Raw genomic sequence first — 102156 nt, 5'->3', positions numbered from 1 at the left:
ACTATTTGCATAATAATGCACTTCACTCATCACAACTCCTTGTATGGATTCTTTAAGTTTCCACTCTTGAATATCATTGAATTATTATTCATTCAAATTCTCAAAATAAATCTGACTTCAAGGACAGAGGATAAGAGAAAATAGAAGGCACAGTGCTGCTGCCATGGAAACCAAACCTCATTCATAGAAATTACAGTCTCCTTTTTTCACGAGAAAGGGTTGAAAGAGAAAATTACATTTTAGTTTTAATGTCAGCAGAAACACAGCAGCAAATCCCATATCAGGCTGAGCAATTAACATCAAGTTATTGGCTGTTATAAAAATCTAACATTTTAAATTTTAGAGTAAGACAATTTAAGAGATAATCTGTCTAAAAATACCAATTATCAAAAACTGTAATATTGTTAGCGGTGCAACCTCTAAGAAAATCTTGAACACAAAAACCAAAAGAAATATCTAAATCAAGATATATCAAACAGTATAAAGAGGTTTGCAGTCGTAGTTATTGAGTAGCTCTTCATTATCAGTGACCTAAAGATGAGTTGTGGAGCGATGGGAGAGCACAGAGGAGGAAAAAAATAAGAAAGATGAGTGCACGGCTGTGTTGATGATAAAGGAGGAAATTCAAAAAGAAAAACTAAAAGTGGGTTTAAGTTCTTCCATATTTTACCAAACTGGTGATGAAGGAGTGGGAGCAGTGGATAAAACAGACTATGAGTGGAAGGATCCATGAATGCTGGATCTCATGACTGGAGGCTAATGGGGCAGAGAAAGACTGGATCGATCATACACTGAAATGACAGCTGACAGCAGCAGTGAAACAATTCTAAAAGTTTGACACCAACGAGATGATTGGCTCACAGAGGTCAAGTCAAGACAATATTATTTATATAGAGCTAAATCACAACAGAAGTTCTCTCAGGGCACTTTTCACACCGAGCAGGTAGCCCTACACCGTACTCTGTAATTTAGCGTAGCGTAGCGTCCTCTTCCGCTTATCCGGGGTCGGGTCGAGGGGGCAGCAGCCTAAGCAGGGAAGCCCAGACTTCCATCTCCCCAGCCACTTCGTCCAGCTCTTCCCGGGGGATCCCGAGGTGGTCCCCGGCCAGCCGAGAGACATAGTCTCTCTAGCGTGTCCTGGGGTCTCCTACCGGTGGGATGTGCCCTGAACACCTCACCAGGGAAGCGTCCGGGAAGCACCCTAATTAGATGCCCGAGCCACCTCATCTGGCTTCTCGATGCGGAGGAGCAGCGGGTCTACTCCGAGCTCCCTCCGGATAACTGAGCTTCTCACCCTATCTCTAAGGGAGAGCCCAGCCACCCTACGGAGGAAGCGCATTTGGGCCGCTTGTACCGCTTGTTTCTTGTTCTTTCGGTCACTACCCAAAGCTCATGACCTTAGGTGAGAGTAGGAACGAAGATCGACTGGTAAATCTTCACCACGACGGATCTGTGCAGAGTCCGCATTACTGCAGACGCCGCACCGATCCGCCTGTCGATCTCCCGTTCCATCCTTCCCTCACTCGTGAACAAGACCCCGAGGTACTTGAACTCCTCCACTTTGGGGCAGGATCTCATCCCCGACCAGAGTGCACTCCACCCTTTTCCGGTTGAGGACCATGGCCTCGGATTTGGAGGTACTGATTCTCATCCCGGCCGCTTCACACTCGGCTGCGAACCGATCCAGTGAGAGTTGGAGGTCACGGTCTGATGAAGCCAACAGGACCACATCATCCGCAAAAAGCAGTGACCCAATCCTGAGGTCACCAAACCGGACCCCCTCCACACCCTGGCTGCGCCATAAAAGACCGTAAAAATTATGAACAGGATCGGTGACAAAGGGCAGCCCTGGCGGAGTCCAACCCTCACTGGAAACAAGTCCGATTTATTACCGTCAATGTGGACCAAGCTCTGACACCGGTACAGGGAACGGACGGCCCTTATCAGGGGGTCCGGTACCCCGTATTCCCGGAGAACCCCCCACAGGACTCCTGAGGGACACGGTCGAATGCCTTCTCCAAGTCCACAAAACATATGTGGACTGGTTGGGCAAACTCCCATGCACCCTCAAGGATCCTGCAGAGGGTGTAGAGCTGGTCCACAGTTCCACGGCCTGGACGAAAACCACACTGCTCCTCCTGAATCCGAGGTTCGACTATCTGACGGACCCTCCTCTCCAGCACCCCCGAATGGACCTTACCAGGGAGGCTGAGGAGTGTGATTCCCCTGTAATTGGAACACACCCTCCGGTCCCCCTTCTTAAAAAGAGGGACCACCACCCCAGTCTGCCAATCCAGAGGCACTGCCCCCGATGTCCACGCGATGCTGCAGAGTCGTGTCAACCATGACAGCCCCACAACATCCAGGGCCTTGAGGAACTCGGGGCGGATCTCATCCACCCCCGGGGCCCTCCTACCGAGGAGCTTTTTAACCACCTCGGCGACCTCCACCCCAGAGATAGGAGAGCCCACACCCGAGTCCCTCGGCCCTGCTTCCTTACCGGAAGGCGTGTCGGTGGGATTGAGGAGGTCTTCGAAGTATTCCTTCCACCGATCCACAACGTCCCGCGACGAGGTCAGCAGCGCACCGTTCCCACCGTACACAGTGTTGACGGCGCACCGCTTCCCCCTCCTGAGACGCCGGAGAGTCCAGAGTCTCTTCGAAGCCGTCCGGAAGTCTTTTTCCATGGCCTCGCCGAACTTCTCCCATGTCCGGGTTTTTGCCTCAGCAACCGCCCTAGCTGCGCTCCGCTCGGTTAAATGCGACATTGTTTACAATCTACAGTGTATGTTTACAATCTATGGTGATCATGGAAGCATGCAGAATAGCAGTCACATTTATGCTGGTGCAATCCGTTTGTATTTGTTTGCATTTGCAAATACAAGTGCTGTACTATGTGGAGGAATGAAGTGACGTTGCTGTTGTTGCTATGCGGGATTCTAACGTGGCTAACGTGGGCTTGAGCTGCTCTTGACAGCATATATACATGGGTTAGTGTAAACGAATTGGTGTGCACGCAGTTTTTTTTTGTAAACGGAGAGGATGAAATGTCCGTTTATGAAAATAACCGGGCACGTGTAAACGTAGTCTAAGAAAGTGCTGCACTCAAAATAATAACTAAAGAAAGCACTTAAACATGCAAACAAATATTGAACATATGTACACATGTAAATAAACAAAATACTCAAACACAACAAACAATGATTTGAACTGCAGACAGCAATACAACACAGCATCGTACTCAGTATGACATAAACAGCGAATGTTATACTGTAGTGTTGTTTGTTGGTGTCCGTTTTGCCCCCAGATATCAATGTGCATCTATGTCAGTGCACCCATTAGCAGCTCAAGCCTTCAAACAGCGAGCAGATAAAGGGACAGGACCTTGTGCAATGTGGCATAAACATAACAGACATCAGCTTAAAATCTTTGACCTCTACATTATCTGGAACCTGAGGGTGAATCACAGGGTAACGGGAGAGCACAGAGGAGGAACAAAAGTAAAATGAGTACAGGGCTGTGTTTGAAGATTAAGGAGGAAATTCAAAGGGAAAAGCTACAAAATGTGTCTAAGTTACTTCATATTGCACTACTGTTACCAAAGGCTTTTTTATGGGCAAACCTCTGTGATGTGAATATCAAAGTATAACCTTTAATGAGTTGTGCAAAAGACAAAACATAATTATTGATATTTACTGAACAGCTTTTATGTAGAATTATAGTATTAGAGTTATCTTACATGTAAAGAGTGTTATACATATAAATTAATTTAAAGAAAAGCAACAAACTTCTTTTCTGTAAAAATGCACACATATGTAGACAGGCTGTACCTTAACATGTAAATTACTTCTGAAAGCTGCTTAAAGCCTGCCGTGTAAGATAATTAATTGACCCATAAGTCCAGCTCGTCCCCACAAGAACAAATGCAGCATAGGTCAAAAATTAAGCCAACAAAAATGACCTATGCTTACGTTTACGTCATTTAGCAGTAGTAGTAGTAACAGTAGTAATTATGACCCGGGGAAGTGACGCCGTTCAGATTACGTCAATATAAGGTGATACATTTGGAGGATGCGGTTGCGTGGATGGCTACATAGACAGAAAGCAAAAGTGGACTTAGCTGCAAGAGACACGACTGTCATGTTTCCAACCACAAGTCAGGACAGTTTTTTAAAAACCATAACCTTGATTGTTGTGATTTGTACTGTTGCTGTGACAACAAAGGCTGCACAACTCAAAGGAAGTAACTTTAACCCATGCCACGTTTCAAGTTGTCATTTGAACACAAACCATGAACTTTCCCTAACCCCAACCAAGTGGATTTTGTGCCTAAACCTAACCAGACCACAGTGTTGACACACCATAAAACAAGATTTAAGATTAGTACCGATAGAGGATGCCTATTAGAAAACATTCATATGAGTCTCTTTTTTAAGTGCAGTTGGTTCTCTGGTCCACGTTGTATGTGGAGTTGCAGCAGCTGCATCTGCTAGTAACTGAGAGAAAGAGGAGTCATTCCACTGCAGTGGCTGGGATGATTTAAACTTATGGTATTATAAGAGGTGGTTCCTGAGGAGATGACTGAATATAATAACATAATAGAAAGCAACCAGACTATTTTTTAACCTTGAGTTTGTCTATTTAAACTCAATGGTTCCTAAATGTATATATAGGTACCTGGAGTGAAATATTTCTCTACTGCCTATTTTTACACTCTGGCTACAGGATTAGACTTTGCAAAGTTCTGAATCTGCAAAGCTAATTTTCAGACTGCCATGAGCAATGTGAATCAGCTTTTATTTTTATTTTGCCCCATTAGTGTCCTGAGTATACAATAGCATCCCACATTGCATTTGTAGATGTGTGTGACAGAATATACTGTACCTCTATCATTATTTTCTTTGAGATATGGGTAAGCATAGGCTATTGTGACTGCTGTAATGAGTTTAGTAAAATCATGTATTTGTAATTCAAATTACCCAGCTGCTTAAACTGCTGACGTCACATGCTGTTTTTCTTATCATAATGCTCAGTGTCATTTAATATGACTCAGTTTGAGATCCAGTAATTGTCCCTGAAATCAAAAGACCTGTACTACAAACTAGTAGTACTAGAGTATGCACATTTTATATTGCAGTTTTATGATTTAAATTTAAAGTATCTATTAAAGTATTACAGTGTTCTATGTAGAAACATCTTTCCACAGGTAACCATGAACTGAACCTTAAAGTTATGAAATATCTGCTTTTACAAGTATAGCTGCCAATCCAAGCTGTGAGAATGAATACTTTCAACATCTTCTTGAGTGTTTCAAATTTGTTTCTGCACAATAAAAAATCTGTTGTTTATGCCATGGACAAGTTCTGATTATTAGTATATTTACATAGTTTTCAAGGACAATATCCAACTGTATCCAATATTTCGTGCCTTATAGGAAATTCTTACCCCATACTTCTTATCCCGTGAATCATGCACACACACACACACACACATACACACACACATACATACACACACACACAGGTGGCATTTTGCATTTCGAGTATCATAACATATCAAAGGGTATCCCCGTCCTCCGTGGACCCCTGACATAACCATCACACAGTCTGTAAGCTGTTTCTAACCCACCCAGGCAATCCATACTCCACACAGTTGACACAGTAACCGTGACCCACTCCATTTTAATCCTCAACCATCAACACTCTAGACCAAGCATCCCATTAAAAACATCCTACATATTTTGAATATTACATTTAAATTGTGCTTTCAGTCATGCAGTCAGGTAAGTTGAAGTAGTCTTTCGTGTCTGTGTGAATCAGCTGCTCTCATTTACACCCAGCACCTGCAGTCATTCTTTCAATTATATTCCTGTTTAACGTTCTGAATGTGTTTGTGTTTCTTAATGTTTCGTCATCTCTATTAAACTCTATTTGAGTTTGCATGTGCACATTGCATATGTCAAACTCTGGCAGCAGCTCAGGAGCACGTTCTGAGGATGAATACCTCCACATGGTGCGAGACTTTAAAACACAGATCATGTGTCAAAGCCGAACAGGGTTAAAGGTTGTGTAACTGAGGTTTGAGAAATAGTGACAGCTTTAACCTTGCCACAATCTAAATACCAGTAATCCATCAGCCTGAGGTTTACCAGCGTTACATCACGCATCTCACCACTAAATTCTCCTCTCTGCCTGCATGTAAACTTAGAGGAAGCGTTAAGTCTGGCTGATCTGCTGGGGCCTCGCACGCAGGGTAATTTCAGAGGAAAACAAACCTGAGATAGCTCTCCAGCAACCTCCTGCAAAGCATCAAAGTAAAGATGTTAAAACATTTGACAGAGATAGGGTTTTCAGATTTAGGCTGAGATTGTGGTACAGAGCTCTGAGCATTCATAAAGGTGTCATGTCAGTATCTCGTAAATTAACTGGAAAACTTGAAAATATCTTAGAAAAATGTCAAAATAATTGTTTTACATTTGAAATCAGTTTTGCAATTTGAAGTGATATCCTGTATTAAATGATGATAAAAAAAACATCATTCATGTGCAATATTACAGGTTATTTACATTTATAATCAGTATAAAAAGAAACTGAGATCATTCTGATTACCTGCTGCATTTCTTTTTGTATGTAACTATTTGATGAAATTATGCAATAATTACTGATTTTCATCCTTTACTATTTTTGAGCCCTGGATTCTTGTCAACTCTTCTATATTATTGTATCAGATTTTTATATTACACATTTAATGTTTGAATACCATCACACACACACACACACACACACACACACATATATATATAATTATAATTATGTTTTTTATATTACTATTATATTTTGACATATTTTATATTATTATTATATCACATGTTTATTACCATGAATTCAACGTTACAATGTATTCTACACTCAAATTTGTGTTACAATTTGCATTTATTTTATTTTATTTATTTATTTTTTATTTATTTTCTTCTTTCATGCTTTATTCTTGTCTTATTTCTGTGTTTTCTCTCTCCACAAAGAACTTACTGTTTGTTCAAGTATTGTTCTCCCCACTGTCCTGTGCTGTTTCTTATGGTCTGTTTGTATGTTTTGTTGGTGAATACTTGTATTGCACTATAAAATTCAGTAAAAACTTTTTTTTAAAATCAGTAAAATTGAGTTTAAGCCTCCAGTTCAAAGCTGCCATGATAAAGGAAAACACATCATGGAGCCTTTGTTACCGTAAACTGATGTTTTAATTTCTGCAATTATGTATATTATAATTCTAACTTTTGATTTGTTTATGTGAAGCACCAGTTATACAAGCATCTGTGCCTATAATTTGAACCTAAACAGCAGCCTCTCTATTGTTCAGTCAGGAACTGCTGAAACCAGTATTTCAGACCTCTTTGACTCCTTGTTTGCTTCTCTGCATCCTTCTCATTATTTCAGCCGTTCTCCGGAAGGCGTTTGTGTCAGGGATGCCATAAACAAACTTTACAGAAAAGCATATGTGTCAGCGCTCTTATAACTTAAAGATTGCATCGTGCAGCTAGAAACAGAAAGTCTTAAACCACTTAGATCCCTGCTGAAAGTCAATCAAATTTACAAGACTTTTGTTATGACTAAACTAAAGTTATCTTTTCTTTATTGCTCTGTGACACTGAAGAGTAAACATTTTTAAGAAGCTTTAAGTATTTCTCACCTGAGAATAGTTGTGTGCTGATGCTGCGTCACTGTATGTCTGCTGTGACGTCTGTGTGTGTGAAATAAGCAGAAGTCATCAGTCATCAGTCTATGGTGTTAAGCATTGCCCTAATTTGCAGTATTAGTGTTGCCCTGCTGCCCCTAAGCCTCATGTGAATATAGGATACCTTCGTCATCATAATAAACACTGACCCTGTTAGTCAGGTGAACTTACCACAGATTTAAACCACACAGATTTTAACTGTTTACAATAATATATGTCATTACTATTACTGTTCGATTTCTACTTAATATTTCTATTATGTCCCATTTCCTCTCCCCTGATGGATAGAAAAACCTGCTGACTTATGTTTGGTGTATATAATAATTTAGACATGGCACTTTTATTTCCTTGTAGACCAGCTCTTATTAGTCACACTCCTGCACGGACCACATGCAGATGTATAACTACTAGACTACTAGAAACAGTTTTAGGAGACTGTCTATGTTTGGTATAAACAAGTGCACAGCTTTCATGATAATAATCTGTTTTTGTATACAAAGGCCCATATGCATGTATATGAAAAGTGCTTGGATTTAATTTATGCAAACACACACAGTTACACAAAGAGAAAGTTTACAGGGTTCAGACCAAAACTGCTGCTACCATGTTGTCCTAAAGAGGTCGTTATATTTTAGTGCATGCAGCTGGCTTTACTGCTCTGTGGTCGAGCAAAGTGTTACTTGCATGCAATGTTTAGCACATTTCCTTTTCGGGGGCAAAATCCTGAGTAAACCACAAAAAATACAAAAATGTGTATAGAGTTTATTGTAATTTGTGGCATTATTGATTAAAACTGTAAATCAGTAACTTTTAGATTTTGTTTTAACATCCCACATTAACGGCCATGTCTGTGGTGGTTATCAGACTAACCACCACAGATCAGTTATCAACTACACAATTATCTGAACAAACGTTTTATGTATTGTTTGACTCAAAAAATTGGATTTGATTATGTTTAAATATCTGTAATAGGCTCTTCTGTTGAATCGTGTTGATCATTAAAAGCACAGACAGTAATTTTACCCTTAAAGTACGGGTAAATAAGGGATCTTGCCTAACAAACACTACTATTAACTGGTGACTGCTCACTTTGATATACAGTAAAAATGACATGAAATGGCCTCTGTGGTGACATTTCATGATTTTTCTGTTGACTGGAGAGTCTGTTCTTGAAATTTACATCAGATCCTGGGATTTCTGGGATTGAGATGACATTTTCAAACTGTCACCTTCAGTCACTTTATGTTATTCAGTTGGTTAAATCTTGCTCTCCTAATTCTCATGACATTGTAAGATGTTTAGTGTAAATTCTTCAGATATATTTGTTTACTTGTCAGATACCTGGTACTTTCCCAATAACACCTTAGAAATGTGCACCCAAAAAGGTAGATACCTGCTGTTATTCCAAACATCACATATTGTCCTACTGTAATTCAACATTTACAAAGTGTGGCTGCCCCATGATGAATGGGTCAGGTAGGTCTTGTGTCCCTCATGTGGTGAACACACTAAAATGCAGCCTGGTCTAATGGCCTAATCTATCATTCTCCAGTGCTCACACATGTCTCCTCACTAGCTATTTGCAACCTGCCTGGGGATAACACACAACTGTTACCCAACAGAGCCTCCCACACACAACAGATTTATGTAACACATTGCAGCACAAAACACTTTGAGAGCAAAGTTGTTAAGAAGATGCTGCAAACAAGATGCAAGATGAGTGAATGTTCTGTGGACACACATAATGCAGAAAAACAGAAGTCAAGGTAAATTCATTGGATCATTACTGACAGTTACATTTTGCCATGCCACAGCACAGCCCACACACACCTGCCCCCTGTCCTACAGCGACACGTAGTCTAATGTCCCAGCACCCCCAACTTATCATGAACACCTGGCTGGTTCTCATGAAGCCTCCAATCAAAACTCACCTCCAGCTGCCATGTGGCGACCGTCAGAGACAGAACAGAGGTGGCATGACTTTTTATACAGAGTCAAGCAGCTAGACGGTCTTTTTAGGTTTTCCTTCGGTTTATCTGCTGGCCTGTCAAGCGGAAACATGCTGATCACTCTGTTTCTCTCCCTCCTGGTGTCTTCTGTCATTGCCACAGAGAAAGGTAAATTGATTTAAATGAACATGTTTCTACACATTTTTGTAATCTAGTTCTCCTTTCTCTGCTCTCTTGCAACTTTATTTTAAAGTTATTTCACTTTGGTCCAGACTGAAATATTTCAACAACTACTGAATGCATTCCCATGTCAATTTTGTATAAGAATTCAGGGTCCTCTGATAATGAATCCTTTGATGATCCACTAACATGAAGTTCACATGCGTTTTTGAGTGAAAGATCCCTACAACTATTGAAAATATATTGCCATGAAATTTGGTAACATTCATGTTGCCCCTCAGGAGGAATTGTAATAACTTTGACGATGCCTTATCTCTTCAATATACTGCCATCAGGTCAATATTTGAAGTTATTCCATACTTTGGTTTGTAAAACTCATGACAGTCCCATCAGCCTTAGCCGTAACTTTGAGTGCTAATTGCAAAAGTTAACATGCTACACTAAAATGGTGTGCATGATAAACATTACCCCAGCAAAGCTTAAGCAGTGTTTCCATTTAGCGCAAAGCACCACTGTGTCTAACTGTAGCATCACAGAGCCGCAAGCATGCTTATAGCCTCTTAGTATTGTTATGACAGTCAGTGACAGGATTGCAAACTATGTTGAATTATATGTCTAGTAGCATGTGGCTGTGGCTCAGCAGGTAGAATGGGTTGCTCTTGATGATTGGCAGCCCAGCGCCTCACCTTTGTCCATTAAGGTAGAAAAACATTGTATTAATGCAGTCTGTTTACCATTTTAGTGGATCTGTGTGTCTTTCTTTCACAGACAGTGCCCTTCCCAGGCTGGCTGACGCCAAAGCTGTCGAGGCCTTCATTGACTCTGCTGAAGTGGTGGTCATCGCATTCCTGGAGGTCAGACAAAGAAAATTAGGTCACACAACGTAACAGGATATCTTAAAACCAAACCCACAGGGGCCGTTTCATGGCTTACTTTATTACGCTAACATGCATGTGACAAGCCAGACATAATCAGACAAATTAGCTCAAATTTCCAAAAATAAAGCATTTGTTTGCAAGTGTCTTGGTGATATTGTCAAGAATAGATTTCAAAGAAGGATACATTTCCTGTGGCCACACCTTTGGCAGCGTTGGTGCTGTGACGACCGAGGGTGGCTGGCTGGTTGTCCCACAGAGGCGAGCCCTTTGCCCAGACTCTGTGTGCCAGGGATGATGGCAGGCTACTTGACAGGAAATACATACGCATCTGAAGATTTGTGGGATTGGCTCCATTGACCCTCTTGTAAACAAGTGTAAAGGCCAGGAGAGGGTTCATGAGAGGAACGTAGAAGAGAGGGAAGGAGAGCACATGAGGATAACAAAATAGTTGGCCCAAAAATGACCAAAATATTGGTGCAGTGACTAACAGGGAATGCACACATATTACAGGCTGCAAAACAATAAAACGGATCACCAGAGTGCATGCAATACTCTCTCATAAACAGCTATGATTCACCATTTTTTGAGTCAGCCTCATCTGTCCTCCTGGTGTGTTTGTTTATCCATCACTTGGTCTCTTTCTATGACATATATTCTCTCTCTCACTCTCCTTTATTTATTTTTTTGGTGCCCCTGAGACCCATTGGTGGTCTTTGAGAGAGAGAAACATTCTTGCTAAGATGAAGAAAATATGTCCAAAAATATGCTCTACCTCCATAGGTGAAATGTTGCATGAAAAATGCAACCAAAAAATAAAAAATAAAAAAACTTATACCATAATGTAAAAATTTACGTTGCAAGTCAAAATCTTGCATTTAAAATATATACAAGTAAAAGCTTGGCAGTATTATTAACAAAACGAACAGCAGAAGGGCTCATTGTTATACATTTAGGTTATATACCTGGATTATTATTACAGATTAATTACAAGTCAGCAGTATTTTAACATTAAAGCTGGTCTAAGTATAATTTTACTTACTTTATATATTTTTGGTCAGTTTTATGTAAAACATCATAATCTGCAAGCAAGTAATTACAGCTGTTGAATAAATGTAGTAAAACGTGCATCACCCTCTTAAAGGTGGTATAAAACAGGATACAATTGACATAGTGCAAGATAAATACGTTTTAACTGCAGTGCTTAACTAAATGTAACCTGCTTAGTCACTTTCCAGCACACTAGTGCATAAAGCCTACCTATGGACAAGTGTCCCTCTTTTTAAAATGTGCCTTATTAGCATAATTAAGTACTGTATTGGAAAGAAGGTTGTGCAAGATTTACAATATAAGTATATAATTCACAAATTATGAAAAAAAAGAAAAATGTCATGCTCATTTCAACAGCTTGTGTAATAATCAAAGAAAAACAAATTGAGGGGAAAAAAAACATTTAAAATGCTAAATGTGAGATCTACTTTAACATTCTCCCTCTTGTGACTCTTCATCCTACACTTTTGTATGTCAGGGAGAGGAGAGTCATGGCTATGAGGAAACTGTGGCAGCTGCGAAGCGAGTTGACACCGTCCCCGCAGCAATGTGCACTGAGAAAGAGTTGTGGGCTGAATACAGCGTCTCCTCAGACACCATCACACTTTTCAGAAAGGTATGCTACACCTTCATGACTGTGCATCCGTTTTATGCCATGAACCATCTTCTCAGTGTCAAAAGTGATAAGTTAAATCAATTGTATGATGATTGTGTGTCTGTGTGATGGGATCCAGGCAGATAACCACCAGGAGAACCTCGAACTTGCCGAGGCCAAGAAGTTAGATGCTGACGGTCTTGTGAACTTTATCACTATCAACGAGGTTCGATACATCACAGAATACAACCAAGTGGTAAGTCCACCTGTTGTCTAAAAAACATCAAAATGTTTAAACAGCCTGTCTCTTCTTTATTCCTTTTTCATTTCTGAAATCTTTACTTCTCTCACCTTAACCTTAATTTTCTCTGTATGTCTGATTTCCCCTCCTTAGACAGCAGTGGGCCTGTTCAATTCAGAGGTGAAGACACACCTCCTGCTCTTTGCCAATAGGGGAACTAAAGAATATACCGACCTCAAGAAGCAACTGGGAACTCTGGCCCCAGAGTTCACAGGCAAGGTGAGAGTATTCATCAGCTTAATTTATCCAGAAAAAAAGGGTTCAAGTCTGTGCCACAGTAGGCTGAATGCCAGGGCATGAGGTTCCCACCTAAAATACAACAAACTGTTTTTATACATGATCAAACTGACTCTGTCCTGCAGTTCTTGTTTGTGCTGATCAACGGAGCAGTCAAGTCCAACTCTCGGTCACTGGGCTACTTTGGCCTCAAATCTAAGGACCTCCCAAGAGTTGGCATCTATGACGGTACCTCCGACATGAAGTGGCTCCTACCAGAAGGAGAGATTTCTGTAGAGCGAGTACAGGAGTTCTGCCAGTCCTTCCTGCAAGGGGAACTGAAGGTGAGCAACCATTAAACTGGAACCCCACCAATTTTACACATCAAAGTCAATTTACATGTGTTGACTACTGCATTATGTGCTACAAAGTTGTATAAAGATTTTTGTGGCTCTATAAAGGGCCACACAAATCTAATAAACTGAAATATGTTGGTTGGTACTGAAAACTACAAGTCTGAAAATAAATTAAAAATCTGGGCTGTTGAGTGAGAAAGAAGTGGGCTGACCAGACCTGTGTGCCCACTCTTCACCTCTGTTTGAAACTTTAACCAAAACATAATATACCCAAATCTCCACCTGAACTGTCAGCACGTCTTTCCTTTTTCTCTTTTTTCCTCTTAACATCTAGATTGACTTTTCAGCCAAGTGTAAAGGCTGATTCATAGCAGGTCACTCAACACTTTTGATAAGTGTTGCTCAACATAAATTAAAGAGTAGCCCACTGTTTTCAATTGATGCATCGGTAGTAGGTTTCAGTCATCTCTATGGTAACCAGATGCTATCTTCTAACCTGTTTGTCTAATTTTATCATATCAACTTAACTGGGACTAATTAAACAAGGATGTTACCAACTATCTAAAGTTACAGACCAAAATATTAATAAGGAGAAACGTAGTGAAAACTACAATCTCCATGGCAAAGTTAGTAACATTACCCAAATACATTGCATAACAAAATATGATGTTATGTCTGCGAAATAATGAAATTCTCCAGGTGCACCAAGTTACGAGCCCTTCCATAAATCAGCTAAAAATAAGTAGCTCAACAATTAAGGACTACAAAGAGAAAAGAAACCGTATAATAAAAACACAACAGGAACACTCTGTTCCACTCGTAATAAAAAAAAAATTGAGACACTGGCAGAAAGGACAATAGCAAAAGTGCTTCTTGTCGTCACCGTGCCACACGAAAGACAGGAAACCTCACTGTGTGCACTAATTTGCTCTGTCACACCACACATAGAGCTCCAGCTGGGTGCGACACAGAGTCTGAGGCCTTACTGCCAGACAGAACAAGCAGTTTAGTGCCAAGACATCACTGAACAGCAACACTAAAGAAGACTGAAATCTGATTATATTATTGTAGGTGCAAAATGTTCACTTGAATTCCAACTGAATGCACAAACAAGAAAAGAAATCTATACAAGGACTCACTAAAAGAAACATCATAATTATAGGACAATGCCATACTTCTTAACAAAGCCTCCTTCAAGCCTCCCACACAGCTGCTTCTGAGTTTTTCTTTCATCATTAACCCTACTGACACACCACAGCTTCCAAACAGATACCTACTGTCACCAAGATCACAAAAATTACAAACAGTCTCAATGCTGTAGATTTCTTGTTTTATGAATTTCATGCGTAAATATAATGCTCCACAGAACTGTATGAACTGTTCATGTGAGTGCCAATTGAATAGATTTAAAAAAGCTTTATGTATCTGACAAATGTGGTGTAGAAATCCTGTTTGTCCTTGTCTTTCTTCTGCACTTACTACAGAACATTTAGAAAAATGTTTGACTTAGCTCATAATAACTAGAAATGAAGCAGAGCCTAAATAAATAAAATAAAATCTCAAAATGTGCCAATGTCACTGAAATGGATAAAGTATGTGTTTCTTTGAGCTTTGAAGCAGATTTGATCATTCCTGTGAAAACAGATAATGCTAAATAAACAAACTGAAGTAGATACTAGTTTAGCATTCCCGTCTTATCAGCTGCTGTCTTTCACTCATCATATTGATATCTCATGTTTTTCAGGAGGTGAAACAAGCGGGAGCAGAGCCTAAAACAGAGCTGTGAGACTGTTGGAACAAATGTGAATTAGTTAATATTCTATAAATTGAATTAAAAAAAAACTGAATGTAAAGTGAATGAACTTGTTTTGTCCTATCATGCCTGTCTTCCACCACAAAGGAAACAATGCAAAGTGTGCGTGTGTATATCATGTGTCCTCACTTCTTCCGTGTATGTTATGTTTTGTCTGCTGCAAGTGCGAGCCCGTCTGCGGTCTAGTTCACCAACCACAGGTCACTGGCCACAAGTTGCAGGGATCTGGCGGAGTTTGTTAGTCTGTCCACTAATGGTATTGTCAGAACCACAACAGACTGACCTCAGGGAGAGTGACAGAGAGCAGGCTGGGAAGTCGTGAATATATGGCAGTAGTTAGCGGTACTTTCTCATATGAGTCATTCTGGATCGTTGAAGTGTGTAAATAAAGTGAAAAATATCATGTGCACAGGATAAACATACGAACAATAATACCACAAAAACATCCAATGAGGAATGTCAGGGAATCACAGAGGCCACACAATCACACACATTTGAAAATAGGCCATAAAATTCAAAATGAATCTAATGATACTTGACTGAAAGACATAACGGGCTCTAAATAGGGATAAAAGAGAGAGTGTTTAGCAATAAAGGCTATAAAAGCTCCCTAGAAGAACAACAGATGGGCTGTAGACATCAAGAGAGAAAAAGTTTGGGCTCGTCCCAAAAATATTCTCTCAAGCAAGCAGGGAATTTCAAGGCCCAGACGAGGATCAGTATAATTAGTGGTGTTGTATTGCCAAGCGGATACATCCGACAGAATTGGGAAAGCCTGGCAGGTGGACGTTTCTCAGAGACCAGATGGAAATATACAGTGTGTGTTGCCTGCCGTCTGAGTTTGTTTACGGCTGTAATTGAGACAATCCACACATAAGACGGTGATGGATAAAGAACTGATGGGAGTCTGGGGTAAAAGTAACATGACAGCATGTTTTAGTTTCATAACATCAAGAAAAAAGTAAGATATTTCCCCTGTATAAATTTGTTACCCTCTATTCTCATGTCTGGTTGGCATAACAACTTGTTTTACACAATAAAGGACAGGTTTACAATGTTGCAGGTCTGTCCTAAAACAATAGTGAAGTTCCCAAATGAACATTGACAAATTTTTCTTGCTGTAATCATTCCTCCTATTCATAATGGCCCTTTTATAATGTACTTATAATGTAAATGATAGGGTACAAAATTCACAGCCCTCCCTCAATACAATAATGAATTAAAATGTATTTGAAGCTAATATGAAGCTTTTTTAAATGTACATGTTCATTTGTTGTTTTAAGACAGACTTAAAAAAAATTGTGAACTGAAGACATTTAACAAAGATAAAAAATTATAATGTTAAATTCAATATGTAATTTTAATTTAAGACATTTGTAACAAATAGACAGTATGTAAAATATTGAAAGTATACAGTGGAATTACGGGACATAGAGTAAAGAAATTTCAAAGGATTATTCTTTTCATCTGCTGCTTGTATTATATGTGGATCAACATTATCCTTATTTTTTCAGGCATGCACAAATATTTCTCAAGTTGACAAATACTCTATTTTCTTTAAATGAGGAGGAGTTCTTTTATGTTTACCAGTATTTAGTATTTATTTGTTACACTTTTAAACAGATGAGTTGTGTGGCAAACTGGCATATTTTGCCTTTTTCACAGATAATATGACCACACTTGCTCAATGGACCAGTTTATAGGTTTGTATTTATTTCTGCAAAACACCCCTCACTTATTTGAGCGTATAGTCCTCTGGCAGGCTCTGTAGCTATAGTGGCTCAAATCTTGGCTATCATCAACAGTTAATACTGGTTACAGTGCAAACCCCAATGAGGCTGTAGGTCACAAGCTCAGCTACTTGTGTCTGCATGTGTGGTATGTGGCTATCAGTGCTGGCCAGTTAGATAAATGTAAGAAAATCATTCTTGGTGCTTTCTCTCATGACATGTCACATCTGAAGCAACTCTGTCCTTCACCTCCTGCTTATTTTTCAAAACAGTCAATCCGCTGGAGCTCATGGTCCTGTTGGGCTAAATTGAGCAGTAGGCTCTTTTCTGTTGCCACTCATAAATCAACATCCAACACTGGTTTCTAAGTAAGAATAGTCTCTAATAAGACTAAGTCTAAGATTGAGACATGGATAAAGTGGTTGTTTGAGCTTAACTTTGTCTTTAATTTATATGGTAGGAAGCAAAATATTTAGGTTGTTTTCTTTTCCTTGTTATGGAAAGTAGTGCAGTATGTGAAATATTTCTTCTTCATTTTACATGTCAACTTGTTTAAATGTTTCTGAATCCTCAACATTTCTGACTGTTTCCATGTTTAAATGAAAATATTAGAGACTTTGTATCGGACCACTTTATATGTTAGATATGCATTACTAGTATTGTTGGGTCAGCACTGCAAGGTCAGTATGCTAAGAAAAAGAAATGTCCTTTCTATTGTGAGCTAAGGAGTTTAAAATAAAAAATCTGAATGCTCACTTGAAACTGGCACTGTATTAACACATATCAAATTTGTAATACGGGGCTTTGGTGCTTGACAGTGGGTTTAGTTTGTTAGTTTGAGACCACGTGTGCCTTGTTGTAATAGTTATTTTAAGGCCTGGAGTCTCCTACAGCAGTGCAGAACTGCCACTTGATACAAATATACCATACATTTTTCTCATTATAACAAGTATACTTATCCCATTATAATGATGAAGTTTTCTTATTATAGTAGGTGCTTGTGTTGTGACAAACACATCCCACAGGCTTTCAGAAACCCATCTAGAGAGTCACTTTGTTTCTTTCTCTATTATGAGATGCAGAGTGAACAATATCCATCAGTGTCCACATGCTGAAAATGTATAAAAGCCTAAAAAGACAGACTTGAAATAGTTTATTATGAATAAGCATGTCATTGTAACGAGTTGTCCTGTGTCTGAATGTAGGACGCAGAAGCAGTAGTCGCTGAAGTATAACTCTTTATTTGCAATAATGCAGGCAAAACAGGACAAATCAAAACAAAGGAACCAGAACTTAAATAAAAACTGAACTAATGAAACAACAAGGAACAGGCAGCAAGATAAAAGGGCAGACTGGGAGCTGATTGGCTGAAGGGAAGACACATGCAGCTCGGCATAGCCAACGAGACTGGTGCAGGGCAGGTGTGGAGGGGAATCAGGATGGGAACACTGGAGAAAAAATGGTGCAAACTGATAACAAAAAACCCAACGTTCACATGAATATAACTTAACACAAGTCACACTTAGTAAACAGAAAATAAACTTCAGCATTGCATACCAACCTAGGAACCTTTAAAAAACTCAAACTCAGACTGCTATTAACATGAAACATGAAACAATAAGTTGCTCTGAGTTTCAGTTCACTTTTGCACACAGTCTCTACGAGGGTTTTAATGAATTTTCTATAGCTGCACTGTGTTTATAATCCCTGTTAATGGTCCCAAAATTATGTGAGTGCAAGAAAAAATATGTAATTAAAAAAAGAAAAGAAAGCAGTCCTGGCATTTGTAAAGTGATCTCCATAGGCAGTCTTCAAAAAACAAGAAAAAACAGAACCCTCCAACTTCACCAAAATACAATATGAGTAGAATAAAATAAAACCGTAGCAGCAGAGGTGATGGACATATTTCACTGATATGATCTGACCTCTATGGTCAGAACACAATGGCCACGGTTTATCAGTATTTGCACCTGTGTGTATGTTTTCCAGCATCTCTTGGACAGAGAAAGTGTAAATCTGGAGCAGTATCATTCCTCATTGTCTATATTCAGAGCCAAGGTCCACCAACAAAAAAGGAACTGATCCAAAAGCAGAAATGCCTTAGACACTGTATTTCCTGCCTATTCAGGGAAGTTGTGGCAATTGTTTTCTACGAACTAACCCCCTCGACACCCCCACACCCCTCCCTCGTGCACTGAAGTGTATCCGCAAAAATGGACCAGACATTGAAATTACATGGCACGCGTTCCAAGACAAATCCCTGACACCAGGAATAACGCTAGACTGTGAAACACGAAGGACACTAAGGTCACCCTTCAGCAGCACTGCATGTTAGATGGATGATGCTGTTTGGGGCCTTTGAGATATATATATATATATGTATACATATATATATGTGTGTGTATATATATATATTTATGCATGTGATATGCATACATAAATGTTTGGCTATCTAGATAGTATTTAAGTGGCAATATGCTTGAGGTTCAGGTTATAACCTCCAAATACCTTTTTTTATCGTGAACCACAGCTGGATCCACACTTGAACTGTATCGCGCAAACAGAAAGCCACATGCATATCACTGTGCATCCAACACATCAGGGTTGCCTATATTTAGCTGAATGTATGCTGAAATACATCAAGCGAGGCTGTGTATCGGGCCACTGGTTGGAGTTGGTAAGCCATGGCCGTGCCTGAAACTGGCCAAGACCTGGACTGAGATGGATCTCGAAATAGTGACTGACTGTGGTTCTGGTGGGACACTGCAACACTCTAATTAAGCTCTGTCGCATAATGAGGCTCACTGCTGTTCCGTGTCACTCGATTAGTAGCTTGTACTCGACTCAGGCTATAGTTTGGGGTTTGTGGGGGTGGGAAAACACATCTGGGTCAAGGAGTATAGTAGCACAACAGCAGATTTGGCAACCTTGATTTTTAAAAGGCAACACATCCTCTGATAGCCCTGATTAAAATCCAATCACATTTGAAGGGTAGTTTATACACTACTAATATGGAATTTTAGGGGTGTTTTGTCCTATTAGTACCCCAGTGATGAGAGGTGAGGATTGAATGGAATTTGAAGGGGATGTACAGGCATGGTAAAAAAAATAAATACATTTTTTTTAAAAATGCTTCAATTTTTGTTGGATCCAGAAGCGTTTACCCAGAAGCCAAAGAGACAAACTATTTTAAGATGTCAATTCAGTGACATATATCCACGGGTCATCTGATGATTTATTGAAAATAAAAAATATTTCAACATCATTACTGTCTACATGTGCATTTTGGAGCAGAGTAATTTATCTTACTTTCCTCATATTAATTGTTTATTTAGGACTGGCATTAAGGTCCTGTACAGGTTTACACACAGTACAAGCTCTCATAGAATTGAATGACAGGAATGTTTATAGCCATGTAAGTCTGTGTCCGGGTGAATGAGTTTTTGGACTCATTTCCAGGCCTGCGTGGGTGTTTATGGGAGCTTTCATGACAAGTGGAAGCGGAAACATTTGTCATTTGATTCCCCAGCCAATCATAGGATTATGTCAATGTGTGGGTCTGGTCTGACTTAGGAGGTGGACTACAGTATATATTGACCTCAGACTGGGGCAAAGAAACAGAACAAGCCTTCGAAAGAAAGCAAACAGTCAAGAAACCAACAACTTGTCTACAGTGAGACACAACCTCCAAGGCATCATGAAGACTCTGACTCTCCTCTCCATCTGCGCTCTTCTGTCGGTGTGCTGGTCCATGGGAGGTAAGGACAAGCTCGTCTCATCATTGTTGTACATGAAGAAACTGTGCTCTCAAAATCTAGGTCATTTGAAAAAGTCTAAGCACATATTTTTATAAAGTGTTATTTTCTGTGACCATCAGCCATTGATCCTGAGGTTGTCGTGGACCCTGCTGCTGACACATCTGCTGATGTTGCACCTGTTGCTGACCCTGCTGCTGACCCTGCTGCTGACCCTGCTGCTGACCCCGCTGCTGCCCCTGATTCATCCTCCTCATCCTCTGACTCCTCTGACTCCTCTGACTCTTCTTCCTCCTCTGAGTCCGATTCAGCCTCATCCTCTGAATCTGACTCAAACTCCTCCTCAGACTCGTCAGCATCCGACTCAAACTCGAGCTCCGACTCATCAGCCTCCAATTCATCCTCCTCCTCTGAGTCCTCCTCCTCTTCCTCAGAATCCTCTTCCTCTGAATCCTCTTCCTCTGAATCCTCTTCCTCTGAGTCCTCCTCTTCAGAGTCTGACTCGGCAGCAACTGACTCCTCTGATTCTTCCTCTTCCTCTTCATCCTCCTCATCCTCCTCATCTTCATCAGAGTCAACCAGTACTGAAGGTATGTCATTTTGTCTTTTTGCTTCCAGAAGGAATATCTTCATGATTTTAGGAAATGTAGAGTTTTACAAAATCTATAAAAGAAGAAAGCTGAATGAAATGTGTGGTCTCAATATGTGATGTTTTTCCACAGCTCCTGTGGATGCAGCTCCTGAGGTGATTGTGAAGAGAGACCTGGCTGCTGTTCTCCTGAGGAGAAGACGAGCTGCCCCAGCAGGAGACCTCTCCCCTCTTCAGTTAGAAAGGTAAAGTTATAAACCTGACTGTTTCAGCACCAATATGTTACATACAAGTACTTCATGTTTTGCTTGTACTTTGTTTTTGCTGCAATTCATTTATTTAAATTTATAGCTAAAGTCACAAGCAAAGTTTGAAATTTGAAATATGGAAGATGAAAGTCATACTCATTTTGAAGGTCATAATCATTTTATGTTTTATTCTGGTGCATAAAACCCAACTTAATAGTAAATGCTGACTCACAATAGCAGGGCAGTGACACTTTTCTACATCCATGTGAATAACAATTTTTCTCTCCTTTTACATCCAGCCTTAGAGAGGTATGTGAGCTGAACGTTGCCTGTGACGAGATGGCTGACACCGCTGGTATCGTTGCAGCATACAACGCCTACTATGGACCTGTCCCCTTCTAAGCACAAGACTCTTACGTTATCCAAACGTGAACTGTTTTCTATGTAATTTTGTCATTGAACAGTGCACCAGCTCCCCTGAATCCTGATAAGGAGCAGACGGTTAAAATTGGGTTCAGCCCATGGTGATGGTAGATGGAGATTTTAGGCACAAATCCTTGCACAAGTGACCAGCTATAGTGGTCTTATATAAATATATATGTATATGAAAAGGCCTCTTCCAGGCTTTCAGAGAGAGGCACATGGAAACACAAGCCTGTGAAGTTTGTAGTAGCCCACACACATTTAAATTATTCTTCAAGTCTTAGTACAATGCAATGAATGGTGCTACAAGTACATATGTGTTGTATGTTAATGTATTGATGTTTTTATACAATGCTTTAGTCTTACTTTAACAAGAAGAAGTGGCTTTAGTAAGTATTGGATATAATAATGTGCTCTTAAAGGTACTGTAGATTTAGTGGCAGTGTATTGATAGTGGTAGTGATAGTGTACAGTGTGTGTAAAATGCACTTCAATTATCTGCAATGTCTGTAACCACATATTTCCTCTGGGTTTGAAACTAATAAATTATTTTGTTTGTTGAATTGTTGTATTGTCCTTAATGACTAAATACATTTTGGGATCATGTATTAGATTATCTTTCATACATGACTTGGCAACATACAAATTGCATCATCACCATCATCATCATCTCACATCGATCTCTTCCTCTCTCAACCAGCATTTTAAATATTCCTAAACATTGTCTTCAGAAGCTCCGACCCTCACAACTTGTCCTCACACGGCTCTGATCCTGTGCTGTTGTCATGTTTTGTTTTGTCATGCTGTTGCCACTAGATGTCAGTGTTGGTCACTCTGTTCAAACCAACGAAACTGTATTTAATATTCTACTGTGGATTCCAAATTTATTTATATATACTTAATAGAAGAGGCTGCATTTAGGGAGATGTGTATATAATGATGCACAAGATATCTAGAATATTTTCTTTTGATAAAATAGTGCGGGTATAGTGAGCAAGGAGTATTGGGGTTGAATATTTCACACAGTGTTAACTGTTCTCATCAAGCACTGGAAGCTGATACAGAGTATAAGATTTTGTCAGATATTGTAGGATGATTTTAACTTTATAGCTACTTAAGGGGAAAAGAAAGGCTATAAGTTAGAACACATATAAGGGAATCTGACAAGTTCACATTCAGCATCTAATTTTAAATACATATACACTTTAAAAAAAAACAGAAAACAGGCAACAATGACTATGACCCTACAAAATTTGATATAAATATACATAAGACTCATTTCCACAAGAAAGTGTTCTCTGACATTAATTGTATCTCATTGTTTTGTGTAAATGAATCTTATGTAAATGTATATCTTTATTTATGTTGATAAGCACCTAAATATTTAAAAGCACAGAGCGAACTTGATGAATTTGTGAAACGCATATTTTGGTCCTTTTGGTTTGTTTTTTAATGTAATCCATTAATAAAATAGATTCAAACCTAGCATCCGGGTTTGCATTGGTATACTTCTTTGATTCATGTTTTTATTCATGTTGGTGGATGTCTGCTGCTGTGATGGAGCAGTAGTTTAGTTTTGATCTGGGTGGATAGGCACACATGTCGTAATATTACAGTATAGTTCTCTTAAGACTAATTAAATAACAAGGCTATAAATTATTTTTGCTGCAGTATGAGAATTGATAAGATTAACATGTTCTTTAGACAGCCACACTCTAAGTGCCCTCTGCACCCCTGTGTCACTGGTGATGTACCGGACGCACCACACCCTGTCACATGTAACCTGTGGATGTGTGTACTCTACAGCTGCTTTATCACTTATAGAAAAGACTAACTATACCTTGCCAATATTCTCCATAGACACTGAGAGAGTTCAGAAAGTTCAGCCTTGTTATGAGATAAGTGTTAGTGGAAATTTAGTTTGCTACTTAATTATTTGCACCCAGCACATGCCTGATGTTATTGTTACATCAGAGCTAATGCTGACTAATGTACTTGCTAATATATGACCGATTTGGAGTGAATAATAAAACAGGCAATGTGGACTATAGTCCATATATGCAACCTAACACTGGACAAAAAAAACAAAAACACAACAAAATACAACACATCATGCCAATAACTTTTTGCTAAATTAGCTAAAAACATTAAGCAGGTTAACATAATTGGACTGCATAAATCTTCGGAAACTAACAACCTAGTCTTACTGCAGTTTGTGAAATTTACACATTTTTGTGTATAGACATGAATTTTCCAATTTTTTGTGACATTCAGCACAACTTTCAAACTAATGTATTTCAGTTGGAAGTATATGTCATGCCTACATCATGTCTGAGTGTCTATATGAGGTACAAATTTCCATGTTTGTAGGGTTGGGTAGGGCGGGTTGGGTGGATGGCTAAAACGATTGATGGCAAAAGGTGGACTTTTCCCCAGGAAGGATCAGCTCTATCTTCCCCCAGCCTTATGTCCCCTCAAGGATTTTCCACCTAGTTAGGCCTTATGTTTCCTCAGACCTGCATACCCACAGCACGGGTATGGCCATTCCCTAATGCACATAACGTGTTGTTGCCCCCCCCTTAACCTGTTTCATCTATGAAAAAGCTTGAAAAACAGGTGAAATTCTTTATGTTATTATTAAAATGTGGAGACATAGGGCTGTGGGAACATATACACTCCCCTGCAGGAGACAACTGTTCACCTCCTATTTCCAACCACAAGTTGGGACGTTTTTTTGTCGTAGTGTTTCTGTTGCCATGATGACAACGGTTAACTTTAAAACTTAAAGGAAGTAATGTTAGTTATACCGTTCATCATTCAAGTGATCATTTTAACCCAAACCATGATCTTTACCTAACCCTAATTATGTGGTTTGTGTGCCTAAAACTAATTAGACCTTAATCACAGCATTGTCACATCATAAAACATAATTATTTTTTAACAGTGATATGCAGGCACAAGATATTTCCAAATGAAATACATTAGTTTGACTTTGTTTGTTTGAGTGTCACAAAATCAATGTAAAATTTGTCACCCTGTCACCTATACTCAAATCTATGAATGAAATTTCATGACTTTTTCACATCCAAGCTGTAAGACTGGGTTGTAGGTTTCTGCAGTATTCATGCAGTCCAATTATGCTAACTTGGCTGATGTTATAAGCTAATTTAGTGAAATGTTATTGGCTTGATGTTTTGTGTTTTGCAGAATGTTGTGTTATTTTTGTAGAATATAATTTAAAATCTAACCAGTTTACATCCTATTTAAGCATATATATTTATCAATCATTTTCATATATAAATTAACCAAAGTGACATTTACAAAGAGCTGGCAAAGCAGTGGCACGCACCTAAAACTTCATTTTTGAGCAGCTTGTGATGCTGTAGTGATTTTCTAAAATTTGGTTTTGTTACACCATTTTGTTGTACACAAACTTTAGTGATAGGATTTACGAATAGCTGGGGCAACCCAATCCAGAGCCTGAGATCTTTCCTATCTACAGGATGTTTGTGAGTACCAGGTATTCCTCATGTTGTGGGGACTTAAATCTGTTTAAACACTCAAATGTGGGGACTCACCTCCCTTTTGGGGACAAAAAACATTGTCCAAATAATGTAAACCATTAATTTTAGGGTGCATATTTAGTTTAAAGTTAAGGTCAGGTTAGGGTTAGGCAAAATAGGCAAATAGTGCTTATGATAGGGTTAGGCTAAGGCTGTAATGTTATCTGAACATGACTGTGTATTTGTATGCATTGTGTATATATGAAACATTTTATAGAAAGGGAGCATCAGTTGACCATGTGGAAAGTGTCTCGTGGTTGCTGTGTTGTGCGCTGTGGCACAGTTGTGCGTCCCTGATATTGACGCATTGATAATCCATCTAATGTTCTTTGCACATGGCTTACTGACATGTGACAGTATAGTGGCTGTATTGTCCCACACACTCAGACAGAAACTAGAACCAGGAAACGATCTTACCATGTGAAAGACAGACATTACAAAAATGGTGATAATGGTGATTATATCAATAAAGTTTATTATACTTTTGAGATAGAGTGCACACTTGTTTCTGAACATTCAACTCTATAATCTCAGCCCTGTTTCTGTCATATATCATATTTGTGGACTCCCACCCTGCTTTACTTTGAAAATACGTCAGATAACACTGATAGGGAAGCAATTAATATAGGGTCAGTTTCAAAGTTTACGCCAATGAGGGCACATTTACAATAATGACTCCAGCTTCTGTGCATGTGTAGAAAGAACTGAAGTTAAACTTTGGCATTTGAGTTTAGTTAGGTATATATTTCAATTTTTTTTTCAACCATTTTCAACTAGGTATTGTACAGACATAATATACAACTCAAACTTAACATCAAACATTTAAGTAAAAACATGTAGTTAGATGCACATTCATCTAATTTCAAACTACATATTCCTTGAATACAATTATCCTTCTTAATTACAAAATCATTTTTACACCTTAAAACGATGTGTTAAATAGGTCACAGTGCCTTTTATACACTAAAAAAATCTAAATACAAAAGATGAAACCTCATTGAAATCTGTAAATGTGTCATATTTTTTCTTTCAATAACTGTTCAATATTAGATTTACACCGTTGCATTTCCTCATTTTCATAATTTCTCATTAGGTAATATCTAATAATGATGTTTGGAAAATGTCTTTTAATGTATCATTTCTTCTTAGACTAGCTAAGTGGCAATTTGTTCAGTATACTAGAGCTAAAGTTCGCGACTAGAATATTTAAAGATAGGTCTGGTGATATTATATGTTTCTCTTTGTGTCAATTGTTCCTATTAAAAGACCAAAACCAACCAAGAACTGATTGTACTAAATGCTATTTCCTGTGTAACCAAAACCTGGTATAGTTTATTCCTCTTGTTTGTTGTCCTTTGTTGTTCAACAACTTTGTTAACCTGCTATTGAAAGTGATGGTTGTATTATTCCTGTTTGAGTTACATTAACTAAAACTATGGTGACCAGCTGTTTTAGGAGATAATTTTGATCTTGTTCTAATAAATGGAAGTATTCGTTAGCTCGTTGAGGCTGGTCTTGAAGCTTAAAGCTACACACAGGTTATAGAAGTCTGACAGTATTGAGAGACTGTCTAATTTGTTATTGGTTTTGGTCTTTCCAGACGATTTGTTGACAGTAACAAAAATATTTTATATTGCCAGCCTCATCCTTTAAAGTCCACCTCCGTTAACACTACACAGAAGAAAGAGCAGCACTTTCCTACACTGTCTAAACCTTCATAAATTGACATTTGGAAATCTAAAATAAATAAATACTTTGGAAATTTAACAGTTTTTGTCCATATGTGTTTGGTTCTCGTGCCATTACTAAGATACTTCTTTGCATCCTAACTGCATACTCACACACATGCGTATAACATGAGCATAAAATCTCAAAGCCGGGTCATTTTCAAAATTTTAAGCTCGATCTTTATCTCATTTTCCACTTCTTTCTCTGCGCTCATTGCAGGGTTATCGTACACCGCTGTGTGTGGGAACTTCTTTTCCACAGACTCTTCCTCTGTGTGTCCTTGGTTGTCAGCAGCAATCTGGCAGCATTTGCAGCAGCAACAGCATTTGGTAGTACATGCACCGACCACTTTGTCCCAAGGTTCCAGGGAATGCGCACAGAGAGGGAGGAAGTCCCAGGACCGCAGTGCTGAAGGCAAGCACTCAGGTTTCCTTTTCTGCAGAATGTTGATCACTATAATGAGGATCAACATGGTGACTATAGGTACTCCCACACCCACCAATACCTGCCAACCAGCCAGAGACAAACTAAAGACGAAGAGTGGTAAAATGAAGAAGCAGCTGATGATGTAGACTGCAGCAAACCAGCGGTAGCTGGCAGTGATGTCGCCCAAGCCTTTAGCCAGCCGAATTGGGATCCGAGTGAAGGGGATTGGATACCAGAGAAGGATGCCAGAGATGTTGAAGAGGAAGTGCACGAGGGCAATCTGGAGCAATTAAAAATAAACTTTGTTTGCCAGCTGCTTCTTTTCTCTTCATGAAATATGAAATGGAGCCCTTTAACATTTAAAAATGGTAATTCAAAAATCTTATGCCCTGTCAATAATAACAGGCAATTTTGTCATGTGTGCACCTTTGTGTGAAATTACCGACCTGTAGAGCATTGGCTAGTGTGTCTCCAGGACTAGCCATGGCGGCCAGGATGGCTGTGGTGGTTGTGCCAATATTTGAACCCAGAGACAATGGGTATGCTCTTTCTATGCTGATGACACCAATACCTATTCAAACAAACAGGATACTGGTCAAAATACATTTTCACACACTTATGCTCTCTAGCTATCATGGCCTGTATAAGTCCTGTTTCGTGTCTTTAATTCACTTCATTTATCATTAAGTTTGGTTTCAAATTAAAATATGGTGAATTTAATAACTGAAACTCTTGTTAAGTATAACATACAAGAAGAAAAGTACACTAAGCAAATAAAATGTGTGTGCTCCGTAGATGACACTATTGTATTTAACATTGTAATTTAATTCTAAAAGCCAGATGTTGATAATATGCAATCTGTTATCACAGAGAGAAAGAAATACAAGAACATAAGAGCAGAATCAGAGCAACTATTGTGACTTTGAAGTACAATATGGTATGTAGATATTTAAAATGAAACAAAATATGGGAGATGGATAGATGAGTAACCTTACCAACAAGTGGAGTGATAGCGGAAGTGAAAACTGAGCTGCTCTGTACAATGAATGTCATTCCCGCTCCGACTACAATGGCGATGTAACCTGTGACCCAACCAAATGGGAACGGGAAATCTGCACACACACACATAGACAAGCATAGGGACATGCATTCACATGTTACTTTTCAGTGCAGTCACATTATATATATTGTAATATAAAATCACAGCTTGCATATATCTGCTCACCGGTGTTTAGGATCTTTTTAATGACTGTAGCCACCTGTCCCTTCAGCATTGAGTTGAGCAGTTTGACAATGAGGATCAGGCACGAGCAGAGCACCAGTAGGGAGAGAGCCAGCAGGATCAGACCTACCGCCAGGTCAGGCAGATTCACATCCACAAAGATGTGCTTACCTAAAGACGCACAGAAACATGCACAAAATTATGGATAATAGCAGGTGATGACTTGGATATTCCTTGCTTTAAAGCCGCACGAAAAGATCTCTCTATGGGCCTGATTTACTAAGATCCCAAATAGTGGGTACTAAATTGCGGGTGATCTACTAAGAATAACTGCGTAAATGAAACAGGTGCAACAGGGAGTATTTAAATGAGGGTTTTGCGTGTCTGAATAATAATTCTGGGAAAACTGGTCTCACATTTCGTAATGTTGTATGTCTCAGAAATGTTCTTCAGTGTGAAGGTGTAGTTGCCATCGACCCAGCAGAGAGAAGGAGAGGTGCAGTTCTCTGGGCCAGGAACTGTAACATTCATTAAGGTCTGAAAAATAAATATTATAATCATTCTTAATGTGTCTGAATATTTGTTATTTGTTACATAGCAGGCATGTTTGATCTTACTGTGTTGGTGAAGGTTTTGCACCATCTCTTGATGAGACTCTTATCCCTCGCTTCTGGGTCGCCAGTGGCAATCCCATTCATAACAGACTGATCCAGCTAAGTCGGAGAGAAAGATACAGAATATGTAGTAATGAACAATGTTATATAATGACATCTTACAGTACCTCTCTGATAGGCTGCAGATTTCTTTAAGGCACAACACAGTTCTAATAGTTGCATCCACATTCATTTTCCAGAAAATATGTCTAATACTGCTTCATAGGTTCACATATCATATTTCTAACAGTATATCCTATCTTCAAGTATTTATGGTGATAATTAGTATTGCCTCATATAGATAACACTAACAGTTGTCCATTAACCAGTTAAAGAGGATATAACATGCACATACATGCACATTTCCTGTTTTGTTTTTTTTCTTTACTGGAATGGGCTGGGCTTTACTGAAATATCTATCAAAGCAACAACTCTTTATTTGTTGTGTACTGGTCCTTTATGCAGTTTTTCAGTTCATCCTTTGTCTGAAACAGGCTGATTTAGCTGCTATCTCTTTAAGGTGCCCTTTCTGTTCTCATTGGTTAGTTTCCAGAGACTACATAACAGTCAAGTTGTTTGTGGTCATGCACAAATGATCTGAGGCCTGTACTACGAAGCTGGATTAACATACCCAGGATATCTCTCCATTGCCTGGGTTGATTTACCCAGACATTCGATAAACGGTACTACGAAGCTGGTTATCAACTCGGTAATTTAACCCAGGGTTTTCCAATATTGATCACTGCACGCTCACATAAAGGGGAGATGTTTGCAGTGTCTGACCAATCACAAACATGGAGAAACCCTGCAGAGCAGCCTACTTTACCATGGAGGAGCAGACAATTATTCTTCAAAAATATGAAGAATAATTGTTGTTGTATGTTACACAGTTGGTTTGACATCATTCACTCAAATGGCTGAAGCACATAATAGGTTTGTATTTTGAATGTCAAATGAATGTTGAATATTAAACTAACTTAATGTCACTTGAAAATCCGTACCTTTAGTATAGGATGTCATTGGGGACATCAAAAGGAATGCATCTCCCTAAAAGCTCTTGCTCTCCTAAGAGCTCCTCTCATGATCTGCGCACCAGCATCTTCTAATGGGCAGGCCATTTTCTAAGAGAACTGATTGGTCAGGAGGTGGTGCTTTTATACTCGTTGAGCTCTTATCCAGAACATAACCTGCTCCGGAGCAGGTTAACCATTCAGCATAAGTTACCATGGTGATTTACCCCGGTAAGAAGTGAACCAGCGTCTCGTAGGATGGAAAACCCAGGGTTAACCCTAAAGTTACCTCAATAAAAGAAAATCCAGCTTCGTAGTACAGGCCTCTGATGTTGTCAGGAGGAAGATGTTGAGGTAACTTTGGAAACAACGTTTTCTGAGCAGGCTGAAGCCATGGCTTTTGACTAACAGGGAGCATTTTACATGCCATCTCCTAATATTTTGCAACACTGACCATGTTTTATGCCTTGTTTATCTATTATGTCAACCTTACTACCTGACAGTCAGCTGACATCAAAAGTCTGACAGATTTCCAACAGATAAAATGTTTGTGAGAACAGTGTTACAAGCATGAGATCTTACCTCTATAATTGACTCAGTGAGGACATCAGTGATCACATTTAACAGGTCAGGGGCTTCTCCACTCTCGATTTGGAAGGAGTCGATAATGAGCTTAGTGACCTCATACAAATAACCAGTTGCGACTTCTAGAGGAAGCAGCACCAGCACAGAGAGCCAGTTGAAGAAGTCGTGCACAGTGGCCCCTGCAAAAGCCCTGGGTGCATTGTGAAAAGGTATAAATAAATCCAAAGTAAAATTGAATTGAACCCACTCTATCTCCAAATTTAGTGATTTTGTAACTTTTCAGATAATCTGGAGGATCATAAATCATTTGTAGTTTTTAGAAAAAGAGTAGAATAATAATCAAAATAATGTTTTTCATTAAACATTTTTATAAACAGGTCAATTTATTGACTTGATTGCTACATCAATAAAAGATCAACAGAATGTGATGGAAGACATTTTCCCAGATTATCTCTGCACATTCTTGTAATTCACAGTAGAACATGTTGTTCATTAGACTTTTTTGTGGGCTTTCTGAACATCAGAGAAACACAAACACAATGATTACCTGCGAAAGGTGCTGCGGTCACCAGCCTGCGTCATGGCAACAAGCGTGTTGGTGACAGAGGTACCAATGTTGGTGCCCATAATGATAGGAACAGCCAGCTGGACCGTTAGCACTGCCAAAACACACAGTGCTTCTTCATCATCAGTTCTCTTTCTCCCTCTCCTCAACACCTCCAGCATCATCATGATTATTCATACGTATTTATTCTGTGCATGGATGTGTGTGTGTCTGTGTGTGCAGCTTTGTACTCACATCCAGAGGACACCATGCTGACAACTATGGAGGAGGAAGTGGACGAGCTCTGAACCAACAGGGTGACCAGAACACCAATGACCAGACCAGCCAAAGGGTTAGACAGAACTGCATTGTCCTGAAAGATGTCGCCGGCTGTTTTACCTGGACAAGGTGAACAAAGGAACAATTAAAGACACAGGAGAAAACAGCTGCATGTTTCTACAATGCAATAAAATTGTTGGTGTGTATACCTCCAACGAGCTGGAAGGCTGAGCTGAGGATGTCAAGGGAGCAGATGAATATGTAGAGGAAACCCAACAGCAATACAAACTTCCCTACAGACACCAACACTCTCAGCACCCTCCCTCTGGTGTCCAGAGCTGAGACAAACACAAAAAATGACCAATTGTATGTGTTATTTGATTAAACTATGTAGAACTGGCTTGAATAAGATAAGAAGATACTACAAGAAAAAAAGGAAAACTTTCCACTTCAAGCAGATGAAAGTGAAAGTCCTCTAGAGTCAATCTCAGCACATACATCATTCTACATAGTGAAGCTCAAACATCACAATGAACAAGACATATATAAAAATAAATATTTAGTTTAATTTAATTTAATATTAGAGTTGGACACACTGTTACAGGCAGTTGCAATGAAAATATTTGTTGAGATCACTCCACAGTGACAGACTCACCCCCCTTTATCTTTGACATACTGTCTATGTTGGCACAAGCTAAGCTATCTGGCTTGGCTGGAACACATTAATCAGTATTTATGACCTCTGCAGTCGTATTTAATCATCATCAATCATTGATATCGCAGAATTGATTCGTGTACTGTAAATGAGGCAATCATTTGTTGGAAGTTTCTCCATCGTATGAATGATTTTCTAGAGATTTACTTTACTGCATACTGTGAATTTAGTTTCATGTATGTGATGTTCAGCTGGTTTGACTACACAAAAACAGTGATTTGACAGCATCTTTGTGGTTATGTAACAATGTTAGGGCAGGACACGTTATCATATCTATGTAATTAATCAGTTGACATACAAGTATATTATTTACTGGCCAGGTACATCTAATCAGGACACACACATACATCTACATTGACAGATAAACAGAAAAACTGAAAGGGGTTTTCCTCACCATAATCATTCCTCCTATTCATACTGGTTATCAAAATATCCCTTTCAAATTAATTTTCAATGTAAGTGATAAAGGACAAAATCTACAATGTATCCAGTCATTTTGTGCAAAAATGCATTTAAAAGTTGATATAAGTTTATATCTTATATTATTCAGCAGTCTAAGTTACTCATATCAAGTGGATACCTGCCACATTTATCGTCTTTTTAGCATCAAAGTCCCTCTTTGTGTTTCCTCAGACAGTGATTCCCTGTGCTATGGTATAGTAATAAATATAGTAACAAAAAGAGGAAGTTTAGCACTTAAAAGACTGTAACATTGAAAGATATCTACTTGATTTGAGTCATTTGGATGACTGAAGCTTCATATTGGCTTTAGATTAACAGAAGGAGGATGGTGTATTTTGGCCCCCATCATTAACAGTGTAAGTGCAGTATGAAGGGATCTTCTAATGACCAGTATGAACGGATGAAATGAGGATGGCAAGACAAACTGAGGCACAAAGTGGCAGACAGCAATCAAGGGGACAGAGAGGTCCCTGGCTGGAAACAAATCAGACTTGCACAATGAACATCCACCTACCAGGGTGCTCCCTGTCTATTATTTTAAGAGAAAAATTCTGAACAGGACTGTATAGAGCAGAACTTGATGTTATAATGATTTATTAAAAGTCTTCACCTGACCATGGAACCCCTGTGTCCTTCAGCTCTGGTAGATCCCATGGGTCTGTTTCCTCCTGCTCCGTTTCAATCAAACCCACAGTGGAATGTGCAGGGCTTGCATTGACGTCTATTCAGACAAAGAAACTTAATATAGTAAATTATGTTTATTGTCATTAGCTTTATGTTGCATCTCTTACAGTATAAAGAGTACCTTTGCTGTCATTTCCATGACTCTCATCTTCTTTGGATTTGTTTTGGGGAGGCGCTGGCTGAAAAAAGGAAGTACTTGATATGAAGGATAATAATCCAAAATATGAATATATATTTATTTTAGAAAATATGTATTTTCTTAATTTCAAGAGTAGACATTCAAAGGTTATAGAGGATTTTATCTAATTACTGTTTTGCTAGTAAAGGTTATGATGTCTCAGTGTAGTTTTCCCATTCTGAAATGAAGCGTTTACTAAAAAATAAAGTCAAAATGCCAGCCTAAAAAGCTGACTTCACATCATAATGGTGGCTTGTGCCATATAATGTCATTAAATTTTACAGCAATCCAGTTCCTTGAAAGCATCACTATCAGGGCATCACTATCAGGGCATTAGGTTCAGAATTATTGCACATGCCCACACACACTTTCCTCCACATGCAAAGGTATTGATCACAGTCACATGGGCAAGCTGCAGTAAAATTCCATTCAACAGTATGACACAGAAGGAAAGTGACCAGCTACATCAATATTTTAAAAGTGTTACAACTGCGCTATTTGAATGCATTCACAAATGAATGTTTTTTGTTTTTAGTTTTACGTAAGCTTGAACCATCTTTCCCTTTTAGTTCAATTAATATACTGGTATTGCAAAGTTTTCAGGTGAGCATACAGATTAATAGAAGCCATGCTTGTCCTTACCTGTGGCAGGCGTAGTGAGTCCATGCTTCATGTGTGCTGACCTCACCTGGGCCCTTAGGTTTAAAAATGCTGCCTCTGTGCAGGTAGAGTGGATGATCCGTGGAGGGCAGCGGAAGTAATGATGTGCAGTCTTTACATCACTGAGAACTTTTCTACCTCATAGATAAGAGGAACACACCTTTCAAACCTTGATTTCTCTTACCTGTTGTAAACACTTTGAAAGTTGTGTTGCAATCCACATTTTAGCTGATAAGTTATCAGTCTATCCACCTACCACTATACCTTACTGGTTCTGCATCTCATATTCATGAGATAAAATTGTTAGTTTGATTTCCGACCGGATCTGCCAAAGTGTCCATTCATGTAAAAAAGAGAAATGCCTTTACTGCCCATACTTATAGCAAAAACTGCAACTGTTACAGTCCTCAGAGTGATGATAGCTGCAGCTGGCAAAGATTTATCTCACTATCAGATAGGCCACGTGGGAGTATGGGAGGGAGAGTAAGGGGGGTATCAGGGGTAAAGGATGTGACGGGTGTGGTTAGGGCACACTGAGCACACATTGAAATGTAACACAGTTTAGTTTGTGCATGTGTGTGGGGGGATATGTTCTATTTTTGGCATATAGAGATCTTCTGCAGCAATCTATTGATTTTCTTAATACAGCTACCCATTGGTCAATACTTCAAAATACCAATGACCCAAGTTTAGGCCTGTAAAACTATAACTAAGAGAGAACTCAGAGGAGACAAGTCAGCCTGGACCGCACTGATGCATTGAATTTCCATTGAAGTTGTACTGACTGCCCTGACAGTGTTAAGTGAGGACAAGAGAACCATCATCCTTTTTGATGGCGTCTATCTTTCTCTGTTTACTCTCTGAAGTGCCCTCATTTCAGTTCAGCTCTGTTCAGATCTTTATTGTCCCACAAGACCAAATTCTTTTTGGAAGCATAAAAACACAAAACCATGAAAGTATAACACATTAAAAACAGAGCAAAGCAATAAAAGACATTCTGAGTGCCATACACACAATTCACACAATATGGATGCATGTTATCCCTTTAAACTCCGAAATTATCCGCCAATGCCAATATCCCTAAAATATGGACAACCTAAACTAAAAGGTTAATACTCAAGAAACCATAGTAATTGATAAGAGTAAGTTAAAAAAAATAATTAAAATCAGACATGCTTTTTCATTGCATTTTACTAAATAAACATTTATTTATTTTGATAGTTTCTGTATATCTATCATGTCATTACATCAACATGTCACACAAGTTTATAACATAATGACGTGAAAGACAGAAGCCTTAGCTTTCAGCAGCAAAAAGAATGAATGCTCTTGTTATTATGGCTTTTATTTTAGATCAATAAACAGGATTAGGCCAACTAAAAGTGAAGTGCTATGCTATGTGAGGAATGAAGAGGCCATTTATAATGTATTGGACATGGAATAAATGAAAACTGAAACCTGTTGCAGTTGAGTCCTGTTGAGTTTTTGGAAACTTGTATCTCTTTATGAAGGATCCAGGATCCACTTCCTATTTGGTTGTTATTTTATTTATAGGAGGCAGTGCACATTAATTAACACTGAAGTCTTGACGTTAATGTAAATGTTGCTCAGCATATAATTTTCAGAGTTTAGCCAAACCTAGCACATCAAAGAGGTAGTTTACCTCTTTTCAACCAAGGTGGATGGGGGCCAGTTTGGAGCCTAATTTTCTAACCAGTTCTTCACGTTTCAACAGCCAAAGAACTGCTTCTCGGCCAGGAAAGCTGGTTCCACTTAAGTGGCTAGGGGTGGGATTATCATGACCGACCAAATACAAATCCCTGCCACAGGCCAGGATAAAATATGTTAATATGTCACTTTATTAAGTTTTAATATTTTTTCATGCAAGAAAGTAACCATGTAGATCCCAATTATGTTGTCAGTTTATTCAAATAATGCCAATTTGGACATTTAAAGGCCAAAGTGCCCAACAGTGACACTCTATTGATCATCCTGGATGCCCTTCTATGCCCCCTTGTCCCTTGCTAACACTCACACAGTTTTCATTGGGAAAGGAATGTTTCTTTCTCTCTTTCATGTATAGATTTGACACAAATTATTTAGTCTGGCCTCTCTTGTCATGTCATGTTACCAGTAGAACTGAATGGATGATAACTGGGTCAACAAAGGAAAAATTACACCTCTATTTTAGGTTTATCAATAAATGGTAGCCTATTGATAGGCCTCCCTTTCTCTTCTCTCTGTCTCTTCCTCTCTGGACATAATCTGAATAAAAAGACACTCATGTTGAATCCTTATCTTAAACTAAATTTTTATTACAAATGTAACATTTACTATATGTAACTTCATACAGTATATGAGGCAATAGAAGTCTTCATTGTATGAAATGGTGTGCAATGGCATCACCTAGGCATCATGCAATGTTATTGCAACATTGTACCATTTTAATGGCAGCGACTTGGTAATCTGATACAAAAAAAACAAATGTATTATATTTTTTGTCTCAGTGAAAAAATGGATAATTATAGCTGATAACATACGTATACAACCAACACAACACTGGTCAATTATAGAATATATTATTTTTAAGTTATTGATGAATGTTTTTGTTATAAAGTTATTCTTATAATGCTTAATTTGTGCTGCCATCCTTCTATAATTTAAGTGATTTAATGTTTTGCTTTTAAATTGCTTAATTGTTTATTTTAATTCATCAACATCAATAGAAAGTATATTTTTATAATAATGTCACAAATAGTTTTTATTCATTCATTAACTTCATACAAAGTGAACAGAAGAAACTTAAATGAAATCAATATTATTGTTTGAAGCATTGCCTTTCAAAAAGTACAGTACCCTTCTGTACACTTGCACACAGTTTTTGAGTTCTTCAGTGAAACATTCTTTTTCTTTAAGGAATGTACAATAAAAAATATTAAAAAGTTAAAATAATTAAAATAATGATCCTAGGAGCAAATAAAGCAGTTAATACAATGTAGCAAGCTAAGGTTTTGCAGTGACAAAACTCAAGCAGAGGAATATTTTCAGATTTTGTAGCAGCCCCTGTGCCCCTTACACCACTCTGCTATGAGAGAATTCTGTTTATTATTAACAGCACACACTTTCAATGCTGCTAATGCTCCAATACACTTATACCAGAGGGAGTAACTGTGCACATAACTTCACTCACAGTGCAACATGCCTTCCTCTATAATGGCAAACTGTAATTACTAGAACCACTGTAGAGTTAGTGAAGAAAAGTAGCTCTAATCACTGTGTACCAGATAACATCCTTGGTGATTTAGAACACATTCCATCTTAACTTGTGTCTGTTAACACATTGTCTCAAGGCATGCTGGTAACTCTGCCCACCTATCCCCAACACACTACAACATAAAACAAACGAGTCAACTAAAACAAGAACAGCTGGAAGTAAAATAGGATGAAATTGAACATTTAAAATATCCTCACAATAAAAAGGAGGCAAACCTTAGATTGGTTTGCATACTGTCCCAGGTTGTAGGTGCACAGTAAGAAAAATCAGATAAAAAAACAGCAACAAGGTGATACAGAGAGGTTTAACAAAAAAAACAATAGGGGCTTTATAAATACATAAAACCCAGTGTCTATTATGCCATACAGAGAGAGAGGGCCACCCAACCTTAACATACAGCTCACATTGATGGGTATCATAACTATCAACAGTATTAAATCTTAGTGCTGTATAAAATGTCACCATGATCCAGGGCTAATAAAAAAATTGCTACAATAAATGACCTTCTAAAATTCAGAGGAAACATGTTTTATTCCCATACAATAAAGCAATATTTTGGTTTAATTCGCTCACCAGTCTAGTCAGATGATATCTTCTGACTAGAGAGATACCTTTCCATCAATCCATATTACAACATAAGTACTCTGTGACTCTTTCAATATTTTTGCCATTCTTAGCAGAGATGATGGGATTATCATAAACAATGTCTTTCTTCCAAAGTGCTGAGAGGATTGATTTAATTAATATTAATGTAATATTTTAACAACCATAAATCACAACTTGATTTATGGTTGAGAACAGTATTGCTTGGTAGTGAGATTAAACTTAACACATAATACAATGTTTGTCTGTGTGGCTTTTAGTATTTTGGGTACACATGCCACTAAGAGTTATGGCTCAGCACTTTGAGTTCTGTTTACAACCCCTGGAAGAGCTCTGATGCATCTTGAACTGTGTCAGCTGAGGAGGAAAGCTACCACAGCAGCCCCTGAACAAGTATGGATGTTCACACAGGTATAACCTGCATTTCCAACTGATGTTACACCGCTGTCTGTTGTTGAACAACTCATCAGGAAAATTGACAATAGCAGGAGTAAACATGATGGTGACTACCTGCATATCCAACAGTGTCAGTCAAAGCATGGTCTTCATCTGACACCAGGCATGGATTTGTGTATGTGGACCTGCATTTAGCTTTACTTCAACAATAGGTTCAGAGTTCTTTTATGTCTATTTTTATTTAAAAGAAATAAATAAAGGAAAATAAATGACCAGGGGGGTATTCCAGGTAGGAGGTTCAACAAACTCTGAGTCTAACCCTGAACTCTGACTTACTCTGAGATGAGAAACTCTGAGTATCCGGTTCCAGAACAGCTGATCTGAATTATTTCTATCAACTCTCTATTTCTATAAAAAGCCATCATCAATGGAGCCCCGATACCTTTAATTCACCATGGCAACAGCTGAGAAAACAAGCTCAATTTATGTCACCTCACTGGAACTGGAGCTCCCCCTGCAGGCCTGTGGTGAATATGATCATATATTTCACAAAAAGTAACACTGCTGCAGACGCTAGAGAGAGAAGCTGCATGGGAGAAAATTGCTGCCCAAGTCAATGTTTTAGTTTTAATGCATCATTCCGCTGACTTAACTTATCTCACTTAAAATTGTAGCATACAGGTGAAAAAGTGGTGTAACGTATTTGGAAGCAGCTAAAAATGAAATTAAAAAACATAATTCAGAATAGTAGCCTAAGGCACATTTTGCTGGGCTATGATTGTACTTTGCTTTGATTTTATTCATAGTTGACGTAGGCTATTAAACAAAGTAAATATTCATTCAGTGGCTATTTCAATATGTAGTAGTTTAAACCCTCAACAGAAAGCTGTTTAACACAATGTCCTCTCATCTAATATGTGTACAATAAAATACTTCCTAAAAATAAGTAACAAGAAGGCAGATATGGCCGGAGAATGTTAAGAATTGATTGAGTGTAATGAACAGTGATACCGTTCTAACAGATATTCATCTCGGAATGAAAGCACACCCAATTGAGCCCTGAATACATCTCTAGACATAAGGCATTGCAAATTAATTCTGCCTCGATATCTATCGGATTGTGAAGAAACGGACAACCCATGTCTGGCAGCTTGCTTCAGGTAGGAGGAGACAGGTAGGCCTAGAACCTCAGGGAAACCCTGTGTTATCCATTCCCTCACCTCAGGGTTAACTTACTCTGAGTTTTCCATATAACCCCCAGTGCCAGTGTTTTTGTTGTTCATTTAGTACAATTCATGTCATTTACATTAGCTAACCATGTTTAACACTTTTTCCCCATGATTTCAGACATCCATTGCTTTACATGTCAGGGCTGCAAATATACTGAGTTAATTTATTGCATTAAATACATAAATACATAAATGTTGCTGAATATGTTTTGTCTAATTTGTTGCAGTTTTTATTTTTAAACAAAATAAAAAAATAAAAAAGGGGGCAGTTTTCATCACAATCTGACCTGCATTACGTAAACGGGTACATATTACCTGCTAAAAAGTGCAATATGTTAGCGCTTACATAAAAGCACCACTGTCTTTGGGCACAGGCTCACAGATCATTAGCGTGGATGTCCAAATATTGGGAGTACTGAATCTAAATGTACTGTAATATCAATCCCACTGAACATGTTAACATTATTCAGTTCAGTTCAGTTTATTGACACTTCCATCACACACCTTGTGCATGTACATAAGCGAGATACCGTTCTCCAGATTCACGATGTTCAAACAACAGGCAGTCACACTGTGAATAGTCACTCATAAAAAGAAAAGGAACAAAATAAAAGAGACATTTAAACACATTTTTAAAAATTCTAAAATCAGCATCGGTTACACAAGAGCAGCATAATTTAGTGCTTGATTTACTTAAAGTGTAAAGTGCATGTGCATTTAGCCTTCAGTTCTCATCCATTATATTTACCTTACATAGTCACTGAAACCAATTCTGAGCAGACATCAATTATATGTCCAAATCAGCCCAATTTATGGTTCATCAGAGCCCCTCTCATCTTTATATCATTGAAGGATCAAATAATGACCAGAACCAAATATTTACAGCTCAGCAGATATGTGTGAATCTTCTGCATTGTGTTATGTGAAAAAAGTCTACTCTGTTATTGAGAGGTAGAGGTTAGAGGTTAGAATTTGGAGGAAATCCATACAACCACAAGGTGGAGCTACATCCTATTTACACCAAAAATCTCAAATGCATTTCACCTGAATACAGAAGGGCAACATGAGCAATACATATTGTCGCTGTGGTGATATTTGTGAATTGTGTTTCTCACAAATAATTATATTTTATTTTATATTAGGCTCCATTTCGATTAATAAATCACAGTGGGATTTACATAAACTGCTACTAAAGACATTAGATGGCATTAAGTCAGCTAAATGCTGTACATCACAAGCACTACCACTGATTGTTTTCAATGTCATCCATCCAAGTAAGCCAACCAATCATGATGGGGCAACAGTTATGACATAATTTAACACGTCATTTCATTTATCACCACTGACCCTGCCTTCATAGTGTTGAGGAGATTTCATAGCCTGTTTGCCTATACCGCTTATCAGATGGGTAGACCTTGACAGTCAGAGAGTCCAGGGCGTTCCAGGAGGTGATGCTGAGTCCCCTAAACAGGCAGAGCAGAGCTATCATGGCTGACTCTTGTTGCCAAGGACAGGAAGAAACAGCTGATGCAAGGAATAACACTGGACCCCACTGGAAATAAGACAAGGGGAAGAAAGTAAAGATATGGGCAAAGACTATGAGGTATGAACAAAAGAAGGAAATCATGCATAACTTAGCCAAAACTTAGTCAGTAATGGTATTTTAACTGTAATGTAGTTACACCAGGGTTTACAAGCTAAAAAGTAACAAGCATGGTCCCATCAGTGCCACAAACAAAACTAAATAATGCAGACTGCAAACTGAACCCTCCACTTTAAAATAGGTGTCATGTACCTCAATTGCTTTATTGCATTTAGCAATGAGATCAAACAATACATTAATTCAGTTCTCCCTAAAACCAAAAGCAATTAAAGCTCTAACATATTGTGCTGTGTTAAAAAATCTTATAGATTCCCATCCCCTTAGCGTTGATTAGTGTGCATTTTCTTTACATACACATTTATTTATTTTATTTGTTGTTGTTGTTTATTTGTCTCCATAATGTATCAGATTTTGGACGTTGTGTACATATAAACGGTGTTATTATCGTTTTTGTCCATTTAAAAATACTGTACAAAACTTTTCAAATGTTTAAATAAAGGTTTGTAAAAACACGTTTTATTTCCGGGTTACGTCAGCGTCATCAATGACATTGTACCAACCACTACAGAAGTCAGTCTGCTGAGGGGCTCACACTTTATCCTCTCAGATGTTTTGAAACCTTCAATTATTACTGACATTATCGTCAAGATGTCATCCCCCACCGCAGGTTTTAATGAGGAGCGGCAGCGCGGCGGACCGCCGGTAAATATCCCGATAAACACGCAGTATCCAACTAGGTGCTAAAAACGTGCTAGCTGCTTTAACGTTAAGTTACTTTTAGAGGAAGACACGTACCGCTTGTATTCCTGTTTAAAATATACGTAGTTTGTCTGTAGAGTGGGAGCTGTCTGCGTGACTCGCCAACAAGAGTAGTACCAGTGAAATAAGGGATTTAAAGTTAAGGCTGTGTTGTCGGTGTGTTATTGTGCAGGCGCCAATGGGCATGGACTACATCCCCACAGAGGAGGAGAGGAGGGTGTTCAAAGAGTGCAACCACGAGAGCTTTTGGTTCAGGTGTAAGTTTCTGTCTTGCACACACAGGTCAGACCAATATTTTAAGTTAAAGGACGGGTTCATAATTCTTCAAGTCTGTCTTGACACAACATCCTGGAACCCAAATAAACACTGACACTTGTTTTTCTTGCTGTAATCACTCCTCCTGTCCATACTGACCAATAGAGGATCCCTTCATAATGCACTTGTAAGTGATGGTGTACATATGCACAGTCTTCCCCTCTGTGCAAAATTATATTTAAAAGTGTATCTGAAGCTAATGTGAAGCTCACTGTATTTCCACTGCAACTCAACACGGAAACGCTGTCCAATGAAACACAAAAGGGGAATTTGAAGCTAAATAGACTGTAATGGTGTCAGATAATCACTTCATATGACTATAAAGATTGCTGAAGCCTCATATAAGCTTCAGATAAACATTTAAATATATTTTGCACAAAATCCATAGTGTGAACACATAGTGGATTTTGGCATCTCTCACTAACATTAAAAGCACATTTGAAGGGGATCTCTTAATATCCAGTATGAACAGCAGGAATAATTACTGCAAGGAATATGAACATCTGAGTATTGTCTTAAGACTCACTTAAAAAATTGTGAACCTATCATTGTAAATCAAGGAAAGATGTTTCTTCCTTCCTTGACAAATATATTGTATTGATCACAACAGTATGTACATTGATTTTCATGTAATATACAACTAATGTTTGTATCGAGTCTGACATCAACATGCTTCCCTCACAGCGGTGCCCTTCTCTGTGGTGAGCATGGCCATCACTCAAGCCCTTGTTGCTAGAGGTAATGTCATCCACAATGTAGAGAAATCAGCAACATATCTATAAAATCAGGCATAAAGTGAACTTGAACTTGAAATTAATCCTTATGTTTAAATTTATAGGAACTCTATCTGCATCTCCAAGGTATGGATCTCTACCCAAACTGGCCTGTAAGTTCCTGAATGTTAGAGCTGGAAAATACACACTCAGTAGCATCATGTCATTAAGAAAAGACCTCACAGTATAACAATACTTTTCTCAGTTATGTCACGTGCCCCTAGTTGCAATTAAATATATGAAAGTGCAAAATATCTATATTGAAGTATTACATTAAAAAAAAAATTGATGTTTCAAATTTCTCACATGAACTATGCTTGTCTCTCCAGTTGCTGGCATCTGTGGCTACGTGGCTGGGAAGATGTCATACATGAAGACGTGCCAGGAGAAGTTCAAGAGTTTGGAGAACTCTCCTCTGGGAGAGGCCCTCAGACAGAGGACAGGACTGCCTCCGTAGTGAGTACACACACCAGATTTCACCCTCATTAAACCCTGTTATTACATGTTTTATTTAGATATTCTTATTTTTCCAATACACTAAATACCTTTTTACCATTTTTTTTCTCTTCTCTTTCACAGTTCCAGAGGTCCTCAATCAGAGATGAGTGACCCTAACACCCAGTCATTTGACACCATGTTTCAGGCAGCAGAAGCTCCTGTCCAGGCAACAGTACAAACCAGAGAACATGGTTTTGGGTATAATCCAGAGGTACCTGCGCAGATGAAAAAAACAGATGACTTCAGTGCTCCAGGTACCACACAGAGAACCATATAGGTTTACAAAAACACATTAATGACCTTTTTGTGTGTGTGAAATCATGTAAAGCCTGAAGTATCTTGGGCCCACTGACAATAATAAACTAACTAGCAAATCAATCCTGTGACAAGTATTTGTTGAACAGTAATTTTACTGAGCCTAATCTGTTCATATTGAAGCTATCGATGTATTTGTTAAATGTTTTTTCAAGCAATCTCCAATGCTTTTGTGTGTGTTTAACTTAGGTTGCTACTTCCATGTAACAAACATAGAAACTGAAAAATAAGGTGAAAAGAGCACAAAATTATAGATTTCAGTGTCCAAACTCATTGTACTTGCTAAAATTAATAGTGTCTAACAACCATGTATATGATTATGTTCTTCGAGATGTGTCTTTTTTTAATAATGTGATTAAAGTTTATAAGTTTTTCAGAATGTCACCAAAATCTGTTCCTTAAGGAGTTGGTTTTTGGTGTAGATGATAACTCATTTCTCTGTTCTTGTCCCATTACCTTCAGTTGAATCATATATGGAAGAGGAGGAGCCCAGGAGAAAGGCCATCCTCTATGAGGACCTGAGACTCAAAAACCGAGAGAACTATGAGGTTACACTCACACAGAGGGCTGAGACTCTGCTCAAACCTTCACCTGAGAAGGGATCAGAACGACCCAAAAATGAGGGTATGTTGGCATGTTTAGAACACTTTCCAGTTTCGGGAAAAGTTACATATACACGTACACCAGTTTTTTAGTGAATCTAATTAATTACTTAAGACTTATTTTTTTCCTCTTTTGTCTCTATTTGTTACGTTACAGCAAAGAAGAACATCTATGGAGACACTTGGGAAGAATGAGTCCATTATTTGATCGTGAGATGTAATCAGTGCTCTGGTATCACTGTCATTTCAGTACAGGTAGCTGCTCAGTGGCCATTTTTCTCCAGTGTGACTTAGTTTCAGGTGTCATGAGATTATGTGAATTTCTGATGATTGTGTTGTTGAAAGTGAGTGAATTAAACCAAATTGCTTAAGAATTAAAACTCTCTTTTTTTGTGCAGTGACAGTGAGTTGAATTTGGACTAACCTGTCAAAACATTCATTATAATATATCACCCTTTAAAAAGTTTGATATAAGATTTTAGGAATTTAAGTTAATAAAATGTCTTACTTTTAATTTAATTACTTTCAATTTTGAAGTGATGCCTAGTAGCAAGAGAGACCCCTGTCTAGAGGATTCAATAGTTTAAATATGGTTGGGTCTTTGGCCACGATGACTCACTCCAGTCCAGCTCTTTCTTTTCTTTTTTCTGGTAATGTTTCGATAAGTTCTCCCCAGGCCACCACATGCTCTCACCAAGGTAAGAGGAGTTAATGGACTGCTAAAGTGAATTAAAGGTAGATACTGTAATCTGTCTTAACTAGGGATGTGCATGGGCCCATTTTTTCGGGGTCGACTAGTCGGTGGGTATAACCAACGACTAATCGAAAAATCGCTGCATGCCCACATTAACAGGGGCTATATCGATAATGAGTCAAAAATAGCTTTCAATATTCATAACAAACAGCTTTAATTGTGCAAATTTGTATTAATTTAAATGATAACTCGTTTTCTTTTCATTCATGAAACATATTAATTAAAAGAAAAAAAATCTTAGGCTTACAGACCCCTTAAAATATGACAACATGGATATTTTTTCTCCCTGTCACAAACAACGCTGAGCATATCCTTTACAGTCATGTTAGCAATGAGAGACGTAACGTTGTCACACTTGTACTAGTTTGGTGAGTTTAGTTTTGGCGTCTCCCTCAGTAACTGTCACAGCAGACAGCAGCTTTTTCACATGAGTCAGTCGTTTTTCCACACTGGACTTTAAGTGTGGTTTCGTCTGCATCATGTTCCCTCCAGTCAGCTAGAAAAATGTCCCGACTAATATTGTCAAATTGATTTCAAACATGAAACTCGGCCCTATTGTGCATTTGTTCTGCTGTGGAAAAGATATTACATTTTCTCTGTTGAGGTCTTAAGAAGGGTTCAATTTAATTTCAAAAAGTGTGATTAGCGTGGGAAACTTAATATTGAAGCCAGTATTGTACTTCCATCAGAGCACACAAGATCATTTGTGCACAAGCAGCAAATATTGAACATGGGTATTAACTATTTTTGTCATCTCTAATAACTGATAAGTAAAACTAAACTGGTATCGGGATGAGTGCTGAGTTTTTTTTGGAAGAGTTATTTTATGTTCATCTCAAATTAAAGTCTTGGTTTTAGGGGCATGTATGCCCCTAAAATTTAGATTAGATTTAGAGATGACAAACTGATACCATAAAGAATTTGAAGGGGAAAAATAATTCAAATCTTATCGGTCCATAATTCAAAGTCAGTGTTTCAACTATACTAGATCTTCATGAGGCAAATAGCAAACAAGACATAGTATGTGTGCACAGCAATGCTTCATCCTGCTGGTATCATTGTCAATCAATCAAACAAAAAATTCTCACAATATGACCTTTAAGACACATTATCAACAATCAGAGTTGAAGATATGGTGGGGTCAAAAATCCTGTGTGCAGAGAATCACAACTTATTTTAAAATTGAAATAAACATATCTGTTATCCTGCATCTGGCCTGAAGACAGGACAGGATGTTCACACAAATCAGGGGTTTTCATGTGTTAACACAAGTTTCTGGATACTTTGTTTTATGTATTTATTTATAGAAATAAGAAATTATATAAAACACATTGAGTACATTTTTAAGTTTAAGTACACAAGTTACCCGTAGCATTAAAACATTCAGAAAAATATCATTTTATACAGGCAGACAGAGACTACACAATGTAGTCCACATAATTCAATGAAAAAAGATCCTGCAACTGTACCATCACTTCTTATGGAAAATAAAGCACTATTAATAGAAAATGACTTATCTGTAAAGCAAATAAACAAATATAACTATAGTTGATCATGACTGTGAGAGAAATGGTTGTGGTTGCAGGTTTGCTCACAACTCTGTCCATGACTCGTCCCAGAGCTGTGCGTGGAGCCCTGAGGACTAACAGGTGATGTGGGACTGGACAGGGCACTGGGTGAGCTCGGCCAGCCTTCATACATCTTAGTGGTATCAGTGGTGTTAATGCTGGACAGTGGAGCGTAAGCCTGAACCGGGTAGGACCCAGGGGTCGGATTAATTTGTGGAAGGAGGGTCTTCCTCCTGTCCTCTATGGAAGCAGGGACAAACATCACAGGAGAGATGCTCCTCAACAACCTGAAGGGTATCATCCTCTCCAGGACAACAGCCCTGGCCTCAGACATGTCCACACGGGAGAACCATCCTTTACCATAAAACCACCCTATCAGGATGGCGATGACATTACAGAGGAGCACACAGTCAGGGATGAGAGCGGTGGTGATGATGAGGAACACCCAGGGGAGGGCCACGGTGGGGAAACTGACCCCACACAGGAAGCCTTTAGTCATTTTTGTGTGCATGGTAGTTAAGGCCACACAGGCAAGGGCCACAGGAACCAGCCCCTCGGTGTGTCTCTGGCTGCTTACATCCTGCAGGAGATCCAGGAAGGCGTAAAACAAGCCGGTGGTGGTGGACAGCACGAGGAACAGGAACAGGAAACGCACCGTGCCGACACCTTTCTCCAGACTGCTGCTAAGACCCACCAGAGTTATGATGCTCAGGAAGAGCTGAGCCACTGTCCTGTGGTAAAAAGGGTACGTTAAGAGCCTGTGAAGGTGTCCATGTAGAAAAACACTTGAACCAACGCTAAAGAGCCCCTGGGTGAAGTTGAAATATATCTGGAGACCAAACAATGCGCACGATAAGAGTATCACAGTGAGAATCCCGCTGGTGATAGCAGGAGTCACGTCTCTGAAAACCTGTAAAATCATATTAAAGTAATCTGTTCGTGACATCGTAAGGCTCAGAAGCTAAAACAAAAGTTTGGCAGGGTTTACCAACGCGGCTGTTGTTTAACTGTCTTCACGCTTCCTAAACAGTGAGTACTGTCACATCCGCATTCTACGAAGACCCGCCCCTATGCAGCCTCTGATTGGCTAACTAATGGAGGCAACGAGTAAAGTGTCTTTCTCTCTAAAGTTACTCTAGCAACGAGGGGCAGTGGAGGGCGAGTATGAGTATGCAAATATATTTAATTACCAGTAGTTTAACTGCTGGACACAAGATGTCTCCATGTTCTCTGTCCATTGAGTGTAAGCTTCAACTTTCAAAGTCACACCTGTGTAACCTGTGTAAATTGAATATTGTATAGGACTGAATATATAGGGTAAAATAAGTAAGAATAAAGTTAAATGAAGACACCCTTTAAGAGTTTTTAGAGCCTTCATATTAGTGGAAGATTAACATGAGCTGCACAATACCACAGCTCCCAGTACCTGCCACTCCCACTAAAAAAGACTGATGCTGCACACATGTATATAATCTCAGGAATTTCTGCATATTGCACATTTATATATTGCAGATATAACTTACACAGATATTGTTTACTGCATATAGTATTTTATTTATTTGATCACTTTCACCCTTATGCTGCTATGTTTTTTGTACTGCTCGTGTCAATTTGAACTTCACCCAAGGGGAATCGATAAAGATACATCTTATCGTCTTATCTTACTGCTCACATTCTTCATGAGAAACTGAGAAGAGAAGGTTTTTTTATTGGCAGACTTACACTTGTTCACATTCATCTGTTGAAAGAGGAAAGTTTCTCTGTGCTCACTGAAAATCCACTTTTTAAGGGGTGTACACTTTGGGAGTCCATTCTGATCCAATATTCAACTCATACAACTGTTGTGGAAACCCGAAGCCTTCAGTGCACTTTCCATGGAAGTAGGAGACATCTTGTCATCCAACTGATGATTTTTAACAAGATGAACTTTTCTAGTGGAAACACCATATCAAGCACACATTACCATTGAAAGTAGAGTATTTTATGTAGGGGAGAATGGGGTTGGTTGTCACATTCATTAGATCTTGATCTCTAAAGGGCACTGTTAAAAAGTGTTGGTACTCAAAGTTTCAGAATTTGGGTGAGATGTTGCTTCCAAGGTAATTTCTGTAGTAAACCACTTGACATTGAGATGACAGGACGTTTAGTGTTTTTCAGGTGAAAATGTAAATATCCAGCTCTTCAGTGTTTCTCTTCTAGGCTTTTACACTATAATAAAACAATCATTACCATTAAAAAGTATCTATAGTTTAGATAGGTTACACTATCAAGGTACGCTACAACATATGGTTTGTAGCTTTGCTGCTAGAAAAAAGTCCCAGTTGGGGATGCTTGTCACGGTCTTTTCAGGGTTGGTTGTCACATGTTGGCATATACATATATGGTGTGCTATATCGAGTCCTTTCTTTCTTTTTAGAGAGCAAAATGAACAAGTATTTTGTCAGGAAGACACACTAAGGGCCAGGCTCCTCTAGATATAATGCTCACAGCGGAAATATGGGCATTGGTCTTTTTTGATTGTTTAATTGGAACATTAAATTAACTGGTAAAATGTCTTTCTTGTGCTTTGTGGGTGTTTCATCACCATTCATACCAGTATTACAACCAGCAGTTAAATTACTAAAGCACACAAAAAAAATCTTGACATAACCTCTAAATGTTGCTCTCAGAGTGCACCAGAATGATGCATTTGACTTGTAAAAAAACATAGTCCACCATAGTCTCTCTAAATTCAGTAGGAAACACTGCACTCCATTACTACTTTACACTTAAGGCTTCCATTACATATTGAAAGGAAACCAGTATAAGGTAATAAGGACTTTAAAGGTAATAAGGACTTTAAAGGAAAGTAAAAAGTGTGGCTACCGACCCTGTTCTCCCCTACATCTTCAGAACACGAGTGGAGTCTGACGTCAGCACGCCTGTCCGCCTTCCGGTAACTGCGGCGGATGTTGATGTTTTGTTTCGGAGCTGCTGAGCGATGTGAGCCGTATCGTCTCCGGGACGGGTATATATATTGTCTTCACGGTTTTTCTTTGTACTTTTTTTATTTTGTTATTATTTTCCCGGTAAGGTCTCGCTATCCCGCGGCACCGTGTCTCTCCCGGCGTCTCTCCCGGGAAGCGCGAGGCCGAGCCGTGCGATGATGGAGGACTTTGATGAGATCTACGAGGAGGAGGAGGAGGAAGAGGAGGACGAGGACAGGGCCGCGGAGGAGCAGCTCCTCAAGTACGCTCCGGACCCGGTGGTGGTGCGAGGGTCCGGCCACGTCACCGTGTAAGCAGACTGGCGAGGTTAACGGGCACCGGGAGAGGAGTTTACGGTCACCGTGTACCGGCTGGATCACCGGCTGCTAGCTGCGTTAGCCGTCAGTGACCTAACGTTAGCATAGCAGCCTGTTAGCTCTCATTTTAGCACAAGTACACGTCCTCATAAATATGTATATCTGATTTAAAGCTTTAATCAAACGTCACGTTAAAGTGTGATTATTGTTATTTTATATTTTCGTTAAAAACAAACTCATGGCCCAAATAGGTCTCCTTTGATTTCACCAATGCCTGACTACACTGCTCAAAACAGCTAATTCTCCAAATGTTAATAGTTATTAGTAGTCCGGTTTAGGTTTTCGTTTCATTTTCATTAATTTGACTTCAAACTATGATCACGTGATATTGAGCACAAGCAGAATATACAGTAATTACAAAACGATAGATGAACAAACAGTCTTTCGAGATGGACCTAATTTACAAATAACTTTGGGCTTATCTGATTGTAATAACAAAATTAATTTAAACATAGATGGGTGGTTTAATGTGGAAGCCCATTTCTGCCAATGTCATGAAACAAAAAAACATAAGTCATTATATTGAGAAACTATCTCAAAATAATGACTTATTAGTATCCCATTATTGTGAGATGCTAAGTCATTATTTTAGATGGATTCTTATTTTGACTTTCAGGATCTTTTTTTTCATCACATTGGTGGAAATGGGCTTCGATAGTTTAAATTATACTTTGGCAACTACTACAGATGTGTTGGGAGAAACAAATGAATTCCCTGTAGTTTAATACAGAGATGTTTGAGAGATAAATGTGTAAAATGTAAATCCTTATTAATACAGAGCTGTTATTTTCCTATATAATGTAATATAGCCTTTTTACCTAAAATGTACCATTGTGCAAACTTTGCTAAACGTGCCCACAAATTGGTTACAATTTGGTTTCTACCCTGGGATAGAAACCTGTGTGAAAAATTAAGTAAAATCAAATTAAGGCGTTACAGTGGGGACTGAAGTTACCAGATGTTGTCTAGTCAGGTAAGAAGGAGCACTCTTTGTGTTCATAGGAAGCTACTAACTTTGTTTTTACTGTAGTTTTTACATTCAAAACTGCTAATACTATTCCCTCAAATCAACAGCATTAACTTTGTTTCTCTCAACACTCTTTGTCAGTTTCAATAATATTTTTACAAATTATAACACATTGGCTTTAAATGAAAATGAAAATGTCAGGATACCAGGACAAAATCAAATCAAAGGTCAATAAAAACAGATCAGACAAAGAAAGAAACAAAAGCAGTCAAACAATAGAGGACAAAACAAAAATGATAAGAGGCTGATGAAACACAGGTATGTAGGTTAGACGATAAAAGGTAATTAAAAACAGAAGATAGGTTATAGTAAGGAAGGGAGCTGATAAAATGCCAGGTTGTACAAATGTGTTTGTAGCTGGGTTTTTTTAAACTTGTTGAGGTGTCACATACAAGTAAAATTGAATAAAACTGGTCAGATGATTGATGTGAATTGGCTGCATCTGTTTAATACACATCAAATTTGATATGTGGATATACATGGGTATAAAATCCTTTTATATAATTTATGAAATAAAAGATTGTCTCCGTTTTGGTAATATTATAATAACATCCGTGTGCTTTTGGGCACCTCCAAAATAAGACGTCAAGTTTATCCTGATGATAGTTTACTCATGCTGTTTTGCTAAAGTCTGTACAACTATCCAAACACAATGTATGTCTGCTAATGTATAACCATCTGCTTTTTTCCCTCACCTCCACAGGTTTGGGCTTAGTAATAAATTCGAGTCAGAATTTCCTTCAGCACTTACAGGAAAGGTGAGTATTTTGTTATAAGTCATCAACACCTATTATCTATGACGAAGTTATCCTCTCACATTATGCTCCACTACAAATTTACATTATGTTGTAGCCCCCAGTAAACATATGTATGTATGTATATATATATATATATATATATATATATATTGGTCAATTTTAATACAATCATTAATTAATCTACTGTAGTGCAGTATATTGTCTTTCTCCACTGGACTCCAGACCTAGCCAATGTTTCATCTCACCACCGGGACAAAACACAGATGACATTTTTGTAAATGCCATCTAAGAAGGTCAAATGTCACTATATTAATGATAGTGTATGTGTGCATCCTCAGGTGGCACCAGAGGAATTCAAAGCCAGTATCAACCGTGTAAACAGCTGCCTGAGGAAGACACTGCCAGTGAACGTACGGTGGCTCCTGTGTGGCTGCCTCTGCTGCTGCTGCACATTGGGCTTCAGTTTGTGGCCTGTCATCTGCCTCAGCAAGAGGGTGAGATTCACACCCACACTGTCTCTCACTCATATGCATCGTGACATGCCACCAAACTTCCGTTGCATTTAGTTAATCCATATCAGCTCAGGGTTGAGGGTAAAAAAAAAGAGTATAATCCTATCTCACTGTTTCCTTTCAGACTAGAAGATCTATAGAGAAGCTTCTGGAGTGGGAGAACAGCAGACTCTACCACAAGGTGAGTACAGAAGGAATACATGGATATGTGTGTGGATTAATAACCTGTTAACTGGTTTTTGACATATGATGTATATTCTCTGACCACTCTTACGCTGTGTTTTCAGTTGTGTTTGCACTGGAGACTAAGCAAAAGGAAGTGTGAAACCAACAACATGATGGAATATGTAAGTATTGTATCTTTTGTTGTAAATGTTTTAGCTCTGTGCTTGCATTTGTGAGTGATATTGTCCCAAAATACTTTTTTTTAAAAAACCCAGCAAAAACAGTACTGTATTAATGGCAAGGTTATACATGTTTCAGGTACTGTTGGGACAATAACACACAGTAATACAATGTAGAAGGATTTTAGCTCTGCTGTCGACATTACAAAGTAATCTACTGATCTACTGATTGCGTCAATTTGATTGAGAAACACTGTGTGTGGCTAAATTATGTCACATTCTGTTGTAGCTATAATTTAGCTAGATTCAACTCTCTTGCTGGATGTTGTCGTTTAGTTTTTTGCTGGAGCCCTCTGTGTTGGGACATCCACTGCTTTAATGCAGTAAGGTTTTTGTTTAATGAATGAGGCTGTGCTTTTTTCACATTGTGCTAATGTTGGTCTGAACACAGTTTTTATATGTTTCCTCTAATTCCTACTGACAAACTCAACATATGTAGGTATGGGTACAAAATATCTTCTCACAGTGTACAGGTTTTAACATCCAGACAGCTTTGTGTATTAATCCAGAGTCTATTATGAGAATATTCAGTAGTGAAACTGTGGTATAGGTAAAATAGTCAAATTGGGAGTGTTGATTTTGGGAGAATCCAGTGAATTTAATACCTGACACATTCGGGTAATTGATCCCATTGATTCAAAAATTCTTTAAACTCAATATTGCCATTTTACCAGTCGTACATATGAATTGAAAAACGTCTCTCTTCTCACTACTAATGGCTTTCTTTCTGCTCACCTACAGGTAATCCTAATAGAGTTCCTACCTAAGATCCCCATCTTCAGACCGGACTAACCCGACTGCAGCAGGTCTTAAACCTTCACTGCTGCCAGGCTCCGTCAGATCAATGGCTGTCAAGCTTCTGACTAACTACCCTTCCCCAAATACTCCAATATTTTTGTTTACAGGGTAGCATCAGTCCTCCCTCTTTTGTCTTTGACCCGTTCTCCCACACGTACCTTCTCTAATATCTTTGTTTACAAATCCAGCATCCCCACACTTTTTTTGGAGTGAAATTCACAATTAGACTTGAACCATGACCTGATCAGGCGAGCTGGCACACTCTGGCACAGTCATGCTAACAGGCACCAGCCTGCGGGATGTCAGAGGAGAACCAGCTATGGGCAGCGTTATGGATTTTGGAACTATCGCTGGAGACTGGACTCCTGAATGGAGTCCTGTGATCTACAACTGGAATTTTGTCACTTATGTTTCCAAACCTAAGCACATGGCACAGTCTGACCATGATCAAACAAACACTTTCATACGTTACCTACTGTCACACCACCACACTCACCTGCAAAAAAAAAAAAAAAAACACCCCAGTGCTTTTGTAACTGTTGGTTTGGTGCTCTAGATGGTTACTAGAGGATGTAGAGACAATATAATATGGAACTCCAAAGGAACCACATTGGAGGAACCTTCATCCAAATCAATTCTGTAGCAGACAGACTAGTCTTACAGGAACATGTTTGGCCAGTGGCCCGAACAGCTGGCCTTGATAATGTCACTCTTCCTATCGACTACCCTCCCACCTACCTTCATATCCCCGCACACTTCACTGTGCATTGCCCTAACCCAGTGACAATCACGCAGTCTGACTGTACTCTCCGTAGTATGAATGGGTCTTTATGCTACACAATTTATCTGGAACAATTTGTTGTCCACATTATGTGTGTCCAAGTGATGAGCTAGCTACCTAGCAACTGCTTCTGAGTCACAGTGGAACAAGTAAGCTGGAAAGAAGGCTGCTGGTGATGAAGACAAGAAACCCTCGTGTTTTTTGTTTTGTTTGTTTTTTTGTAGTATCTGACATTTTGTTTACTGTTTTGGTGAAAGAGAGGCAGTCGATGCTTGCAAACTGTTCACTGTGTTTAAGTGTGTGTGTGTGTGTGTGTATGTCTATGTCTGAGAGAGAATTATAAGCAAAGAAGAGACACATCAGACATGAAGAGATGCTCCTTATTCTGTAAGGCAGGGTTCTTTCTTTGAAGTATTTCTTTGCCATAACCGATCTTTGTTGCTTTTGTTGTAATTTATAAGCAATGCAAGAGCACATTTGACGTGTGCTTTTGCGAAACAGGACTCAGTTCTTCTTTTGCAAAGGTATACCATGGTTGCTACGTTTTTGTCTCTTGTCATGTGTCAACACTAAAGCACACAATCGCTTTGTCCTTAACACCTTCACATGGCCTCTCTTCCTTATGTGCTGACTCTGGCTTATATGTGTGTCCAAGCTAAGGATGTGGCCCTTTACGAGAAGGTTCTTCATTTTTAAATATAATATGACTCATTTTATTCAGAGGTCTGAGGTGATTGAGAGTGTTAGGTCATCTTTAGTAGGTGTTGAGTAATACCAGGTTCTATATCATGAAGCAAGATTACTTAAAATTAGCTGGATAACTACACTGGTTAAAATCAAACCACTCCCAAATGTGGACTTAGAGCTGCACTAATCAATATTTTTCTGTGTAATGTGAAAGGAGTCATGAACCTACAGAGAATGATCTTCCTTTTTAAGCTCTACAAAGGGTTTTAGCATCTATCAGCTCATTGCGTTGGCTTCCTGGTCATGCAGCTTCAGTGTTTTGGTTCATTCTCACAGCTCTCAGCAGCTGTTTTCACTGAAAAGTTGATTAACCTGCCCTACGTTACATGCCCAGCACTAATGGTGGAGACAGTTAGCAGTTAACTGATGAATATAGTGGACTGTTTAGATGCTATAGAGCCAAAAAATATTTCCCTCCAAAGTTGGTGGAGATCAACAGATTTAAACATGGGAACATATTGAATTTACATTAGACAGGTGGAAAGAAACACAACTGTAAATGAATTATACTGTGGCTCTGTGTCTACTGGATGTGTAAAAAGGCAACGGTTGTCTAACAAGTTAGCCTTGTCAACTTTATAAGATGACGGCATGTCAGTGTTGTATTTGCAACTTGTTGACGTGTTCCCCAGGGGTCATAAGATCACTTTATGCAGTTTTAATTAAAGAGTAAAAGTTCAGTTTTACTTTTTAGTTCAGTTATCTTGCTAAATAACAATCCTGCTTTGTGATAAATGCCTAAGAGGTTTTTTTGTCATGACTGTCATGATGATTTTCACAGTTTAATGAAACATACCTACAATTTTTAGCAAGTAGGACAACAGAGAACAGAGTATTTTCCCACTCAACACATCTAGTCATGGAGACTGGTCATAATTACATGAAAGTCTGTAACACAGCCACTTCCTTTTAGGTGACTCAGCTCTGGTGACTGTGTCGGTCACACTCAGGGGATTATACCAGATAAACAAAAAAAAGCTTTGGAAACATCCCACTGTCAGGTATGTTCCAAGGTTACACAGAGAGGTCAAGTATACTATCATAGGTAACACATTATTTGAATACTTTAAAATGATCTGTTTTGGAATTTGTTTTGAAATCGAAACCCCTTTGAAAAACTCATACGTTTTCTGTGGTCTTCCTGTTTAGATAGCGAATGAGGCGCAAACACCACAGACCCACAATCTGCAGACATTGCATTCATTGATAAAACAACCTAAATTCACTTGATTACCACTGGGTTGCCTATTGGTTCATCACTTTTCTATATTTTTGATCGTGGTCTGTTCTACGTAAATCAAGGCATAAGGCCATATACAGATAGTTATGGTGTGTGCGTGGTGTATGCCGATGCAAATGTTCTCTGTAGATCTCAGACTGTGATTGAACCCTGCACAGAAAATGAGTCCTTTTTATATAATCTTGAGTATTCTGTGTGTGTGCGTGCGTGTGTGTGTGTGTGAGGGAGAGAAAAATATATGTACATATGACTCGTAAGCAGGTGTATGTACAGTAATAAACTACCAATAAACAAGGCTATGGGCATCCTCCTCACTTAACTGAGTGTGACTCTTTGTTTTTTAAACTTGTGCTGAACAGTTAGAGTTCAGTTTTTCTGTGTTGATAAAAGGTCTCTGCGAGATTTTCAGTGATCTAAGGTCAAAAGACTAACACCAGATTTACAAAGTCGAACTTTGCTGTTGTCTTGTTAAAAAGACCTTATCAAATCTACTGACTGATTCATACGTTCCCATGATGAAGATGATGATTTGTCTGTACATCAAAGAGAAGACACACCTGCAGATTAAGTTAGCAGTTAATCAAACATGCCAAAGATTCAGTCTAACAATAAAGTATTGTTTAATCAGTACACTGAGAGATTTAAGTTTAATCATTATAAATAAGCAGCATTTGCTCTGTAATTAAATTGTCTTAGATTTAATCTGTAGGGATACACACATATACACACAGTGGTGTTGGCAATTGTAGAGACAAAGTTCAGATCTGTTTGTGCAGTTATGTGGTCAGACAAAATATTTGCTTTGCAGGTTTCATTCATTTTTTTATTGCATGTCCTGGACCTGAAAATGTTTTATCAGTTTCTCACGACACTTTTCTGTGTCAAAGTTAACAAATGAAGCTGGTACCAACACTGAGCTCAGAGTGGAGTGGCAGAGGAAAACAAGTTGAACTCACTGAGGTTCAGGTAAGGCCTGCAACCTTTTTTGTTGCTGCCAATCAAGACTTTTCGTGTTTGATTAGCAGCTGATACAGTTGTCTCCTGATTTTACTAGTAGTACTTGTGCTTTGACAAAGAACACATAAAAAGGTACACAGCACCAGTTTGTGTGGTCAACGGGCCTCATTAATATGCCTTCAGTCACCTGGTTGGATAGGTATTCAAAACAAAGTCACTGTGGTTTGGACTATTTTATCTTTATGACAGACTGAACAGAAAAAAAAATCTTAAAAATTCATTTTGAAACTACGCTTTTGTTGTGAATACGGCTGTGAAGGCATCACTCTCATTAGTGGATTTTTACCCAGTGGCTGTCAAGAGATTTCTCCATCTGGCTTGTTTGTGCTTTCTGCTGAAGCAGAATGTGTCTCCCTCAGTTGCACAAGATGACAAACTTACACACTCACTCCGGTTTTAGAAAGATGAAGAAAATTATATCTTAAAGCTCACAGAGTTCAGTGAGTGTCTTACCCAGTCTCTTCCTTGGATTTCAGCCAGTTGGATCAGATTCTCACAGCTGGTGAGAGGGCCCATTATGGCTCACTACATCTACTTTCACAAAGATCCTTAATCTGTCAGTCTTTAAGTCTCCTCATTGGCCTGTTAATTGTGATTGTTTGTGTATATGTGGCACTTGTAAGGAGATACTTTGTGAAACCTGCCCAATCCTTTTATTTAACATTATTTTTATTTCTTGTTTAAAGGACCAGTGTATAGGATTAGAAGTAATACAAATCAACATTTTTTTCCACACCAATACTGCAGTCTCTGTCTGAATGGTGTAACATATTCAAGTTCAAATCCCAAATCCCTCATCCAGTATTTAATAACAAAGTCCTGAGTTGTTTACACATGCTTGGTAATCTGGTTAAAGGTAGAGAAAGCAAAATATTGTCTTGTTTTTTAAGTAGAAAAAATGAATTCAGAATCTGAAAAGTGACATTAATGTTAACTAAAGTGGAATTGATTTCAGTGTAATTCCGACTGCTACTGAAAAACAGATGGGTGACAAATTAAAGGAAAAACCAACCTAAAGTGTCTTAGTAAGGTGTTGGGCCATTACATGCAGCCAGAATAGTTTCAATGCTCCTTTACATTGATTCTACAGTCTCTGAACTCTACTCGAGATGAACACCATTATTTCAAAAGATATTCCCAAAACCTCCCATACATGTTCATTTTGGTCAAGTTCTGGTGCCTGTAAAGGCCATAGCATATGATTCACATCATTATCACAATCATCAAACCATTCAGTGACCCCTTGTGACCTTTAGATGGGGGTATTGTCAACCTGGAAGAGACCACTCCCATCAAGAGAGAAATGTTTCATCATAACTTTGTATTGATTTGCGATGATTCTTCAACATTCAGGCCAGTACTGTTTTTTTCTTTTGTTTGTTTTGTTGTGACAACAGGCATTTTCTGAGATTTTATAGACAAAACTATTCATTGATGAATTGAGAAAATACATAATGATGAAATAAAATAAAAATTGTTCATTGCTGCTTTATAAGAGTATTTTATAAGTTCTGCATTCAGAATTTTACTATTGAAATATTGTATCTGCTCTCAAAAATATCAAAGTTTCAGTTTGATGACAGATAGTCTAAAACAAATTGTAAAAGACACAGAACAGCAGAAGTCACACTTCACATTCATTTGGTATCTTACTTTTTATTGGAACTGGGATGCTTCTTAGACAGACCCAACCTGTTCACAATGTAAACACAGCAATGTTAATTTTCTTTTAATCCAGTTAAACCGGTGGTGATAATTTTGATTAACAACTGTATTCCATCACTGCTGCTGAGAAACCTATCAAACAGCTTTACATCTTCAGCATTCATGCTTGAGATGTCAGTGGTTAGGTCAGTGGTCTCTGTTTCTTGTAAATTAGACTCGTCTGGGCAAAATCCTGTGAGAGAAGAGAAGGGTGGATTCATTTTATTTACTCCAATCAAGAGATAATTTCACGAGTGGACAACCTTATCGACCATGGTGCTGAAGATGAGAAAAATATAGGTCAACATAAAGAATCAAATTCACCATTTATATATTAAAGTAATTATTGATGTCAGCTGTGCACTCACCGTGTGTCACAGTCCCACATCATTGTTAGGCATATTTGAGCAGATTTAAGGAGGTGTGTTACAAGGTTTATCTGGTAGAGTTTTTTTCCCTTTTATTTTTAGATTAAACAGTTCAATTTAATAAAATGCATTTCAGTACTGGTTTTATTGTACTTTGCTCATGCTTAATTACATCATACTTAAAAAACTGCTGGTCCTGCTGTTTAAATTAGGACACCACTGTTGCTTTCAACTACTAAAAGTATAAATACATTTTAAAAACACTAAACATAAAAACTTTGACATTATTGGAATCTCAAAACTGAGAATATTTACAACCTCAGAGGGTATACTATATGTAAAACAACATGGTTGTGGTATAATTCAAATTCATTTGAAGACTTTGTGTCCAGTTCATACCTTTTTCTGGGTCCAGGACAGTGGGTGGTGGTAAGTTCAGACACTCTACCTGCTTCTTAAACTCGTCCATCTCAGCATCAGTCACCCTAGCTCTTCTGCCTGAGAGACAGACCAAGTGCAGGCAAAGGAACTATGAAGAACTTTGGACGTGCGCAGGGTCATTCAAATAACCTCCGACATTACCAGATAAGTTCATCAACCGTTAGGTGCCCATATAAACATTGAAACAGATTTTGTATGCTGTAATCATCCCTCCTGTTAATACTGACCATTAGAAGATCACCTTCAAATGTGCTTACGATGAAAGTGATGGGGGAACAAAATCCACAATCCTCGTTTTGAGCAAAAATGTATTTAAGAATTGATCTGAAGATAATACGACTTGGTCAAATAAAATGGATATCTGCCACAGTTACAGTTCATGTGGTCAGCCCCTCTGTGTGTCTTGACAGACAGCGTTGTTTAGCTACAACAGTAAACATCTGGAAACTAATGGCATTCCAACCACCCTCAGGTGTACTGTGTATATAGTGTAAAGTAGCACGTCTGAGCATGCTAACACACTGAACTGAGACAGTGAACATGGTAAACACAACCTGCTTAACATTAGAGCATTAGGTCTAATGTTAAGCAGATCATGTGTCATTGTGTGGTAAGCATGTTAGCATGATGATGTTAGAATTTGGCTCAAAGCACCACTGTTTCTAAGAACAGCTTAAGAGCACTTTGCATGTTTGCAGACTCAGGTCATGTTATCCCATGAACAGTAATTTTGTTAATAGTCTGGCTCATGGTTGTTGAGTAATAGATGATTAGAAAGTCTTGTCTGGTCTATAAAGTGTGTCTAAACAGAGTACATAATGACACTGCTAGCTTAAATGGTAAAAGTGATAAAAGATTTTAGCAATATTGTTTGTTCATCCCTAGTTTTAATACAGTGTGTAAACTTTAAGGTATCAGTGCAAATCCATTTCAAAGTCACTCCCTATTAACATTTTATGAACTATTTTGAATGTCTAACATTCATTTTATCAGTCTGTATTTCTTACTCATGAACTGAAGACCCTTGTATGTGCTTCCTCCGAAGGTGAAATTTGTCTGTAGAACGAGGCAGTCAGGGCAGCCAGTACTCAGAAGGACCTCAGATACATGCATAGGGTGCACTGGGGATCACAAGCATACACACTCACAGGACATCAACCCATAAAAATACACAAAGTGTTGTTGCAATTTTGCACACAAAGTCCAAAGCTGGGCATATATGCATGGTCAGTCAAAATATTTGCACAGGATATTTCATCAGCACTGCTCACCCATAGAGAGAGTGTTGTTTCCCAAAGTCATCTTAGTTGTGGCAGTGAAACAGCGGCCAAGCCTATCACAAATGTAATTTCTTTTTAAAGTGGAATTGCACATTAACATTTTTAAGCATAATGAAAACACCACTAGATACTATGGAAGACTTTAGCTACTAAATAAATAGGCAAATATGTCTGAAATTACATTTTTTGAGACTGAAAAACATTGATGGCATCACTCTCATCTGCAGCAGAAATACGCGCCCAGGAAGTCTCCACTAACGCCTTGGTCAGCAATTTAAATCCTGCGATGGTTGTGCTTTCTCCTATGTACATCCACTTACCCAGCAGCTGAAACAGACAGAGTCTCCCTTAGTTACACAAAATGACAAATGGCCAAATGAATGCACAATGTGATTTTTTTTCTCAGAAATGGTGAAAAAATCAACATGCATTATGTGACAAGTGAGATGATAGATCCTCTTACCTGGTTTCTTCCTATGATTTCAACCTGTTTGGTCAGACTCTCACAGCTTGTCACAGGAGCTGACTGCCCAACAGTCAGAAGACTGAGCACAGCCAAAATAACATGAACCAACCCCATCATGGCTCGCTATATCTACTTTCTCACTTTCACTAAGATCCTGAATCTATCGCTGCAAATAGCTGTTGGCCCGCTGACTGGCTGCTTCAAGCTAAAACTGGTGCATCAAGGCTTAGAGACTCACCTCATATGGACTCATGATTTGTTTACATATGTGTCATAATCTGGTTCAGAAGTGGAGACAGAGAAATGTTTATTGGCTTGTATTTAGACAACTAAATTCATCCAAAATCTGAAAAGTAAATTAATGTTGATGTCTGATGCTGTATGTGTAATAACAATAACTGTGGAATTAGACCAGATTAAACCAAAAGTAACAGTAAATAAATAATGAAGGAAGTACTATTTTACAGAATTAGCATGTAATGCTAATGAAAAGATACCAAACTTTATGGTCTGTATCCACAATACTTCTTCTGTCATGATATTATATGTTACTCAGCAGATACTTAGAAGATGTGTATGGTAATATAGAACTACTACTTGCTATAATCAATATTTTTATATTAACAATGTGGAAATGAAAACATGTACAATATGTGAAAGGGGTTGCTTGAGGTGAAAAGAACAACAGATACAGATACAACAGTTTTGACTCTGCAGTTCCCCTCAGCTCTACGGATCGTTTTAGCTTCTTTCAACTAATGGTTTTGGTTGAAGGACCCACTATATCCTGCCTGCCTTTCACCAAACAGCAGACAAGCAACGTAGGTGACTAGCTCATTTTAAAGTTTCATTCTGCCACCAGCCATTTGTTTCACCTTCAGGCACAGAGCCATATCAGTTGCACTATAACCGACATTGAACATTGTCTCCATCCAGCTGTTTTTATGCATATTTTGAGTTTGACAGAAGTGGAAGAGTTGGTATGTGGATATAAAGAAAGGGCATTTAAGAAACGCCTCAAAATTCAGCTGCTTTGTGAACAAACCTTTTTAACATTTTGTTGATTGTTGCACTACTTTCTTGTTGTTTATGGTATTTATGATGCACTACATCTACTTCTAATTATTTCTTACTTTAATAATTATAAGTGCTCTTTTTCATTGCAGTTGTATCTGGTCAGCTACTTGAGAGTTTTTTGTTTTTTTTATTTCTGTTTTTTTTGTTTTTCTCTCTTTTGTTTTCTGTCTATGTACCTCATCGGAGAGACGTTGTCTTGTTTTTAATAATATCTTTTAGAGTTCAGAATGTGAGACATTGTAGTTTATAATAATTATCTTTTGATATGTTGATGAAGAAGGAAACCACTGCTGACACTTGTATATTTTAAAGATTTTATGACAAAAGAGAACAGTGTCAAACATCCAATCTTGAGAGAGTCTCTGGTGCCGATCTAAGTCTCTCTACCTACCCCAGTTCTAACAACACTATATATAGTTTCTTATCACTAAAAACTCCAACTTCTGAGCAATTGGTCAGTCTGGACAAAACAGCCCCTGGCCCTTTAACTATACCTGGCTTTTAACCTTTAACCTAAGCACAGCATATGTTCGAGTGTCACAGGATTTCCCAGGATGTCATAAAATGTCAGGATTGATAAAAAAGGCAGAATTGATACCACAACATCAAACAACAACAAAATATCAATAATGATTCCAAACTTAGATTTTTATGCAATTTTCCTAATTACTTATTTATAGCAGAAAAAATCCATGCTTTTTCATACAAAATTACTTGTGGCACAAAATCAAAACTAATAATAAATCAGTTCACAAACATGTCAAAAAAAGTATCCAGGAGTCTTGCAACTCGATGTCCCATCTTGGCCTCTAATAAGGAGTTGAGCGCACTGAGTCCATCTGAGGTTGGGACGTTGTCAGGGCAGATTTCTGTGTACATACACATAAAGATACACACATTGCTTTATGACATTCTAGGAGCACAGTATGCAGAGATAAGAAAATGAATGAGGACTCTCACCATAGTTTGTGTCGATCATTATTGGCGAGGGCATCCGCAGACATTTTGCTTGTCTCTTCAACATCTCCAGAACATCAGGTGAGACAATTCGTCTCTTACCTGGAAATAAACATGGCACAGTCAGGGACAATATCAAATATTTCATCCAAAAAACAAAACAAAATTTATACAAATAGTACTACATTTCTCCATCTATAGGGATGTGTTCATTCTCCACACTGTTGTATTTTTATGCTGAAACCCATCTTAATCTGGAAAAGTGCTCTGTATTCACCTACAGTAGCTGTAGGTACATTTATTTCATTAGGAAATGATTTATTATTTATCCTGTTCAATAAAGGTCTATTAGATGTTTCAAGACTGAGTGAGTATTTCTTACTAAAAAGCAGAAGACTGGTAAAAGTATGCTTGCTAGAGATGATTTCTTCATGAACAACCAGGCAGTCTGAGCAGTCAGTTGGCAGGTAGACTTCTTTGAGGTAGAAAGGTTCCTCTGTGAAAAACACACACAAACATGAAGAAAATCACAGGAAATGAGTGAGGAAAGAAGTGTTTGACTGCAGGGTTGATGATCTTGCTCATACGTTGTGGCTCTCATTCACTCACCAATTAACATTGTGCTATTTTCAAAAGTCACGCTGTATGCTAAGCTTGAACAATCGCCATATCTGTGAAGTAAAAAAGAAATGAATATTGCATCAGAACATAATATTATGGATGACACAACTACACATAACTTACTGTACCCTGTGTATTCAATTTTACATAATTAAATGTATTTTGTACAGACTGGTGTGTGATTCTGGTCTCCTGACATGCATTAGTTTGTTGTATGAAGGTGCACGACTACTATATGCCTAATACTCAATTTACTGAGTTTGCATCATCAGCATATTCAAAAATGAAAATTCATCCACGTGGAACGATAAAAGCTACAATATCTGATTATAACACAATATTTATGTTGTTGTGTAGATAAGAAAAGCTATGGTGTGGTGGTGTTGCTGAGGATTTACATTCTCTGAGTCTGGATGACATTGAGTTTGTTACTCTGTGTGGTTGCAGTGAGGTCCAGCCAGGCGCTAGTCAGCAGGTGTCCCAGGGAACGGCTTCCTGGGAGGTCAGAGCTCCCCCCGATGTACAGCCACCTACCCAACATCTGGACAACATAGGCAATGCACAGTAAGTGGTTCTACTGTAAAGATCTCTACAATTTCTTTGGATCTCATGCACTTAAAAATAGAATACAAAATCACGCACATTTTTCACAACCATTTGAAAAACTTCAGGAAGTAAAACAGAAACAGTGATGCAACAGCAATAGACTTTCATACACTAATTGAATGATAGTAAGCATTTAATAGTTATGATGCAAAGTAAAGCAGTCGTGCACTTACGTCTTCATTGCTGACAGTTATTGGTTTTACCAGACTGTCACAGTCGCTCAGAGGAGCTGATTGTCCCAATGACAAGAGACTCAGCAACACAACAGCAGCAACACACTTCATCCTCTAGATGGCTCTTTTATCTCAAAGATTTCCCTGTGTGACTCTTGAATGTGCTCAGTTTATCTGCCACTCTTTTATTTTCCCTCCGAGTGTATCTCCTCACTGCCTGACACAAACTTCATGTGGATGCATTTCACCAGCAGATATTTCCTACTGTATGAGGTGATGTAACCAAAGTAAACAGCCCAGGTTGAAGTGAGACTTTGACCTGTTAGAGGAATGGATGGCATCTTGATCCGATCACCTAAAACAGGGATACTTTGTAGTGTTGTGTGTGTTTAGGCTTAATCTTATCCTGTCTAATCCTACATTGAGACTCATGAGCATATACAATTATTACAAAGTAGGTTTACACCCTGGTCCTTGCACTTGACTTTTATCAACATAATTTTGTTTTTTTGCAGTTTTCAATAGGAAAAAGCTATTTATTCATCAGCATTATGAATAATGTGTCATTATTATTAGGAATGATTTTTATTTCAGCCAGATAAAGTGGTGGTAGTATTCAGATCATTTACTGTACTAAAACAAGCAATACCTTAAAGCGGTAATACTCCATTATAAATGAACATCAACCAGTTAAGGTTTTACTCATCAGTCACCAACATAATCCACTTCAGTATTAAAAGTATATAAACAGTCAATTCAAAGCAGTAAATAAATTAAGTATTCAAAATGATATCACAGTGGCTACTGAACTTGCATGTCAACTAAGCAAATCCAATTCACTGATAATTAAAATGTAAGAAGTAAATGGAGGTGTTACTTGGATTCGAGATGACTGTATTGCAAAATGTTTGCTCTGGATGGACTTCTCACTGGGACTTTCAAAGTGGACCTTATGAATGTACAGAGGAACAATTCCCCCCGACTCAATTTATTAGCCCATTTCATTTCTATTTTGACTTTGAATGATATGAGTATTTCACATTGTAGTAGATGACCCTGTCTGTTGTTTGTTTCATGTATGTATTTGTGTTTGTAAATGTATTGCCTAAAACAATAGAAAGAAAGTTATAAAATGTAAGAAGCATTTTTTTAAGCTGGTTGATGATTCAACTTCTTTCTACAGTTGGATAGTTTAATCTATGACAAAACATACTGCTGTATGTTATTAGATGACTATTGCACATATGACCGTATCATGATCAAAGACCTGGTCCTTATCCCTTGGACTACGGCAACTACAGATCAATTTCCAAGCTTGCATTTATATCAAAAACCTTCTGAAAACTGTCTGAAATCAAGTGTTGGAGGTCTTGATGGATAATATTTTTGAGAAATTGACAACAGAGAGACTGCTCCAGGTAGGAGTCGTCAGTGATCTCTTGATTAGGTCTGATAGAGGTTACCAAAGACACTCACATGCTGTTGGTGTTGCAGTATTTGAAAATCAAATATTAATTTTAAGTTTACTTGAACTTTATTCTCACCTACTGATAACCTCAGCGGTGCCATCCTGACTGTTGGAATCAGAGATAACGGTTTTGGTTTACATTTGAAAATGAACTAATATGAGATCTTTTTAAGTGTATTTTATTTTCTGCATATAACAAATATCTCGTTCTTTTGTTTGATAGGATTGACTTGGAATTTTGTTCAAATTTCTGTCGTCACAATATTTGAACCTCCAAAGCAGATTTTAATGTTGCATCATGGGTGGAGTGTATAGTTACAAATGCCATATTAAATCACTGATGTGTGTGAAGAATTGTTTATTCCATTAAGTCACAAAAAGACATCTTATCAAAAGTGTTTTTTAATTGAATTTCACAAACTGACAGCTTTCTATAGATGTCTTCATAATGGACAAGAACAAAAAGGGCAACAAACAAACAAAGAAAAAGATCAAATGCTGCTGATCATCTATACCGTGAAACAAGAGGCAACAAAATCTCTGAGTGTGACCTAATTGTTACGGCAATGCTCTGAGAGGAGAATCCGAGGGGGGCGGGGAGAGAGGGAGGAGAGGGGCTGAAGACAGATTGATGCCCTGTCTGATGTCAGCTAGTGAAGGAAAGATGGATTAAGTGAAAGGACGTCCATCCCTCCTTCACCACCTCCTCTGCTGCATCCATTCTCCTACTGATGCGATGGTGAGGGTTAACAGCAGCAGGATGGAGGAGAATGGAGATTGATGGAGAGGGGAGTGACAGGACGCATCAATCACTCAGTGACTTCCTAGTTTTGTGGGTCTACGCTCATCTCCTGAGATGGAGGGACAGACGGAGACAGAAAGAGAACAATAGAGAGGAAAGGCTGCAATCACTCCATGGCCTCCTGGTTCCCTTGGTCTGCGCTGATCTCCTCGCTCGCCTCTTTGCCCTCTTTGCTCCTCTTGCTCTTCTTGTGTTTGTGCCTTCGGTGGCTGTCGCCCTCCTCGCTGTCGTGCCTCCTTCTGCTACTGCTGCTAATGGAAGGACAAGGACAAAAGGGACAAAAGTGACAAAAGGTGAGGAGAGGAAAATAGATCGGAGAGCAAAGAGATCAGAGAGAGGGGACAAAAAGGGAGAAAGAAGAGGAGGGAAGATCAATAAGTTAAAAAAAAACAAAACAAAAGAGGGAGGGAAATGGAGAAGGGATAAGAAGACAAGCAGAAGGACAAAGAGGTAGCATTATGCCAAGACAGTCAGTAGAGACGAAGGGTTTGACGAGAGAAGGTGAGACAAGGTGAAAAGAGAAAAGAAAAGAATGTAACAGACTGTGTATCTGTCTGAGTTCATATACCTGCGAGACGACTTGTGACGTCCTTCCTCTTTCTCCCGGTGCCGCCTTTCTCTGTGTCTCTCCTCCTTCTCTCTGCTCGTCCGGTCACGATGGCGCTCTCCGTAACCACGCTCCTGGTACTCACGGTAACGATATCGCTCCTCTTCACTGTGGCAGTTGAAAAGGACAAAAACTTTAGACTGACAAATAATGTTATGAGTCTGTGTATCAGACTTTGTTCATCACATATTTAAGCCGTGTGTGTGTGTGTGTGTGTGTGTGTGTGTGTGTGTGTATCTCTGTCACCTGGTGTAGCCCATTGCTGAGGGGCTGTGCTCCCGCTCTCTCTCCCGCTCATGCGTCCTCTCCCTGGGCCTTTCTCTTTCCTTGTCTCTCTTGTCGTCTCGACGGGAATAGTAATCCCAGGGCTTAGAGTTGTCCATCATCGGGGGCCAAGGAGGGGGCACACCTCCAGCCATGGGTGGTGGGTATGCACCTGAAAAGGTAGAGTCGATACTTTGTGTTAAAATGTTAGCAGGCTATAGGACTTCTACTCCACTAATGTGTTGACAGATGATTATGAGAATAGGACATAATGCATAAATATACATTTGATGCTAGGAATTCAAATTTTCTTTAATCTGTCAAATATCTTTGTTGTTGTTTTCAACATCTCATCTATGATGTATAACATTGCAGCATTTGTTGTGTTGCAGTGCTTCAAAAATCAGATTATGTTGTGGAGCTTTCTACCTTGAGGGAACGGGTACGGGGGCACAGAGCGGCCGTCGTAACTTCCAGGGTGGCCACTGTGGAAACACAAGAAGGGTTAGGGTTAGGGTGTGTGTGTGTGTGTGTATATGCTCTTGTATTTCTATCACTGCAAGGACTACATAATCCCACAATGAGATGACAAAAAAAAGGTGGCAGCAGTGAAAAACATTGTTAAACTTTAGCCAAACTGTTTAGCCATGTTGTTAACTTTATCCAACCTCTCAAGGGGTAAACCTCTATAGAGTGTCAAATGTTACAACCAACAGGCTCACGATGGCAACAGTTTCTCTTTTAAGTGGTTACCTTTGTAATCAAGGTCAGGTTTGGGGTTTTATCATATAAACAGTTTTCAATGTGGCTAAAAAATGTTGTCCTCACAAATGCAGAATTACAAAATTTGCCTGTTTGTGCTGACAGTGAACTTTGGATTGTTAGGTTCATGTTTTTATTATACAACTTTTAAGAACTTAAACATGACTTTAAACTTGAGGCAAGCGTCAGACTCACTAGATTTTCAGTGAAATTAAGCAATCTATGACCCTAAAGTAAAGAATAAACAAACTGCTCTGATAAATGTTTTCTTTTTGGGATATATGGTGAGTCTGGGAGTGACTCTAAAATGGTTACAGTGTTTGCTTTAACATTTTAACATTTACATTCCCATTAGGATGTTCTACCTCAAGTTCAAGTTAAAACAGCTGATCTTGCATCCTAATCATATTAAATCAACCTACATCTAATAATGCATTGCATTTTAAAACATATCTGTAATTTCAGACCAAGCTTTCTAGTGTGCATGTGTGATACCTGTCCATGGTGGGAATGATAGCAGGAGGGGGCCCACTAGGTGGAGGAGGAAAACCAGGTGGAGGGACAGTGATGGGTAGCCCTAAAATAACAAAATCCATGATCAACAACAAAATACATAAAGAGGGAGAAGTAAAATCAAATGCATGAGGAAACCAGCAGAAAAAAAAAAAGAGAGATAATCATGAACTCACTAGGCGGGGGGATGAGCGGCGGTGCATTGCTGACGTTGGGAGGTGGAGGGAGGAAAGGGGGCGGAGGTATGTTTGGAGGAAGTGGTCCAGGAGGGAAGAAGGCGGGCATCTTAGCAGGAGCGGGTTCAGTGTCAGATGTGGAGTGTTCAGAGATCACCTGCACAACAACAACAGACAGACAGGGAGAGGTTACATAAAGATTACATCAGATCAAAAATAATGAAACAATAATACTCTATATAACATCACATCTAGTTTTCATTTGAATAACGGTAACTGTCCGTACCTGGATATTGTTGCCTTCTAAGTTGTGTCTGCGTCGCCCCTCAACCCTGCTGATGGTGGCCGTCCCTCCACCGATCACATCTATAGTACCGCTTGTCTTCCTGAATAAAGAATAGACACATAGTAAACAATGCACTGAGCAGCATCCAAAACTAATGCACACACACATACACTATATGCAAACTTAACAGGTAACATACTTCAACTAAATATCTATGTAATGTGAAAGTTTTGGTTATGAAACATTTTCACAGGCTGCTCAGTTGGACAGTTTTACAGTAACTATTCAGGTCTGTTCAATGATTTTACTATAGCAGCTTTCTTAAATAGGACATTTCTAAAGACCCCATAACATGACAACTTGTGCTTCTTCAAAAACAGTACATCTTTAAAAGGTGACTTTTGTTAGCCAATAAAACATCAACAATTTTACAATTTTTTTGTGTGTTTTGAATCTCCACCAATCAAAATCAGACCACTTATTTCCCTCTAATCAATATCAATCAATATAATCCCAGACTGGTTAAAAACTTGAATGATTTCTTACTGTGTGAGGTCTGTATTTATCATCCTGTAGAAGAAAAAACACATCTCAAAAGGTGGTAAAGACGCCATTTCTCAGTCTAAGTTTTTCTTAAAATCATTTTCAATTACGTAGTGAGCCTCTTTTTCAACAGAAGAAAAGTTTGACCAACAAAACAACTATAGTAGTTACAATCAGCTGACAAGATGAAGCTCTGGTGTTTCTTTCTGACTTTCTATCTCATGAAACATACACATAAACCACCCAAAAGCCATAAATACAGGCAACAAAAAGCATCTTTGAGGCCATGGAAGTAACTAACACCAGGTTTTTTTTTCTGTGGTCACATTTCATGTCAAGAGAAACTTCAGTATTTTTCATCCTGGACCACATTTTAACATCTTTTTATGTCTTCAATGACAAATGGCAACAACAAACTTTGTAATAGCTAAGTTTCCCTTTAATGATTACACATTTCCCCATCAGGCCCATTTAACCTTGCAGGGACAAGGGCATGCTCACTTACGTATAATAGGACATGTCCTGAGGAGGCGGGCCAGTCCACTGAGGGGGAGAGATCCTACCATTTTGAAACAAAGGAAAGGGGGTAAAGGAGATGAGAGTGACATTTGCTCTGACAAGGGCAGCTCGATTATGGCAAAAATCATAATCACGATCATTTTGGTTATTTTGGGATCATGATTATGTAGCACAATTACTAACTGACTCACAAAACAAACGCTTTCATTTTATTAAATGTATCAATCCACACTGACTTTGAGACATGCACGAGTGAAGTGCATCTCTTTACGGTCTGAGTCTATCTCTGTTGCATTTAATGAAGCATAATCTGCTCAGACAATGATTCAATCACACAATTATCCCACTGTACATGTGTTATCTACAGTACATTGATTGATCAAGGTTCCCGGTGTGTCTGTGAGCTCGTCTGTTACACTACAGGCAGATTCCCCTCACATGCTACATAGAGCGAAGAAATAAAATCGATGAATGAAAACTATTTTTGGTATAGTACATTTCTGCCGTCGGTCCACCTGATGACCCGGTGTCCTCTCAGCTCCACAGCAGCTGCTGCTGAGGCGGCTGCTTATTTGGACAAAGGTGATGTACGCAGGTTGGAGTCAGTATGGATTGAACAAACAGAATGTGCTCATGTCTCACTTATGTGGATTCCCAGAATGAGTTTGGGCTTTCAGGGAGGGATGAAAGCGCACCACTGTAAAGGGGTGCATTGGATTTATAACACAAAACAAAACGAGAACATCATTGCAAAACCTAATGTTGCATAATAATAATAATTGTATCTAGATTATCTTGTTTTCATAATCATTGTAAGCCAAAATCATATTAAAATTTGATGAATCACACACACACACACACACACTAGCGGTTGCCAGCTGTGTTTTCATGTGTCAATGTTAGCCAAGACAGTGTCTGAGCTGGTAAAAAATGTAATGTAAATACAAGAAACATTTTTTCTCCATGTTTCCTTTACAATTTTTCCACTACTGCTGCCACATAGACCAGCATAGCAAGATAGTTAACTGTGTGTAGTGTTTTCTTTTCCCCTTTACTTTTGCACTCTTTTCCCACTCCTCCCATTAACATCACTGTGTTTAATCCAAAAGATTCATTTATCTATTTTTTCTGTGCACATCACTAGTGGAGACTGCGTGTGTATTTTAATCCCAGATATCCTGAGGCAGGTAAAAGCAGAGACGTTACCTGGTGACCTGACTGACGGCAGACTTGTACAGGTTAACTGGAGATGTGAAGTCTGGCTTGGAAGTGTGAACAGGCAGACTGGACATGTCCTTCTCGTTGCCTGTCCTACCTTGTTGAACCTACGAAAGAATAATAAAACAAAAAAACAAACAAAACTAAAAACCTTTGGCCTTACCGTATTTCATGTGTTAATTAAAGCTCAGATAATTAATCATGGTATTACTGTATAGTCAAACAAATAATGTTTTTAGATTTTTTTAGTCTTGTCATATTGAAATGTGGAAAATAAACGCTGTGAATATAACTAACTTATGTGAGGGAATAGCTTAATAAGAATAAGACAGAAGGGAGGTAAACGAAGACAGAATGTGCACGAGTGTCTTACGGTGATTTTGCTCGTCACTGAGCCGACAGTAGAGACTTCGAGGCCCATGCGCAACCTCTTCTGTTTCTCACAGTAAGCTTTCCATGTATCTTCATTGAAGCCGTAGTTAAAGTAGTCTGACAGATCCGCTCCTACACACACACACACACAAACACAGCTCGTCAAATACAAGCTATCCAATATGCATTTGTCAAAAACACTCGTTCCTTTGAAGGCACATCACACAAAAGGTAAAAACACACATTTTTATAGATTGCAATAAAGTTAATAAAGTTCTACACAAACACACCTGGCTTCCTCCAGGGTTTCTCTTCAAAAGACTCCATGTCCACCTCCAGCACTGGAACTCCATTGATGTTTCCAGGAGCATCCAGGTCCACTCCTTTCATCTTTGCGGTGACTAAGAATGGGTCACAGAAGATGTTAGAAGGCATTTAAATCACATTTGTTTTGTTGAGAAAAGCAAAACTGAACAGCAACAGATTTAAGGACAAAGACATACCTTGTCCGTAAGGTCTGGAGCCTGTTGTTTTTATGTTGAGATTGACAGGTGGAGCTCCATAAGGTCTGGAAGGAAAAATAAAAAGTATGAAACCCCAGTCACTGATATCATATTCACCACATATGATACCATACACAAGTAAATACCAGAAACAGTCAATTATGGAGCAAACTGCGTCATGTGAAAGCACCCAAATTATGTTGAGACAATTCATGAAAGAAAAAAAATCCCTAACCCTTTTTAAAAATCAAACCTTAACATCTGCAGTGTGCCCAGTTTCCTTTATTTGCGTAAATTATTTTATTTGTATATTTAAGAATGCAAAACTTTTGTTTGGTAATCTGCTAAATGTCACAATGGTACTCAAACCTACGTGTACTGTGGTGCTCCCGTTTTTATGTCTCCAATGGTGACGCGGACATCGTCGTCGTCGTCATCACTGTCGCTGTCTGTGTCAACATCCTCCCCTGCTGCTTCACCAGTTGCCTGAGACACCAAAAAACAAGGAGGAACCAGTAAGGCAATTTGAAAACTGGAAGGAAAGTATTTGTGTATTTATCAAAACAAAGCCTCACATGTGGCTGAGTGTGAAAGCTCCTTACCTCAGAGGCCACTCCGTTCCCTGTAGCGTGTGCCACAGCAGCATCGTCTGTTGAAGCGTCTGCAGGTGCACTGTGGACAAAGTGGAGCATTAAAAACAATGACAGCACACGACGACCAAATATGATATCTGTTCTCAGATAACAGGCAAAAAAAAAATTAATGTCAGGACAAATAAACAACAACAACAACAACAACAACATCATCTTCTCAGGTTAAAAAGTCAGGGGGAAAAAAGAGTGGCACTGTAAAAACGGCACATTAACTGGTTTCTACCTGGTATCAATGTCACAAACTGAGCTGCAGCAGAATAAAAGCACTGGATATGAAATGTGTTGCATATCATTTAATATGTATGTTAGATTAAATTTAATTATTAATATATCATTATTAAATATATTATAGATTAAAGCTCTGAAAACTATGAACAGGTGTCTTCTTAGACGTATAACTGTCTTACAAAAATCATGTGTTTGTGTTGTTTGAAGTGGATGTTCGTTACCTGACAGCAGCATTGAGTTTGGCTTCTTCATCCTCGTCTTTGCTCTCAGATTCATCTGAAACAAAATAAAACATGCAAGTTATTTCATCCATACGCAGCCCCGCTGGGGTCAGCAGAGAAAAAATAAGAACTATGAATAAATCTGTTATCTCGGTTTAGAGATCTGTGCACATGGTTTACACTTTGTGCCCTCTGATTAATTAGTTTACTATGTTTGTAGGATGTAAGATACATTTAGTTCATTATTGTAAATATACACAAACACAATTCTGAGGTATTTGTATTTGAGTGTTAACATTTCGTACTCATTTTTACTGTGACGCTACATTTGAGAGGAAAATGTTTCAAACTTACTCCTAAAGCAACATCTATTAGACAGCAAATAGTTAATAATACTTTAAACTTTAAAGATTAGCATCTTACCAAGAAAATGTGTCAGTTTATAAAACTGTCTCTCTAGAGTAACATGACATGGTAAAAAAAATAAGCTCAACCATTACCTACTTATACATTATGTCTGTGATTTTCAAACTTTCTCACATCAAGGTCTCCTAAACTGACAACTTACACCACAGACCCTCAATAAGATTTTTACTTTTTTACTACAGATAGTGTCTAAAGACTCTGACCAGAATAATCATACAATCTGTGAAGTATGAGAAGTAACACAGCTTCTGGACAGACTTAGTGAGAATCAACTGGGAGCCCCCCTGAAATCCCCTCAGGCTCAAGGACCCCTTTGAGAACTACTGCATTAATGAATCTGTGGTAATAATTCAATAATAGATTTCTAAAGTGAGAGTACAATTTTACCCTTTTCTCTGAACTGAACCCAGCGAGCCTCCGTACAACCGAAATTAAAATGGTTTATCTTTAACAAAAGCTAAAAAGAAAAAGAAAAAGAAAACCCAACAGGGACGAAGTTTAGCTCAATTGTAAGTCACTATGTCTTAAACTATGACAGACACACGTTTAATTGCTGACTGCCAAAAGTCATGCAGCTGCAAAAGGCCGACAAGTGTCCATCAAACTGAAGCTAACTTAGCTCAGTTAGCTCCCAGGCTAACTCATGTGTTTTCATATTAGCAGCGATACCCGACACTGATGTTGGTTTGCAGAGTAAATGACACACTAATTAATGACTCTGTGGGGGCAGGACAGGTTATGTGTGTGCGAGCAGGTGCTGGTTTTACCTCCATACAGCCATTCCTCCTCCTCATCTCCGGCGCTGGCATCCGTGGTGGTTGTTTTGTCCGCCTCCTCCGCAGACATGTTCACAGACCCGGCAGCGACTCTCCGACAGCTGCTTCAAATAAAGTTTCCTCTGACCGCAAACAAAACGAGCTTCCAATCTCTCCTTTCAGCGGGGAAACGCAGGTACGAGCAACAAAAAAATAGATTATGTCTTCATAGATTCATTTCCAACCTCTGCGAGTCAGTGTGACGCCGGAAGTGATTGAAAGAGTCCCGCTAAGCTCGGCGTGTTGACCCAGAAAAGACAGCGCCCCCTGCGGACACCCAGCACCCAGCAGGTTAACAACATGAATATTATGAACAGGGTTGAGGGATTCATTTGGAAATGTAGTAGGTTACAGATGACTAGTTACCCAATTTAAAATGTAATAAATAACCTAGCTATTTAAATTTCTTCTTTATTTTATTGTTTGTACGGTGCACTTTAGTTGAAAAGCGCCCGTATGTGTATGTATCGTCAACACTGAAGAATCACACTAGCCTTAATTAGCCTTTTGAGTTTGTACTTATCATCATCATTTTGAAAAAAGTCTTGCATGAGATTAATTGGCACTGTGACACCACAAGCCCACGTGTGCTCCAAATAAGTCCACATCATGATTTATTTACAAAATATAAATAGAATTCAAAGAATTAAAAACAGCAATATGTGTATTATGTGACATGAGAAATTAGTTTTTTTAAATGAGGAAATAACCCTCCTGAGCAAAATCTTAAAGGTCTGACTTCAGATGTAACCCACTTTGTTATCATCAACATTTTCACAAGTAACTGTAATTTATTACACATTTTTTCTGTAACAGATTACAGTTATATTTATTTTGTAATTAAATTACTTAATGCTGTTACATGTTACTAGTTGCTCCCCAACACTGACTCTGCAACTGCTCAATCTACATTTACAGTGCTTTTATACTTCAATACTTTACTGTCACTAACGTGAATAAAATGTACTATTCTTATTGTAGTCTGTTTTGATTTACAATAGAGTCTTTAATGATTAATTAATTATTTATTCTGGTAAGGATCAGGTAAATAATTATCAAAATGAGTTGTTTATCTGCACTTGAGCCTCTGTTGCAGAGGCAGAAGTCCTGATCCGGGCTAGATGCTGTGCCGGGATTCACCAAAACACAACTGAAATAACTAATTGAAGTCTCAAAGTTGCTCAAAAGTAGTCACTGGGAGAAAAAAAACAGAGTTCAATGCAAATAGAGCTTTACTCACAAAAAGGAGTCAGATCCCAGGATCAGACTGAATACACTTTTTCACACTATTTATATGCTCTAAGTTTTTCTTCCCCTATAATTATAGTATCCCTTCATATCCTGTATCCTGCTATACTTTCCATAAGTGATAACGCTACACCCCCCTGCTCCCAGTCTCACTGCCAGCACTCTCCCTGCAAGGCCGTGTGGCAGACTTATCTGCTTATATCTTGCTTGGATCTACGAGAGGCCCGGGAGGGAGTCCAGGCCAGGTAGACAGGCATTATGTCAACATCCAATTTATGTGATTCTACTGGTGAATTACGAGAGGGGGCCTCCCTCATGCAGCATAGCTCTTCCAGGGAACTATGCTGGTTCTTCACCAATTAGCATAATCCACTAGAGAACTAGAGGGAGCCAAGGCCAGAACTGCTGATACCATCAAATACGGGGGAACAGTAGGGCCATACTTTTTCACATTACCTTCAGCTTACACTTCACCTTCAAGCTGCTCACATTGAATAACAGTAACATAGGTTTTTATGACTAAAGAACCTAATTCTAACATTACGTGTGTGTATGACTGATATTCGTTAATAGGTTTGCACAAAGCATTTCTCATACAGAGTACTTTCATGAAAATTTACACCTCATGGAATTTTTGGTGCAAAAGTGCTTACTGTGACTTATTGCTTCTTTGCAAATCTTTTTGTAGAAACACATATACTTTATTTTTATTATCAAGTTCATATTGCCACTACACTACTTGATAACAAACAATCATTGCTGTTGCTGAAACATCATTATTTAGGGCACAACATAAACTGACCTTAACAAACACAAGGGATTTATTATATATAGTATAAAATACCAGACATAGTATTTTATTAAAGGCATTAGTTCAGAATAAGAACAACCAATATTGTCTTTATTTTTCCTGGAAACTCTAGTTTTTGCACTGTCTCTCTTTTGGCGAAGGTTTTCACTAAAATTGGAACAGTATTTTCATGTAAAGTGTGCCACTTTTCTAAGCATGTTTCATGCAATATCTGTGCAGTGTCTCTGCAATATTATACTGTATATATTTGTTTAATAATGGTTGAAGTCGTGATGAGGCAGTTACAGATGAAAGAAAGAATAAGTTAAGTGGGACAGAAAGGGAGTTCAAATAAACAAGTGAACTGAGGAGAGATTGAAAGGAGCCATGAATCAATGGACAGTGTCCCTAAAGTGTAATCGTAAACTGATGAATTAATAACACAGAGACAGTTGGAGAAGTGCATTTGTAAGTGAAAAGTTGCAGGGTTATATCTCTGGACAGCCAAGGAAATGACCATCACACTCCACCCATATTTGCTCCAGAGGCATTAAGACTGCGGTTTTCTGGATTTAGTGGACAGCAACAAGCTACAAGCTGTACAGCAACTTTATCACTATAAAGCAGGGCGTTGCTGGAAGAGAGAAAACATCTTCAATATATCATTATTTGTGTATCACTTCTCTTACACACTTACAATGTGATTACACAGAGACAACAAGACAGTAATATGGTCAAGTCTTAATTAAACAAGGACCTTCCATAAAAACATTAATCTCAAAATGAGAAGAAGGGATTTATAACAGATTTAGTTGTTAGCTCATTTCCATCTGCAGCCACTGGGCAGGTAAACAGAGAACAATGACAAGACACTAAAAACATTTACAACACAGCAAATTTACATGAAACAGCATTACATATTCTCTGTCACACTAACAATTAAACAGACAAATCAGCAAGCACACATCAGAATATAAATACCAGCACATTCATCCAGTTTAGATGGTTTATGTGCCACGACAGCAGATACACCTGGGGTGTAAATCTGGATTTAGGGATTGTGAAAGAAGCTTTTCTACTGACCTTTGTCTGCACTCTTGCATGTATTAGCTTAGTAGGTCTTTGAGCTTTGAGATAATCCATTTAATACCTTATACTGTAGGTGAGTCTCAATTTAATTGATCTGAAATTAAATTTCACATTATACAGTCCTTTTGTCATATTTTGGGAATTCTGGTATCACATAAAATCCCACTGCTCTGAGCACTATTAACCACATTTTTAAAAATTATTTAATTATAATAATAATAAATGAATTTATTGAATTAAAATTATTTTTCATCCATGCATATTCCTTACAGTATTCCCATTATCACTTGAAACAAAATGTAGTCTGATGGTCGTCACTGACATCTAGAAGGTGCCAGCATACGTATGTGTTAATTAATAAGGAAAACTGTTTTATTGTGATTCTGTGTGCATGTAACCTGAAAAAGAAATCCTGGTCTCAATGAGATTTATTGAATAAACAAAGCTTATTAATGTTGACTCAGTTTGTTGCCATGAATCATCTTTACACAACAAAACCATCACATATAGAGGTTCCAATGTAGTCAGTATTACTCTGAAACTTGTATAAGTGCATGGAGTCAAACAGCAGCTGCAGGCTCATCATAAGTAAAATGATTGCTGTTGTGGTTCTGTTTGCTCAAGAAGTTGTCTGTTAATGCAATGAGGATAGTTAATGCATTTATGGCCTTTGGCCAGTTAAGTGGAGCCACTTTAGCTTGTTACTAAACAACACGGAAACATGTGGATTCTCTTACTCTCTCGTTTTTTCCACCACTTTAGCCATTTTCACTTCTTTAGTGGTGATTATACATTCATACATGCTTTAATGCATTTGATGCTCACAGGAAGTTAGTGGAAATACACGTGGATGTAGACATGAGCTTGCACTACACACACACATACACACACACACACACACACACACACACACACACACACACACACACACACACACACACACACACACACACAGGGTGGTAACATCATATTTCTGAGCACATTGATTTTTGTTCCCCTCTGTGAGAACCACTCGAGTTAATTTATATCAAGTAGCTACTGTATCACATCATACGTGTGAGTTTTTGTGTGGATCCTCCGTATGTTCATGGTACATACACACTCAGAGGGAAAGTGAGGTACTGTAGAGAGAGATGCTAATGGTCTCCCAGTTAAACTGATCATGGAAATTGCATTTATTTCATTCACTCTGTCTCTACTCCAGTCTCGTCTCTATCTTTTTCTCCATCGGCGTTTCTGATAATATTCATCCCCCCTTTGTGCCTTTGGTTCTCTCCCCTTATTTTCTCCCATCTCTCCATTTAGCCTGTATACATTTTTCAAAGTTGATTCATTGACAGGACCATAATAAGGAACAGTATTACTAAAGCAAACAGTTGTATAGTTTAGAATGAAAGATTGAACAAAAAAACAAACCAGACTACATTACTACACTCTATGACCTAATTACTAAGCAGTATACTAAAGCAGAAAACACAATTTAAAAGATGAGATATACTTATCAAGTCAAGTCAATAAAGCACATTTAAAAACAGCAATGAGCTAAAGCTATGGCATTTAAACATTCCCATGTACCTAAAGTCATATTTGATATAATAAATCAAACCCTGCAATCAGGCTCGCGTTTCATATGTGAACACTTTAACATGTCCTCTGGATGTTACTCTCTCACAGGTCAGGAAGGATCAGGAAGTGCTGGACTCAGTATTTTGTCAATAATTAATCCCTCTTGGTTAATGGCTGACACAAATCTACTTTCAAACATGCAGTTTTACACCCTCTGGTGACAAATGGTTTGTTCATGTCTTTAGAGTCTGGTAAACATACTATTTTAAAGGATTGGTTCACATTTTTAAAACAATTCTTAAAACAGTTTTTAAAAGATCCCCTCCTTACATGCTTTCCATTGAGGTGATGGGGGACAAGATCCACAGACCCCTTTTGTGTGCAAAAATAAAGACTCTTTCAAAGTTACAGCTTTTTAGTATGAAATTCCTTCTTTGTGTTTCTGTGCTGACCTGCTGAGGAATAATAAAAAAGACAAAGAGGAGATTTCATGCAAAAGAAGCTTAACATTGGAAGATGTGTGTATGTGTGTTATAATCATGTTAGGAAAATGACTTTGTAAAGCCAGTTTGCACAGGAGGAATGATTACCAATCAAAAAAGTAGCCATTGTTTAAAACTTTAAAAAACCATGAACTTATCCTTTAATGCTGTCAGATTGCTATACTGCCTTTGACAAAACCATACACTTTTATATTTTAACAACTGAACATCCTGGTAAAGGTGAGGACAGAAGAAGAAAAGAGATCAATGACAAATCAAAAGAGGAGTTGCACACAGTTTCATGTGTAGCTCCTCTGGTTTCTTTCAGGTTGGGACCTTCCCTCCGCTCTTCTTCAATCTCTTTCTCCATGCTCTCGCACCATGTTTGCCTCTATAGTTTCCCTTTCTCATTCTTTTGCCCAACACCCTCTGTATCATCCTGTCTCTGTACTCTCCAATTGGTTCCCTCCCTCCGTGCCCCCTTCCCTCTCTCTTTACAGTGGATTAAAGGGCGGCTACAGCCTAGTCGATGCTAATCAGGTTTATCCAGACAGAGGGCGATCATTGGGCTATGAGTAATTATACTCGTTGATATTAGCTTACTCAGATATGTGTCCTGGCACATTTTCAATCCACATCATCTCTGAGGATCAAACATATGGTTATCACTGCAGTGTGATGGCTCACATAACAGCTTAACGTGACAGTTTCTCCTCCTTTGTTTTGCAATACAAAGATCCATCTGTTGTGACAATAAATGCACCTTCATTTCTAGAATATGAGCTTACTGTTGTAAATGTGATTAGAGAAACTCAATTTTTCAATCATTTGTTGATCAAGATTTAAGAATAATTAAATAATTGATTTAGCTGTTTTTTGGTACATCAGAGCTTTACTGCAGAACAACAGTGCACTTATCAGCTGGAATACTCCTTTGTAATAATGTATAGTTGTAAATCTCAAATGCAATATACTGCAATCAGAATTTTTTTTTTTTTTTGACCCATCACTTGAACAGACCCACCGATCTGTTCAATGGGTAGTTATTGATATGTGAAACACCACAATTGAACCATGGATGGACACTTAACAACCACACAGAGGGCGTAAAAAAAACATCTACTGCACTGACTATATTAAAGGAGAGGGAAGACAAATGGACACTGATATCAGATTTATAATGTCCAGTCAGCAGACAGAGAAGAGTGTTGGATTGCATCAGAAAGAAAAAAAGTTTATGCTGATCTTCGTATGGAAAAACGATGAGGTATGCTTTGTGTGTGTGTGTGTGTGTGTATGTGTATGTGTGTGTGTGTGTATGTGTGTGTCTCCCCCTGTGGTTTTTGCACCGACAGGCAACGAAAGTGTACGTACGTGCTTGCCTGAGGGTGTGAATATAGCTCCATTTGTAGGTGATTGAGTTAGGATGTGTGTGTGTGTGTGCGTCACTGAGAAGGAGCCAGAGAGGAGAGAGGGGAAGGTGAAAGAGAAGGAGAGCCAATGTTTTTCAATACGTAATCTAATCTAAGTGGCTATTTTTCTTGTATAAAACCCTTCGCTGCCCTCGGTGAGACCGCTGTCCTCATCTGTCTAAAAGCACTGAGTGAGTCATGGTGTGGGTCCGCACACACAGAAACACACACACACACACACACACACACCAAGTCATAGTGAGTCAGCCCAGATCTGCTATAGACCCTCACCTCAGTGATGAATAATGTAATAGTCAAAGGCATATAAACTGCTCAAATGACATGTGAACTTAGTGGACAGTAGACATATGAATGATCCTGGAGGACACACACTCACACAAACAGACACACACAAACACACACAGTGGCATCTTTATAGAGCATATGGGCTGCTGGGCTATTGATGAGTGAACTGGTGTATTGTACTTTGACACCTGAAAGTGCAGGTTTCCATTGTTTGAATGTAGAATATTCAACAAAGGATTTCCAGCTGGACAATGAGACAAAGTATGATGAGGTGTTTTAGCATCAGTGCATCTCTTTGTCTTGTATGAGGTATGTTTTAAAAACTTATGAACCTTTACATCAGATGTGTGATTAGAGTCGACCTAAATGAGGATAAGAAACAACAAAACATTTGTGCTTCAAATATGAAACACCCCTTCGAGGCATCACTGTCTACAAAATGTTTTTTCTTAAGCACATGGTTGGTCTGCTAACTGCCCTCTCTCACCCCATACTTCTGAATCAAAGACCCTCCAACCCCTCCCTCTACCCATTCCACCTCCTCAAACGGTGCATGTCTCAGATTATTTGATCCTAATCCTGCCGTTACTGTAACCACACAAAGCTGTTTTAGCAGAAGTACCCAGGAAAAATGGTGGCTACTGGACTTTTCCAATTATCTTATCTAAGCAGTTGACCCTCTTTGCATGCACATTCAGGGTTGAAACTGTAATAAAATAGTTAGAAAGCTGAGCCTCAGGTCTGAATGGGTATTCATGCAAGTTAACTTCCCCACAGTTATTTCTCTTATATTCAACTGATAAAAGAAACTATCGTAAGCCACATTTTTACAGAAAATCAGGCTGTAAAAATAAAACAAATCAATGAAGTTTAAATAAAGAAAAGGAATAAAAGTAATGTTCTGCTTCTTTTCTAGTTTGTTTAGTCTAATCAGGCCATCATGTGCTGAGAAAGGCATAAACAGCCACAGGGTAATGCAGTGAGGTTAGAAATGAATCATGTGTGTAAGAAGAAGAAAAAAAAACACAACAAAATACAACAGACCCAGTGTCCTCTCATATATTCCTCTGGAGCTACAGGAAACACACAGAGCAGAGAGATAACACACACACACACACACACACACACACACACACACACACACACACACACACACACACACACACACACACACACACACACACACACACACACACACACACACACACACACACACATAATCAACACATAACCAAACACACATTTGAACATGCAGAGGCATGATGCGAGTTAAAAGGCTATTTGTGGTATTATATCCACCAGGAGGCCCACAAAATGAATTTATTGTAAATTAATTTAGCTCCAACATCCAATTTCATTTGATCCTCTTTGGAATTATGACACAAAAAGCAAAACACAGAAACACACACTTGAGCTCATTTGTACCAGCTTAATTATGATGTTTTGGTTGGGAGATTTTTTACCCCCTCTAAAAGAGAAACACACTGGGTCTAATGAGGATTTTGACATGATTTGTTCTTCTTTTACTATGAATAGATATATAATAGATGCTCTGTTATATGATGGCTGTAGCCTGATGTTTACATAGCATGTATCTCTTTTGTTGATTTTTCTATCTTGTTGGGTATATTGCTTTCTTGATATTCTGTCTTTAACATGTGGGCCCAACTGCATCCAGGACTCCTTTGATATTTAATCTTATAACTGTTGAAACAAGTGTTCTGTATTAAGACTAATCAAATCATATTCTCTCAGCCCTTTACACTGCTGAGTTCACTTGCTACCCCTTCAAGCCATGAAAAGGGTCTCTGACTGAAAGCTCCCTATTAAAAAGATTTTTGCACAGATTTGAGCTTGTGGATGCTTTTTTCTTTTCTGTCATTAAGACTTCATGATGTGAAGAAAAAACGAATATAAGGAGCACAATAAATTCAGAGGCTGGGAAATATGCCATTTTTTAAATATTAGAAAACATTGGGAGGGATATTATGGCAAATAGATGAGGCACCATTTTTTGGTTGGCTTTTTGATGATTCATTTGAGGCTGCTATTACAAAATCAGTAAGTGTTATCTGTTTGTTTAAATGTTAATTTCCTATAAGAATAATTAAGTACCAAACAGGTTATACCTCAATCATATCCTAGTGGAAAAAGCTTCCCCTGGCAGTGCACACCACCACATCATAAGCATGCACTGACTCCTACTAGGATCTAAAGTTGATTAAATGTGGGAAAAGTGAAACCCCAAAGATAATGTTGATCAGATCTGGGAAACATGAGGCTATGAAGGGCAAACTGAATGAGCCTCTGTAAGGGAAACTCTAACCAACAGAGAAAGAGAGCTGTCATCATCTCAGCAAACCAGTGAGGGAATCACTAATCACAGTAATAATATAATAATGTAAAAGCAGCCTTGTAGATCATATTTGAACAGACTTCTTTGTCTTAAAATTGTATGTCAGGCAGCATTTAATGGAGAATTTCTTTACATTATCTTCGTCACAATGACTTTATAAAAAGATGGAGATGGCTTGGAAAGAGTCAAGCTGTGTGTGTTTTTTTCCTGGTAATAAGCGACTCATCACCTTGGCCGGTGTCCAGCCAGTGCGGGACAGAAAGGAGTGGCAGGGAGCCACGGCAAAGAGGAGAGGAGCTGCACTGTGTCTTTAAGCTCCACTGAAATCCATCAGGGGGAGTCGCTGCCTCCAGGATCATTTTGTTTGTGCGCTCACTTACAGAGCAGGGACCTGTTCTGCGTATTACGGTGGATGGGATCTGGTGAGGTGTGTTTTTTTTTTCTTTTCTTCTTTTTTTCTGTTTTTCCTGAAGCACAGGATGGTCATTCCTGCACCTGAGACGCATGGAGTAGAGGGAACAGTTTAAAAACCGCCCAATCATGAGGTGCCACTGGGTTATTTTTGCATCACATTTTATTCTGCTCCAACTGGGAGGTAAGAAATCATCCAAAAATGATTGTAATATTATTGAAGTATTGTTACAGTGACTCGTACTGTTTCTGTGTGCCTTATTTAATTCCGTTTGCTTAAATTAGTTCCACAAATGGTGCTTCATTAGACCTAAATGTGCCTTTAACAGTGAGTTTGAAGATCTTATTGTATTATAGCGACTTTATGGTGTCACCTCTGCTATTAGTACAGGATATAGAACATAATGTGTCTTTCCAGATAAATTAAATGCTTCCACTGCGTAAAAATTGGGTCATTTCGCTCTCAATGAGACTTATCCAGGTGCAAAGAAAATCAGCATTCATCATTGCGCATGTTTAGTAGCCCGTGGACTTATCTTACTGTTCCTAGGAACTTGAGGTATGTTGACAGAAAGTGACGTTTAACGGTATAGTCCGCCCAACCTATCAGCTGTAGTCTAAAGATCATATCAACACTCATTTGCATAACTATCCACCTTGGGGTTGCTTTTCTTGGTAGGCAACAGGTGTGTCTGCATGTGTGTGTGTGTGTGTGTGTGTGTGTGTGTGTCTGTGTGTGTGTGTGTGTTTGCTGTTAGAGATAGATTAATTATTTATTCAACCGAAATAAAAGGGAGTCAGGTTGTGTGTGTGCTCCTTTGCACGGCAGCAGAAGAAAGAATAAGAGCCCCGAAACAGCTACCAGTGTTGTGATGGTATAGGTTTGTGTTTAGTCATGGGACAGATCAGGTTTTGCTTGGTCAAATCACATCCAGTGACATGACTAAAAAAGAAAAAAAAATACACTTGGAATCAGATATAAAACATGGATGATGCAGGGATCTACATGCCCCTTCTTCTCGCTTTCTTCTTCTCAGTGCTGCCAACCCTGAAGGCACAACACATCACATGAAAATCCTGCACTTGAAAAGGCGCCTTTCATGTGTGTGTGTCTGTGCGTGTGTGTGGTGGATTGGGAGGGAGGGGTCTTTGCTGATGGGGGTTACACTAAGAAGAAAATGTTAATGTTAATACTTTACTCATCAAGAGAATGGGTTTAGAGGCCTTGATGCATAGCAGGTCGACAGCTCTTAACTATTGATTGTTCAATTGAGTCATTGTGGTTAGATAGCACTCTGTCTTTAGGGGCTCTGTGCCTCTTCTCTTCTCCTCTCTTCTCTTCTCTGTTTTATAGTGCCCTGTTTTTCCTGTTTTTGCTCTTTTCACTGATTTCGATCTCTTTCTTGCAATTCTTTGTAGAAATGGTAATCTGTCTACATTAGTGTTGGTGGTAGCAGCAAAAAACCAAAACTGAACCCAGCACAGCCTTCAAAAAACAGCATGAATACGTCAACCACACTTTTTTTCCCCTCTGTTCCAGTATGGTGCAAGCCGGTCATCTCCCCCAACGGGCCTCACATAGTAGTTCCCAAGAAGGGGAAGCTTGAGCTGCGTTGCCACGAAAATGCCACAACATCCAGTGCTCCATTCAGGTTGAGGTGGCAATGGGAGAGGGCTCGCAGACTGGAAGGGGAGGTGGAGGAGGGCGGAGTGGCTTATGTCAAGGTGCCGGCGGTTCAAGCCTACCACATGGGCCGTTACGTGTGCATCAACAACAGCACACAGGAACGCAGCTCCATCTATGTATATGTGAAAGGTGGGTGTGTGAGGATGAGGGTGAAGCATGTTTGTCCATATACAGACTCTGATAGTAATTTTGCAAATGTGATCCCCCTCAGACCCCCAGAATGCCTTCCAGCGCACCATGGTGAACAACATCCTGGTGCGTGCAGGTGAGAATTGCACCATACCCTGTCTTGTGACCGACCCTGAGGTCACCCTCCTAGATTTGGAGAGCTGTGATGGACAACCTTTGCCCTCTGGTATGAGTTACCACAGCAACCCTCAGCAAGGCGTCATCATCAGCAATGCTAGAAAAGAGTTTGAAGGCTGTTACGTATGTGTGGGAAGGCTTGGAGGAGAGAAGGTGAGGTCGTGCAAGTACACCATGGATGTACGACTAGGTAAGTGAGAGATATCCTTGAAGAGCAGCAACTATTAGTACATTAATCAATTAGCCGATTAACAAAATTGGTTTAGTCATTTCTCAAGTTTAAAAAAGCTCAACATTTTCTGCTCAAATCTAAGGATTTGATACTTTTCTGTGTCATTCATGATAGTAAACTGAATATCTTTGGATTTTGGACTGTTGTTTGGACAAAACAAGACATTTTAAGTCATCTCCACGTGTAATTATAACAGACATTTTTACTATTTTCAAACATTTTATAGACTAAAAGTTGAATAATTGAATTGAGAAAATGATTAACAGATTTAGCGATTATAAAAATAATCATTAGTTAGAGCCCTATTTCCTTGTTTCCAAAGCTATGGTTCATGTTCCTGAATGTAGCAAAGCTTTACTAGATGTCTTGTTTGGATGTGAGTGAGGTCTAAAGCAACAACATGAATGCAGATTTAAAGCTATTAGAAAGACAGGCTCCAATCATTACAGGAACTTTTTGTAGTAAGTTATCTGTGTTCAAATACACCTTTTCAACAAAACAACAGCCATCCATTTCCAGTAATTACTCACAGTAAAGTGCAGCCAGATCTTTTGCCTTTGCCTCAGGAAACAATGTAAATTTCCCAATGTTTGTTTCCAAGTAGTGAAGTAAAGCAAAGAGTAACAACCCAGAAAGCTACTTACCAAAACAATAATGTTAGCTGTGTGTGTGGGAGTAAAAACCATGATTAATTTAGAAAAACCTTCTGACTTCAGAAAATAAATCATTATAGGTGTTGAGAAGTGGGAAATTTGTTGTCTTTTGATGTTTATCATATTGTAATGTAGCGTAATAGGAAGAGGAAACAAAACAGAAATAGCTGTGTAGAGATGACTCTACACAGCTATTTCTGTGAATGATGTGGTATAGTATAGGATGCAAATTTCGGTTATAGCCCCCTCCAGTCAAAGAAGTGTTTTCCTTGTTCCTTCAGTCGGATGTTTGACTTTCACTGTGCAGAGTTTGCGTTGTTGTTTTCATGTTTATCTGCTAAAGAATGAATGTCTCTGAGTTTAAGGGCCGTACATACAAGCATGATTTATGCCATCACAACCAGTTTGGAGTAAATATTCAAAGTACACTATTGTGATGTGGAAACTTGGAGCCTTTAGTGCTATACTCTAAGAATCAACTTTTCAGTGAAGAAGGAGACATATTGTGTACAACAGTAAAACTTTGAAATGGAAAATGGAAAAAGAGTATCGTAAGAGTGATATTAAATGGATCATAAAAATTGTTTAAGTGAGCATAGGTAGAAACGGATCATGTTTCTGTTTGTCTGTGCACTGCATCAGCTTCCCAGGATAGTCTGCAGTGGAAAGAGAGCCAAAAAGAGACGTGCTGGGTGGAGTTATTGTGTGTCCTTTTGACTGAGAGCTTTTGACTGATGGAGAGAGGGAGTGAGAGAATGGATGTAAGGGAGGGAGAAGCAGAGGATTAGCGGAGTCCCATATAGAACAAAAGCATTGTAACGGTGCATGAAGGGCGTGTTTTGGGTAAATAGAATTACTGCAGTCTTCGTCAAACCCGGCTATTGACGTGACGTCAGTCAGGCGGTTGTTGTTGGACATTAATAATCCAGTTTATGTCAGAGCAAGAGCATGCAAAATACTGCATGTGAGCAAGAACATGCATTAATGTGTGTGTTTGTACTCTAAGGTGTTCCCTGCCACTGAGCAAAGACTCACATCCCTTAAGGGTATTTTATAGAAGTAGACAAACAAGTTATACATTTGCGTTTCTTTTCATCTTTAGTATCAAATTGCCAAATTCTATTTCAGCAGCATTTTGATGAAATATCCCAGGGCAAAACAGCAGTTCAGATTAAGATTTATGACATAGACATTTAACAGACAGACACATCCAGAGTGATTTACAGTGTTTATAGGAATACTATACAATACAATAAAAATAATCTCAGACTCATAAATGACATCCAACCGACTGTTAGAAGTGCAGAGGTCATGAGTGACCAAAGTTAGCCTGTGGTCGTCATTAAAGAGGAAATGCCCTGGAAACAAATATGATAAAAGAAAAGTGTAATGGTTTTAATGAAAGTTATAATCAAGTTACATTTGCTGTTTTTCTTGATCCAGTTCCAGAGGCGCCTCCAGTCATCACACTGTCCCAGAAAAACACTGTCATCTTGAGGAGAGGAGAGAAGTTTGAGCTCACCTGTAGCTCCACCAACGTCAACCCAGACTTCAATCTCAAGTGGAGCTTCCCTTCAACAGCGGTGAGATTGATGTACAGATTCACTGCAACAACAGGCTGCTTCTGCTTTTGGGTGACCGACTTGTCTAAAAGTAAAATCAGCCTTACCAACACAAGAAACTGTCAAATGTTTAGACTGAAGGCAATCATTTTGTCTGTTGTATTTCTGGGAATTTGGGAGATTTAATGATATAAAGAGGAATTAACATTAAACAATTAAACACATATTACACATTATGAGTTTGTTAAGACTGTTTCTGATATTTTTAGACTAACTATCTTTAAACTAGCCCCCAAAAAAAACAATAATTATTGATTGTTTTTGATTAGCAACCAGATTTTTTTTTTTAATTGACATTTTTGGAGATAACATTTGCAGAGGATTTAATTTTACAGTTGAATTCATGAATAATATGTGACATTTTTTCCTGAATTGCCAGAAAATGATATAGAGTTTGGTTGGTGAACAGGAGTTCCGGGGGTTTGGTCTCAGTATTTCAAAAATCCTGAAAATGTTTAAATGTTAAGTCGGCAGCATGAAATGAATATTAAAACACATTAAAACAAGTGTGGGGAATGTGTGCACTCACTTGAAAAACTTAAGCATGAATCTGCGTAACAGACAGCCTCTAATCTTTGCCCATGGTGCCCCTGCAGCATCCTGTTGAAGCCCATACCTCGAACATCTTGCCTGGTTCGCGTGGTTATCTACGGGCCACCTCACTCTCGATCAGAGCTGTCAACCAATCAGATTCAGGCACCTACCGCTGCTCTGCCCACAATGAGAGAGGAACCAGTGCCACAGCACTGCAGCTGGATGTCCGCAGTGAGTGCTGAATTTTGTTTCTATTAAAACAACACTCGAAACTTGACACCAGTTTTCACCCCCAAAAGTTTATCTATCATTTGCATACTATGCAAATCCAGAAGTGCATGCCTCGAGGCAAACATGAATCATTATTCAGAGTGTGTTATTATAAAACAGGATGTCTGAAATTAAAGCTGCTCAAAAGATGACTTAGTCAAAGTTAGACAGACCACAACAAAAAACAGCAAAAGAGAAAAAAATGTATGAAAGTTGTGCATATTTGCCATGTTTGATCAGATGAGATTGTTTCCATTCATACAAAGTAACAAACCAAACCTCAAAGAGAGAATACAAAACTTCCTTAAAAGCTTCCCATAATCCAAGGATTACGTATTGCGTTCACCAGAATTGCCTTTTCATTTCACTTGATGACGTTTGAAATACTGAAAGAAGTATCATGTAGGCAGGAAATCTGAAGTCTGGAAGCAGAGTATGACCATGAGGCTGTTGTTTACCTGTATCTACCATCATGTTTCTAAGTTTACAGAAACCTTTAAAAAAGTGGCGGTGTCCTTAGGATTAGTTGGTTGTCTTAAGGCTTTTATATATTTATATACTACATTCTACCAGCTACTGTTTTCTTTCTAGACCATGGATTTTACACCAAAGTTCAACAATCAGTCTGTCACTATTATTTGCATATCATACCAAAGCTGCCTGGAAAAAGATTAAACATCACAGGATATATTTACTGTTTGTTTTTATATGAACAGAAAAAATGAATATTCATTAAGGGATAGGTTCACAATTTTTCAAGACTTGTCTTAAAACAACAGTCAGGTGCCCAAATGAACATTGAAATAGATTTACTTGAAACATCCCTTTCAAACATGCTGTCAATGTAAGTGATGTGGCCAGTATGAACTGGAGGAACGATTACAACAACAAAGACACGTGTCAGTGTTTGTTTGGGCACCTGACTTTTTTTTTGAGGATAGACATGAAAAATTGTCAACCTACCCTTTAAATAGATTAATGACATATATCATTGCATCTGTAAACTAATCTAATATCCAGCTCTTGTTTCTAAATGAACACATCAGATTACAATAGTATGTAAGATGCACTTTATCAGACTTTTTCTTTAACCATTTCTGTTGTTCTACAGATCAGGGGTTTATCTCCATGTCAGGAAGCACAAGTCCAGTCCAGGCCGAGGTGAGAGAAGGGGAGAGTCTGAGTCTCAGAGTAGAGTTTCATGCCTATCCTGCACCCAGATCCCTGTTCTGGTCGTACGATGGCAAGCGACTTCTCAACACCACAGAGCATGTTATCACTGTCCACCAGCGCAAATACAGGTACAATATGTTCACATCAGTTATTTTCCACAGCAAGTACGAATGCGTGCACATGCAAACATATGACATGTATGTTTGCTTTATCAGATACGTCAGCGAGCTGAGACTAGTGAGGGTTCTTGGCTCAGAGGGCGGGATCTATCAGTTCTCAGCCAGTCATGAGGATGCATCTGTCAATCATTTATTCCATGTATATGTCAACAGTAAGTTGCCCTAACATTTAAATAAATTTTTTATAATAATAGCACAATTTACAATTTACTTTTTTTTTTCATTCTAACGTCGCCCATCATCTCTTTCTTTACAAGGTAAGCCAGTTATCATCGCTCAGGAAGGGCCAGTTGATGGACAGGTGCGGTGCATCGCTGCTGGTTACCCAGTCCCTAAAATCAGCTGGTACTTCTGTGAGCTGCCCCACACAAGGTATGCCTAAAATATATCACATTTCTTTCATAAAAAGGTGTGAATGCTACTTTATTTGCTTTATTAAAGTGAATTTATAATTAAAAAAGACAGAACGGATTATAATACACAAGTGTTATAAGCTGGATGTGAACCTTTGACGTCCTTAATGCTTTGTCTTGCTCTTTACTTCATTCTTTATTTATGAATAACTGTAGAAAGAAGAGAGTACAAGAGTCACAGCAGCTCTTGGTGTAATATTTGTTTCTACAAATGGGTCATAATGTAATAAAACTGTTACTGTGATAAATGACAGCATCATGTGATTACTTCATTACTACTTTACTGGTTCATTCTCCTTTAAGAGTTGCAACCAGAGATATTTTAGCAAGAAATGTTACCAAAAAACTGTTAACATGTGTTAATGGTGCCCATTTTGTAATTTGATCAATTAAAAAATCTTAACGTAGTCACTTCTTCATTTCATGTTGCTGAGATGAAATGCTGTCACTAAACAGTTTTGTGACCTCAGACCATTTTGGACCTCACAATAATCTCAAACATGACTCATCATCTCTTAGCAGAGCATCATCTGTCATCATCTGTTATTCTGATTGCACGAGACACTCACAGGAGCCAAAAAAGTTAATCAATAGGTTTCATGTGTCATCTCATGACCTCATTAGCATTCAACAAGCAAAAACTGACAGGATTATTGATAGTTTACCAAATAAAGAGTAAAATAAAATGACCACAACCACTGCCATTGACAGCTTCTGTAGATTAGTTTTAGATTATCTTAATTTCAATAATCAATAGTCTGACACCTATTTGACATTTTAATTGGAGGTGTATAACAGTGCTGAGGCTAGCAACAGAGAATGTCCATGAATACAGAAGAAGAGCTGGAAGAAATAGCAGAAAACAGACACAGGGAAAAGTTAAAGAGCGACATTAACCAACTTTATGATCCCTGAACAGGTGCTCACACCTGCCCAATGCCACCCAATGGGAGAGTCTGGAGGTCACCATGGTGACAGAGTCCGCATTTGGTAGGAGTGAGGTGGAGAGCCGACTGAACGTCAGCAAGGAACACAAGCACTACCACACGTTGGAGTGTGTGGCATCGACAGAGAGGGAAGAAGCCTACACCCTGTTCTCCATCAGTGGTACCATACTGTTAATATCTCTAACACACACAGACACACATGCACACACAGGCACACACAGACGTTACATTAGTACTCAAACAAACACAGAAACTTATTGACCCCATGTCTGTGGAGGCCAGGTGTGTGGTTACTGGGTGCAGATTGAATAAGATTAGTGCATGCTGACTATGCAGACTGGGATTATATGGTGTAGACTTGCTAATCCTTAACGCACAAACAAACACCACTGCTGCAGCTGCCTGTCTTAACGCTCGAGGAGGAGGATGTGTTTTTTATGTGTGTGTGTGTGTGTAACTACACGTAAGTGCTCCAACATAAACGTTTGTGTGTCTTCTCAGAGCGCGTTGTCCCCCATAAACTCTTCACCCCTCTTTTAACCGGCATGGTGGTTACTGGCGTCTTGCTCAGCCTCATTCTGATGGTGCTGCTCTATAAATACATGCAGGTAAGATAGCAAATACATCATAAATACTACACCATCACTGCAATAAAGGAATCATTTAATCTGAATGAAAGTAGGGCTGTAAATATCTCATATGTCACATAAATCTATGGCCATCAATCCGATTAAAAACTCAGAGACACCAAAGTTAAATCGAGGCAATCTAGCTTCATTGATATGCAGTTTTCACTAACAGGAAAAATGGCTTTAGTAGTCTCTGGCAAAGGTCCCACTCTCATCCACTAATGAGTAATGCCTCCATCTTGTTTACCGTTAAAGTTTGAAGCTGATTTTTGTGTTGCATTTGGTAATGATATTCTACAGATGAGAGTGATCCTTTTAATGAATATGAATATGTCCTAATGAACTTGAAATAAATCAATCAAGCATTCAGAGTGCAGACATGTGGCAGGATTTTTACTTTACCCACGTGGCGCACTGCTCTTATTGCACTCAGATGAGTCAGACTCCTTGAGAACTAGTTTATGAATTCGCAGTGGGATCATCAGGAGAAAGTCTAGACATAGAGCGCTCTGAAACTGAAAGGAAGGGGCGATGAGACAAGGCCAAACATATAAATCTACACACAGTCATGTCATCACACATAAACAATATCAGGGAGTTGATTTGAAGTCACTTTCTCTGTATAAACCTTCGTACTCTCGGCTCTCCAAACTTCAACAGAAACCTAAGTTCCAAATCCAGTGGAAGGTCATCGAGAGTATCCATGGCAACAACTACATTTATATTGACCCCACGCAGCTCCCGTATGACTCAAAATGGGAGTTTCCTCGACAGAAACTACGCTTCGGTAGGACAAGTTTTTGTAGCTGTTTTACATTTACAAGAAAGCATTTGTTCAGATGTGCTTGTGTGTCTATCATCATGTAATTTCACAGAGCACATAAACAAGCATGATTATGTGACTTTGCGTAGTTTGGGTGTTAATTGTGGCCCAGTGTGCAAGTTACAGAAGTGTGATGTCAAAAGTTGAAACCTCCAGTGCATACAGTACACTGAGAATGGACTTTAAAAGATATTTGCACATTCATAGAAGTTTTATTTATGGTTAAATTGGAGTATTATGTGTGTTTGTGTTCATACAGGTAAAACTCTGGGCTCTGGGGCTTTTGGAAAGGTAGTGAGGGCCACAGCTTATGGACTCTGCTCTGCTGACACTGTGTCAACCGTCGCCGTGAAGATGCTCAAACGTAAGCGTGACTTTCGGTTGGTCTGTTTTTCTCTCTCGCTGTCTTTGACTGCATTGTAGCCACATAAGAGACACGGCAAGAGTGTATAAATGTCCCGATGATGTCATCACAGCCAATGCTCACTCCACGGAGAAGGAGGCACTGATGTCAGAGCTGAAGGTTCTCAGTTACCTCGGAAACCACGTGAACATTGTGAACCTGCTGGGAGCGTGCACTGTCGGAGGTGAGAGGAGGATGTTGAGATTTTGGGTTGATTTTATTGTGGATTAACCCCAGAATCATCTTGCATTTGCACTTTTAGTTTAAGTCTTAGACTTTTACTTATTTATTCATTGATTGTTGTCATGGTGATATATATTGCCTGGAGAGGTGTTGTAAAAAGAGATGTGCTGACTCTCTGCTCTGCCCCGCAATTATTGCCCTTTTATTAAAAATCAGATATTGGACAGTCAGTTCTATCTGGTTCCGATATGAAGACGAGATGCAGTTTGACTCGTTACAAATCTACTGCGCAGACAGTCAATATTATCTACCTGTCCAGCCCTCAGTATTGATCATAATGCAGCTCTTAGATTGGTTTTCACACAAGCATGCATGAATATGTTACTAGGAAAGAAACACTTAAGATTCTGTTGTAGGTCAGCATGACAAACCCTCATTTAAAGATACTGAATATTTGTGCAATACGTTTTAACATAACATATTGATATCGCCTGTTAAACACACATATTATTCAAATCTGTCATAAAGCATGTCCATTTGCGCAGTCAGATATATCCAATTCCTGTCAACCTGACTGAAGAAGCAACAGACCGCAAAATACCACAAACACCATCTTCTTATTAGAGCTTTGGTTGTCTGTTTCTTTTGTATTGCTGTTAAAAAAAAATCCACTGTGACTGAGGTTTCTTTTTTAAATCTCTGTATCCTGCCAGGCCCAATTTTGGTAATCACAGAATACTGTTGCTATGGCGACCTCCTCAACTTCCTGCGCAGAAAAAGAGAGTCGTTCATAAACTCCCAAGTCGATGATGGTTACTATCGCAACGTCTTTAAGCAGAGCGAGACTGCAAGGTGTGTATTTGTGTTTTATTTGACTGGAAAGTGGTTACTATGTCAGAATGAAATACTTACTGTGTGTGTGTGTTGTGCAGCAATGAAGTAACTGGCACTGGATATATGCCCATGCGTCCCTCCGAGAAAGAAAGGTCTTCCCAGTCAGGTAGAAAACCTCACACACTGCGTATCCTTGTAAAGTCTATACAAATACTATACTATACACACTAAAGCTGACAATCTAACCCTTGTCTAGACGATATCGATGAGCTGTCTCTGGACGCTGAAGATCTCCTCAGCTTTTCCTATCAGGTGGCCAAAGGAATGGAGTACATCACTTCCAAGAATGTAAGGCCTTTACTTTTGATCATCTGCTTATTTATAGAGTATTTACGGAGGAGATTTTAAGTGCTGCTGCTAGTTTATAAATCACGTCATGGCTGTGGGCCAATATACTGTAAGTATTGCCGTCAGCTAGTCCATAAACACAGTTGGAAGCTAATCTCTCATTTTTAAAGGACCTCCCTTGCTATGTCATGCCTTTGATTGATTGTTCTCACACTGCACTTTTGTTTACTTTAAATACATTTGGGCTTTTTTCTATGTATGTCTAGACTTTAATTGTATTGAGACTGTACTAAAACCTGTCTCACTATAATTTTATTATTGTCTTCATTTTGGACTCATTTATTTTCTGTCGGTGTGTTTCGATGCTTTTAGTCTTGTTTGAAGCACTGTCAAGTGGCCCCTTGTTTTTGTATGATTTGTAACTAGTTTAACTTCCTTCGCTTGTGTATGCTGTGTGTCAATCATTCACTGCTGAAACCAGTTAGAAAGTCAATATCATTTCCATATTTGTGTTTGCCTGTGTGTGCATGAATGCTTTGTGTGTGTGTGTGTGTGTGTGTGTGTGTGTATGTGTGTGTGTGTGTAGTGTATCCACAGGGATCTTGCAGCCAGAAACATTCTGCTGACTCACGGCAGGGTGGCGAAGATCTGTGACTTTGGGTTAGCACGAGACATCACCACTGATGCCAGCTATGTGCTCCGAGGCAATGTGAGTCACTCTTTCTCTGTGTCTCTCCATCATTTTTTCATGTTTCCCTTCCTTCCATGCTTCTCTTTTTGTTTCCTCTCTCTCTGTAAAATCAAGAAAAGAAACCTGCCTGAAAATGAGCAATAGCTATAAATTCTCTTTGCAGCACATATAAATTCTCTTTGCAGCTGCATGCTCTGCCCTAGAACTATGTTAAAGTGCATCATCCCTATCAAATAAAATAACAATTCAATCAAATTAAACTGCAACTAACAATTATGTTAATTATTGATGAATCACTAATTGCTTAAAATATCAGAAATCAGTGCCCAAAATGATGTTATTCAATTGCTTATTTTGTCCAGTCAGCACTCCAAAAAACTAAAGCCAAATTTCATTGATCCATTAATGCATCAACTGTTTTAGTTGTAGAATATATTAATTAACAGAGAAACAGCTGCACTTTGCTACTATTCTCAGTCATAGGAAAACTTTACTCTCTAATGCTCTACATGTAAAGAGGAGTTTTGTATTTTCTTATGAGAGAAAGTATGTGTATACTGTACTCCTATAATGATGGCTCTCACTACTGCAGGCTCGTCTGCCTGTCAAATGGATGTCTCCCGAGAGTATTTTCGACTGCGTCTACACCTTTGAGAGTGACGTTTGGTCCTACGGTATCCTGCTCTGGGAAATCTTCTCTCTGGGTAATATTTCCAGTTAGAGCTGTGCTATTGCGTCTGTTTCATAAGGTCGGCGCCATTATAACCCTCCATTTGAGCTGACTGGGGCCTTATTAGAGGCTCTGATGACGCTCCCAAGCAGCAGCAGCATCACTTAGTGCAGTGAATTATAGAAAATCTTATTGATTGTGATGCATAATGTAGCTGCAGAACCCAGCGTCATTAGAAAATCTGATTTCATACTCAAAAATGGCTACTTTAGAAAATTGTTGTGTACATACTGTATTTTCATGTTGCAGGTAACAGCCCGTACCCGGGGATGCAGGTGGGCTCAGCGTTTTATAGGATGATCCAAGAGGGTCAAAGGATGAACAGGCCGGAGTATGCTCCCACTGAGATGTAAGTGTGTGTCCAGTTTCTCTTCTGTTATGATGATTTATACGCCTCTTTTCAATATTTTTGGCTGCTTATAATGATTAACAGATGGATATGTTTTCTCTCATTAGTGCGTAACTGTCACACAACAGACATTAGGAAAAAAAGATGCAACCAAATGTACAGACACAAAAACAACCAGTGCTATTAATACTGACGTAACAAATCAGAGGTCAAGAGTTGGATGTGTTTTAGATGTAGAGTCACCAGCGCGATACTTAACCCACTTCTTTATTTGATTTTACAACTGCTGCGTCTGTGTATGAACGAAAACTACTCTCATTCGACTTGACGTTATCACATTCCTCCATGTTGAAATTAATCTCACTCTCACCTCTGCAGGTATGAAATAATGCTGTCTTGTTGGAACCACGACCCTTTGAAAAGACCTTCTTTCAGGAAACTGGTGGAGAGGACTGAACTGCTGCTGTCAGAAAAAACCAAGAATGTAAGTTTTTAGCATTTTGGCCTTATTAGATAATGAGTGTATTGATACAGGGACAAAGGGAGAGAATAAGCAATAAAGGTCTCTTGGAGTCAAACCATGGATATTGAGGTTATATGATGGACGCATCTTAGGCTGCTACTATGCCCCACATCTCATAATGTGGTCAATTTTTGTCATCCCTACCTAATTAAAAGGGCACTCCATTGATTATGCACATCTAGTTTATTTTAAGAGTCTTGGGCAGTACCTCACAGCCTGAGAAAACAGCTGTATAATCTACTCCTCTGTGTCTCTGGAGGTGTTTTGTCAAGTCAGGGTAAAGCAGGTTTTGGTTTTAGAATAACATTGTATTTAGCAGAAAGCCTGCTTTACAAAACTGGGATCACTGAGTAATGAAAGAGAGGCAGGGAGACTCTAACAAAGATTTCTGTCAGAATGTATTATGGGAAATGTAAGATCCAGTGTTTTTGGAGCTTGAGCCATACTATAGATTAAAACTGAGGATATCTTCGCTTCTCCTCTATCAATTATTGCCTATAGTGCTCATCTCTCCTCTTTAATCTCCTGCCAACTTCCTACTGTCACTATCTAACAAGGGAGAAGAAAAATAGCAAAGAAATGTGTGTGTCCTACTGAATTAAGGCATCTATTGTGGATATGACATTGTGTATTTAGCATGTCACACTCTGCACTCAGGCTAAGAATTTAACAAAACTTTTGTTATTCCTCAGGTGTACTTAACACTGAGCAATGCTCCAGGTCCTCCAGATCAACAGAGGGCGCCATCACGGAGGCTGAGCTCAGTCTGCAGCACTACAGCCCCCACCCAGCCTTTACTGCAGAGCACTGCTGACGTCTTCCAGGACTATATTTGACACACACACACACACACACACACACAAACACTGCTATGAAACATACCCCCCCAATCATTCTCTCCCTTTACAGCACAAAATAAGCGGCAAATGTACGCTGAAAACTGCTCATAACACATTCAATCAAACTAATTCTCAACCACTGGCCTTTCTGCATCTCACACACACACACACACACAATGTATATACAACCATGCACTGGGCTCTCACTATTGGCCTCTATCTAATCTCCCCACTTGATCTCTGTGGTAGGTATTTAAGGTGTACATCTATATAAAGCAGCACTAACCAGCCCATCAGATACAACATCGACCATCAGCAGTGGGTGGGGGGGGGGTTTGGCTTGCAGTCAGCCTTAAAGATTACATTTTAAGATGCTTTGGAGAACACAGACAGGAGTAAACACTTGACCTTGGGAGATGATATTGGACTGAGGAAAAGAAGCAGAGTGGGAGCTCTGGACTACAACGGTTCTTTGTCGCCGATTTGTCTCCCGCTTTATAGGAATAATGTCATTTCATTTTGTTAAATAAAAATTACATATGAGGGTTGGATAAGAAAAAAGATGCCACTTCCATTTCTGTGCGTTAAGTCTGGTGCTATAGCCAGCAGCTAGTTAGCATAGCTTAGCATAAAGACTGGAAATATAGTGAAACAGGTTGCCTGGCTCTGTCTAAAGGTAACAAAGGCTGCATACCTGCACCTCTTAATCTCACTGACTAATATCTTGTTAGTTTAACACATGGAAAGAAACAATGTGGAAAGAGTCTTTAACTAGGTTGTATTGTTATTCTGTAATCTAAATTGGTTGCCTGGCAACATTATTTTAACTAATTTAGCTTTTTCTTTTTCTTCCCTTTGAGAATTAGTGAGAATTTAAGTTTTGCCTGTTCAAAGAACATATCTAGTGTTGGGGTTCTGAATAAGAGAACTTGAGTTGGTGTTATAAATGTTTGGGTTTTTTTTCTCAAATGTTCTTAAATATTAGGGTGTATAAGCACAATGGAAGTATTCCTTAAGGTGGTAAACACTTATCTCATTTAAATAACTTCAATTACTTAGTAACTTTTACCTGGTCGCTCCTCAAAATAGAGCTAACAATATCACAGTCAGGTCGTCACCTGTGTCACGGCAACCAGCCAAAAAATAATTCAACAATTTCTCTTTTCTTATTGATTTCACAAACCAGATACAATGTATTAATTAGTTAGCTTTAAAGGTGCAAGTAGGTGCATTTAATTGGGACAGAAGCAAGCTAGCTGTTTCCCCGTTTCTAGTCTTTATGCTAAGCTAAGATAACATCTCCTGGCTCCAGGTTTTTGTTTAATGGACTGGTTGTATTGCTATATGTATTTTTGGGATAGTTTTAGTTTAGTCTTCTTTAGCAAAGCCACTGGCCAGGTGTTTAGGGCTGATTGTGAGTCCTCTTTACTTGATTTATGTTAAACATGTATGCAATGTAAATACAATAGAGATGTGCCTTTTAGACTTTTTCTTTTTTTTAAATACTGGCTGCATTTGGTTGTGAAACTGTTATTGTGGAGAGGGCAGCCAGAAGAGTGTGTTCTGACTTTGAGGTTCATGAAGTTTTGATACAGTTGGTTGTCTTGTAATAATAAAGAAAGTACCTGTGATGGTAAAACAGACTTGAAAGTGTCCCGTTTCATTTGTGTGTCTCCCCATCTCTGTGGAAGAAGACAGAGTTTACAGACATGCTAGAGCAGGGATGTCAAACATGCGGCCCGTGGGCCAGAACCGGCCCGCCAAAGCGTTCAATCCGGCCCACTTTCCTTCCCGTCTTCTTTTCCTTCATACTCTCCTGTCATCTGTCTTTCTTTCCTTCCTCCCTTCTTTGTTTCCTTCCCTCCGTCCTTCCTTCCTTCCATCTTTCCTTAATTTTCTTATCCTTTCTTCCTTTCCTTCCTTGTCTTCTTTCCTTCTTTGTGTCCTTCCTTCCATCTTTCCTTCATCTTCTTTTCCTTTCTTCCTTTCCTTCATTCCTTCCTTCTTTGCTTCCTAATCCCTTTTCCTTCCTTCCTCCCTTCCATCTTTCCATCATCTTCTTTTCCTTCGTTCCTTTCCTTCCTAAGCCCTTTTCCTTTCTTTCCTTCGTATCATTTTTTCCTTCTTTCCATCCTTGTTTCCTTCCTCCCTTCCATCATGAGATCAAATTTGGATGTATGTGGCCCTTGATCAAAAATGAGTTTGACACCTCTATGCTGGAGG

At 38.7% G+C, this 102156-nt stretch overlaps 10 protein-coding genes across 12 annotated transcripts; 5 read left to right on the top strand and 5 right to left on the bottom strand.

Moving 5' to 3' along the window:
- The first annotated feature begins 9790 nt into the window (after positions 1-9790).
- Positions 9791-15039, top strand: LOC128369009 (endoplasmic reticulum resident protein 27). Its single transcript, XM_053329960.1, has 7 exons — positions 9791-9848; positions 10629-10714; positions 12264-12401; positions 12520-12636; positions 12775-12900; positions 13044-13241; positions 14998-15039. Exons 1-7 carry the CDS (start codon positions 9791-9793, stop codon positions 15037-15039), a joined length of 765 nt encoding a protein of 254 aa, XP_053185935.1.
- Positions 15040-20493: 5454 nt separating this feature from the next.
- bglapl (bone gamma-carboxyglutamate (gla) protein, like) lies at positions 20494-21790 on the top strand. The gene is made up of 5 exons (XM_053330007.1): positions 20494-20552; positions 20723-20906; positions 21048-21141; positions 21289-21385; positions 21688-21790. Exons 1-5 carry the CDS (start codon positions 20494-20496, stop codon positions 21788-21790), a joined length of 537 nt encoding a protein of 178 aa, XP_053185982.1.
- A 5454-nt stretch (positions 21791-27244) lies between these two features.
- Positions 27245-34526, bottom strand: slc34a2a (solute carrier family 34 member 2a). The gene is made up of 13 exons (XM_053326610.1): positions 34503-34526; positions 33804-33861; positions 33609-33719; positions 32031-32159; positions 31798-31941; positions 31546-31657; positions 30996-31188; positions 29368-29463; positions 29167-29287; positions 28754-28921; positions 28524-28640; positions 27975-28099; positions 27245-27808 (listed from the first exon to the last, which is right to left on the bottom strand). Exons 1-13 carry the CDS (start codon positions 34524-34526, stop codon positions 27245-27247), a joined length of 1962 nt encoding a protein of 653 aa, XP_053182585.1.
- A 7636-nt stretch (positions 34527-42162) lies between these two features.
- LOC128368984 (OCIA domain-containing protein 1) lies at positions 42163-45267 on the top strand. Its single transcript, XM_053329930.1, has 8 exons — positions 42163-42327; positions 42557-42641; positions 43384-43437; positions 43538-43585; positions 43802-43928; positions 44052-44224; positions 44748-44909; positions 45045-45267. The coding sequence occupies exons 1-8, from the start codon at positions 42274-42276 to the stop codon at positions 45080-45082; spliced, it is 741 nt and encodes a 246-aa protein (XP_053185905.1). The 5' UTR covers positions 42163-42273; the 3' UTR covers positions 45083-45267.
- Positions 45268-46696: 1429 nt separating this feature from the next.
- rhbdd2 (rhomboid domain containing 2) lies at positions 46697-48206 on the bottom strand. The gene has a single exon (XM_053329904.1). The coding sequence runs from the start codon at positions 48153-48155 to the stop codon at positions 47184-47186; it is 972 nt and encodes a 323-aa protein (XP_053185879.1). The 5' UTR covers positions 48156-48206; the 3' UTR covers positions 46697-47183.
- Positions 48207-50181: 1975 nt separating this feature from the next.
- On the top strand, positions 50182-55429 carry chic2 (cysteine-rich hydrophobic domain 2). Its single transcript, XM_053329984.1, has 6 exons — positions 50182-50485; positions 52283-52337; positions 52676-52831; positions 52974-53030; positions 53137-53196; positions 53995-55429. Exons 1-6 carry the CDS (start codon positions 50352-50354, stop codon positions 54043-54045), a joined length of 513 nt encoding a protein of 170 aa, XP_053185959.1. The 5' UTR covers positions 50182-50351; the 3' UTR covers positions 54046-55429.
- A 4043-nt stretch (positions 55430-59472) lies between these two features.
- Positions 59473-62335, bottom strand: LOC128368993 (uncharacterized). Of its 2 annotated transcripts, XM_053329941.1 has the most exons (6): positions 62093-62327; positions 61811-61956; positions 61621-61682; positions 61357-61470; positions 60308-60406; positions 59473-59733 (listed from the first exon to the last, which is right to left on the bottom strand). In XM_053329941.1, the coding sequence occupies exons 1-6, from the start codon at positions 62210-62212 to the stop codon at positions 59555-59557; spliced, it is 720 nt and encodes a 239-aa protein (XP_053185916.1). In that variant the 5' UTR covers positions 62213-62327; the 3' UTR covers positions 59473-59554. The 2 variants fall into 2 exon arrangements, with proteins under 2 accessions (XP_053185916.1, XP_053185923.1); XM_053329948.1 differs by lacking the exon at positions 60308-60406 and having other exon boundaries at positions 62093-62335.
- Positions 62336-63469: 1134 nt separating this feature from the next.
- LOC128369019 (uncharacterized) lies at positions 63470-65773 on the bottom strand. Its single transcript, XM_053329971.1, has 6 exons — positions 65530-65773; positions 65149-65291; positions 64739-64800; positions 64512-64625; positions 64133-64231; positions 63470-64041 (listed from the first exon to the last, which is right to left on the bottom strand). The coding sequence occupies exons 1-6, from the start codon at positions 65638-65640 to the stop codon at positions 63917-63919; spliced, it is 654 nt and encodes a 217-aa protein (XP_053185946.1). The 5' UTR covers positions 65641-65773; the 3' UTR covers positions 63470-63916.
- Positions 65774-67383: 1610 nt separating this feature from the next.
- On the bottom strand, positions 67384-76106 carry fip1l1b (FIP1 like 1b (S. cerevisiae)). Of its 2 annotated transcripts, none has more exons than XM_053329865.1 (17): positions 75858-76106; positions 74665-74719; positions 74165-74234; positions 73936-74048; positions 73563-73627; positions 73350-73460; positions 73061-73191; positions 72676-72794; positions 71456-71509; positions 70954-70977; positions 70408-70507; positions 70122-70278; positions 69928-70009; positions 69100-69155; positions 68653-68842; positions 68368-68514; positions 67384-68050 (listed from the first exon to the last, which is right to left on the bottom strand). In XM_053329865.1, the coding sequence occupies exons 1-17, from the start codon at positions 75934-75936 to the stop codon at positions 67906-67908; spliced, it is 1698 nt and encodes a 565-aa protein (XP_053185840.1). In that variant the 5' UTR covers positions 75937-76106; the 3' UTR covers positions 67384-67905. The 2 variants fall into 2 exon arrangements, with proteins under 2 accessions (XP_053185840.1, XP_053185848.1); XM_053329873.1 differs by having other exon boundaries at positions 67384-68047.
- Positions 76107-85694: 9588 nt separating this feature from the next.
- Positions 85695-99930, top strand: kitb (KIT proto-oncogene, receptor tyrosine kinase b). The gene is made up of 21 exons (XM_053329853.1): positions 85695-85749; positions 87106-87381; positions 87464-87748; positions 89887-90026; positions 90662-90830; positions 91981-92170; positions 92258-92373; positions 92479-92593; positions 93554-93741; positions 94083-94189; positions 94871-94997; positions 95293-95397; positions 95510-95620; positions 96333-96471; positions 96552-96619; positions 96710-96801; positions 97388-97510; positions 98085-98196; positions 98472-98571; positions 98950-99055; positions 99787-99930. Exons 1-21 carry the CDS (start codon positions 85695-85697, stop codon positions 99928-99930), a joined length of 2868 nt encoding a protein of 955 aa, XP_053185828.1.
- Positions 99931-102156: the final 2226 nt, after the last annotated feature.

This window comes from Scomber japonicus, chromosome 2, assembly GCF_027409825.1.
Source record: "Scomber japonicus isolate fScoJap1 chromosome 2, fScoJap1.pri, whole genome shotgun sequence".
Taxonomy (NCBI): domain Eukaryota; kingdom Metazoa; phylum Chordata; class Actinopteri; order Scombriformes; family Scombridae; genus Scomber; species Scomber japonicus.
The sequence above is the reverse complement of the archived record's forward strand: the minus strand, read 5'-3'. Positions and strand labels throughout refer to the sequence as shown.

Coding starts and splice junctions, on each gene's coding strand:
- LOC128369009 (XM_053329960.1), top strand. CDS start 9,791: ATGCTGATCACTCTGTTTCTCTCCCTCCTGGTGTCTTCTGTCATTGCC. Junction 10,715..12,263: donor TGGTCATCGCATTCCTGGAG/GTCAGACAAAGA, acceptor TTTGTATGTCAG/GGAGAGGAGAGTCATGGCTA. Junction 13,242..14,997: donor TCCTGCAAGGGGAACTGAAG/GTGAGCAACCAT, acceptor CATGTTTTTCAG/GAGGTGAAACAAGCGGGAGC.
- bglapl (XM_053330007.1), top strand. CDS start 20,494: ATGAAGACTCTGACTCTCCTCTCCATCTGCGCTCTTCTGTCGGTGTGC. Junction 20,553..20,722: donor TCGGTGTGCTGGTCCATGGG/AGGTAAGGACAA, acceptor CACATCTGCTGA/TGTTGCACCTGTTGCTGACC. Junction 20,907..21,047: donor ACTCCTCCTCAGACTCGTCA/GCATCCGACTCA, acceptor TCCTCTTCAGAG/TCTGACTCGGCAGCAACTGA.
- slc34a2a (XM_053326610.1), bottom strand. CDS start 34,526: ATGGACTCACTACGCCTGCCACAG. Junction 33,720..33,803: donor TCATGGAAATGACAGCAAAG/GTACTCTTTATA, acceptor TTGTCTGAATAG/ACGTCAATGCAAGCCCTGCA. Junction 28,641..28,753: donor TAAAAAGATCCTAAACACCG/GTGAGCAGATAT, acceptor GTGTGTGTGCAG/ATTTCCCGTTCCCATTTGGT.
- LOC128368984 (XM_053329930.1), top strand. CDS start 42,274: ATGTCATCCCCCACCGCAGGTTTTAATGAGGAGCGGCAGCGCGGCGGA. Junction 42,328..42,556: donor GGCAGCGCGGCGGACCGCCG/GTAAATATCCCG, acceptor GTTATTGTGCAG/GCGCCAATGGGCATGGACTA. Junction 44,910..45,044: donor AGAACGACCCAAAAATGAGG/GTATGTTGGCAT, acceptor GTTACGTTACAG/CAAAGAAGAACATCTATGGA.
- rhbdd2 (XM_053329904.1), bottom strand. CDS start 48,155: ATGTCACGAACAGATTACTTTAATATGATTTTACAGGTTTTCAGAGAC.
- chic2 (XM_053329984.1), top strand. CDS start 50,352: ATGATGGAGGACTTTGATGAGATCTACGAGGAGGAGGAGGAGGAAGAG. Junction 50,486..52,282: donor GGGTCCGGCCACGTCACCGT/GTAAGCAGACTG, acceptor TCACCTCCACAG/GTTTGGGCTTAGTAATAAAT. Junction 52,338..52,675: donor CTTCAGCACTTACAGGAAAG/GTGAGTATTTTG, acceptor GTGCATCCTCAG/GTGGCACCAGAGGAATTCAA.
- LOC128368993 (XM_053329941.1), bottom strand. CDS start 62,212: ATGATGGGGTTGGTTCATGTTATTTTGGCTGTGCTCAGTCTTCTGACT. Junction 61,471..61,620: donor AAACAACACTCTCTCTATGG/GTGAGCAGTGCT, acceptor TGTGATCCCCAG/TGCACCCTATGCATGTATCT. Junction 59,734..60,307: donor TGTCCTGGACCCAGAAAAAG/GTATGAACTGGA, acceptor CTTCTCTCACAG/GATTTTGCCCAGACGAGTCT.
- LOC128369019 (XM_053329971.1), bottom strand. CDS start 65,640: ATGAAGTGTGTTGCTGCTGTTGTGTTGCTGAGTCTCTTGTCATTGGGA. Junction 64,232..64,511: donor TACCAGTCTTCTGCTTTTTA/GTAAGAAATACT, acceptor GTTTATTTCCAG/GTAAGAGACGAATTGTCTCA. Junction 64,042..64,132: donor AATGATCGACACAAACTATG/GTGAGAGTCCTC, acceptor GTATGTACACAG/AAATCTGCCCTGACAACGTC.
- fip1l1b (XM_053329865.1), bottom strand. CDS start 75,936: ATGTCTGCGGAGGAGGCGGACAAAACAACCACCACGGATGCCAGCGCC. Junction 72,795..73,060: donor CAGTGACGAGCAAAATCACC/GTAAGACACTCG, acceptor ATTCTTTCGTAG/GTTCAACAAGGTAGGACAGG. Junction 71,510..72,675: donor GCCGTCAGTCAGGTCACCAG/GTAACGTCTCTG, acceptor TCAAAATGGTAG/GATCTCTCCCCCTCAGTGGA.
- kitb (XM_053329853.1), top strand. CDS start 85,695: ATGAGGTGCCACTGGGTTATTTTTGCATCACATTTTATTCTGCTCCAA. Junction 94,998..95,292: donor TCGACAGAAACTACGCTTCG/GTAGGACAAGTT, acceptor GTGTTCATACAG/GTAAAACTCTGGGCTCTGGG. Junction 99,056..99,786: donor TGTCAGAAAAAACCAAGAAT/GTAAGTTTTTAG, acceptor GTTATTCCTCAG/GTGTACTTAACACTGAGCAA.